At 48.0% G+C, this 144179-nt stretch overlaps 1 protein-coding gene and 1 long non-coding RNA gene across 5 annotated transcripts; both read right to left on the bottom strand.

Annotated features, from left to right (window-relative positions):
- Positions 1 to 29309: 29309 nt before the first annotated feature.
- PGBD5 (piggyBac transposable element derived 5) lies at positions 29310 to 134074 on the bottom strand. 4 transcript variants are annotated; one of them, XM_054561715.1, is made up of 7 exons: positions 133736 to 134074; positions 64942 to 65387; positions 59017 to 59151; positions 45217 to 45397; positions 41158 to 41355; positions 32989 to 33094; positions 29310 to 31300 (listed from the first exon to the last, which is right to left on the bottom strand). In XM_054561715.1, the coding sequence occupies exons 1-7, from the start codon at positions 134064 to 134066 to the stop codon at positions 31105 to 31107; spliced, it is 1593 nt and encodes a 530-aa protein (XP_054417690.1). In that variant the 5' UTR covers positions 134067 to 134074; the 3' UTR covers positions 29310 to 31104. The 4 variants fall into 4 exon arrangements, with proteins under 4 accessions (XP_054417690.1, XP_024095685.1, XP_054417711.1 ...); XM_024239917.2 differs by having other exon boundaries at positions 29311 to 31300; positions 64960 to 65387; XM_054561736.1 differs by lacking the exon at positions 133736 to 134074 and adding an exon at positions 77592 to 77622 and having other exon boundaries at positions 29311 to 31300.
- LOC129061041 (uncharacterized) lies at positions 104736 to 112812 on the bottom strand. The gene is made up of 4 exons (XR_008528005.2): positions 110434 to 112812; positions 110017 to 110292; positions 107914 to 109929; positions 104736 to 106588 (listed from the first exon to the last, which is right to left on the bottom strand). It is a non-coding gene; the product is annotated as an uncharacterized LOC129061041 (long non-coding RNA).
- Positions 134075 to 144179: the final 10105 nt, after the last annotated feature.

Here is a 144179-nt window from a genome sequence, read left to right as displayed (position 1 = left end):
CTCGGCCTCCCAAAGTGCTGGGATTACAGGCATAAGCCACCATGCCTGTCCTCATCTTCATTTTTTTTTAGAGACAGAGTCACCCACACTGGAGTGCAGTGGTGTCAATCATAGCTCACTGCAGCCTTGAACTCCCAGGCTTAAGCAATCTACCCAACTCAGCCTCCTGGGTAGCTTGGGACTACAGGCGCACAACACCATGCCTGGCTAATTTTTTGTATTTATTGTAGACACTGGGTTTCACTATGTTGCCCAGGATGGTCTCAAATGCCTAGTCTCAAGCAATCACCCACCTTGGCCTCCCAAAGTGTTGGGATTACAGGCATGAGCCACTGTGCCTGGTGGAAGTTTATAGTTCTAATGACTCCCAGGTGATGCTGATGCTGCTGGCCTGGTAACCACACTTTGAGGAGGCACAAGGCACTTAGTTCAGGCTGTGGCTAGTTTAGACAATAGGGATTGCCCACACTTCATACCAAAGGGTTATTACTGAGTTGCGTGGCAGCCTGGAGAAGCGGTAGTGGGTAGGGCTCAGGTTGTGATTCTGAGGCCGGACTGCTTGGTTCATGGCCTCAGGTCCGCTATTCCTGTGCCCTTGGATGCTTCATAGCTCAGATGTGGACCCTGTTACACGACCTCAGTCTCACCATCTCCGCTCTCTGTGCTCAGTTTCCTCCTCAGTTAAATGGGGAAATGAAATTCACAAAGTTGGCCACGCGCGGTGGCCCACGCCTGTAATCCCAGCACTTTGGGAGGCCGAGGCAGGTGGATCATGAGGTAAGGAGATCGAGACCATCCTGGCTAACACGGTGAAACCCCATCTCTATTAAAAATACAAAAAATTAGCCGGGCATGGTGGCGGGCGCCTGTAGTCCCAGCTACTCGGGAGGCTGAGGCCGGAGAATGGTGTGAACCCAGGAGGCGGAGCTTGCAGTGAGCCGAGATCGCGCCACTGCACTCCAGAGCACAGCCTGAGCAACAGAGCAAGACTCTGTCTCAAAAAAAAAAAAAAAAAAAAAGAAAAGAAGAAACAAAAGAAAGGAAATTCACATAGTTAGAGCGGTGGGGTGGTGAGATTCTGTCACTCCCCTCTACCGTGACCTGTTTCGTCAGAAAACCATTCTCCCTTCCGCTGCTTGAAGGGCTTTAATATCATGGGTCTGCACCTCGTAGTTTCAATTTGGAATTTTTTAGTTCAGAGGACTTTGAGTGACAGACATTTTAAAAATCAAAGTAGGTAACAAAATGAATAAGGGTTGCAGAGAGTATTCAAATGCAGACAGTGAGAGCTCATGGAGGTGAAGAATCAGGTCTTGATCTGCGCAGTTACCCAGAAAGTAGAATCACTGAGCTTGGGGCTGAGGCGCCGGCTCCCTCTCTGCACTTTAGAAACAGGTCTGCATGTAACCCGCCTAAACACAGCCCTCTACCCTCTCTGTTCTTCTTCTCCTGGATGAAAGATTTGGGTGATGAATAAAATGATAGGCTGGGCCACCCTTTTCCACCTCACCTGAAGGGCCAGGAAACAGAACTAAGAAGTGTGTTTAAGGAATCATTTTAGGCCTGGGGCAGTAGCTCACGTCTATAGTCCCAGCACTTCGGGAGGCTGAGGCGGGAAGATCACTTGAGCCCAGGAGTTGGAGACCAGCCTTGGCAACATAGTGAGACCCTGTTGCTACAAAAAATAAAAAAATTAGCCAGGTGTGGTGGTGTGCGCCTGTGGTCCCAGCTACTTGGGTGGCTGAGGTGGGAGGATCGCTTGAGCCCAGGAGCTGGAGGCTGCAGTGAGCTGTGACTGTACCACTGCACTCCAGCCTAAGCGAAAGAGTGAGACCCTGTGTGTAAAAAAGGGAAGAAATCATCTTAGTACAATTTCTTCCTTTTGAAGAATTTCAAACACTTAATTGCTTTGTTTGTGCTAACTCTTTAAGGAAGTGGCTGGGTATAGGGCCAGCTCCCTGGGGGGAGTGGTGAAGGGGGGAGCAGTGAGGGGGCGAGCGGTGAAGCGGGGAGTGGCAGGTCCTCCTCTAGGGTGGCTGTTCTCTGCCCCTCACCCTGGGGGGGCTGCTCTGCCACCCGGCTCCTCACACTCTCCCTTGGATTCGAATGACAGCATGACCTCAGGTCCCCTATTCCTGTGCCCTTGGATGCTCCAAGCAGGTGAGGAAAGGGAGGAAACAGGTTCCTGGGGCTCTAGCCACATCCGGTGAGTAGAATCAGGAAATGTCCACCACGTCCTCTTCCTGCTGCCAGGGATAGCAGGGCTCCTAAGAAGGATGCCGCATCCCGGCGAGGCGAGGTCGGAGAGGGGGCTGGGGCACAACTGCCAGAGTGATGGGCACTCTTGTCTGTCAAAAGCCCCTTTTCATAATGGCCGTTTTGGGAGAAGAGAAGCTCAGGCTGGCAGCTTGGGTCTCACATACCTGACTGACTGTCATTAATTGCCTCTTGCAGGCTCTTGCCCTCTCCACCTCTCTCTCTTTCCTTCTCCCTCCCTCTCTCTCAACCTGCCTCTCTCCTTCCCTTCTCTCTCTCTCTCAACCTCTCTTTCCCGCTCCCTCTCTCTTTCCCTCTCCCTCTCTTTTTCTCTCTCCCTCCCTCTCTCTCTCAACCTGCCTCTCTCTTTCCCTTCCTCTCTCTCCTTCTCTTGCTCTAAAAACTCAGATGTTTTCTCCCCAAACACGTTTTTTTGTTTGTTTGTTTGTTTTTGTTTTTGTTTTAATTTTAGCCAAGTTAGTCCCAGAGGCAGCAAATCCAAATCGTGAGGCCATCTCAGGAGTGCATTATTCCAGGGAGGGCCTCTCTGACGTGTCCATGGGAGAGACCCTTAGAGCAAGGAGCAGACGGGAAAGCTCATGGACATAGCCTGCATGTCAGCGGCCTGGGTCCAAAGCCAGATCTTTCCAAGAGCTGTTGTCTGGGCAATGAAATGGAGAGATTTTGAAAAGCCTCTCTCAGCGTGTCCACACCTGTCCTCCTGGCACCACCTGTGGTGTTATTAAAATCACTTGTCCTGCGGTGGCTCCTGCTAAAATGTGTCTCCCAGAGGGGAGAGCCACAGTTCATTAACTTGATTATTAAGCTTCATTAACTTGACTCATCCGCTACTAACTAACCTCACACTGCCCTGAGAATCAGAAGATGGCCTCACAGGCAGCAAGAGAAGGCAGAGACCCAGAGAGCCAGATGCACCCATGTCCATGTGTGGACCAGGCAGCACGTTCTAGTGGAAGGCACCTGTGCTCCCGATGCATGGCTGGACTCTTCGGGTGGGTCACGCTGCCATCCTGGAGATGAAGAGCCCCCTCCAATAAGCTTGTCAATGCTTTTCCCTGAGAGCTTTGTATGAAGGCATCGTCCTGTTAGGAAAACACACAGATGTTCACTGCCCTCAGGATTAAACCACGTGCATGCTGGCATCCAGACTGGGACACACTGGCATTCAGGCTGGGAGGCTCTGAGGACCCAGAACAGGTGGGATTTGAGGTGGAGGAGTCAGTGAACAGGGGGAACCAGCGGGTGGGCGTCAGTGAGCAGCTGGACGCAGCTGGAGGGAAACGAGAAGCTCAGCCTGAGAATGGACGCCAGCCCCATCACCCTCTCAGCCTGAGGATGCTGGATTTGCTGTGGTGCTGTCATCGTGGAAGGAGATAGATCCCAGGAACTTTCATACCAGGTGGCCCGTGTCAACCTCCCTCTGTCCTCCTTCTGCAGGGACTATGCTGGCCTCTTCAAAGTCTGGGTCTTTCCAACCATCATTTGTGGAAAGACTTTATGGCAAAGACCATGCAAGAGGCAGCAGACAGGGACGTCATTCATGTGAGAATCCGTAGTGTCTCCCCACGGGAAAGCTACGTCATTCATGTGAGAATCTGTAGTGTCTCCCCATGGGAAAACCTGCTCTTTGGAGAAGGCAGGATGACCATAGAATTGCTCAGACTCGGTGGCCTGGCAGGTGCTGTGAGCAAATAGGTAAACAGCTTCAGGACAGGAGCCTTCAATCCCTTATCCTGCTCCCAAGCATTCGGGGAGAGGGGACTAGAGAGAGACTGGAAAGGCTGCAATGTGCTCAAGGAATGAAATGGCTTGTGGAGGGCTGCCCAGAGATGGTGGGTCCAGTTCAGATCAGCTCTGCCTCTGTTCATAATCCCACCCACACCAGGCATCAGCCAGAGCTGACCTGCAGGCCAGAAAGAAAGAAGGAGCCAGAAAGTTTAGTTCCATGAGGGCCAGATGGCCTGAGCAATGCCCATCAGTTGGACTTGTCTTGGGGATCGCTAAGATACAACTGTGCTGAAAGTGTTATACTGTTAGTAAAAAAAAATACACTCTGAGGCTGGGCGGGGTGGCTCATGCCTGTCATCGCAGCAACTCGGGAGGCCGAGGCAAGAGGATCACTTGAGGCCAGGAGTTCAAGACCAGCTTGGGCAACACAAGACCTCATCTCTACAAAAATAAGCAAACAAATAGATACACTTCGATACAGTTGATACAATAATATCAACTGACACTTGGATAGTATTAGGTTGGTACAAAAGTTATTGGGGTTTTTGCCATTATGTTTAATAACTTTTGCACCAACCTATATTTATAGTAGACTGAATAATTGCCACACAAAGATGTTAGGTCCCAATCTCTCATATAGGAGCCATGAGCCCATAGGGTGGAGGCCCAAGCCACAGACGGTTATCGCCAGCCCCGAGCCCTAATGGAACCTGCCCTAATGGAACTCCTGCCCTGCTGGAGTCCTTCATTGCGTGAGACTCGTGACTCCTTTCTTCCTTTCACTGTTCCCTTTTGGAATGGGAGTGTCTATCATTGTTTTGCTGTTATACCACACCTGTCCCAACATTGCTTTTGGGATAAATTGATTTTCTAGTTTCACAGATCCAGAGATAGAAAGGAATTTTTTTCCAGGATGAATCAGATCCAGAGTCTAACCCATATCTTAATCAGATGCTGTGATTTGGAATTTCTGAGTTAATGAGATTTAGATGAGATTTTGGACCTGAGTTGATTGTAGTGGATTGAGACTTTTGGGAACGTTGAAATGGGGTAAATATATTTTGCATGTGGAACAGACATGAATCTTTGGAGACCCAAGGGAGGACTCTGGTAGGCTGAATAATGGCCTGACCAAAGATGTTAGGTCAAATCTGTTATCCAAAAGACCATCAGAATGGCTAACTAGTAGGAAGGAGAGCTATATTGGTAGCATCAGCTTGCAAACCGGGAAGAGATCATCTCCAGTGTGGATTGAAGGTGCTCTCTTCAGAGGGGAAGGGAAAGGCTGGGTTTTATGCCTAACAAGGTCTGCATTACACCAAAAAACTATACATATTCAGCAGGTTTGGGGGAGAAGCTATGCATGTTTATGAGGGGAGTTGAGCACATGTGCAATGGGTAACCATATATGTAACATACATCCCATGTTCATTTTTGGGCAAGGTTTTAGCATTAAAATGAGGTGGCATTTGGCTCAAGTCAGAAGGTGAACTGTATGACACAAAGTTTGTGCACAGCCTCTGTAAGCTGCTGAAACTGGCTTCAAGTCTGCAGGTGTCTATCAGAAAAGAGCATTTGTAAGGCTGGTTCTCAGTCCAACAGAGTTGTAGTGGTCTGGGGTATAAAGCTGAGTTAGGCAGGATCTGATCATTTGCCTGATAGCTTCTATTGTTAGGGAGTTTTGCAAGACAGTGGTTTTCCTTGCAGCCATAAGAATTTAGAAATTTTCCACGCCAGCTGAGCCCCGAACCTTCAACTCCTAGGTACCTTTTGTTTCTTTAACCTGAGGGTCTGTCGTCTTAGTTGATAAAGGGGTGTCTATTTTGGTTTCTCAGATCACAGGTCCTAATTTCTAGAGCCTTAAATGTTACCTTATAAGGAAAAATATTCTTTGCAATTATTATTAAGTATCTTGACATGGAGAGATGATCCTGGATTATTCAAATGGGCTCTCAATCCAACCATAAGTGTCCTTATAAAAGAGAGACAGGCTGGGCACTGTGGCTCACACCTGTCACTCCCAGCACTCTGGAAGGCTGAGGGAGGAAGATCACTTGAGCCCAGGAGTTCGAGACTAGCCTATCTAACACAGTGAGGTCCCTTCTCCACAAAAAAATTAAAAATTAAAAAATTAGCCAGGTATGGTGGCACATTCCTGTAGTACCTACTACTCAGGAGGCTGAGGCAGGAGGATCACTTGAGACCAGGAGGTTGAGGCTGCAATGAGCCATGTTTGAACCATTGCCCTCCAGCCTGGGCGACAGAGCAAGACCCTGCCTCAAAAAGAGAAAGACAGAGGGAGATTTTACACACAGAGAAGAGAAGGGAATGTGAAGATGGCGGCACAGATTGGAGAGATGTGTCTGCAAACTAAGGAACACCAGGAAACGCCGGCAGCCCCTGGGAGTGAGAAAAGGTGAAGAACAGATTCTCCCTGAGCCTCTGTAGGGAGTGCAGCCTCAGAAGCCTGGCCTCCAAAATTGTGAACATTTCTGTGTTAGTTGTCTCTTATGGGTTATTGTTGGTTATTGTCTCTTATGGGTTATTGTTGTCTTATATGGGTTGTTGGCACCCAGCAAGCACCCAGGCCCTTCCAGCCACTCTTGGCAGTCGGTCATTTCTTTCCATAAAAGATAAAGAACCCGGGGCTCAAGGGGAACCATGATTGCTCGAGATCATCGTCAATAACAGAGCTTGGTGGAAATTCACAAGTACTGACTCCACGGCCAGAGATCGTCTCTCCATTGGAGAGCGACTTCCTCCTTCTGGGTATGTGTCCTGTCACTTTGACAACCAGGCCCTGCCTCCACTCCTTTAAATGCAGGGTCAGCCTGAGGGAGGGAAGAGGCAAAAAAAGGGCCCAGACATGCCAGATCTTCCTACAGTGGCCCTGTGCCAGGCCGTTCACCCAGAGGGAGGGTCTGCCTTCCATATGCATCTCAACTGTCCTTTCTTTCTGTGTCTCCACACTGGCTGTGAGGCTCTTCCCAGCTGACAGATCACAATGGACCTGTCCCTGTTATGATCCTTTGTATGGTGACAGATAAACTGGGCAAAGTCTAAAGGCTGCCCCTGAGACAGTACTCATGATTACAATGATTTTTCCAGCCGCATCATCCTTTCAAACTTTCATTTGACTTCTTGTTCCTCACGAGCACAGGGAGAAATGAGAGCTTCATTCCTTGAACCAGAAACACAAAAGGGAGTTCTCCAAGATGATCTGTGCCTGCGCATTTGGAAAGGACAAAAGCAATGCTCTGATGTGACTGTTTCCTGGTTCTTCCTCTTTGCATTGAAAACTGCTCTCTCCGCTCTTCTGCAAATTCGCCCAGAGGGAGTAAGGTGCCGGGCGCCTGTCACCACTGTGTTGACTCGAAACTCCTGAACGTGCCCGCTGCCCTCAGAATCCCTCCGGGGCCTGAAATCACCTCCATATTGATTTCTTGTTGCTGCTGTAACAAATGACCTCAAACTTGGTAGCTTCAACAATACAAATGTAGTACGCTACAGTTCTGGAGGTCAGAAGTCTGACGTAGCCTCCCTGGGTGAAAGTAAAGGTGTCTGTAGGGCTGCAGTCCTTTCTGGAGGCTCTGAGGGAGGATTCCACTTCACACCGTGCCCAGCTTTTAGAGGTGTCCATGCCCCTTGGCTTACATCTCCCGTCCATCATCAAAGCCAGCAACGTTGCACTTCCTGCCTTCTTCACAGCCGTGTCTCCGCTGTAAACACGGCTGGGAAAGGTTCTCACTCACAAGGACCCTTGTGATGACATTACACCCACAGGATATTCCAGGGTCCTCTCCCTGTCTCACAGATGGCTGATTGCAACCTGAACTCCTCTGCTACCTGAATTCCTGTTTGCTGTGAAAAGTAACATAGGCTTAGGTCCCGGGGATTAGGAGGTGGGCCTCTTTGTTTGGGGGTGGGGGCTCCTCATTTTGCCCACCACACCTCCCATTAGGGCCTGCCATCATGATGGGCCATTACTGAAATGAGGGTGTTTACCTGGGCAGTGGGGGTTTAAGGCCATCCCCACCACTGCGCACCAGCCCGCTGATCATGAGCACGGTGCTGGTCATAGTTTTCTGAGACAGGGAGGTCCCAGAAGGCTCCAACAGCAGGAAAGGTAGGTTTCCCTAGCGCTCATGGGTGGATGCCTTAGAAATAAGAGAGAAACAAACAGCCTCTGGGCCTCGAGAGGTTTAGATTTCGCATTTGAAGCAGAGGTGGTGTGGAGGGGAGGGCCGGGGCCGGCACCTGTTCAGAAAATGCATTCCCCAGAGATGGAAGCAGGTGATGGTGTTCTCACTTTCGTTGTGCTGAGAGAAAAAGTCCTTTGTTCCAGCTGTGCCCAAGGCTTTATTCACAGACTCCCATCTCTCCCAGGGGTGCTGGAAAGACCTTGGGGACCTCCTCACCCTTCTTGCTGGAAGATGCCTGTACCGCAGCCCACGAGACACCAGCTTTGCCGGGGTGGCTGCACTGTCAGCTCAGTGCCTAGCAAGGACGCGTCCAGCTGGGCATAAAGACAGCCCGGCCCGCTGAGCAGAGAAAGCTTCCCCTTCACCACCAGGCTGCTGACAGATGTGAGTGAGGCAGGGCAGGGAGGAATCAAGGAGGCACACCCAGGAAGCCCGAGGAGAGGGGCCAAGCTCTGTCCGGATGTGGTGGCCGAGCACCCTGCAGAGGCTCAGTGGCCCTGGCAGCCCCTCGCCTGCTCTCTGGAGGCCTTTGCTCTCCAGTCCCCTCCCTTGAACTCTGAACTTCCACGGGTGAGGGGGGGTGATAGAATAATGGCTTTATTTTCCCGGTCTGAAAAAAATAATAAAGGAGAAATAACAGCTGGGCCTTCCTCTGCATGGAGTTTCCGCTCCCACGAGCATGTCCGTGTTTAGCATCGGCAGCCACCTGGCCATGCTGGACTCGGTGTGGCTGGGTCTGCAGTCGCATAGACATTTATGGTATTTCCAGTGGCCTGTCAACAGTGCCTGGTGTTCTCTAACAAGTGCTGTGGCCTCCAAGGGCCTGACCACCTACCTGCAGGGCTTGAGAACCACAGTTCAAGCAAGGTAAGACAGGGTCGGCAAGGCTGGCCTTGGCGTCTCCGCAGGTCAGTTGGTCCTCAGCCAGGCAGGCCACCCTGTGGGCTCTGGGGCTGCTTTCTCTCTGGAATCTAACTCAAAGCCTTTTTTTTTTTTTTTTTTTTTTTTTTTGAGATAGAGTCTCGCTCTGTCACCCAGGCTGGAGTGCAATGGTGCAATCTCTGCTCAGTGCAACCTCTGCCTCCTGGGTTCAAGCGATTGATTCTCCTGCCTCTGTCTCCTGAGTAGCTGAGATTACAGGCACCTGCCACCACACCCTTTTGTATTTTTGGTAGAGGCTAGGGTTTCGCCATGTTGGCAGGCTGGTCTTGAACTCCTGACCTCAAGTGATCCGCCTGCCTCAGCCTCCCAAAATGCTGGGATTACAGGTGTGAGTCACCACGCCCAGCCTGGAAGCCTCTAAATGAGCCAGGTGACCCTGTGTCTTTGAGAGCACTGAGGGCTGGGCTCCAATGGGCAGGGCAGCCCATCCACGACGTCGGCACGTGGATCTCTGGCTCCTTGTTAGACAGGGGCTCTGTACAGTAGAGTGGCGGGAAGGTCACAGAGCCCTCTCTCTCCACAAGGTCTCTGAGTAAAAAGTGCCTGAAGTGTCCACCTCCAGCACCACAGCATGCTGGAATTGCCGGCTGTCTCTTGAGTTTCCTTTTAGAACCTTCTCTAGAGCTCTGCGATTCACAGAATGGATTCACAGCTGCTAGAGTGGTAAAACCCATTGCAGATTGTTCAGACTATTAGAAAAAATTCTCTTGTATGGAGCCCAAATTTGCCTCTAATTCTGACCCCTAAGCTATATTGAATTAGTCCAGTCTTCTTCTCATGGCAGGTTCAAATCTTTAAAGCTGATTGGAGACCTCAGCAAGGCCCTTCCAGTTTTCCCACTTCTTTATGGAAGCTTCTTCCCAGGTGGGATGCACCCGAGACAGCCCCTGCTCTAGATTCGGCCTTCTTTACTCACTCCTCCTACAAATCAACTCGGTGGGGGGGCCATACTTAGAGCTCTGTGCTCACTCAATTCAAATTGCACTTTTAAGAAGCGACAACAACGACCTCTGAATTTCACGTTGCTTTGTGTATTTTCTAAGTGGTTCCATAGAATGAAAGCAGGTTTTTCCAGGTTGGCTAAAATCTACCTGCAGCCACATCTTAGCCATGCGGTGTAATAACTAAAAGTATGGGCCGTGGAATCAGGCTGCTTGAATTCACACTCTGGCTTGATCACTTACGAGCTGTGTGGTTTTGAGCAAGTTACTTAACCTCTCTGTGCTTCAGTTTTCCATCTGCCAATCAGTGATAATAAGAGTGCCTACTTCAAAGCGTTGTTGTTAGGATTAAAAAGAATTAATGTGTGTTAAAGCCTTTAGTAGAATGTGTGGTTCTTAATAAGTGGCATTAAAACGATGTCAGCTGTTGTTATCTTTAAGCTTCTCTGCAACCCCAGAGTACCCAGAACTGTGTTGAGGACCCACTGTCTCCCAATCAGTAATCATTAACAGGTCCAGATACTGTAGCACCATGTGAAAGCACCCGGGTGTCTTAATACAGTATCTAGTCTCAACTTTCATCCTAAGGATGGTGAGTCTGGGGTCACAGTAGACCTCACCATCCATCAAGTTGGCCATCACTTCCTTTGAGGGCAGCCCCTCTAAAACACACTGATAGCTCACCATCTGGTGAACAGATTCACAGCTGCTGGAGTGGTAAAGCTCATTGCAGATTGTTCAGACCATTAGACAAAATTTTCTTCTATGGAGCCCAAATCTGCCTCTAATTCTGACCACTAAACTGTACATTGAATTAGTCCAAGTCCTCTCCTCATGGCAGGTTCAAATCTTTGACACTGAGGAACTCTTCTAAAAGCCCTTGGTGGTGCTCTAAGTGACAACGCAAGACGAAGTGACTTAAATAAGAGTAAAGGACATTGTGCCACTCTGGAAGTGAGGGACTCAGCTTCCGACCCCAGCCTGCACAGCCTCCCCAAGGCCTGGGAATTGCCCTGTCTTACTCTTTCCTCCAAAATAGATCCTAGTTTATGAGTTTCCTCCTCTCTTCCTCAGTGAGTCCAGACCCAGTGCTGGCCTTCTCATGCCTGGTGGGTGCAGGTTGGCTTTTCTGCAGCCACACTTGCCTCTGTTCCATACTTTCTCCACCTAAGAGTTAAAGTAAGGTTTGTTTGTTTCAGGTGGGGTCTTGCTATGTAGCCCAGGCTGGCCTTGAACTCCTGGGCTCAAGTGGTCTTCCCGAGTAGCTCAGACTACGGGGATGCACCCTGCACCAGGCTTAAAGTGAGTTTTTGAAAAGGGATCTCACATGAAAAGATGCTTGACATCATTAGTCATCAGAGAAGCACAAATTGAAACCACAGTGAGACACCACTTCATACCTACTCAGAATCAAAGGGACAATAACAACTGTCGGCGAAGATGAGGAGCAATTGGAACCCTCATTCATTGCTGGTGAGATTGTGAAACGGTGCAGCCACGTTGGAAAACAGTCTGGCAGTTCCTCAAAAGATTAGCTGTGGAGTCACCACATGACCCAGAGATTCCACTCCTGGCCGTCTACCAAGAGAAATGAAAATACATTAAATCCACACAAAAACTTGTACACAAATCCCATAGCAGCACTATTTGTGATAGCCAAAATGTGAAAATCAACCAAATGTTTATCAACTGATGATGGGTGGATAAATAAAATGTGGTGTATGCCTACCTGGGGATATTATTTAGCCACAAGACTGAAGTACTGATGCACGCCACTGCATGGCAGAATCTAAGCGAAAGTGGCCAGCCACAAAAGGCCACATGTTATACAATATCACGTATATGAAATGTCCAGGATAAGCAAATCTGCAGGGGCAGAAAGTGGATGAACGTTTCCCGAGGGTTAGAGGGTGAGGGAATGAGGGGTGAGGAGTGGCTGTTGATGGGGATTATTTGGGGAATAAAAAAGATGTTCTAAGATTAGATTATGGTGATGATTACACAACCTCATAAATATACTAAAAACCACTGAAACTTACACTTCAAATGGGTAGGCTTTTTGATTCCTAAATCATATCTCAATAAAGCTATTATGTAAAAGTGAATTTTTAAGCTATTTTTTATTTTACGGTATACATGTTTGATAGTACAATTTACACAATTTATCATACATGTTTATATCTCAATAAAAAGAAGAAAGAACATATTGGGCCAGGCTATTAAGGAGTAGCATAAGGGAGTTTCTTTGGGGAGATAGGACAGTTTCGCGTCCTGACTGAGGTGGTGATTACTGGAGTCTACATGTGTGATTAAATGTCATAGATCTATACACCAAGAGGACGGGACAGAGTCACTTGAACCCAGGAGATGGAGGTTGCAGTGAGCTGAGATTGTGCCACTGAACTCCAGCCTGGAGACAGAGCGAGACTCCATCTAAAACAAACAAACAAAAAAACCCAGACATTCTAAAAGCTTATCAATGGGGGAATCATTTTGTTATCTTTGTACATATATACTATGGCATATATTACATCATTTAAAAATAGCATAGACACATATAAATAAAGATCAATGATAAGAGAAGAAGTGACAAATATGTATAATCTGACCCAATTAATGTTTTTTAAAAAGAAAAAGGCTGCGTGTATGTAAAAAGGCCTAGAAAGAGCTCTGTATAAATCTATTTTGTATTGCTATAAAGGAATATCGGACACTGGGTAATTTATCAGTAAAAGAGGTTTATTTGGCTCACAGTTCTGCAGGCTGCAGAGAAGCATGGCACCAGCATCTGCTTCTGCTGAGGGCCTCAGAGAGCTTCCAATCATGGTGGGAGGGGAAGGGGAGCTGTCATGTCACATGGCAAGAGAAAGGGAGCAAGAGAGAGAGGGGAGGACATGCCAGGCTCTCTTTATTTTATTTACTTGTTTTTAAGATGGAGTCTCACTCTTTCACCCAGGCTGGGGTGCAGTGGCATGATCTTGGTCCAGTGCAACCTCCGCCTCCCACAACCTCCGCCTCCCAGGTTTAAAAGATTCTCAGGTCTTAGCCTCCCAAGTATCTGGGATCACAGGTGTCCACCAAGAAGCCCAGCTAATTTTTGTATTTTTAGTAGAGATAGGGTTTCACCATGTTGGCCAGGCTGGTCTTCAACTCTTGACCTCGAGTGATCCACCCGGCTGGGTCTCCCAAAGTGCTGGGATTGCAGGCATGAGCTGCCAAGCCTGGCCCCAAGCTCTTGATTTTTGAGACAGTCTCGCTCAGTCACCCAGGCTGGAGTGCAGTAGTGTGATCTTGGCTCACTGCAACCTCTGCCTCCCAGGTTCAAGCGATTCTTGTGCCTCCGTCTCTTGAGTAGCTGGGATCACAGGCACCTGCCACCAAGCCCAGCTAATTTTTGTATTTTTAGTAGAGATGGGGTTTCACCATATTGGCCAGGCTGGTCTTGAACTCCTGACCTCAAGTGATCCTCCTGCCTCAGCCTCCCAAAGTGCTGGGATTACAGGCGTGAGACACCGCACCTGGCCCCAGGCTCTTTTTAAACAACCAAATCTCAAGGTAACTAACAGAATGAGAGCTCATTTATTGCAATGGGGATGGCACCAAGCTATTCATAAGGGATCCACCCCATGATCCAAGCACCTCTCATTAGACCCCACCTCCAACACTGGGGAGCACATTTCAACATGAGATTTGGAGGTGACAAATATCCAAACTGTATCAAGCTCTGAAAGTAAAACTCAATTGATGCTTACCTCTCCCAGCCTCAGAGGGCAGAAGTCAATGCCCTCTCGTGGTGGGGGTGGAGGAAGGAAGGAAGACGTGTGAAGGTCAATCTCGTCATTTTATGAAAAGCATGAATACTAACAAGAATTTCTTATGATGACATGTCCAAGTATCTTTTGGTAATTTTTTTTTTTTTTTTTTTTTTTTTTGAGACGGAGTCTCGCTCTGTCACCCAGGCTGGAGTGCAGTGGCACGATCTCGCTCACTGCAAGCTCCACCTCCCAGGTTCACGCCATTCTCCTGCCTCAGGCTCCTGAGTAGCTGGGACTACAGAAGCCCACCACCATGCCCGGCTAACTTTTTGTATTTTTAGTAGAGACGGGGTTTCACCATGTTAGCCGGGATGGTCTCGATCTCCTGACCTCATGATCCACCTGCCTCGGCCTCCCAAAGTGCTGGGATTACAGGCGTGAGCCACTGCGCCCAGCCTTGGTAATTAAAAAAAAAAAAAAAAAACAGGTTGTGCCAACAGCAAAACGGGGAAGGCAAGGCTGTTTATTGACAGTCATCTACAATGACAGGAGTTTAACTCGTTGGTCTCATGGGGACATCAAAACATCTCTGAGTAGAGTTGATGTAGCCTTCCAAGTGTGTATCCCCAAACCTCACCTCTAGCCCAACATGAAGCGTCACAAACAAGTCAATGCTTTTACAGTAAACATCCCTTAGTTTACTGAGAAAAAAAAAATCAAAGTCTGGGACAAGGATACTTAAGCTTAAACAGTTGCAGGTTGATGGAACCTTTGTAACTCTGATGAAATCTATGGACTTCTTCCCAGAAAGAAAAAGAAGGTCACATATACATACACAAAACAATATTTTTGTTACAAGTGGAGCCCTGAATTCCTGCCCTACAGAAGAAATAATGATTTTCCTGCCCATGAGGCCCTTTGGCACTGGGGCTTAATCCACTTTTTTGACTCGTATCCAACTACTCCCCCCACCACCCAACCCCATTCATTCATTGGCTCCCTCCCGACACCTTCGCTCACTCCCTGTCTATGTTGAAGGCCTTCCCTCCCTCCACTTTCCTGGCTGCCTCAGCTTCCCTCAAGTCCTAGTTTTCTCCTGGTCACCCCCCTGAAACTCACCGCAGCACACTCTAGCCAATCATTTCTGCCTCTGCCTGGGTGTTACTGGTCACAGCATGCCGGCATTCAGGAAATAGTTAAAGCTGCTTCTTCCTTGAATGACTAACCAGGTGAATGAAATTGAATGACAGCAAGCAACTAACTGTCATTTAACAGTTAATGGAAGAAAGTTCATCTATGTTACCTTTGGAGATAGTTTTAAATAAGAGAGGCTTAGAGAGTGAAAGCAGAGAGGATCTAAGGTGGGGGCAGTGGTTTTAAGTGTCTCTTTTGGGTAGAGAGGATGCTCAGGGTCCTTCAGATCCCATCAAGGGAAGCAGTGCCTGCTGCCTGGGGTTCCTTCCAGCAGGCACTTGATCACAATGTCGATCAAGTCTACTGTCTGCAGGAGCAAAGGAAGAATCCATTATTTGTAACTCACTCCTCCTGTGAGAGCCAATCCTCAGATAATGGAGAAGACCTGAGGGGTCCCTCTATCTGGGCTGCTATTTCTTGGCAAGATTCACCTGGACCATTCTGGAAAGAATGCTGTTTACCCTCATACCAAAAACACATTCAGAAAGAAAGATGCATCATCCTCCCTGCAAAGTCCTCTTGGGCTAACCACCCTTGGGCCTGTTCCTTGCTCTGTCTGCCTGGCGTTTAGACCTGTGCAAAGGCGGAAGAACCTTGTGATTTAGTTGCAAGAGCCAAGCAGTGACTGGAGGAGTCTAACATCCTGCTCAGTGTCCGGCTGCCAGGTAGCCAGCAGCCAGGTCCTGTTTCCTGATGTCCACTCCCTATTGTGGGACAGTCTTAGTCATCACACCTAGTCAAAGCCTTCTGGTCTGACTTGGAGGCAGTGCCTCCTGGATAATCACTCGGACACAGACAGCTTTGGGCCCACTGGGTGTGCTGTATCCCTCTCCGGAATATCTAGTGAATTCTCAGCCCCTACTCTTGAACCAGGAGATTTGCAGGCGTTAGTGAATCATTAAGTAGCAAGTGTCCCTTATTACCGAAAGGAAGGATGGACCCTGCACAAAGAGGGGCAGCTGGTGGCACACACAGATTTAAGAGGAGAGGGATTTCTTAGGGTTCAAGTGATCTTGAATCCTGCAGGGCTAGGGGTGGGGAGGCTGAAGGAAGGAGGGATCCAGGACTGGCTCCTGAAACCTATTCTGCACCTCCCAGCTCTCCCAGGCCCTAGAGGAGGTGCTTTCAGTGAGGACTGTAGTACCTGGGCACTCCAGTTCCTGATGTCTCACAAGGACCCTGGGAAGAAAGCTAGGCAGGTATTCTTATGCCCACTGTATAGCGGGGGAAATGAGGCCCAGAAAGGCTGTTGACTCCTTTAGGGTGCAGAGCATGTGCGGTGAGGCTGAACCTGAACTCAGGGCTACAGATGCAGTCTTGAGCCCTGCCACCTGCACGCCCAGGTCGTCCAGGTATCAAAAGGCACGTGCGAAACCCTCGGGACACCACGAAACACTGGGAGTCAGCACTGTGGCTTGACAAGGCCCCAGGCCGCCTGGGCTCCGTGCCCCACGGTTTCTTGTGCGTGGCCAGAGTCATCAGAGGCAGTGCGGGTCCTCGGAGAGCCCTGCAGCCCCCAGCCCGGCTTTGCTTCTCGCCATCTCGCAGCAGTTTGTGGCTGCCGCCAGTCTGTCTCCCGCACACGCCACCGCATCGGCTAAGGCTTGCAACTGAGACATGAATTCCCCAATGAAGCTTGCTGGCATTGTGCCCCAAAATAAAGAAATTAATTAAAGTCTTTTTGCCAACATCAACTGGGCCGGAGGTGGGCTTGGACGCCCCATCTTGGAGCTCACGCCTCCTTCTGAGAGCGCATCCTTAGCTCCCTGGCATCTCGTGCATTGGAGGCAATAAAGGTCCAAGGCAGGGAAGACCTCAGAAGCTTGGGTGGCCCCACTGTGTCCCCGCTGCCTGTTGGTGACCCACAGTGTCCTACGGGTCGGGGGAAGGCTGAGCTGTCCCGGGTCAGGAGGCACGACCTCCTTACCACCTTGACTGTGTCCCTGCAAGTTAACCAGTGACACAGAACAATCCAGATGTTTGTTGGGTGTAGTGGCAGGAAGAGCCGTTTGCTCCTAGATATTTTCCAAAGGAGAGATGAGTCACGTGGTCTGGAAGAGGGTGTCATGCTGAGGAAACACGGGAGCTTTGTGTTCAAATAGTTCTGGGTTCAAATCCTGACCGTCCTTTACTTAGGGAGGTGGGAGCGTGCCTGAGCATCGCTATTCTCATTTGTAAAATGGAGAGGAAGGCATGAGGGGTGAGAGACAGGGCTGCCCAAAAGCCTTGCTCTAGGCCAGAGGTCCTCAACCTAGGCTTCGGGTGGAACCCAGGCACCCGCAGTGATTCCAACCTAGAACGGCTGAGGACCAGACTGTGGTGGGTCCTCGGAGTCACCTGGCGGTCCCCCTTGTCAGACCTTGCTCCAATGTGGCCTCTCAGGGAGCCTGGCTACACCAGCCTGCTGCTCCCCACTCCCCGGCACTCCCCAAATCCTGCTCTATGTTTTCCTTTTCCGTAACACTCGATGTCTTTTAAAACATTCTGTTGAGGCCAGTCGTGGTGGCTCACCCCTATAATCCTAGCACTTTGGGAGGCCAAGGCGGATGGATCACCTGAGGTCAGGAATTCGAGACCAGCTTGGTGAACATGGTGAAACCCCTTCTCTACTAAAAATACAAAAATTAGCCGGGCGTGGTGGCACGTGCCTGTAATCCCAGCTACTCAGGAAGCTGAGGCAGGAGAATCACTTGAACCCGGGAGGTGGAGGTTGCAGTAAGCCGATATCGCGCCATTGCGCTCCACCTGGGGGGACAAGAGCGAAACTGTCTCGGAAAAAAAAGATTCTGTGACCCTTTTTGTGTTTATGGTGCCCTGTCCTCCTGCTGGAACGTAAGCTCCATGAAGGCAGGGGCCTCGGTGTTGGTGACTGTCCCCAGAAGTGCCCGGCCCCTAACAAGTACTGGAAAACACTGGCTGGAAGCCGAAATGTGGAATCAGCAAGCCCTTTTTCCATTCCTGTCCCCATCACTTTACGGTGCTATAGTCTCCATGACTTTGCTTATTGTTTTCTCCCCTTGCTCTGGATCAGTGGAGACCTCGACTGTCTTATTTAGGGCAGTGTGCACAGTGCCGGGAACACTGTCCACTCCAAACTCAGAAGGCATTTGTTGAACGAATGCGCTATTGTGTGCAGGGGGCGGAGGCTCATAAGGTGTCCTCTGCTGCCCTCTGCTGGGAAGTCATGGGAAAGTCTTCATCTCAAAGAAGGTGGACAGACTCTGAAAAGGGGGAGGGTGAAAATTTGGTTTGGGAGCCTGAAGAGCAGGTTGTTAATTACATATTTTTTGTTTTAACACTGTTAAAATCAGACAAAGCTGCCTACACCTTCCCACTCTCCTAGGCGCTTCTTCATTCCATCCATGCCAGGACAACAATCCTGGATTTTTATTTTTATTTTTTTAAATTAAGATGATTTTTAATTGATACCTAATAGATGCACACATAGTTTCACGGCATCCTGGATTTTGAAGTATTCCATCCTGTTACCTGCATGAATACACTTATTCTCGCAGGCACTGGCTCTCTGTTTTGGGGTTGGACTCCCCTCTCCTGGTCTCTCGACGTTTGCTTTGCTGGAGGGTGAGTGTGAACAGAGCCGCTACCAGCACTGGGCCTCACTCAGGTGGCATAAGGTCAGACTGCTGCTAAGGGTTGGGGCGACTCAGGGAAGGACAGCTCTGCATCTTTTTCTAGTTCCTGGGACTGGGGAGAGTGTGAGAGGCGGACAGAGAGGGCAAATCAGCCACAGCCTAACTGGGAAATGCTTGGCACAGAAAAATCCCATGTCCAGTTACCTTTGGCTTCTTCAGGATCGAGAGCCTCCTCCCTCCAGACTGGTTACTGTTCCTTTAGTCAGGTTTCTTTTTTAATTTTTAAGTTTTAGAGGCAGGGTCTCACCGTGTCTTATCTAGGCTGGAGTGCAGTGGCGTGACCATAGCTCACTGCAGCCTCGACTACCTGGGCTGAAGTGATCCTCTTGCTCCAGCACCCCCAGTAATTGGAACCAGAAATTTTTAATGTGTATAGACTTCACATTCTCTTGCCTGGTACTGTCAGGGTGGTTTAACTAGGGCAGAATTTTCAGGCTTATATCTATTGGCCCAAGATCCTCCCAGTGACAAATCCCTGAACTTTTTGGCCCTAAATCAGCTAGTGTCACATGGGTTTGTTCCAAAAAACGAGTGTACTCGTTTTGTAGAATAACATCCACACCTGACCTTTCTCTGGCCATGTCAGTCTCCCATAACAATTACTTTTAAAATATTCTGCCCCAGAGACAGAACACGATTCACGTATCCCCATTTGTGGTTGAGAAAATACGGGCTTCATTCCTTGATTAATTTTTACATACTATTATTACTCTGGCCACATGAGATATTGTGTTTGTGTCTCTCCCACTATTTGACAGCCCTTGATGGCAAAGACTGTCCTTGCTTATGCCCTTAGTGTTTAGCATAGTGCCTACTGATTTGGAAGAGCTCAATTAAAGTTTTTTAAATGAATGACTTAGTCCACTTGCCCTGTACTATTCTTCTGCTCAAACTAGAACATAGCTGTTTTTTTTGTGTGTATTCCTGTGCATGTCCCCAAAGGCCCACACCCCTGGGAGATGGTTCTGTTTTTTTGTTTGTTTGTTTTTGTTTTTGTTTTTAAACAAACAGGGTCTTGTTCTGTCACCCAAGCTGAAGTGCAGTGGTGCAATCATTCCTCACTGCAGCCTTGAATTTCTGGGCTTGAGCAATCCTCTGCCTCAGCCTCCCAAGTAGCTGGGACTACAGGTGCATGCCACCATGCCCAGCTAATTTTTTTTTTTTTTTGGAGATGAAGTCTTGCTCTGTCACCCAGGCTGGAGTGCAATGGCGCTATCTCGGCTCACTGCAACTTTTACATCCCGGGTGCAAGTGATTCTCCTGCCTCAGCCTCCCTAGTAGCTGGGATTACAGGTGTGCGCCACCACGCCCAGCTAATTTTTGTATTTTTGGTAGAGACAGGGTTTTGCCATGTTGGCCAGGCTGGTCTTGAACTCCTGACCTCAAGCATTCCACCCACCTCAGACTCCCAAAGTGCTGGGATTACAGGTGTGAGCCACAGCACCCAGCCCAGCTAATCTTTTAAATTCTTTTTTTAAGAGACAGAGTCTCACTGTTTCCCAGGCTGGTTTGGAACTCCTGGCCCCATGTGATCCTCTTGCCTTGGATCTCCAAAGTGCTGGGATTACAAGCATGAGCTACTGCGCCCCAGCACCACTGGGAGACGTGATCAGCATTTAGTCAATGTGGCAGGGAAGGCTGGGCCCTGGGATCAGTAAACTAAATCCCATCATCCTACTCATCTATAAACGGTCTTTTGAATCCTCCTTGTTGGAGGTTTTCCTCATTATGGATGTCTCTACCCTCAAAATGTCTTGGATACAAAAGGTTATGTCCTCACCCTACTACTGTTGAGAGGGGAAGGTCCCTGTGCACTGTGGGAACCCTGAGGCTCGAGAACCTGTATGCCAGGTGATGGGCTCGGGGACGGGCATCCAGAGGGGGACATCTGGGGACATGGATTATCTGTGCTCAGCAGAGGAATGTGGGGGAGGGGAAGAGGGGAAGGGAAGAAGAGAGGGAGGAAGAGGAGGGAGGGAGGAAGAGAAGGAATAGATATTTGCAAAGGACAGAGTCAGAGGCCATAAAATGTGGAAAAGAAAATGAGGGGAAATCATATAAAAGATAGTGGTGAAGGGAAGGCTCTGATTTTATAAAATAAATCATTACATTAGGGATAAACACAACTAAAGTAAAGGTAAATTTGGTGCTTACTAAAGGGTCTGCAAAGATTTGAAATCATTAACATTTTAAGCGTGTTTGAAAATTATTTTTGGCTTGTAGAAAAACAAGGCATAATGTTTGTTATAATGTGCTGTAAAAACACTTGAATTCCTATGTTAGATGGAGAAGCACAAGCTTCTCAAAATCTTCTCTGTTTTGTAGATATGGGGTCTTACTATGTTGCCCAGGCTGGTCTCAAGCTCCTGGCCTCAAGCGGTCCTCCTGCCTTGGCCTCCTAAACTGCTGGGAGTACAGCTGTGAGCCACTGTGCTCAGCCCTCAAAATCATTTGTGATTAAAACAAAAAACAAAAAACAACAACAAAAAAAACAAATCCTGGAAAGTGGGATCTGTCATCTCATTTTATATAGAGATTTTCTATGATAAGAAAAACAATGTCCACGTTGTGACTGTCAGGATAATGCTGCTAAAGCTAATATCATGCTCTTTTTGTTTTCATTTTGAACTGCAATCATGAAAGCATCTGACTGGGTGGCATTTGTTGGCAGAACCGGGGACATGGTGAATGTCCACAGTCACGAGCGGGCAGTTGCAGCTCTCCTGGGGTCCTTGGCATTCTGCACACACCAGTGCTCTTGAACATTGCTTCCTCCTGTTCCAGCTTCTGACAAGAGCGCTCACCCCAGATTCTGGAACCCTTTGAGGAGTGGCAGGAGAACGGTGGAGGCCCATAGGGCTGTGGTAATAACAGCAGCCAATACAGGCTGCAGGTACAGGCTGCAGAATCCAATCTGATGGTGGAGAGAAGATGGGAGGGGAGATGACGAAGACTCCTGCGGGGATCCCCTTGACTTTTCCCAGGATCGGGGGCAGGGTTGAGGAAGCTAAGGTGTTAGCACAGGCCTGAACCCCCTGAAGACACCCCCCCTGCCCTGTCATTCCCTCTTCATCTTCCAGAGAGCCCGGCGGTGGGTTTCCCAGGTCTGGCCGACCTCCCTCGCTATTCATTTCCAGCAACAGAGCCCATCATACTTTCATGAGCGTCCTGTCCTGTATCCTCCCTCCCTCATCAGCCACCCACAAAGAAGAACCACCAGAGAGAAGCAAACAGAATGTATTTGACTGTATTTCAAAGGCAGTGACTGTAAACAAACTTGGTTGAAGAAATAAGAACCACATGACAAAATGCGTGAATTTCACATTTGAGAACCCAGAATTCAGCTCCTGTTATACAAAATTTGTAAAAATTTATTGCCTTGGCATAAAGTCAAATCATGCCTTGGTGTAAAAAAATCATGCCTTGGCGTAAAGTGAAAATCTTCACAGAAGGGTATGCTTTGTGTCACCAAATGGGGGTGCAGCTGTGTGATATCTGTGCAGTTTTTGATAAAATTAAAAATTTTCTGTGAAAGATTCTTAACTGGAAATTGGAAGGGAAAACAAGAAGAAACAATGTAATGTAGCGGTGGAAACAAAATTCTTACAATGAATAGCAGTTTTTCCAGCTTCTTTGACACGGATTTCCTCATCATGAATGGCGGCTCTCCTGAACTAGGAGTGAGTGTGAATCTTCATTTGAGGAAGGGGAAGAAGAGCTTGGAGGGTGACGGCCTCTCCCTGACAGAGCCAGTTGTGTTCATGATTTTGGTTCCTTCTTCCTCCTAATTAGGCATCTGCCCAGGAGCCCAGGAGCCCAGGAGCCAGGGCTTAGCTTCCTGGCTATTTTCAACTCTTCTTAGTGAAGACCAGCATTGCCAGCCCACTGACCCCAGTAGGGTCACCCCTGCCCACTGAGAACCAGCACCCTCCCACCCCCCACCAGAGTTCCCTGGAGGAACCAGCTACCTCTAGTGGGAGACACTGAGTAAAGGCAGAGGGGCCCCTCCTTTCTCAGGTGCCCTGTGCTAGTGTTGGGCAGCTCTAGGGTTGGAAACTGCTTTCCCCACTGAGCTGAAGGCTGCCTCCCGGGATATGCACCCACTGGTCCCCATTCAGCCCTGGGAGCCACTCGGATCAAGTCTGGCTGTATCCCGAGGGCGACCAGGACAGCCCTGTGAGTGGCAGGTCCCCTCCTGGAACACTGCTTCGCCAGCCCATCACCCCAGTCCTGTGGACTGCTCCTCCCTCACCTGGTTTCTATGTGGACCCACCATCCTTGCCCTCCTGGACCCCTAAACTGGCCCACGTGTTTTGTTGTAGAATGGGGGCCAGGACTGGACATGTGGTTTGATTGCTAAGGACCCAGCTAGAGGCTCATCGTGCGGTAGACTCTGTATTTTATCGTGTGTGTGTATATATATATATATATATATATATATATATATATATATATATATACACATACACACACACATACACACGATATATATATATTAAGTGGACACTATATGAATATATATGCATATATGTACATACATATATGTGCACACATTGTATGTGTATATATACACATATGCATACATATGTGTATACATATATGTATGTATACACATGTGCATGTACGTATACATATGTGCATGTATGTATACATATGTATGTATGTATACATGTGTGTATGTATACATATGTGTATGTATGCAAATGTGTATATGTGTATGTATACATTGCGTATGCATGTGCTTATGTATACATGTGTATGTATGTATATATGTGTATGTATACATATATGTATGTGTATATATGTACACATATGTGTATGTATGCATATATGTATGTACACATGTGTATGTATGCATATATGTATACACATGTGTATGTATGCATGTGTATACATATGTGTATGTATACATGTGTATGCACGTATACATATATGTGCATGCATGTATACATGTGTGTATACATGGATGTGTATGTATACATAGATGTGTGTGTACGTGTGCATGTATACATGTGTGTATGTATACGTGTGTGTATGTATACATATACGTATGTATACATATACGTGTATGTATACATATACGTGTATGTATACATATACGTGTATGCATGTATACATATACATGTGTATGCATGTATACATATACATGTGTATGCATGTATACATATACATGTGTATGCATGTATACATATACATGTGTATGCATGTATACATATACATGTGTATGCATGTATACATATATGTGTATGTATGTATTTAGTAGACATTGTACTTCTGATGTGGATAAGGTGACGAAGCTAAAAAATCACACTAACCTATGGCATTATGTTTAGATGGAGCAAAGTAACTAAAAATTGCCTCAACAATCCTGCAACTCCAGATCTTCAATTTACACTGAACACCGTACACAATTGTTCTGGGCCCATCTTTCTAATGTATTGAAATAATAGGGACTGCATCCCCTGCTTCCATCCCCTGTTCATTCCTTCTGTGGTCCACCCACTGGGAGGGAGCTCTCAAGGGGGAAGCTAGAAGAAGTTTTAAAAAGACAGGAAAGTCTAGAGAAAGAACCAGTCAACAAGCGAAAAATTATTATTTTTTTCCTACCACGACTCTTACCCAAATTTGGCTGTTTCTTAGTGGAGAAATGTGGGACATGAGAATTGGGCTGGGAACAAGGAACCCTCACATGGATCGTCAGGCTGGAGGAGTAGGTGGGCACCATACTTCCTTGGAGAAAACAGAAGCAAGCATAAGACACTGTGGAAATGAAAGGAATAAACTTATTCGTGTTTAAGAGCTAGAGCCTTCCTTTTGGCTTGGGCCTGATCTCTCGGATAGCTGGGAACAGTGTCCCCGCTCATGTTTGGGGTGTGCTCCCCAGATACACACATGCATACCTGGCTCTCAGGGCAAGTTGCAGGTTGGCAAGTCCTGGTCAAATGCAGTGTGACTGCAGCCTCTCGAGGAGGCTCAGACTCTTGTGTTTGCAGGGATGTGCTAAGCCAGGTGCATGTGATGCCTGCCAAGCAAGGTGGAGGGTCTAGGGGTTGCTGAGTCCAGCAGCAATGGCGACTGCCACCTCCCCCATACGGGGTCTCAGCCTCTGGCTGGAGCCTTCTTTCGGTGGAGAATCGGCCTGCTCTGTGCCCCCAACGTGTTTCAGTCATGGCACCCTCAAGGGCACAGACCATGTTGGGGTAACATGTGCCCAGTTCTTAGCACAATGCCTGGCCTGTAGCAGTTCAGAAGCAGCAGTGGCTGAGAACCAGGAAGCCCTGGAGCAGAGGGAGTGAGGGTCAACCTGGCTCCACACTCTGTAGAGTCACCACGGCTCTCAGAGTGTCACTTTCCCATCACAAAAGGGGGACCGATGGTTGTCAGCTCCCAGGGCAATGCTGAGGACTCAGCAAAGGAACCATACAGGGAGACGTGACCTGCTGGAACAGAGATGCTCCATGTGCATTAACTATCACTCTTTAGTCCAGCGAGGCGTGGGTGAAGATGGCAGAAGAATGAATGAAAGACTAGCGAGACGCACCAAGAACAGAGGTGCGCTGCCGGGGGGTGACCCTTGGGGATGGGAGGGCCGAGGCTGATTTCTCTAGCGGGCTCAGCCTCACCCTTCACTCCTTCACTCCTCACTGAACTTCCTTGGCCATAAAATGCCCCTTCCACCTGAGGGAGCCAGGAGGCTTGACACGTGAGCAAAGCCACACACACTCCTCCATCGTCTTCCTAGGTCTTTCACACAGGCCGATGTCCTCCCTGCCCTTTCTGTTTTCATCTCCAAATACATGCACACAAGGTCAAGCTTACAAGCAGCTAAGGAGAAAACCTGAAGAATGGTATCTGCTCGTAGAGTAGCTAGTGACACGGAGTGCACAATCAAACCTCCCGCAGGAGTCTCCTCATTACGACCTGAACGTGGTTATACACGGAAGGGTGAAGGTGCCCCACCCCATGGAACACAGTTCACACAGAGCTGTCACCAGTGCCAGCACCACCACCCTACACTCAAGAGAGGCTGCCCGGCCACCATCAGACAAGCGTCAGAGCCAGGAGAATGTGCCTGGGCTGCTGGACAACTGGGGTGTGGACTGGGCACCCCAGGGAGGGAGGAACACAGAGATGGCTAAATGGCAGCGAGCTGCATGGCCAGAGGGCATGCTTACTCTCTGGTGCTATTTTATGGCAACAGCTCTAAGTGCCACTTTGGTACCTGATACTCTTTATTTCTTATTGGGAGAGAATGACATACCTGCAAAGAAGGCTGAGAAATACTCTGGAAGATGAGACACACAGAAGCCACGGAGAAAAAGGGATTAAGTGATGGAGTCAAAAGCGAGAAGCCTCAGTCATGTTCCTGATAAGGACGGAAGGTATTTGGGCAGACAGCCAAGCCCACATTGATTGACACAGGGCAGTAACAGGAGAGATTTCTTCACAGACAGAACTGTTTTCCAAAGCGGGCTGCAGAGGCCTCCGGTGGGGAGGGGGCACTGGGAACACTTTCCCTGGCCACTGCCTTGTAAACTTCTGGGGACTTCTTTCATTTGGAACTCCCACTACACAAGGCTAAGGTTTTCCACAGCCAAGGCTTGGCAAGCCCTTGCTTAAGGAAGAGGGACCAGAACCACAAAGCTGGCATGTGGGTGAAAACGGCGCCTCTGGCCTAGATCCCCGGGCACTCTGATGAGACCCCACAGCTGGCTCCACTCCCCCACCCCATCCCACTCTCCCCATGCTGTGAGCTGGGGCCGTCTGGGTGAGGAAAGCGCTGTGGTTCTGGCTCAGGGTCTGGCACAGCCAAGGACTCACCCTGTCCAAATGCCCCCCAGAATAGTGGCTCCCTACCAGGCGAACTTTAGCTTCAGTAGTTGTTAAGCTCCAAAACACTCACCTCCATCTAGGACAAGAAAAGGACCCAGTGGGAGGGTGATGTCCCGGAGCTCATAATGATTGTTTTCAGTATTTGGATCAGCAGAGAGGATTGGATATGGAAAGGAGAAAATCCCCTAGAAAGTTGTTAGGTAAATCAGGGATAAAATCCCCCGTCCTCGTGATGAATCAGGACAGCCAGTGCCCACAGCAGTTAGAACGCGGCCTCCTGCATCAGGCAAACCCGGGTCTGCTTACCTGGGCGAACCATTGCACCTCTCCACCTGGGCGTGGTGACAGTCCATGCCTAACCCACGGGGATCCCTGTGAGGAGCAAGGCTCTGGGGCAGAGGGGCCACCCCAAGCCGCCTGGAAGTGTGCCTGCCTGTTAGCCACCAGTCATACCTTTCACACACAGCACCCGCAAGCATGCAGGAGACAGATCTGGGAGGTACCACACCCAAGATCACCTTTCTCCCCCATCAGTGTGTCATTGACTTGTTCTCGCCCCAATCCCAGGCAAGTGGGGAAATGTGTTTTTTTTTGCCATGAATGCAGACTGGAGGAGAATGTGTGAGGCTTGCGGAGTCGCAAGGCCCCATGGCCCTCCCGGGTCTGCCCTGCTTCCTCTCAGCCTGATGCTTGGTGACTCCTCTCACTGTTGGGGGCTGAGCCTGGGTCCCTGGGGAGGATGGTGACACACGGGCCACACAGGAAGGACTCAGAACCTTCCAGGCTCCGTCCTGGGGGCCTGCAATCTTCTTGCCCCTTGCACGTGGCAGAGTTAACTCAATTTTGGTGACCAGGCCTCATCTGATTTAGTCAGTAAACTGGATGCGTTTGCTCAGAATGACCCGGCCACCAAGACTTTTCCATATGACTGGCCTGACTTTTGAAAGATGTCCCTAGTATAATGTCCCATGGACCACGGGAAGACGTTGTTCAAACTCGAGGCCTTTTTTTTGGGGGGGGGGTTGGAGTCTCGCTCTGTCACCCAGGCTGGAGTGCAGTGGTGCAATCTTGGCTCACTGCAACCTCTGCCTCCCGGGTTCAAGCTATTCTCCTGCTCAGCCTCCTGAGTAGCTGGGACTACAGGTGTCCACCATCACACCCAGCTAATTTTTGTATTTTTAGTAGAGATGGGGTTTCACCATATTGGCCAGGCTGGTCTCAATCTCCTGGCCTTGTGATCCGCCTGCGTCGGCCTCCCAAAGTGCTGGGATTACAGGCGTGAGCCACTGCGCCTGGCCAAAATCGAGGCTCTTTAGGGAGCAGAGCGTGGGGAAAGACAATGAAAGTCGAATATGGAACCTGATCAAGGAAGCACCAAACAGAAACAGACATTCACTCAATGAAGTTAAATTTGCCTAAGAAGGACCTCACCGGACTCTAAACACAACTGCAGTAATGGGAAGGTCTCATAAACCCCGTGAAGCTCAGTGCAGGTTCAATTCCCTGTGAGTTGCAGGGAAATGCAGATTCTCTTTGGAGAAGCTTGGAAGTTTTTTGTGGGTGTTTTGTTTTGCATAAGGCTGGGAAGCTCATTGCTCCATCTTTTTCTTCCAGAGCCTGTAGCAGAGACATCCCGCAGGGGATCAGCTTGGCTTAGTGGCTGGATCTGAGTGGAACGGGCTCTCACATGCCATGTGTGCAGTAGTGCTTGCCAGCCCCATATACTCGGCCAGGGCCATGCTGGCTCCCACTGTCATAAGACCACTTACCATGCTCTTTCCTGATCCCCAGGGATGGCCAGCTACTGAAAAGCCAATCAAGCATCAACCTGAGGGCTGTTGAACCCAGGGAGATACTGGAACCAGATGCACTTCAACTAGAGTCACTCCAAAAAGCCACTTTGAATCACATCTCTAAGGCAAGGTCCAGGTCCCTGGAGGTTCTGTCAGTCAGTCCTACATGCTATTCTGTCCTTCTGGATGGAGAAAAGAAACTCTTCTCAGTCAACACTATTCCTCTAGAGACCTGGAGCGGCCACTGCAGCCTCCCCTAGACCCGGCTCAACAGCTGCCTTTTCCCATCATGTATCAGACAACAGGTGGCTGCCATTCTAGAAACAGAGCGCTACAATGGTGCAGTTATTCTCTCATGACTGGGGAATGCAGCCACCCACTGCCTGTCAGAACAGCACCTCTTCCTGCTCATTTGGAATGACACACGACACAAACTAGAAGAAAAGAGGGAAAACCACCAGGCTGGAAGGCAGGCCTGCTAGTGTCTTCAATGAAACAGGCACCTCAAATACAACTGCACTCATACAACTGCAACATCAAGACATATTTCTATTAGCCAAAGCTCAAAAAACCTTCTTTTATAAACTGCTCAGTGGTTTGAGACACCAAGAACACTTAATATCATATACACCAGATTATATAATTAAAAAAATCAAGTCTTTAAAAAAGTAGACCGTATTTTTGTTCCTTGACCTTGTTTTTTTCCTTGATACAGGGTCTGGCTCTGTCACCCACGCTGGAGTGCAGTGGCTCGAGATCCTCCCACCTCAGCCTCCCAAGTAGCTGGGACTACAGGCATGCGCCACCACACCTAATTCTTGTAGTTTTTGTAGAAATGGGCTTTCGCCATGTTGCCAATGCTGGTCTCAAACTCCTGGACTCAAGCTTCAGCCTGCAAAATCCGCCCGCTTCAGCCTCCAAAAGTGCTGGGATTACAGGCATGAGCCACCACACCCTGCCTGTTCCCTGACCTTTTAAACGAATTCACGTATTAACAGAGAATCAACATCTAAATAGACTTTTATTTTTATTTTACTTGTTTGGACAGAAAGGAAAATTCATTGGCTTTCATTAGAGTCTCCTTAAGTGTTGGAAACACATTAAACTCAGAAATAGTGGACCTTGTAGAAAAGCATCACAAATTAAAAATATATTTCTCCATGTGGTAAAAGTGCTTTCAATCCAATTAAAGGGCACGGCAAGGGTGTTTGGAAACACAATCTAAAATGTGGCCTGCAATCGTGTCATCAAATTCCAACCACAGGGCGGGGGAGTCACCGTGATCTAGAGCACAGGGACCACGTGGGGCCCGGAGCATGCGGACAGCAACACTCGCAATAACTGAGTGAGCACAAGGAACACAGTCCCATAGCCTGAGTAGAATAGATTCTGCATTTGTAAAAAATGAGGTGGTTACATCAACTGGGTTGAAGGGGGACTGGGTAATCCCAGAAATTCCTTGTTTCTGGTCTGTGGGGATGGTCAGATCCGCCCACCACTCTGGCACCGAGGCTTCCCTGGAGACACATAAACCTGGGTTGGGAAAGTGCCCAGATCTGCCTGGGGGACACACAAGCCTCGCTGCCAGGGCCAGGCATGCAGCCTCCCCAGTCCTGCAGTCAGCAACCACCTCCGGCCCTCGTGTCAAATCACACCTGACCAGGGTTGTCACCACAGTCCCGTTTTGGGGTTTTTCCAAGGCCAGCCCTGTTGTTCTGAGGGGCCACTCTGAGAAGGCAAACACTGCCAGGGTCACTCACTACACACAGAGGAAAGACAATGAGCAAATGGCCATCGTAGAGAATTTGGTTGTGTGTTTCAGCAATGCTACTTATTTTTCAAGACAAGTAATTCTGCCAATGATGACATCTGCGACAAAGCTTAGGGCCCGCGGGCTCCCCATGGGCCTCGTGGAGAGCAACCACGTCTGTTCGGAAGCCAGCGGCCCTTCCAGCCCTGCCACAGGCCAGAACACAGAACTGTGATCATGCAAGGAGCCGTGACTGAGGCCGGGGTCGGCGTTGGGGGTGGAGAGGAGGGGACATCTGCCTTTTACATTAGATCTGAAGCAACAGTAAGAAAATAACCTGAAGATATATTTAAAAATAAAAAATAGCATCATCCTTCACTACAAGTTTTTGGCATTTCCCTTTCTCCCCTGCCCACCAGCTAAGCAGAGGGAATGAACAGGAATGCCTCGTTTTTCACAATGGGCACCCACGCCGCATTTCACTACTGTACACCCAGGATGTGTGTCTTCTTCTGACACCGGTTCAAAGGTGCTCGCATGAGGCAAATGCTGGAAAACCCTCCGGCCTCCCCTGACACCCGAGCCATTGTAACCATGCAGGGCGTCTTTGCTTTCTTCAAGTCATGAATTTGAACCACGTCCCAGATTGCTGTAGATCTTTAGGAAGCAGGCGTCTCTCTTAGAGCATGCTCCAGCTTATTCTGCCACGGGGGCCTTCCTTCGCAGTCACCAGTCCACGCTGCCTCGCAAGCTCCATGGATGTCATGAGAGAATCTGCCCTTGAGAACGTGGGTGTAGGTGCTCACCACGCCGGCGGCACTGTTTCTCGAGGGAGGACATGCTCTTCTTGGAATGCAAATGAGGACAGCAACCGTCCTCTGACCAGGTCCGTCCTGTCCCTCCAGAGGCCCTGTGCATCCCTCCCAGGCAGCAAGCCACACACCAGGCCATGTCCGGGTCTCTGATGGGCAAGTTGGAACGGCAGGCTCTCCTCCTCCTCTCACCCCTCCCCTGACCGAGTCCTGCACCCCCAGCATCAGTGGGTCGGAGAGGCGTCCTCCAAGCCCAGCAGCTCTCTGACGAGTCTCTCCCCAAACTGCGCCCGGCTGTACCTCTTCACGTGGTAGGCGTCTGACATTTTGTACAGGATGTAGGCATTGTTGATGGCGATGCTGATGGCGAACCAGAACACCTGCTGCCAGGTCTTGTTTGGTTTATGAGAAATGAAATACCTGAGGACAGAGGGAATAAGAACGGCTGACCCGATGGTTCATGGCACCCGGAGGAGATGCATCCCAAAGGCCCCCCTCACCACGGCCCGTGTGACGCTGCAGGTTCGTCCCTGACAGAAGCAGGAGGGCTGTGGGGGCAGGAGTCAGGCTTGGGATGTTAGGTGAGTTCTAGCTGGGGGTTTTGTCACAACAAACTTCACTTAAGACCAAGGAAGTGAAAACAACAAGGTTGCTGGAGGAGACCCCGAAAGCCAGGTGCCAGGTGTGCTGGGGTGGCGCACAGTCCCAGAGTAGACAGGCGCCTGCCAGCCCCTCCAGCTTCCCTGCTTGCTGAATGCTCCTTGCAAGGCTGTGTTCTGCACGTGTTGTGCAGCTGACACTCCTCCAAGGCCAAGCTCTTCCTCAGCTCCAGGCCCCTGCAGGGCATTCCCCTGTTCCCGAGTGTACCTTTGCCATCCCTACCATCCCTGCAGATGAAGGTACAGAGGTCGCCCCTCCGGGAAGCCCACCCAGACCCTGAGGACACTGGCCTTCTTGGGAGCACCAGTCTCAGGCCTCACTGCACTGAGTTCTCCATTTGTGAGTTTGCCTCTGCACCCTGTATAAAGTATGGGAGGATCGGTATCCTCAATATCTCACTATGACTGAAATGCCCAGCACAGAGCAGGCACCACAGACATCTACTCCACAAATGCCAGCTGCTTTAGAACAACCTCATAGAACACAGCAAGGTGCCGGTACACAGTAGGTGCTCAGTGAACTAAATGCCAATGTCTCTGTAACAACCTCATGGAATTTAGCAAGGTGCCGAGCACATAGTAGGTGTTCAAGAAAGACTTGTTCAATGAATCCCTAAGGAGTGGGGCCACCTTTCACACACAGGCTGAGTTTTCCAGAGAGAACCAGGTCCTTGTTTTTCCCTCTTTATCACGAAAAAGGCCAGGAAGTACAGGTTACCCTCAAAGAGGGTTCAGTCAATATCCGATTTTGAGTTAGTCCAACCCTGTTCTAAGTGGTACGGCTCAATCCCAGTAATTTACTAGTTTCAATGTTCAACAGCCATCATTTTTTGAGTTCCCATCATGGTGGCTATAGTGGCACGAGGTCAGGGGTGGCATCGTGGGTGTCTGGACGTCCGCACATTGTGGATCTTGTCTATGCTGTGTGTAAACTATGCATACTATGTGTATATTGAATATGAGACCACATCTGGTGATCTAAACAGGCATCCATATTTGAGAAAATTAAGGCACCCGTGCTAGAACACATGTGACTTGGGGTAGAAGTGCCCAAGCTGATGCCCAGTGTGTTAGGGATGTGGGGAAGGAGGACAGCAATTCAGGATAGAGGACTGGGGTAAGCGATGCCAACAGCTGGGGTTTGAGCTCACTGCTGAGGGACAGCTCGGTTCAGGTAAGCAAAGGAAAGGGTGCCTCTGGGCACAGGGAATGTGAACCCAGCATTGGGAGAGTGGAGGACGCAGAGTACCTGGGCAGAGGACTTCCAGGTAAAGCCAGGTGTGCACAGGCAAGGCCCAGAAGCCCAGGCTGAGGGCAGGATCTTACCTCCCAGGGTCTTCGTCCTGCAGTTCTTACACTGGGGAAACTAGTGATCATCTGCCAATACATCTATTCCGAGATGGCACAACTACGAGAGCCCTTCTGTCACGGAGGCGCCCGGCCACTTACTTGCTGTATTTGTCATCGTATCTGCAGATGTAGCTCAGGTGAGCGGCAAACGCCTCCACGGCCAAGGGGCATGGGATCTCCCCACTCTTCCTTTTGATGATGACTCCTGAAGGTGAGAGACAAGATAAGCCCCTTCCTCAGCACCTCCTCCTAATGCCAATTTATAAATGTGCCTATCTTCATCCAGCTTAGCTGCCCCCGACTTAATAAAGAGCAGAGGAGGAGGAGGAGGGGAGGGAGAGTTGAAGAACAATCAGCACCAACCACCAGATGCTTCAGAGGGATTGAGGAAAGCATCAGTCAGGTGAGCGCCATGGTATGCGCTGGCCCAGACACAGCACCCCAAGTCATGGGGTTCATAGGCCTGTAGGACCCTGGCAGGCCTGAAAGGGCTCTAAGCAGCACGGGAAAGGGTGCTGCATCCGACTGGGCCTTGAAAGAGTGAAATCGGGGACAGGACTCACTCTTCCCTCCCTCCCCCTTCTGCCAGGCTGGGTGAGGGGTGCTAGGAAGAAGAGGTGGTGGCTGAGGTCAGATAGCACCATGGAGCCCTTTCCACCTGCCTTCAGCAAAGCCAAAGGGTGTCGGCAACTCGTCACCCCACATAGGGTGACTGCAGAGTCACCCCGCACAGAGCACTAGACCTCACTCCTCCCATCTAAGCTGTGGTTTTGCATCCTTTAATAAATCCCCCGATAAGTGTATGAGATGATGGATATGCTAATTACCCTGATCTGATCACCATACATTATATGTATCAGAACATCACTATGTGCCCCGTGAAAATGTATAATTATTGTTTGTCAATTTAAAAAAGCAAAAGGAGGCTGGCGCAGTGGCTCACACCTGTAATCCCAGCACTTTGCGAGGCCAAGGCGGAGGGATTACCTGAGGTCAGTAGTTTGAGATTAGCCTGGCCAACATGGCAAAACCCCATCTCTACTAAAAATACTAAAATTAGCTGGGCACGGTGGCAGGCGCGTGTAATTCCAGCTACTCAGGAGCCTGAGGCAGGAGAATCACTTGAACCTGGGAGGCGGAGGTTGCAGTTTGCTGAGATCGCTGCCATCGTACTCCAGCCTGGGTGACAAGAGCGAAACTCCATCTCAAAATGAAATAAAAAATAAAAAAGCAAAAGGGTGAATTATTGTCATTATTTTTGTAGATATGAGGTCTTGCTCTGTCACTCAGGCTGAAGTGCAGTGTCATGATCATAGCTCACTGCAGCTTAAAATTCCTGGGCTCAAAGGATACTCCCACCTCAGCCACCCAAGGAGCTGGGACCACAGGTACATGCCACCATGCCCAGCTAATTAAAACAATTTTTTAAAATAGAGACTCACCATGTTGCCTAGGTCTCACCATGTTGCCTAGGCTGGTCTCAAACTCCCGGCCTTATGTGATCCTCTGCCTGGGCCTCCCAAAACTCTGGGATTACGTGTGCGAACCTCCACGCTCAGCCAAAAGGAATTAGAGGCTCAGAAGAAGGAGGCGGCTGTCCTTTTCAACCCTCCCATCCCCCAGCTCCATCCTTTCATGCCTCCTCGAACTTTGGGGGCCCTACACCCTCAAACACCTTTTCCTCTACTAAGTACAACTGGGAATGTATCCCGGGGCACTGCGAAGGTCATGGCAAGATAAACAAATCCTACTGGCAGGGCCTGAGAAACACACGGAGACCCATGAGCCCTCCTTGCCCCGCCGCCAAGCCACTGCTGGCCATTCTGGCTTCCCAGGCCTGCCGTATGCGCCACCCACCGCAGACAACACGGAAGATGAGAAGGACGCGTTCTTCCTAACAGCCGCGGCCATTCAAGCGTGGTTGGAGTTGACCTACCGTTTCCTTGAACTGGCCTTCCCTCACAGCAGCAAGGGACTATGGGCACAGTGCCATTTTTCTGTATTTTTTTAAGGGATTGGCTCACAGGATTGTGAAATTTCAGCAATACTTAAATGGACAAGGTCAAAGTCAAACGGGCATGTCCTTTGCAGGTCCACAGGAGCTTCATCTGGAGCCAGCCCCCTCCCACCCCCACAACTCTCACTGAGGGACCGTGGCTGAGGAGACCAGGGTCGCGCAGATCTGCTTACATACACTGAGCCGGACTCTTTCCTTCTTTCCTCAGAAACAGCAGCATTTCACACGGAAGAAACACTGGCCAGCTTGTGGGAAATTGAGCTGCCAAGGCCTGCCCCAGAGATGCAGGACCGGGGAAGGGGCCCCGGCAACACGTTTCCTAAAGCTCTCCAAAGGCCAGAAAACCACGGCGGCCCCCACACTGGAGCTTCCTCCTGGCTGGAAGACTATGGCCTCCTTCACTTGCTTATGGAGCCCCTCCTCTTGAGAGATGTTCTGCTGTCGGGAGCCCGCAGTGGGGGCATTCTCCAGGGCTCAGCGCACCAGGCGCCAGGGAGGGCGTGCGGGCCTGCAGTGCCCAAGAACTGCCGTCTCTCTCCAACACCCTTCCTGAGGGTTCCTGTCCCCGGCCCCTTATCTCAGCTGCCTCTGCCTCCAAGACCGAGTGGGAGGAACCCCTTTTCACACTCAGGGCCCCAGCATGTGGCCAGTGCAGGTCTCCCATCTCCAGCTATGTTTTGATTTGCCTGACCTCCAATGACAACCTTCTCTGGGTCATAGGAGGCTCTGGCCTCTTTAGGGTTCCACGTGGATGTGAGCAGGTGAGATCATCCCTATAAAGAAATGGAAATCTCCTTAGTTCTCTTCCTGGAACTCAGGATGCCCCGCTCTGAGTCATTAGTGTCTCCGGTGAGTCAGGGCCGCTCTCAGAAGATCTCGGAGTGTCCCATAGCCCCATCCCCGTAGCCACCGACCTTGCAGCTTTTCACCTCCTAATTTCAGCCCAATAAGAGCAGAGGCTCCTGGACTGTCACTGTCCCAATCTACCTCGCCACGGGACATGGGAGACCTTTTTTTAACTCTTCATTTCTTCCCCATTCTTTTTTATAATTTTAAATTTAACATGGGGATTTCAGCTTGAAACTGAGCTGTTTCCACACCAGAGCTGCATCCTCTCCTTGAGCATTTCCCCAGTTTATAAATCAGATCACCCTCCTCTCCCTATGATATTTTGGATTCTGAGATAGTACCAAGCTGAAAAAAGGCAAGGCAGCTGTCCTGTGACACCTTCTGATTGCTAACATTGGCAATATTAGCAAGAGGGAATCTGATAGTGACTGTCTTAACTGAGTGAATCACTGAGAACGGTGTGTATGTCATGCACAGGTTCGTGGTGGACGCTGTATTCAGAGCTACATGGGTCTGCACACATGTCTATCTTCTCCACGTCTGTCTCTGTGATGCTCAAGATCGACATGGCCCTGTCTTCCCATTCTAATAGCTGTTCTGTCTTAACACCTTCCTCGGCTGTTAGTGGCTTGACTGACATTCCTGCTACCCTTCTGCAAATTTAAGTGAATCAATCAAGACCTGACTCATATTCATATGCAGACATTCTGCATTCTCATTAGTCTTAGTGAATCTGAATCCTAAATGGGCAGACTCCAGGAGGAAGATGACAGACCCAAGGTGGATTTCGGAAGGAAAGCAAAAGGGTTTGGCTCACAATGGGAATATCCCTTGGCATGTGACAGCATTTAACAGTTTTTTTTTTTTTTTTTTTTCTTCTTGAGACAGTCTCGCTCTGTTGCTCAGACTGAAGTGCAGTGTCACGATCTTGGCTCACTGCAGCCTCTACCTCCTGGGCTCAAGTGATCCTCCTGCCTCTGTGCCCCACCAACCCCCACCCCCAGTAGCTGGGACTACTAAAGCTACGCCATGCCCAGCTAATTTTTTTGGGGGGGTGGTATTTTTTGCAGAGATGGGGTCCTGCCATGTTGCTCAGACTGGTCTCAAACGCCTGGACTCAAGTGATCCTCCCAACTTGGCATCCAAAAGTGCTGGGATTATAGGCATGAGCCATTGTGCCTGGCCTGCATTTAACTTTTTAAAAAGCCTGTACATATGCTCACACTCTGTGACAAAAAGGTTCATGTTTCCTTAGAATCTGGAGTAAAAAATAATAAACCAATTCCTAAAATGTTCATACCTAGTTACATATTTCCTAAAATTGGCAATTCTGCTCAACTTCAACCAGAGTATATACGGTCATAATAGAGCAGAATATAACATAGAGCTGAGAAGCAGTCTTTAGAATATATGATGTTTCAGTTTATCATCTGATAAGTATATATACATATATTTGAGACAGAGTCTTGCTCTGTTGGCCAGGCTGGAGTGCAGTGGCACAATCTTGGCTCACTGCAACCTCTGTCTCCCAGGTTCAAGAGATTCTCCTGCCTCAGCCTCTTGAGTAGCTCGGATTATAGGCATGAGCCACCACACCTGGCCATGAGTGAGATTTAAAATAAATAGGAAAAGGATGAATTATTCAATAAATGGTTTAGGCACAGAGGTGCAGCTGCTGGGTCAACCCAGCCTGGCCACTAAACAACAACAACAAAATAGTAGAGGCCCACTTGATGCCACACATCAAAATAAATTTGAAGTGGATTATGATAAAGAGCACAAAATTACACCATAAAACAGCCAGGTGAACTTATACTTATCTGGCCTTGGGACAGAGGAGAGACCTAAAGCATGAGAGCACAGAAGACATCAACAGATCCGCCTATGAAGAAATGAAAACATTTTTTTATCTTAAATAATACTAATCATAAATAAAAACAAAAGGAAATGAAATACAGAAAACAATGTGCTATAGGCACAAAACTTCAAGTGAATGAGAACATGACAAATATCTCAAAAGGAAAATTGTAAGGAACATAAAGAAATCACTCGAAATTAGCCAGTCAACACATGGAGAGATGTGCAACCTCTCCAGCAGTCAGAGTGATTGATATTTAAAATCTGGGGGCATCTTCACCTGTCAGAATGACAAATAAGAAATACAAAAGTAGTGCTGGTAAAGCTGCAGGCATCTGTGCCCGCTGCGACGGTAGAGAAGTACAGCCTGCGGCAACACATCACCAGAAACCTTGACATCGTCCCACCCTTTGACCCAGCACTTCTGCTTTTGGATTTATCCACAGGAAATGATCAAAGATGTGCCCAAATGTTTATGTATGAAGACATCACTATATCATTATTAATACTGTGAAAAAGGGGATCATTGATGGGGCACTGGCTGAAGAAATTATGGCACATCCAAAGGGAAGGAATACTGGGTACAGAAGATGATCTCTCTTCATGAGAAAAAGAACTCTAAGATGTGAACCCCAAAACAGATTTCCTGGGGAGGAGCAGCTATGAACCTAACCTTCCCCCAGGCAATTTCCTGCTCATTCCAGCTACATGCAGGTCTGTGCCCACCTGAAGCACCCACCTGAAGTGCTCACTGAGCGAGTGTGAACTTCCCTGGGAGTGCTTTCTAGAGGTACTGGGGGAGGGGACCAGGGCCCCTGGAGCGGGGAGTAGGGGCTACAGTGATGCTAGGATCCTGAACTTTATGATGTAAAATAGAATACTTTGGATCCAGAAATTGTAAGTACATTAAACACGAACACTAAATTTCAACAGATTTAAAAATCAATTGCCCATCAATATCCTCCTTACATGCTCCTTTGGTGTCTGCTTTAAGAGCTCCAACCCTTAAAATTAGCCTTTTAACATTTGTCATCTTAAATCCTGAGAGGATTTTGAACCTTTCCAGTCGCATTCTTTTCTCTTCATTATCTCCTTTCACTGAGCTCAGATGAATTTGATGTCCTGCCTTGAGATACCTTTTCAGAGGTCATCACTTAAAATAATTTGGTGGGGCTGGGCATGGTGGCTCATGCCTGTAAACCCAGCACTTTGGGAGGCTGAGGCTAGAGGGTCGCTTGAGGCCAGGAGTTTGAGACCAGCCTGGGCAACATAGTGAGACCCTGTCTCACAAAAAATACAAAAAAACATTAGCCAGGTGCAGTGGTATGCACCTGAGTCCAAGCTACTTGGGAGGCTGAGGTGGAGATTTGTTTGTGCTCAGGAATTCAAGGCTGCAGTGAGCTATGATAGCACCACTGCACTTCAGCCTGGGTGACAGAGCAACACCCTGTCCCAAAAATACATAAATAAACAAAATAATTTGGTAGGAAGCAGTTCCTGCACCTGACTCACAAACATGTTCCCTGGAAATTCCCTCGTCCTGCATCAAGACCCTCATCAGTGGAGTCTGGAAGTTCAACCCAAACTCTAGCCTTCAGCTTGCAAGGCCAATTCCAAGCCTTTCTTTTCCTTCTTCATCTCCTTTCTTCTTCCTCTGCTTCCTCTTCCTCTTCTTTGTTCTTCCTCCTCCTCCTTCTTTTTTTTTTTTTTTTCTCATGGTAGATGGGGGTCTTTCTATGTTGCCCAGGCTGGTCTTGAACTCCTTGGCTCAAGCGATGTCCTGCCACAGCCCCTTGAGTAGCTGGGATTCCAGGTGGGTGCCACCATGCCTGGCTCAAACCTTTCTTCAACTGATCCCAGACACAGCACTCAAGAGCACAGCTTCCTGCAGCCTTCTACATCCAAATCGAGTATTGACACCCATCTGCTGGGGTCCCTTGATCGCAATCTCCACTGAGGCGTGATGCAACTTAAGCTGGCGGGAGGTGAAGGATGGGAATAAACTAGCAACATACATTAAACATAGATGCACAAACTGCACCGCAGAAACATACACACCACACACACAACACACACCACACACACACCATACCCATAACACAGACATGCATGTGTATACACACACCACACAAACATACAGACTACACACACCACACCATGTAAACATACATATACACACCGCACCACACATACAGACCACGCACACCCCACACCATGCCCATAACATAGACAGACATGTGTATACACACCACACCAACATACAGACCACACACCACACCATACAAACTTACACAACACACAACAAACAATACACACACACCACACCCACCACACCACACATACCATATCACATACACACTCCACACCACAGTACACCACGCCAATACATACACACACACCACACCCACTATACCACAAATACATATCACATACACACTCCACACCACACAAATATATACACACACGTCACAGAAACATACATATCACATACTCCACACCGCATACAACACACCAACACAGACACACCACACCCACCATACCACACATACCATACCACACACACACTCCACACCACAGTACACACCAATATATACACACACCACACCCACCATACCACACATACCATACCACATACACACTCCACACCACAGTACACCACACCAATATATACACACAGACCACACACAGCATGCCACCAAAAATACATATCACATACACACTCCACACCACACACAACATGCCAGGCAAGCTTACACACCACACACACGTACATGTGAGAGCACAAATCTGCACACAAACACCTGGGCTCCTTGGCAGTGTTCCTTTACAAGTGAAAGGGAAAGAGGCCTTTGTTTTCTACCTCATTCGTCGTCATTTGTCTTGAGGAAAGCCTCCGTGTGAAGGCAGGGGAGGCTGCCCCCAAGCACAGCACAGCCGGGAACGCTTTTGCAAGGGCCCCTTTGTCCTTTCAGTGGTTTAGTGATGATTTCACTGTACGGTACTTTAAGTATAGGCTCCTTGCTAAGTAAGTTCCTTTGTTAGGAATGGATTTTAAATCCTGAGTAAAATCAATGAAGAAATCAGGGAACAGCGGATGAACCAGACAGCGCACATGCTTAATTTCTAAGGAAGACGCTGAAAGATAAGAATGGTGGATTTTTCCTCCCATCAGAACAGATTTTTCACAGAATCCCAGACGATAAAGTGAAATGCCATTCAAGCCATTCAAATGCAGCCTATTATCATACCCCGTGTACAACCTGGGGGCTTCCAGGGGCTGCTTGAGCCACCTGCAAATCCCGTCAGCCTGCACCGCTCAAAAGCTTACAACGAACGGGGAGCTCTTTCCTCGCTGCTTACCCGCTGCTTCCACACAGCCGCCACACTTAGGAGCGTGGCCCCAGACGCTGGGGAATAACCGAGGGTAGTCTGACCCCAGAGCAGCACAGCCCACAGTGGACGCGACATCCACCGCAGCGCTGGGCTCGGCCAAGCTCAACCAACCCCAGCGCGCCCCGCTGTGTCAACGGCGGGCCTGCACTCACCCTGCTGCACCGGGGAGTAGGCGTTGGTCAGGAAGCGGAAGTGTCCTTTGTTGTACCAGCAGATCAAGGACATATTCCCCTTCATCTTGATTTGGTACTGGCCCCGGGCCGGGGGCGTGGCTGGGTTGGTCAGCATGGACAGTGGGAGGCCGGTGCAGTCGCTCTTCCGCGCGCTAAGCAAGCCGCAGCAGTAAATCCCTGGGGGCAGAGGGAGGAAGGATCACACACTCACCATCATCGGAGATGCCAGCGGCTCCTCCGCCCTGTGCACCCCCAAGGAAAGGATGGGACTGCCCGGTTCTGAGGCTGATGCTTGGGAGTCAGACCCTCTAGAGACCCCTCTAAAAGAGACTGCTGAAGTTTTGAGGTCTCCTATCCCTCTGTTGTCTCTCCCCCGACAATCTCCCCAGGTCCCTCCCTAAGAACATACAGTATGCTAAGACTGCATGTAGGGCTACAGCACAAGCAATGGATCGGCAGCAGCAGCAGGAGCTGTCACCTGGACCCTCACTTGGGTGTCCAGCACAGCATTACGCACGTGCACTCATCATCCCATCTACTTCAAGAAACTTCTGTGCTCCACAGGTTATGGCACGCACATTAGAGAAGAAGAACTGAGACTCGAGAAGAGCGAGGCCCCCAGACTCACAGCTGGGAGGGCAAAGACAGGCATGAAGCCCAGGACTGTCCAGCATCCAAACCTAGCCACGGTTACATCATCCTAATGGTCTCACCAGGACGTGGCTGTACGCAAGCCCAGTGCTGAGCCAGTCCACACTGCACCCCAGGAAGCTGTCAGACGGAGCCCCCATCTCCTTGGGGAGCTATATTTGATGCGAAGGAAAGAATAATCCAAGAATGTGAACTAAACCAAGTGTCCTTCCACAAGTGGGTGGAGAGCCTCCTGAGGCAGAAGGAGCTTGCGCTTGGTCTCTCAGGCCTGGAAGATTGGCATGGGTGGCTGGTGGGCGGTAGAGACCAGTATGAACAAACGCCCACCGCGGACTTGCTCACTTCCACCCTGGACTCAAGGCCTTTCGGGTCCTTCCACTTCATGGGCCCGCCCCACCCTGCTGGGACAGAAGGCCACAGGGGCCACAAGCACTCAGCTGCTCCTCAGCAGCCTGGAGGGGACGCAGAGACCCTGGGAGCAGTCTCAGCCTTTACTCTCTGCTCAGCTCCCGGAGGACCAACAGTGCCATCGGTCACCTGAACACATCCCATATCCCATGCATCTGCTTTCCTCATCCCCGCATCCCATCAACTGTCCTGCACTGGAAGAAGAACAGTTGAATGTATCTTTCCCTCTTCCAAATTCCTTTCCTTGTGGCAGGTGGGAAGGAAGATGCACCCGGAGGTGCTTTTGAGTCTCGCTGCTGAAAAGAGGAGAGGTCTGCTGCTCGTAGCTCCATTCCTAGCAACCGCACGTGACCACTCAAGCTATTCTCATCTAGAGATGTAAAAAGGAGAATCTGTTCTTAAAAACAGGGAGGAGGATGACATGAACAAGGGTAAGGATGTCCAAAATCACCCATATGGGGCTCAGTCTACACCACCAGCCAAAGAGAAGCTGCATGTTCGTAAGAGGGAAAGAAGAACATTCCAGCAGCACTCAAGTTTCCATGACTCTATCCTTTTATAAACACAGAAATTATTCTAGGAATGTCCTTTCTGGCTTTTATTTGACAACGGTCTCTGTGGCCCTAGGAGGGACAACCAGACTCTCAGCTCTGATTCTTCTCCTCAAACTTGGCTGCCTGAGAATCCCCCAGGGTGGGGAGACAGTGGCCCAGACCAATGCGATTTGTGTCCTGAGGAGGTGGGGTGCAGCCACTAGTGACCCTCCCTGCTGGAGGACACTGCCCTCAGTCACAGCAGAGGAGGTACATGATGACGCCCTGGGTGAAGAGCTCAGTTTAGACGCTTCTAAAAATAGGCAAGGAGATCTTTTTTATCTCTTACCTAACCTTCTCTTGAAAAAAATCCAAATTCCATATCTAAATATTTTCTTCCAGCTAGAAGATTCTTTTCCCATCCTCCTAATTCTCTGAGCCAAGAGGCACCCCCTTCTCAGAACCACAGGAGCAGCACACTCAGCTCTTTGGGAACCATATTGATGGCCCGGGATAGTCCTCTAGCATCCCACTCCACCTTCCTTGTCTGCACGGCATCCACCCCACTCGACACAGACACACACACACACACAGGTACACACACAGACACACACACAGACACCAACATAGATGCACACACACACATAGACACACACAGATACACAGATACACACAGACACATACACATACACACACAGGTACACATACAGACACACACAGACACACAGACACACGGACTTATACACAGACACACACAGATACACAGATACAGACACAGACACACACAGACACATACACACAGGTACATAACAGACACACAGACACACACACAGATACAGACACACACACACAGATGCACACACACACACACAGACACAAACACAGATGCACCCATGGACACACACAGATACACAGGTACACACAGACACATACACACACAGACACAGACACACATACAGATACACACAGACACACAAACACAGATGCACATATGGACACACAGACACACACAGACATACACAGACACAGACACACACAGACACACAAACACAGACACAGCCACACAGACACACAGAGATGTACACACAGACACACACAGACGCACACAGACACGCAGATGCACACACAGGCACAAAGATACACATAGACACACACACATACACTGACACAGACATACACATACACACAGACATACACAGACACACACACAGATACACAGACACACAGATGCATACACAGACACAGACACAAAGACACAGACACAGACACACACAGACACACAAAGACACAGAGACACACATACACCCCTTCTACTTTCAGTCCAGGTTGATGGTGTGAGGCAGGGAACAGGCCCTGGAACACACATAAACATCACACTCGCAGTACCCGCACTCGGCCTTGTACGAGTGGGCATGAGAGATGGCAGTCCTCGTTCTCACCCTGTGCTCGAACAGAGAACCCACCATTCTTCCAAAGCAGCTGGGTACTGTGCTTCAGGGCCAATTTTCTCTTGCTTTACTTTCACAGCCCCACTTCATGTCGTCAGATCTCTCTACCTTTGATTCTTCCAACAAATAACTATTAAGCCCTGGGCTTTGCAGATGAGTAAGATGCAGCTGAGGCCAGCAAAAAGGGAAGTCCAGGGCTGCGGCCTCACTGCAGCTGCCAGGGCTCCAGGATGTCAGCTGTCTACACCTCGTTACTTAAGAGGGTCTAGTTTTAAGGCCAGATGTCTGACTGCTGCTGAGCAAACGGTCTGCAACTCTAGTCCAGTGGCTGCTGCAGGGGAGCAGGCACTTTTTGTGCTTCTTCTGAGTGGACCAGATCTAAATTCTCAAAGGCAGGACAAAGCGAAGGCCAAGGCAGCCTGCCATGGGGCTCCCTGAACTGGTCCAGATCTTCTTTTTCTATAGCCCCTATTTCTTCCGAGCCACAGAAGGCTTGCCCAGTCTTTGCCACGCATGCACCAAGCACCTGAGCACCCAGAGTACCTAAGACTTTTCTGAGGCTCATTGTACTGTTCCCTGTCTTCACACAATTCTTGTCTATCTCCTGGGAAGGGGCCACATTATAGATGATGGGTGAGTTCCAGAGACTTCCTAGAGCCTTACTAGAAGCTGTGTCCAGGGAACACAGGCTTTTGATGGCTGCAGATTTCCAACAGGGGACACACAAAGAAATGCCCCGAAGACCAGGCAGAGCTTTGCGCCGACATGTCCTCTAGACCTTGAGCCCGTGGCTCACACACCTTGCAATCTCTAGTGCCCAGTGGGGTCCAGCACGCAGGGTGGCTGAGATGCATCTGTTCCCTCAAAGAAGAGCCTCATCACCTGGTATCCTGTGGTTTGTGCTGGCCACCATGCATCTGTACCCCGACCTGGACCTCTCCCACCACTTTCCCAGGGGAGGCTGGGCCGTGTCCCCACTGGCTCCCCACTTGACTAACCTTGCTTCTCAAACTCTTCAAACAGGGTCAGGCTGGTGATGCTGGGCCCCGTGAAAATGATGTAGTTCTTGCCTGCCGCGTTCCGGCACAGGCTCCTGGCCACCATGCTGTGGAGCTGGGGCTTATTCTTCAGTGCGTCCAAGCTGTCTGGGCCCCCGCCTTCCTTCAGGTGGACGTATATCTTTAATAGAAACACACAGAGGTTAGCATGCTCACAGCAGTGTCAGGCTGGGAGCCCGAGCATTCAGCAAGCACGGGTCTCATGGGTCTCAGTCATCCAGCTAGGAGCCTGTGGAAAAGCCCCCAACATCTTTTCAGCTCACAGGGACTCTAGGTCACCCCCAAGCACACCCCATGGCTTTGGCGACTGGTGACTCAGCCCCAGATGCTTCAGTTTGGAAAGGTCAAGGCGGAGGTGGAAAAGAACAAGCAGCCGTGGGTAATGGGACCATGCAAACACATTCCCCGGCTTTCAAACCCAGGAATGATTTAAATTCTCTATAAGTAAAATTAAAGGCAACCTCACCTGTTAGGAATACACATATCTGTGTACTTTCCATTTGAATACAGCTTCTTAATTTACAAAGTATGTTCATAATGACTGTTTAATTTGTTCTTTACAGTAACCACCATCAGGCAGGCAGAAGAGGTATGATTCCCCTCATGGTGCAGAGGAGACAGGACTGAGGGCTAAACATTTGCCCAAGAGTCCAGGACCAACAAAGAGGATGTGTGGGACTCAGGGAGCAATTTTTAAACGTTGTTTCATGCTGCTTCCGTGAACATCAACAAAGGGGTAGAGGCAGGAAAGTGAATGGATTGAAGAAGAGCATGTTCAAAAAATCAACTGCCTCCAGTACAGGTGCAAGAAAGGTGACTTAGTAAGAATATCTTAAACAAACAAAACACAACACAAAATGTGGTGTTGGATGACAGTAAGTCACTGCAAACCAGAACTGCTAGGGAAGTTCATAGATCTGAGCCCGCCACAGATTATTTCTATATTAACACACGCAGCTGCATGTTGCCTGTGGTTTCTATACAGATATCTACACTCAAATTTTTAAATGCTGTGTATGTTTTTTAAATTGCTGCATCACAAATGACCACAAACTCAGTGGCTTCAACAGCGTCTGTTTATGAGCTCATAGTTCTGTAGGCTGGAGGTCTGAGCAGGGCACGGCTGGCTTTTCTGCTCAGGGCAGCACAAGGCTGCAATAAAAATGTTGACTGGTGGGTTCTCATCTGGTGCTTGGGATCTGCATTCACGTTGTTTCCTTACGGCTGCAGGACTGAGGTCCTGTGTCCCTGCTGGCCGTCAGCCAGGGACTGCGTTCAGCTCCTGGGGGCAACATGTAGTCCTTGCCACATGACCTCTTCCATTGTGAAAGCCAGCAATGATTGGCCAGGCACGGTGGCTCATGCCTGTAATCCCAGCACTTTGGGAGGCTGAGGTGGGTGATTACCTGAGGTCAGGAGTTTGAGACCAGCCCGACCAACATGGTGAAACCCTGTCTCTATTAAAAATGCCAAAAATTAGCCAGGTGTGGTGGCAGGTGCCTGTAAGCCCAGCTACTTGGGAGGCTGAGGCAGTAGAATCGCTTGAACCCAGGAGGTGGAGGCTGCAGTGAGCCAAGATCATGCCATTGCACTCCAGCCTAGGCAACAAGAGCGAAACTCCATCTCAAAAAAAAAAAAAAAAAAACAAAAAAAACCCCAAAAAACCCCGCAATGGGGCCTCTTCCTAAAGCTGCGTCCCTCTCTTGCTTTCTGTCTTAGGGCTTACTTGGGTAGATTGGGCCCATGCAGGATAATTTCTCTTTAACAGATTTAGGACCATTATACATTTGCAAAATCCAAATTCCTTCTCATCAACACCCACATTAGTGCTTGAGCGAGTAACGGGGAAGTGTGTGCACACCAGGGGCAGGAAGCCTGTATCTTCGAGTTCTCACACACATTGGGGCACACTGCTTCCACACCAGGCACTTCTATGCATCTGAAGAACTGCAACGTGATAGCTGAGAAATGGAGTGCTTCCCCACCTTATTTAAACCAGCAGAGTGGAGATGACGTCAGTTTTATTCCCTGGGAATAGACTGATTCAATGTCCCTTTCATGAAGACCAACAGTAAACAACACCTTCCCTGTCCAAACACTCAGCATCAGTGAGGATGTGGGGAAATGAGCACTGTGCTGATTTGGTATAAATACGCATAAACTTTCCGGAGGGAAATTTTGCCCATGAGTCAAAGAACTTAAAGTATGGCTGTTACGGAAAACAGTATGGAAGTTCCTCAAAAAATTAACAATAGAACAACCATAAGATCCAGTAATCTTACCTCTGGGTACACACCCAAAGGAACTCAAATCAGGATCTCTAAGAGATACCTGCACTCCCACGTTCACTGCTGCATTATTCACAATCGCCAAGATATGGAAACACAAGTGTCCATCAGTGGATAAGTGGATAAAGGAAATGTGGCATATACACAAGATAAAATACTATTCAGCTTTTAAAAAGGAGGAAATCTTGCCATCTGCAACAACATGGACCTGGAAGACATTAAGTTAAGTGAAATAAGCCGAGCATAGGAAGAGAAACACTGTATGATCCCACTTACATGTGAACCTCAAGTTGAACTAATAGGAGAGAGTGGAATGGTGGTTACCAGGGGCTGGGGGATGGAAGTGGGAGTGGGGAGGTATTGGCCAAAGAATTCAAAATCTGTTAGATAGGAGGAATAAGTTCAAGAGATCTATGGTACCACATGGTGACTACAGTTAATAACAATATATTCTTGGAAATTGCCAAGATGGTCAATTTGAAGTGTTCTCACCACAAAAAATGATAACTATGTGATGTAATGCATATGTCAGTTGGCTCGATTGGGCCATTTCAGTGTCTACATATTTCAAAATATGTTGTACAGAATAAAGATATACTATTTTCATTTGTCAATTAAAAAATAAATTTTGTAAAAACCTTAAAAATATTCATGCTATTTTACTCATGAGTTTCACTTTTAGGAACTCAATCCAAGGTAACAATCAGAAATGTGTTAAAAGGATTTATATATAAAATACCATGTCCATTTCAGGGTTTTTATAATGGTAAAAAAATTAACAATGACCTAATTATCTTACATGAAGAGACTGGTTAAAATTATATATGTAGGTATAATGGAATATGGTACACTTTAAAAAATCATCATGTAGAAAAAATGTTTAATAACATAGAAAATGTTCACAATAGCATTGCAAGTAAAGTAGCCAGACTATAAAACAGTGCAAGTGTGTGTGTGTATGTGTGTGTTTATATAGATATGTTGACTATACACTCAAACGGCTATTTCTATAAAAAGTATTTATTAGAATGACAGCTATGCTGGACTTTTAATGTTTTTGATGCTAAATATGGAATACAAGCTTAATCAGAAAAAGACCCACTAAAAATAATTGTAAAATAACTTCCTTATCAGGATTACCCAAGCATAAGAGTATCTGGAATTTGCAGGGTCTGTAGGGTCTGAGTGAACGGTTATTCATCATCTCCACGCCTGGAGATGATGATGACTCTGAGAATCAGGGCAGCCTCTTGCTGTCTTGGAATTAACACATTTTCCCAAAAGCCAGTGATGTGCAGCTGAGATTTTACAACCCCTGGGTAGAATATGGAAGGCAGTCCTGCTGCAGGACTGTCTTGAAATTACTCAGCCTCGTGTCCACACATGCACCTCTGAAAACTGCCATTTTTCCAGACTCCAGCCAGTCTCTTCTGAAGAAGTGGACGCTTAACTGGGATGTCACAGGAGAAGGGGACAGGCACTGAGCCAAAGGAGACAGGCACTGAGCCGAAGGTCAAAGATTTCTTATTAGGAAATCTGGAAGAAGGATGCAGCCAAGAAGTGGCACCAATGAGAGTCCAAAGAGAGTCCCAAATGTGTGGCACTCATTGCTATAAAATAATGAGTTTCTAAAAGTGAATATAAAATAGGACCTTCATTTAAATAAATACAAAAAAAAAAAGGTAACCTTGAAAGTCTCAGTTGAGGGCATGATTTAGGAAAAACTGTTGGCAAGGCAGTCAAAATCTGGCCAGGAAAAGGCTCAGCCCAGGAGGTACTGCTTGGTCTGATGGCCAGGCAGGTCCGGTACCCGACTGGTCCTGGTTTGCTTTGACACAATAATGTCAGTGGTCAAAGGTAGTACCTTGTTTCCCTTAGCTGGATGAGCAACCTCCAGTGACGTCTTATCCCATCCATGCTCTGTTGCTACAAATGCTTAAGCTACACAAGCTATGCTAATGATTGCATCCAGGTTTAAGAGACTATCCTAAGGAATCCCACCAGTAATGTGAGAAACAGCAGAATCAGTGGGAACCCACACATGTATTCAGACGCTGGGTTGGGTACTTTCTACAAGAGCTCCCCAGACACAACACGGAAGGAAATACCATTCACTTAGATGTGTGACTACTTCCTGGTCTGCTTTTCAAAAAGTCAGATATCTCCCTAGATATATCTAGAGAAAGCACTATCATACTAATATGGTTCCACCAACGTGTGTAGACATAGGTGACTTCCTATCACTGGGCAAAATGCAGCCAGTTATAGACACTTCTGAGCTACAAGACTGTTTGACAAGTATCTCTAGGGCAGGAAAATGTACCATTTGGTGGTTGCCAAGCTTTTCACTTTTCCTAAAAAGTTTTTTTTGCTCCTATGATTTATTAATTTTTAAATACATATGTTTAGGAAAGTAGTCATGCAAGTTTATTACTATATGGAATTATACTTTGCCCCAGGGTATTATTCCTAATGTTGCATATTTTATACTGACATTACAACAAAAACGATCTTACGAAATACGGATTATAGCAGTTAATACCCTGGGGGACACATACAGCACATGGCATTTATCTTAGCTCTCCTGAAATGCCCCCACGACCTCCAGAGGCAGGATCTAGTTCATCTTTTCCCTCAACTTCTCAAAAGAACAGTAAGGCTAGTGGTAGTAGCTGCTGACTCACCAGCTGATAGTTCCACTAAGCTGTTGCTGGGATCGGGGCGCCCTCCTGCCTCTCTAACACAAAGAACTGGAGAAAGCCCAGTTCAGCTAGACTAGTCTTGACCAATGAATGACGCTACTTCTTTTTCAGCACAGAAGAGAATCAGTTTTCTCAGTGAAGAGCATATTTAGGGGAAGGGTATCACATCGTAGGGACTGGTGATCCTTTGCTTGAGTCTTTTATCTCTACCGTGCAAGGAGCAATGAAGGTGAAAGTAATTCAGCTGTGGGGAAACAGCACAGCAGTGCACGATCTGCACTCACTGAAGACACAGAATGAGATCATGGGGTGTGTGCGGCTATCACCTGGGACATCTGCACGGGACAGCCACTTGAGAGAGTTGTGAATTGTAAATGACAGTCACTTGTCATGAGAGGAACTGGGGCAGGGAGGGTGAGTGCCGGGATACATGGGCACCGGCTCTGTCATTCACTGGCTTGTGGGTTTTGGGGCAAGTTACTTAATTGCTCTGAGCCTTGCTTTCCTTATCTGTAAGGATAACACCACCATATGCACCTTGCAAGGCCCTTGTCTTTAAATGAAAATTGTGCACATAGAAGTGATTTTTTAATATAGCAAAGCTCTGTAACTGTGCTCCCAATGTGGTTGCCTTCAGCCACATATGGCTGTTTTCATTTACATTTAAATTAACTAAAATGAAAAAGTCAGGCCCGTAGCCACACTGGTCACAATGCAAATAGTCAACAGTCACATGAGGCTAGGAACTGCTGTCATGGAGAGCACAGATATGAAACATTTCCATCATTGCAGAGAGTCCTGCTGGACAATGCTGCTTGTGCCATCTTCGTGTATTAGCTGGGGCTTCCAGCAAAGTCTCTAGGCCATCACTGTACTGATGACTTTCATCTCTCATTGCCCAGTTTCTCTCTCATGCCTCTCACCATGACCATGCTCAGGAAGAGCTCATGTGCTGAGTCTGTTCTTGGTCCTTCTCCTCTCTGGCTGCACCTTCAGCACCGCTGACCCCTGTGGGAGCCTTGCCTTCATCTCATCCCAAAGCTCAAAGCCTGAGGTGGTTCTTTCAAAATGACAGGTTGGAGGAGGGACATATATCAGCATGTGGGCTCTCTGTACACACTCATGTCTGTGCAGTTGAAGATTCTAAGTTCTTTAGGGAGAGGGTTGAAGCTGATCCACACAGTAGCTGGTGCACTTACCTGGGCACTTAGTAAATACTTTATTGTCATCTTTGAAGTCCTATACGGTAAAGAGGTATGGGTGGATTAACTTCACTCAAAAGATGGAGAAGGAAGATAGTTCTCAGCTACTTGCTCAAGGACACAAAGAGGTCCACAGTTATGTCTTCTGTCTCAGCCAGTCCCATCCTTAACTTACCATATCCAACCTGGACAGGATCTCATGCCAGCATCCTCCTCACTGCACAATTAAACAACTGGACACATGTCCTGCCCTGCCCAGCTTCTGAATCCACAAGCAAAAATCACTCTAGCCAATTAATTCCACTTTTAGAGCCACTTTTAGGCCCTCACTTTTAGAGCCAATTCAATTAGTTATAGGTCAAGAGTAAAATATTTCACTTAGTATGTAAAATGATTGAGTCAAATAAGGAAAAAAACACTTTAGTGCACCTTCTTTAAATTCTTTCAACATAAATAGTATGTCTCAAAATAAGGGAAATTAGTGACATGGATGCTAGACCACTGTCCTACCAACAGTCAAGCTGGATAAAAGATACTTGGCTTTTTGTCTAAATCGGGAAAAGTTCTCTCCTTAGAGGAGCCAACATAGCCTAGTGGTTAAGAAGGTGGGATCCAGGCTGGGCGCAGTGGCTCATACCTGTAATCCCAGCACTTTGAGAGGCCGAGACGGGCAGATCACAAGGTCAGGAGATGCAGACCATCCTGGCTAACACAGTGAAACCCCTTCTCTACTAAAAATACAAAAAATTAGCCGGGCGTGGTGGCGGGCACCTATAGTCCCAGCTATTCGGGAGGCTGAGGCAGGAGAATGGTGTGAACCCAGGAGGCGGAGCTTGCAGTGAGCTGAGATCGCGCCACTGCACTCCAGCCTGGGCAACAGAGGGAGACTCCATCTCAAAAAAAAAAAAAAAAAAAGAAGGTGAGATCTAGAGTCAGAATGGCTGGGTTTAATCCCAGGTCTACTGCTTTGTAGATCTAATTTTAGGCAAGGTAGCAAATCTCTCTGTGCCTCAGTTTCCTTATCAAGAAACAGTGGTGGTGACATTACTTGCCTCATAAGGCCCTTGTGGAGAAAAAAACGAATCCTGCATGTGAAGTGCTTAAGCACAAAGCCTGGCCCACAACACACACTCTGTAAATGTTCGTCATTCTTTCCTGAATGCCAGAAGCAGCTGCCAGAATCCACAGATGAGACTGAGGGAGGAAAGGGGCTTCCAGGTCAGCTAGCTTAGCAGCACGGAGCGCACGGACCTCATTCAGAGTGTCCCTCACAGATGTCATGGAATCTGCCTGGACAGATTCCATGATGTGTACAGGGGGTAGGAAGCAGGGGTTCTTTTGCTTTGGGGTTACCATCTTGAATTCTGGCTTCTAAAGCCCATCTACTTCCGGAGTATGTCAATGCCCAGCGTGAACCTGAAGCCCTGCCTCCACTGAGCAAGGCTGTCATCCAGAATTGCCTCCTTGACATGACAGCCACCCAGTCCTCTGAAGACGGTCTGTCCTGTCTTCTTCAGATGACACCCCCTTATGTCTCTCCAAGCCCCACTCAGGACGCCACTCAGGACACCTCCCAGGCATCTGCTCCTCAGCCCCTCCTCAGTGTTCGTCCATCTGTCAACATCCCTCGCTGGGAATGTTGGTCTCATGCTGCAGAGGCAGGTGCCTGGCCCAACGTGTTCAAACAGGAGAAATCTGCTCTTTTAGACTATACCATTCAAAAAAATTAGTGGATCTTTTTTTTCTCCTCCAAATAATCTTGGGGTTCCATTAATCACTAAAGGTCAATAGAACATTAACCTGTTGGCCAATTTTTCCCACTGGAGCCTCGATCTTTTTGATATGGTGGAGCCTAAACAGCAGTCTCTGCAGAGAACTGCTGCAGAGTTTTCTTTCCACCCACAGAGAGGGCACAGGCTTCCAGGATGAGCAGCCTCAGTGTCTTGGATTGAGGAACTCCAATCGCTCAATTAGGTGGCTTTCCCCTACACTGGAAGATTCATCATCTGTATAAATCTCTCCTTTTTCTCCTCCTTGGCGCACAGGGGAGCCTGCAGATGAGGGGAGAGGAGGGGAACCTGGCTAGCTCCCATGCTCACACGCCCTCTGCAAACAGGTTAGGGCTGGAGGGTGTTTTGGGGTCTAGGTTAGTCCTTAGCAGGCCTGTGACACAGAATAAATACAGACAGTCTCCAATTTACACTGGTTTGACTTATGAGTTTTTGACTTCATGATCATGTGAAAGCAACAGGCATTCAGTAGAAATTCCTTCAAATGTTGACCTTTTCCTTGGCTAGCGATATGCTGTGCAATGCTGGGTGGTGGCAGTGAGCTGCAGCTCCCAGTCAGCCAGGCGATCACGAAGGTAAACAACCATGAAATATACAACACTTTATTATAAAAGAGGCTTTGTGTTAATTTTGCCCAGCTGCAGGCTAATGTAAGTGTTCTGGGCATGTTTAAAGTAGACTAGGCTAAACTGTGCTCTTTGGTAGGTCAGGTGTATTAAATGCATTTTTTTTTTTTTTTTTTTAGAGGCAGGGTCTCACTATGTTGTCCAGGCTGGTCTCAAACTCCTGGACTCAAGTGGTCTCCGTCCTCAGCCTCCCACATTGCTGGTACTATGTGAACTCGCCACTGCACCCAGCTTTAAATGCATTTTTGACTTAAGATATTTTCTTTTTTTTGAGACAGGGTCTCGCTCTGACACCCAGGCTGGAGTGCAGTGGTGCAATCTTGGCTCACTGTAGCCTTGATCTCCCAGGCTCAAGGGAACCTTCCTCCTCAGCCACCCAAGTAGCTGGGTCTACAGATGTGTGCGACCACACTCAGCTATTTTATATTTTTCATGGAGACAGGGTTTTGCCACGTTGCCCAGGCCGGTCTTGAATTCCTGGGCTCAAGTGATCTGCCTACCTTGGCCTCCCAAAGTGCTGGGATTACAGGTGTGAGCCACTGTGCTTAACCTGACAAGATATTTTCAATTTACTAGGGGTTTATCACAGGGATGTAACCCCATTATAAGTCGAGGAGCTTCTGCATGCTGTCTTAAGTGCACATGGTATCTAGCAGTGGGTAACTAGCAGTGGAACCGGACCAGCCTGGGTAAATAGCAGTGGGAAAGCCAAAAAAGAAGGCATTGGCTGTGGCCTCATCTATACCCAGCATTCTGCATCTAAGGAGCAAGCATATCGCAAGATTTCCTGAGCCCTACCTTATAAATAATTCTCTGCCTGCTTACTCTTGTCTTAAGTGCCGCTATTAAAACATTGGGTGTCTTGGTGCTTGGCCTGTGGCAAGAGCTCATGGCTACTCTCTTCCTTGCCACACCACATACCCTACTGTATATGTCTCTGGGGGTGTTTCTTACCCCTACAGGTGCCTTCCTGTAGCCCTGCGATGTACAAACACACCTCCGGTATTGCGCTTGTCACGCTATGTCGATGAATATTTTTAATGTGTCCATCTCTCCTACTGGAGAGGCAGTGAGGGCTCCCTCTATCTCTAGTTCTGAGGGGCCAAGCATGAAGCTCACTCTACGGTGGTGTGGTTAACCAACAGTCCATGCCTAGATTTGCATTGGTGCAGGTCTTATCTTCCTAACTCTTTATTGTGAAACTTCTTGAAAACAGGGACCTGTCCAACTCTTACCAATAAATAAATAAATAAATAAAATAAAAATAAATAAGTATTCTTAGGCTCCAACACTGAAGAAAGCATTGCCCTGGCCCTCTAGTTCAGACTCCCAGATGGTCAACAGCAGTGAGAATCAGAGAAGCAAACAGGCCTGAATAAACCAGGTGGGCCAGAGGAAGCCCCCTGTAGTAGCCAGGATTCTCCCGAGACACAGAAGCACTAGTGTGTGTATATAAACACAATTATCTATGGAAGGTGGGAGAGTGGGAGAGTGGGAGGAAGAGGCAGAGGTATTTATTTTAAGGAACTGGCTCATGCAAATTACAGAGGCTGGCAAGTCCAAAATCAGAGAAGCCCAGCAGGCTAGGCGCCCAGGGACAAGCTGCTGCTAAAGCCCAAAGGCCTTCTGCTGGCAGAATTCCCTTTTTCTCGGGGCATAGCAATCATTTTCATTTTCTTTTCTTTTCTTTCTTTTTTTTTTTTTTTGAGATGGATTTTCACTCTTGTTGCCCAGGCTGGAGTGCAGTGGTGCAATCTTGGCTCACTGCAACCTCCGCCTCCCAGGTTCAAGCAATTCTCCTGCCTCAGCCTCCCAAGTAGCTGGGATTACAGGCATGCGCCACCACGCCCAGCTAATTATTTTTGTACAAAGCTGGGGCAACAATGTCTATGCATAATTTGGGCTCTCCTGGAACACACCTGGACCCCCACCATCCCTTCAACACCTTGTCTTGGTCCACAGTAGATAGTGGCTGGAAGAAAGTTATCTGGTCAGCAGTGCAGACCTAACGGGTCAATTACAGTGGGTCTCAAACAACTACAAAATCGATGTGCCATATAATAAACATTTACTAAGCTCCCAGGTTTTCAGGACCCAGGTGATCCAACCTGGTCATTGTCTCATGGCCAGGGCAGAGAAGCCAAAAAAGGAGAGGTATGCACTTGCTCCTTCAAATCCTTTCACATACCACAGCTGCCTGCATCCTACGGGCCAAAGCCAACCTCAGAAACAGGAGGGCATGGGGCAGATGCTACACTAATGAGCAGCACAGCACAATGGGAGAAGACCCTTAATATGGCCAGCTGCAACTGAGCTTCTCCGCTAAGTCATTCAGGAGAGCTCAATGCATCTGAGGAACTACAAAGAAGAAAATGTCCTGTGTACAGAACCCCACATATGACATTTACAAAGAAGAGAGTCATAGACTGGCAGGAGAAGGGACCTCACTGGTCACCTAATCCCATCTCTTTAGTTTCTAGATGACAACTCCATATTCCAGAGCAATGACTTAGCAGCCAGTTCACGTGGGAGCTAAATGCAAGAGCAGGGGCTGCTGATGCCTTGGGGATGGACGAGGGAAGAGGCAGGTTGAGGCCCAGGGGAGAAGCCGGCTCTGCACTGACCAGCTGTCTGGCAGGTAACCCCTGTGAGCCAAAGCCACCTCACGTGAGAAACGGGATCAATACGGCTTGCTCTCTATGTCTTACAAGGCTGTGGGGAGGATCAGGGAACTGCGGTGTGAAAGCTCTGACGGTGTAAGGTATTGTTCTGCCCCATGGTGGCTGTGCTTACCCAGGCTGCTGACCTTCAAAAGCTGTCAAACCAAGATTAGCACCTGGAGAACCAAGAAAAGGGGCAGGACACTAAAAAAACAAATGTCCCCAGGTCATGTGGCTCCTCCTCTGCATCTGCTCACTCCTCACAGGCAGAGATGTCCTTTCCCTGCTCTGTGCCTGCCACAGGCACCTTCAGTTGGACCTAGGAACAAAGAGAGGGACTGCAGGGGCTGAGAAAGTTCTCAGGCCAGTCCTGTCACAGCACAGCCTGAAACTGAAGGGTAATTAATTGCCTCCTTGGCTCTGCACTTCTGAGCACATTTTGAGGGCTGCCCCTGGCAATGGTGGAAGCTACGCTGCTTTTGACTGAGAGTTGTCAGCTTCAATTCTGGCTTCTAAAAACAAACTTTCACGCTGCTGCAAAACCTCCTAGAATCAGGGGTTTTAGAAATGAAAGGAAACTTCAAGGTACCAACCCAAACTTGTTATATTATAGATGTGGGTTTTATAGATCTTACAAAATTGGGAACGAATCTGAACTAAGAGAGAGAGATCTGTAGCCCTGCCTGGTGACAGATGTGATTTCTAGCTCCTCACTAACTGTAGAGGGAGAAGGAAGTGGTGCCAGATGCACACAGGGTCCGCATGTAAACATTTATTCCAAAGCTACACAGGGCCGGTATGGTGGCTCTTGCCTGTAATCCCAGCATTTTGGGAGGCTGAGGCAGGATGATCACTTGAGCCCAGGAGTTCAAGATCAGCCTGGGCAACACAGTGAGACTCCATCTCTACCAAAATGAAAATAAAAATAAATTAGCCAGGAATGGGGTCACATGTCCATGGTCCCAGCTACTTGAGACGCTGAGGTGACCAGATCACCTGAGCCTGGGAGGTTGAGGGTGAAGTAAACTATGATCATGCTGCTTTACTTCAGCCTGGGTGACAGAGTCAGATCCTGTCTCAAAAAAAAAAAAAAAAAAAAGCTACCTAGGCAGATCTCAAGGATGGCAGGACCATGTTTGCATATCCCAATGCCTGGCACAATGTGTGCAGGTAGCAGGTGCCCAATAAATATTTACTGAAAGAATAAATGAATGTCCCTTGGGAAGGTTGATATAAAATGAAGCCGACAAACCTGTACCTATGGGAGTATCATCACAAAGGCACTATAGAGATGGCAGAGGACTCTGGAGAATGTGAGGGGACAAGGAGCTGAGGCTGCACCTCCAGGAGTGAGGGAATTCTGCTCTGTGATAGGTCCAGTCTGGCAGGACCCCAAACAATGCCTATGCACGAGCAGAGCCCCAGAGTCTGGCTGGAGATCCTGACCCCAACTCAGAAGGAGCCGAGATGGTGCTTTGGAGGGAAGACGTTTTCCCGGAGCAAGCGCACTTTCCCCACTGTGGTTCTGGAGTGAATGTGGGGAGGAGATGTTTGGCAGAATCTTCCTACGAATCCTGCTGTAGTTCAGGGAAAGACGGAAGTGCAAAAACCCTGTGCCTTGGGTCCTGGAGCTGCAGTCAAGTGAGGGCAGCAAGTGAGCATGCGGTCAGCTGTCACCACAGGGCTGGCCTGCCTGTCTGATGAGAGAAGGTGTCGCTGCGCAGCACGCATGAAAAACTAGCCTAGGCAGGGAGACGTCACTTAGGAGCCACATTCTGGTGTTTATCTGTCCCCACCATCTCCCTTTGTGTACCCTACTGCTCCTGGCAGCTCAACCTCGGATGCTTTTCCTGGGAGTATCATCACAAAAAGCAGAGCTCAGGCACCTCTTGTGAAACATGCACCCATGTTGGCCATGCTGGCTCCAAGAGCCGATGACTCGGGCACGTGCTCCTGCTGAAGGTTATTCATAATTTCACCAGCGGCTGTTGGTGGTGGTCTGTGAAGAAGGCATCCCGGAAACAGGAAGGTTGGGCAGATACCTGGTGGGAGTGGGGAGGCCTTCTGGGACAGCCTTAAGTTTCAAAGCCACAAGTCCAAAAGTCTTGAGAGACAGCCTCCAGGGAGATGGTAGAAACCTCGTATGACCCACTGTTTGGGTGACACTTCTAGCCAACATTGCTAGGGCCTGAGCTTTGATGAGTCATTTACCCAGATGGGCTTGAGTCTGGAGGAAGAATGTGCAGGGAATGGGGCCAGGTGTGGCAGCAGCCTCTCCAGGGCTGGCTACCCGCTGCCTCGGTGAGGAGGAAGCAGCCCAGCCCTGGCCTCCGCAGGAGCATCTGGGTTGACTTGGACACACAGTGAAAAGGGTATGTGAACAAGTTCTTGGGTATCAGATGAGCCTAAGCCCCCCGATTTTCTTCCCTGACCCTCTTCACCGACCCTCCCCGGGCTCAGCCCAGGGCTCACCTGGATGATGAAGCCAGTGGAAGAACACTGTCTGACCCAGAGGCTGAATTTCCGCTTTTTCCTCTTTCGCAGCTCCCGCTCTGTGCACGTGGCAATGAATACAGGATCCTCATCGATCAGGGGTTCATGTAGCACCTGCCAGGATGGAAAAAGCGGAGGCTCTCACAGAAGGCAGCATGAGCTTGAGGGCTCACCAGATTGGAGCTCAAATTCAGCCTCTGCCTTTGAGCAGCTCTGTGACCTTAACTAAGTTACTTTACCTCTCTGATCCTGACCTTCTTATCTATAGGAGGGTAGTATCATTATCTATACTACTGTTTCCAGAAAGGATTCAGTAAGATTCGTGCAAAATAGTTAGCACCGGCCCTGATACACAGTAGATATTTCATCAATGGAACTTATTGTTATTATTGGCCTAAGGTCCCTTGTCCCAACTCTCACTTGGTTGAGGGATCTCTGGCATGGGTCCTGTGTCCTCTGGCTGGACATGCCTGGTGATGGGCACCCACTTCTTTTCATGGAAGCCCCTTCCACTCATGGAAAGTTCCAACTGCTAAAAAAGTATTTCACTGATCCACAATTTACCTATATTTAACTTAAAAACCTAGGGATGTGACTTCTGTCCAGTGAGAAACAAAGAAAAAAATGCTATTTTTTTTTTTGGATTTTCAAGACAGCCCTCATGTCAGCCCACAACCTCCTTCTTCCAGGCTGAACCTCCTCTTTTTATAAATCATTCTTCTTTTTATAAATCATTCATCAAATGACCCAGTTCCCTGTTGGCCTGTTGTAACACACAGCCTCTGGTTCTCCTCTAGGTTGTCATGACCTTTCTGACAAGATTCCCAAGGCAATTTTGAAACTAATTTCATCTACTTCAACTTTTTGATAATGTGATTATATGACTTTTCCCAATGATAAGACAATAAAGAAAAAAGAAATGGCATAATAAAAATAGGCTCCAAGGAGTGGCCACAGATCTGCTTCTTCAAAGTAAAGCTCTTTTGGGAGGCTTTAGGATAAATTTCAGGAATGTGCTACACTTCCCTCCCTGATCCCATCTTAAGCTTAATTATGAATTAGAGTGTGCATCTGTAGGGAACTGAAATGAAGAGTGCAGGCAATGATTCCCAGAACTCTACACGATGCCCTAGATCAGGGGTCAGCAAATTACTGCCTAGTCTGGCCCACGTCTGTTTTTGTAAATAAAGTTTTATTGGAACACTGCCATGCTCATTCATTTAAATATTGTCTGTGGCTGCTTTGGGGCTACAATATCAGAACTGACAACACGCAACAGCGACACACCCATACAAAGTCTAAATACCATCTGGCTATTTACAGAAAAAGTTTGAACAAATTAATCACCTGAGGATCCTGCTAAAATGTGGATTGTGATTCAGTGAGGCTGGGTCTGAGGCTGTGCATTCCCAACAAGCTCCCAGGTGACGGCAGAAAAAGGTCTTCCAGGGACAGAACGGAGGATGATACTTACCACATGTGATGTGGACAATAGCCTTCCGTTCTTCTAGGAACGGAAGGTGGGCTGAGGTTGAATGCAAGGTTATCTTGCATTCAATTTTCGAAAAGTGACAGCCTTGCACTGTTCAGTCTTAGCAGTGCATATCTGCCTCCTCAGTTTTTCTACTAATGGACACATGGGGACATCACATGCGGTCTCCCCTGTCTTGTGAAGGGGAAGGCTGGGAGGCTGGCCTGGCTGCAACGTCTTCCCTGGCCCTCACGCCTGGCTTCTTGCACTCGCTGGCTCTTTGTAGCTCATAAAACATTCAAAGCCCCATTTGGAACTATTCAAGTGCAATGGACAAGTCCCCCACACAGTGGGAGAATGGAAGGGGATGGAGAAGGGAAAAGACGGCATAAAAAAGCCCTCTGCTTGTCCTTTCCCCGCCCAATGATCCTTGCTGAAGACGTGCATCCTACTCTGTCCTCTGAGGCCACAGCAAATGAAAATTGCCCTCTCTCATTCTCTTCAGAAAGAAAGTGCACCTCTGTTCCACTTGCATTGAACATATGATCAGTTGCAAATTTATATTTAATCACATGCCTCATCAAAGCAAAAGGGCCAGCAAGAATTTCTGACCCTCAATGATCTTTTTCCTTTTCTATCATCATTAAATGAATTATGAATTTGTCATTACTAATTGCAGCACGGAACAGCATGCTCCCCAAAGCTCTAAAAACTTTGCCTGCCAGAAAAACCACTTGCTTCTCCTCCAGGCTACACATAGGTCAGCATTTGTCTGTTACACAACTGTATCTCCTGAGCCTCCTCCTGTGCTTGATGAGCTTGTTTTGAGGGGTGGAGGGTGGTATGTACGGGAGGGGAAAGACAAAACATCCATTTATTGATTTGCAAAATCCCTCCCCGAAAATATTTCTCTAATTAATCTGGCTCCAGTTTTGAGGAGATGCAGTGTCTCCCCACTTTGTATTTGTGTAGAAACACACACACACACACACACACACACACACCAGCTGCTTTGGTTATTGCTACATTCTGGGAATCCTCTGAAGACTCTAAGACCAAACTCGTACCAAAGGGTCACAGCTGCTGGAATAAAACGGCTCCCAAGACTGCAGGCTGGAGGATGTGAGTGAGTTGAGTGCGTGAGGTGAGTGTGCTGTGTTTGGAGTACAGCCCCGAAGGATAGTGTAAGGGATGGGTGCAGAGTGATTCCTGGGAATCTGCAGCTAATCCATCCATACACACACCTGATGAGGGCAATGGGAAGAGAACTGTTCCAACCGGTGTCTGCAGGCAGAGACGATGACCCTCCAAGAAAGCCCTGAGGCCTACAAGCAAATCATTGCCTCTCTGTGAGCTGAATGTTCCAGGGTCCAACAGGGATTTTCACAGAGCAGGAAAGCTGGGAATCCAAGGCTCCTCTAGAGCCTCCAGCTTCTCCAATCAAGCATCAGGAGAACCCTCTTCCTTCTTTAAGTGGCAGATGTGTCTCTGAGAAGAGCATAAATGCAGGAGCCGAGCAGGGCGGGCTGATGCTGGTAACCCAGGGAACAGCAAGCCCTGCAAGCCCCTGGGAGAGCCAGGCCCACCCCAACTGGAAAGCCCGGGGCATCCTCAGCAGACGGGGCAGGCTGCTGCTCCAGGGAATGGAGGGGCACAGATGACGTACAGGAAGCCCCAGGAAGCATGAGGTTCTGGTCATAGTAAACACCCAACTGTACTCTGTGGTTATGACTTCAACTCCTTTGACTTACCTTGCTTTACACCTACTGACACGGAGCTGGTTCAACAGGCTGCGTGGCACCAGTCGGACCCTTTGACTCTCCTGGAGCCACATGCCCCAAGCTGTATGATGGAGTGTGCTGGGTGTTCTCTGTTTGCCCCTCAGGGTCACTTTCCACCCTGCAGACCCTGCGCTGAGGCCTGGAGGTCAGCTTCTTATAAATTACCCCACCCAACTTCTTCGCCCCTAGTTTCTGGCTTGTTCAGCCAAATGGGAGTCATCAGCAAGAGGCCAGAGAGCAAGAGAGTAAGGGGAGGGACCTATGATCAGCCCCTTAAACTTATTTCAAACTTATTTCATCTATTCAATTTTTTGATAACATGATTATGTAACTTTTCCCAATGATAAGACAATAAAGAGAAAGGAAATGGCATAATAAAAATAGGCTCCAAGGAGTGGCCATAGATCTGCTTCTTCAAGATAAAGCTCTGCCCACCTGTCCTGAGGCCTCTCCACGGGCTACAGCCTTCTCTGCTCCCTTCGGGTCTCCCTTAACGCTGATCACACCCCTAGCAACAGTCCCTGCATCAATATCTCTTCGGCTGCCCTTCTAGATAGAGCTCAGCATCTGTGTCCTGCTGGGATCCTCACTGCCACGTAGGGGCACTGAGTAGAAAACGTAGCAAGAAGAAAATGTAATTTCCCAAATATACTAAAATAAAAATGAAATACAAAGTAACAGAAGGAGAGGAGAATGAGCTGGAGGACAGAGAGGAGGAAGAGGTAGAAAAGTGAAGGCAAAAGTAAAGGGGAAAAAGCCCCAAACATGACCTGAGAGCCCTTCCCCAGATTGAGCCTCATCTCAGGCCCTGCTTCTGCAAGCCTCGTCACCTGGAAGCAAATACAAGAAGTGAGCGGCAGAATAACATGATCATCCTTCTAGGCTGTCCCTGTTCCTGGTACCCCGGTACTGCCCATCTGAGCCACGTGCTAAGGAGGCAGAGTTGCTCCCTTGGACACCTGCCTACTTGCCCACCTGCAGTCCAGCCACTGCCCACCCAGCCAGGCTCAGCAATGCTGCTGGGCCTCCCCTCAGGGCACCTGTACCTGGGAGCTGCACAGAGGCGAGCCCACAAGTCTCAGAATTCCTAGTAGGCGCTGCAGTGTGCCAGAGAGGCCGGGCACTCACCCTGGACTTACACTGCAGATACCTCTTGAGAGATACTTAGGCACAGCGAGCACACAGCCTTCTGCAGCACCTCTCCAAATGTCTGACCCCAGCATGGTCTGAATGTGCTGCTTATTTTTCCCTTGCATCCAGGCAACTGTCTCTCATTTGTTTCATTTTCAACCAAGCAAGTATTTAGTGAAAGAAAAGATAATGTGCTCAGGCTCGTCCTTGGTACCACAGGGCCTGTTACAGGGCAGGGCTCATGTCCTCGAAAGTCTCCGCTTCTTGTTAGGAAGGTAAATGACACACTGGAGGATGAGGCGCAGTGGCATCTGGCTGCCCCATCAATAGTGGGGGGAATTCAGATAACAGGGAATCCACACGGGACTGTGGGCCTTACGCTGGCCCTGGAGACTGGATGCATTTGCAAAGCAGAGAGAAGAAGGCAAGGCGTTCCAAGGGCCAGAAGGCACGCTGCAAACACTCGGAAATCATAACGAGCCTGACATGTTCACCAGACAGTGAGGAGAACGATCCAGAGAGAATGTAAGGCTCCCACAGACACGAAATAGGGCACTGCCTTCCCCATAAAAACTCTGTGATTTTCAGCTGTGCGCGGGGAGGGCACGCTATAGAGACTTAGAGAGAGGACCTACAGGAGAATGTCAACAAGAATTAGGTTTATTTAGAAGAGCCTTAGAAGCAGCACAGGACAGAGAGATGTGCAATGGGTCTTTAAATATATACATAAAATTGAACTGAACTTCTGTTGCCACACAGACCAAGTCAAAGGGAATGGGGCTCACATGGGCCAAGAACTTCCTGGTTTGGGTTAGAGACATCTCTAGAAATTAGCCATCTCATCGGTTTGCTAGACCAGCAGGGCAAATTTTGAGGAAGACTCTGGAGTTCTATCTCCCCAGGGCCAGGTGCCATTGTCCCAGGTGCAAGTGGATACCAGCGGAAGGCAGGGAGGGGCTTGGGAGCTGAGAGTAGGCAGAACCTTTTCTTCTGGAATTGGTTAGGGAAGGTATTAGGGAATCAGACCAGTGATGCCTGGAGCTCTGCCAAACCCTCATCCAACGGCTCTGGCTCTGCTCTGTGTGGGCATAAGTAACCCCCGATGATATGAAGAATGGTCCTAATTCCAGGCTCACTCCCTCTGCCACCCAGGAGGCTTCTAGCCTCCTTTCATCACCAACAGGTGAGGCCACACTCAGAGAATATGACAATAAAATTAATATTCATCTGAGCAAAACGCCATTTGGAAAGTATAATTAAAGAAAAGGAAGGAAAGGGAGAAAAGAGGGGAAGATTGCCTCTCAGAGCAAAAGACTGAATTCTGACTTGTCTGAGGGCTACAGCTATTATTATTACTCTCCTCTGATCTCATTTGGATTATGTGGATTAATGGAATGGAAGAATAGCAGAGGTGACCTTGAAGTGAACTCAGAGGGCAGGCAGGGCAGGAAGGACACCACAAAGCCCTGCCAACAGACAAGGCTAGGCTGAGAGAGCGAGGACACCTGGCCGAGCTCTTACCTCCTGCGCGGGCCTCACCTGGGTTTGGGAAGGCCTGAAGGCAGAGTCGAAGCTGTTCTGCAGGGAGTCGAGGAAGGGCTGGACCTTGTAGAGCCCGTGCGTGGTCTGGCTGGAGCGGAAGGCCACGACGTGGAAGTACTTGAGGATCTTCTCGAAGCGCGCCTGGCTCATGACGAGGGCAAGGCTGCGGTTGCTGTAGAAGCCTCCGCTCCAGATGCTGAGGACGGACTCGCAGTGGGAGATGCTGGTGGAGATCATGTAGCCCAGGAACGCCTTCATCTCCGTCAGCGTCACCTCCACCCAGGCTCCGTCGCTCCCAAACCGCTCCTGGAACTTCTTGGCGTACATGTTTGTCTGCACCACCATGTTCTTGAGGACGTTGTCTGGGACAAAGAGCTGGAAGAAGTCCACGGCACTGGCGCTGGGAGGCATCTTTCGGGTGGGACCTGAAACCCAAAGACAGGTGGAGCGTTCCTTAGGACGGCCGCCACACCCTGACTCAACACGACAACGGCTGCATTTCCAATCCCTGGGTCCCTGTCCGAGTGTCCCCGCTGCCTCCAATGCTACCGCCTTCCCCTCCAACCTTCCAGAAGCTGCCGCAACCACCTGACAGTGCCGGCTCCCATAGCTTTTGTATCCCCCTTTGCTCCAAAACAGCCAGCTCTCCTGCTCTCTGTGGGGGCGCAGTTCCTCCCAGACACCACGGGAATGAACGGCCCTGACACCCGGAGTGCAAGATGCAGCCTGCATCTCCACACCAGACCAGAGGACAGCCCTCGGGGGGCGCAGTCACGTGGAATCCCTGCTCTCCAGAACCCGTGTGGCACAGGGTGTCGGTCTAGGGAGTTTCACACACTCAGGGCACAAGCCCTGAGTCTTAACTAGAGATGCACACACACACATAAATGTATATGTTTAAAGATATATATCGTATAAATGTATACATCAACATATAAGTTTTAAAATTAAAATATGCATATTTATACATATAAATTAAAAGCACTGTCTGCCAGCCTGGGGTACTTCTCCGTACAAGGAAGAAAGCATGCATATACATACATACATATACACATACATACACACACATACATACATATATACACAGGCACACACACATATATACACATACATACATTTAAAAATAAATAGATATTACAAATACATCGATGTATAAGTGTTTATATAATATGTATATACATTTAAAAACAAAAGGCACTCCAACACTCCCCGCAGACAGCAGTGCACAGCCCCTGCTGTCTCCCACCACACCATCACACAGGGCTCCTCCCTCCCCTGCAGACCCCACGCTTTCCCTGGGGAAAGTTCTTACAAATCTGGCACATTCGGTAAATACTGATCTGAAGAGAAAAAGACACATAAGGGGAGGAAGGAGATGCAAAAAGACACGTGGAGTTTCTAACACAGGGGCATGGCTACGACTTTCTGGCTTTTGTTTTCTGGTTAAGTTGAGGCGGTTTTGTACGTAAAACGTTTTCATCACTTGGGGCCTGAAAAATTCCACCTAGGAAAAAGCAATTTTCATTAAACATTCCCTATATAGTCACTTTATGGTGACTAGGGACTAAATCTGAAGGGGCTTATTCATATAATTTCACATATAGGATAAAAGCTCACAATTTTTTACTAATGCAGCCCTTTGCACACACACACACACACACACATACACACACACCCCCCAGGATGTTTCAGTCAACAATGAACTGCATATAGGATGGTGGTCCCATATAATTATAACACTGTATTTTTCCTGTACCTTTTCTATGTTTAGATATGTTTGGATGCACAAATACTTACCATTACGTTACACTTGCCTATTGTACTGTATTCAGTACAGTCACATGCTGCACAGGTTTGTAGTCTAGGAGCGATAGGCTATGCCATATAGCCTAGGTGTGTAGGAGGCTGTGCCATGCAGGTTTGTATAAGTATACTGCATGATGTCTGCACAACAAAATTACCTAATGATGCATTTCTCAGAATGTATCCCTGTCATTAAGCATGACTGTGTGTGTGTGTGTGTGTGTACATACATATATTTTTAAAGAGCTATGGCTTACAATTCTATGTAGTAACCTAAGATACACTAACTATATGTAGAGATTTGTAAGAGACAAAATTTGCTTGTATTGCATCTGTATATTGATTTTTCTTTTTTTTTTTTTTTTTTTTTTTGAGATGGAGTCTCTGTCACCCAGTCTAGTGTGCAGTGATGCAATCTCAGCTCACTGAAACCTCCACCTCCCAGGTTCAAGCAATTCTCCTGCCTCAGCCTCCTGAGTAGCTGGGATTACAGATGCCCGCCACCACGTCTGGCTAATTTTTGTATTTTTAGTAGAGACAGGGTTTTGCCTATCTCTGCCCAGGCTGGTCTTGAACTTCTGACCTCAAGAGATTGGACCGCCTTGGCCTCCCAAAGTGCTGGGATTACAGGAGTGAGCCACCGCACCCAGCCTGTATATCGATTTCTAACAAAAGTTGTTCTCATTCTTCAGATTTTAATCATCACTCTCTCCAACCTTCCTTTATTACTGATTTAGACAGTTTCTGAAAAACAAGTTTCTGCAGAAAAAAGAGAGAGAATGTGCATGAGACAGCCCAAGTTTTAGAATCAGAGTGATGGATTTGGGGCTCTGACACCCTAAATTTACTTCTAGCTAACTGCACAATCTTAGAGGAATTTCTTAATCCCTCCTAGCTCTAGTTTTCTTGTAAAAATGGACACAGAAATACCTACTTTGAAAGGCTGTCATGCAGCGTGAAATAAATGAGAGCATGTGAATAATGCACCTCACCTGGTGCCTGGCCCTAAGGGAGGTTCCTGAGGCTTGGTAACTTTTACCAAGATATCATCAACAGAAATTCATTGACAGCCAGGCTGAGGGCTTTCCAAGGAAGACTCTAACTGTCTGCATTTTACAGAAGCAACAGCGGCCTGGAGGGTAAAGTGGCACCACATACATCACTTTCATCAACTGTTTTTTCGGCACCAAACAGGTCTTGGAGGAAGAGGTCCTGGCTGGCATGACGATGAGGCCAGGAAGAATGAGGGCCGATTCTGCAGGTATAGTCTGAAGCTCCACACCTACTCCTAACGAAAATCATTTTACTTCAGCACAGCCTTGCAGCCTCCGGTAGGTGCAGCCGTCAATTATTCAAGGATAGTGCTCAAAGAGGAGGAAAACCAGCATTTTAATTGCTACATCATGCTGATGAAGCAGAATGGAATTTTCTCTGCTTAAAGTTATGTTTAAAGTAATTTTGCCCCCCAAGCCATTTCAAAATGAATTTACATGCAACCCCTAGCCTGGGCCAGCTGCTTCATGAAGGAACTGGGAAGCAGCCGGCTCCCTCTTAACCGTTTGGTTTTGATTTACAAGCATTCTCTACGGCCTCTTTGAGTTGCTGGGATTACTGGGATTTGAGAAGTCCTGGCACAGGTGAATCATTGTGACCTGCGGAAGGAGGGAGGGAGGGAGGGAGGGAAGGAAGGAAAGAAATGCTATTCAGGAGTCAGTGATATGGTCTGGCTCTGTGTCCCCACCCAAATCTCATCTTGAATTGTAATCCCCACGTGTTGGGGAGGGACCTCATGGGAGGTGACTGGATCATGGGGGCAGGTCCCCCATGCTGTTCTTGCAATAGTGAGTGAATCTCACGAGATCTGATGGTTTTAGAATCGTCTGGCATTTCCCCTGCTTGCACTTCTCCTTCCTGCTGCTCTGTGAAGAAGGTGCCTTTCTTCTCCTTCTGCCATGATTGTAAGTTTCCTGAGGTCTTCCAAACCATGCGGAATTCAGAGTTAATTAAACCTCTTTTCTTTATAGATTATCCACCCTCAGGTATTTCTTCACAGCAGCATGAGAACGGACTAATACAGTTAGTCCTTATCAACAAGTTAATCACAGGACCATTGAACAATATGGCCCTGGCATGGGCAGCACCCCCAGCCAAGATGAGACTCAGATCCGTTTATGGAGAGCTTCCCAGATATTACCCATATAATCCTCACAACATCTATGTGAGGCATCATCCCACTCGGCAACTGAGGAAATGGGACCTCAGAATTGGAAGGACGCAGCCCAAGGGCATCCACTCTAAGTGACTCACAGTTGGGGAGGCCTTCCTCCCAGGCCAGCCTGAGGGCACCTGCTGCGGTTATTAGCAGCAGCCCTTCTGTCCCTTCTACGTGGCTCTCCTACACATGGTACCTACATATGACTGAAGTCACGGGATAGTCTTCCCATCACCTCCTCCCTCTTCCAAACACAAAACTTCCCTCCACCTCCACAATGCTCATGTGTTGCGGGGGATAACACAGGATGAAAATGCATAGCTACAGTTAACTCTGAAGGGGAAGAGAGAATCTATGTGGGTTAAAAAAAAGCAAAGGCAGAATGGAATTGGGAAGGAGGAGGTGGGGGAGACCTAGAAGAGGAAGAGAAGGTGCTGCTTGGGTGTGCCTCGGTGTCTGGGCTAGGGTGAAGGGTTGTGCGTGCTGATGGTGCATTGCTAGACAAAACTCATACTGCCATGTCCTTTCCTTCCCCCGCCCCACCAGGGCATTCATGTCAAGGCCCCCATCACACCACCTATGTGGGTTCCTCACTCCCTCAGACCCAGGGCAGCATGTATAGTGGCGTGGTAATGCCCAATCCCCCAAAGGGATCCTCTCTCTCCTTGTTCCCAAGAGAGGAAACAGATTCCCTCTCCTCAGCAGTGACTAGAAAAGGAGATGTTCTATTTATAAAGGGGACTGTAACGCAAGGGCAATTAGGGAAACCACTCACTCATTCAATGGACATTTGATCCTGAAAGTCGAAAGGAGTAAGACTCGATATTCCCTCCCCAGGAGCTGACTGGGTAGTAAGAGGAGCAGGCAGCAGGAGCTGGGACCCAAGCTCGGAGGAGAGCTGTGCCCACAAGAGGGGCCCCAAACCCAGGCCTCAGGGGAGGCAGGATCCTGAAGGCTTCCTGGAGGCCCTGTCTGAGATGGGCTTAAAAGGGTGATGGGTGAAAAGCCATCAACCTCAGTGGGGAGTTGCAGGGTATTTCCAGCAGTGAGAGCATCTCATGCAAAGGTCCTGTGGCCAGACAGAATGCCTTGAATTTAGTGCAACTGCGCAGGAAGGGGAGTGGGTGGAGCTGCAGGCATCAGCGGGGCGTGAGGGTCTGGTCACTGTCACAGGGCTCAGACTTGCCCAAGGGCGTGGGAAGCCAGTGAAGGGCTGTGAGCACCACGTGACCATGCTCTTCCAACTTCAGCAGGCTTGCTTTGCTGCACGAGGGGTCGGGGGAGGATCTGATAGCTGTTCCTCAAGTCAGGTGAGACCTGGCTGGGATTCAGCTTCCTCTACCGGCTCCTTCACCTCCATGCTCTGCACTGAGTTTCCCCACAGGTGTGCAGGGCACGAGGAACGGATTACAGGGCGGCCGAGGCGGGCCCGTCGCCTCCATCCACAGCAGTCACTGCCTCTGGCCTGGATGACAGACAGTTGTGGAGGCTTGCCGGGGAAGCCTGTGTCAGATCTGGACCGTGGCAAGCTCTTTCCCACCTCAAGTCCTGATCCTCCTGGAAGGAAGCCCTCTTGGGGCTCTTATGAAGCATCACCTTCTGGGGGACCCTCCTGACCCCCAAGCCAGCTTCTTCATCTCAGCCCCGACTCGGTGCCTCTCCTTGGGTTTAGCACAGTTCACGGCTGTCCCATCGGCCACTCATGTTCGTTTTTGGTCTGCTTGTGTGGCCTGTCTCCCGACCCCAGCTAAAGTGTGAAGGCAGAAGTCAGGGTTGGTGTGTTCTGTGTCCTTGGAGCCTCGTATACAGCATGTTTACCTCTTACACCTGTTGACCGTTGGATGACAAAGGGGAGGGGAGAGGCCTTGGCCCACCCAAGGGGAGGAGCATCTTTTGTGTTCAGTGGGAAGCATTGGGTCTCTATGGCAACAGTCCCCATGCTAATACCTGGTAACAAGGTTAGGTCAGCCAGGGACACCTGTGCGTATGGGGAGGCCTGAGTGGGTGGGTGGGACGAGGAGTGAAATCACAGTGGGCACACCTCTCAGTCACATCCCTGAGGATGCCCACGCCATCTAGGAATCAAGTGGGGGTGGGCCTACTGAGTCCCAGGTAAAAAAAGGCCTGAGAATTCAGGACACACAACCTCTCTGCATCTCAGTTTCCTTATTGATCAAGTGGGAACCACCACCCCACAGCGGGTAAGAGGATCACGTGACCTCACACACACAGGCAAGACGGCAGCTCTGGGCCTTAGCGATGCAGGTCCTGGGGGCCGCTCCCACTCCCTGCCTTCATTCAGATCTGGAGGCCAGCTGAGCACCTCACAGGTGGGACTAATCCCCACCCTTGCCCCATCGGGAAGAAAAGGATGGCTTTGGCCAGGCATGGTGGCTCATGCCTGTAATCCCAGTACTTTAGGAGGCCGAGGCAGGCAGATCACCTGAGGTCAGGAGTTCAAGACCAGCCTGGCCAATATGGTGAAACCCCGTCTCTACTAAAAAAATACAAAAATTAGCTGGGTGTGGTGGTGCATGCCTGTAGTCCCAGTTACTCGGGAGGCCGAGGGACAAGAACTGCTTGAACCCGGGAGGTGGAGGTTGCAGTGAGCCAAGACTGCACCACTGCACTCCAGCCTGGGTGACACAGCGAGACTCCATCTCAAAAAAAAAAAAGTGGCTTTATGTGCCTTCTAAACTGCAGCCTTTTAGAGCCTCAAGCACTGGTTTTGCGGGGGCCAGTGAAAAGGGCATTTTGCATACGCTGATATTTTTGGTGCAAACTGTCAGCTGTTTTGTGATAGATAGAATCAATTAATATTTTAAATGAAGGGCTTAAGAGGATGGAATCATTTATCTCCAGGCTAAATCAAACAGGTACAAAAATATAACCAGAATGTCCTGCAACACCACAAAAATATTCCTATCATTTGAGACACAAAGTTACACTCCATAAAAAGGCAACGTAGGAAACAGCCAATCTCATTGTTTTCTCAATGCCAGCAGCAGCTGGTCCTTATCTTCAGCTAAAGTAATCACCATTTCCCTCGCATCCCTTTTTCCTTCCCCCATGTGGCTGAGATGAAGGACAAGCCTATTGTCTAGTTAGTAAACACCTGGGGTCCAAGTCTCAACTGTAGAATTCAGCCACTCAGTCACGAGTGCTTCAAAGACTTTTTCCCTTGTTCAACCTCTTTGTTCACGACTAAGTGACCAAACTGAACAAACTTCATTCTCAGCTCTATTGGGGTATTCCCACGGGGGTAGGTGCCTGTGGGGTTGAGTCCTGGCTCACTTGTGGACACCACTGGGTTTGGCACCCGTCGATCTAGGTAACCAGGTGAAATAACTTACACGTAATTCACTGGATGGCTGTGAGGAGTGTGAAGGCTTCCCCTTTCTGCATAGGTCTGACCTACATGCCTACCAATATTCCAAAATTATGTTTAGATTATGTTAACCTCCTAAACGGTATCTTCCAACCAAGGACATCTGAAGCTGCTAACCATTCCATACAGCCCTTAGAAAACATGCAGAAACTGCCAGAAACCCCAAGTACAGCTTCAGTTGCATAAATGTATCAAGCAGCAGGGCTTTCTTATTAGGAATAGAGAAGATACACTCTGCGTGCATGTGCACGTGTGTGTCTGTGCACTTGGAAGGTATTCCTCATGCTAACACAACACAGTGGTTGGCAAAGAAGTTAGCAATAAAAAGAAAATAGCTTTAGAATCAGCATCTGAGATAAAGTTGTTCACAGGAAATATGAACCACAAAATAGTTGCACATAGTCCCTGAAGGTTTAAATAAAAGCTGGCCAGGCGTGGTGGCTCACACCTGTAATCCCAGCACATTGGGAGGCCAAGGTGGGCGGATCACCTGAGGTTAGGAGTTTGAGGCCAGCCTGGCCAACATGGTGAAACCCTGTCTGTAATAAAAATACAAAATTAGCTGGACGCAGTGGTGCGTGCCTGTAGTCCCAGCTACTCAGGAGGCTGAGGCTGGAGAATTGCTTGAACTCGGGAGGCAGAAGTTGCAGTGAGCTGAGATCATGCCACTGTACTCCAGCCTGGGTAACAGAAAGAGACTCCATCTCAAAAAAAAAAAAAAAAAAAAAAGGGCCAGGCGCAGTGGCTCACACCTGTAATCCCAGCACTCTGGGAGGCCGAGGTGGGTGGATCATGAGGTCAGGAGATTGAGACCATCCTGGCTAACACGGTGAAACCCCATCTCTACTAAAAATACAAAAAATTAGCCGAGCGTGGTGGCAGGCACCTGTAGTCCCAGCTACTCAGGAGGCTGAGGCTGGAGAATTGCTTGAACCGGGGAGGCAGAAGTTGCAGTGAGCTGAGATCATGCCACTGTACTCCAGCCTGGGTGACAGAAAGAGACTCCATCTCAAAAAAAAAAAAAAAAAAAAAGAAAAAAGAAAAAAAAGCTAATCAATTGGCTAATATAGATATTAAATCCGTAACCTTGACTAGAGGTCACGTGACAAAGGACTGATGGACAGAAAAGGGGTGACAATGCCCCTCAAAGCCCAATGCACCAACGATTTAGAGGCAGCTGACCTTCAAAACCATTTATCATACAAGGCACCCGTACACATAAAAGAGCCACTCTCACACGACACGTGAGATTTCATTTCTGTGTGATGGCCAACTCAAGTGCCTTCCACCTGCAGACCACCTACTTAAAAACATCTCTCGGGAGTGCTCTGCTAAGCAGAGGTGGGCTTGACCATCTCTGAGGGCACGAAGTGAACCATGGAGCAGGGGAAAATAAAGGCTGGCTGAGTCTTCTCCAAGGTGAGCACTATACTGCCACATGCTCGGCCTGAGGGCCCTCCAGTCAAAATCCCCGTCACATGTACCTCCTCCCATGGGGGTACCACCTCTATGTGGAGTAGCAGCATTTGACATTCTATGTCATGTGGAGGAATGACTCTTTGGATGTTGTCAGTGGGCAGAGATCAGGTCATGTATGTTTATACAGATGGAACAAAGGATTTTTACCCCTTCAGCCAGATCTGGGGCTCAATGTAAACAGCAAGATAACAACACAGGAAGGGTTGCAAACATTGTGCCTAGCACAGGGATGACAGCAGGGCAAATCCTGTAATGTCAAATATCAGTCAAATGAATGAACTCCTGCAAACAGAAAGCCCCATTGTGATCTGATTCCCTTAGCAGCAATAAACTAAAAGGCCAGGAGGGGACAGGGCTAATCCGTGGCAATTTGTGAGTCCTGCCATGCCTATGTGTGCTATGGTTCTCTTCAGTCCAGGCTGCTCATTAGAAAGCTCATCTGCTCTCCTCCTGACCAAGCTCATCCAGTAAGATATTAATACTTTGCTACCCAAACCATACATATCACTCATCCTTAGTACAAAGCTAAAACATAGTGCTGTCTGTAGGGATGAGAGATGGATTACCTGCAGATGGGGCTGGGGGGTGGTGGGGCTGGATCCTGTTCCTGTTTTTTTTCCACTGTCTGAACTTCTGAGAAGCTGCAGTGTCTCTAGGTTTCAGTTTTTTCACTGATAACCTGCCTATCTACCTAGCCTTATTTACCTTCTGAGACTAATTATAAGACAATCATAAGTACTTTGAGGAATGTAAATTATTATGCAAAAGCCTCACATTATTATTCTGAACCAGTTGCTGTCCAGCAAAGCTGAGGTCCTGGACTAGGCTCCAGCTCCTGGATTCATAAGATGTGTGACCTTGGCCAAGTTACTGTACCTCTTTCAGCCTTGGTCTCCTTGTTGGTAAAGTGAAGACAGCCATGGTGTGGAATTCACAGAGCTGGTGTGAGGATTAAGTGGGATGAGGTGGCTTGCATGGTGCCTGATTTCTAGTAATGCCCCATAAATGGTATCTGATCACACCCACGACAGCATTGCTAATCCCTCATCACAGGCTTCTATCCCCCTTCCCGGGAGCCGACGTACAGATGGCTGTTACGAAACAGCAGCCGTAGCCACCACAGTTTATATTTCATTTAGGCACTGTGTCTACTTCTCACGGGTTTGTATTTTTAAAGCCTCTGCTTGGGTACCAAAAGGACGGCAGAAGTGTTTTTCCAAATTCCGTGGAACCTGACGAGGAGGAAGGTGGGGGCGAGGAGATGCCCCATTTCACACACAGTGACCTGCTGGGATGGGAGGGACCACCCAGGTAACTTGCTAATTTCTTCCACGACTTCTCAGCTTTCTCCCTCCCCGCTTATTGCTCCAGCTGCACCCTCTGTAGCTCTTCAATTGCAGCCGAATTGGGTCCATTTCAGTTTTCCTTCTACTCGGGCCACTGTTTCTTCAGGCTCCTTCCCCAGGCCTGCCTCCTCTTGTTCACTGGGCCCCAGCTGAGGCCACCGATGCCCCCAGCTTGCCAAACCATGTACCATGGCACATGTCCTCCTGCCCTCCAGGGACCACCCTAGTCCTTCCTCCATGAAAGGCAACAGAGAAAGGGACCATGTCACCAGGCATGTAGGGAGCAATCTGAGTGATAAAAAGGATGCTGGCCGGGCACAGTGGCTCTTGCCTGTAATCCCAGCACTTTGAGAGTCCGAGGCAGGAGGGTTGCTTAAGCCCAGGAGTTTGAGACCAGCCTGGACAAGATAGTGATACCCCATCTCTACACACACACACAAAGTCTGGTGTGGTGGCACGCGCCTGTAGTCCCAGCTATTCAAGAGGCTGAGGTGGGAGGATTGCTCAAGCCCAGGAGGTTGAGGCTACAGTGAACCATGACTGCATCACTGTACTCCAGCCTGGGCGACAGAGACCCTGTCTCTTAAAAAATAATAATAAAATTTAAAAAGGGTGCTCCGTCATCTAGGCTTCAAGAATTATACCCCAACAATGTCCTTGACAGAAAAAAAACACTCCGGCATACTCCATGGAGGCTCTTCATCATATTAACCACTACAAAGAGCATGCTCGCGTCCAATTTCATTCTCACAACAGCCAAGCACAGGGCTACCGGACTCCCGCTCTGCAGGTGAATGCAGAGGCTCGGGGAAGAGAACTTGCTCAAGGTCATGCAAGCTGGCACACCAAGGAGCTCAAGGTCCTGCAAGCTGGACACCAAGGAGCTGGGGGTTCTCTTCCCTGTACCACACCACACCCCACCCCACATAGGCAGGAATGAATACTCCCTGGAAGGCTGGGTCTTTTTAGCTCTGTGGTTGCTTCTGATTTTCCACGGATGTGCTCAAGTTCTGACCATGCAGGTGGTGGTGGTGAGGCGGCGGCTACGGAGGAGGAATAAGGTGGAGGAGAGAGAAGGCTTGGGGAGATGGAAAAAAGCTGAAAGCTGACCACTGAAATATACATGGACTTGGGATTTTTTTCCATGTCTAAAATTTCTTAGAAATGTGTGTTGCTGAGGCCAAGTGACCCCTCCCCTAAAAGCAGCCGGGAAGAGTGTGGGGCCCGGCAGGGAAGGACCAAGGAGTCCGATTGCTAGACTGCAAACATGAAATTTTTAGAGGAAGTCAGCAGGGATTGGGATTCTGTCATTTACGGTGAATCCCTAGGGAGGGGTTAAAAGAAAAAGTGTGTGTAAGGTCCACCCTGTCTGTCCTGTTCCTGGCTGTATCTTCAGGGCTTAGAACAGTGTCTGGCCCCTGGGGCACTTCTTATGGAGTGAGTGAGCAAGTGAATGAGTGGGGAAATGAAATGACGCGGGGGGATGATGACTCTTTAGGGCTTGACTGTCCAAGCATCCCTGCTGCACACAGAGAAAGTCAAAGGCATGAAGGTGCTTGCTAGAAAATGAGGGAGAGAAGAAAAAGACAGAGGGACAGGGTCCGTAATGCCTGGGCCAGGTCTAGGGTGAGGAGCCCCTTCTGGCAGCCTGAGGTACAGGCAGGTCCTGCCCTGGTGAGGCCGGGGGAACGTGTGTATGTGAGTGAGCATACATGTGCAGAGGTAGGGTGTGCGCTGGGCCCAGGCCTCTTGATCCCCAAGATCTTGGAATGTAGGCCTTTGTTCTTATACACAAGTGAGGTTCAACACACAGTCTCAGGGATACACAGAATTGATTGGACATAAAAATGTGCTACCATTTTTGTAACCCTATCTTAGCACTGAAAAAATACTGGGAGCCCAAAGAAGCAAATGAACAAAAAGGAAGTGGCACAAGCCCTGTCCTGACCTCTGCAAGGCCTTAGCCACAGGCCAGAGAGAATGAGTCTCCGGTGAAGCCAGAAGACTGCAAGGCCCCAAACGGTCTGGCTCTTTCCAATGCAAATGAAAATGTATGTGTCACATCACAAGGTGAACCCAGACCATGGATGTGGAGGACAGACCTGAAGACTTCCACCCCAGGACAGGAATCCCGCTTCAGCAGCAGCTCCTTGGAAGCAATGTCAAGGTTATATGTTAGGACAATGATGAAGACATCAACGAAATCCACGTGGAGCCACACCTATAAGACAGGCTCACGGGTCAGGGGGACTGCTTGCCCTCTGCTCACCCCTCCACGACCAGGGGCATGGGCCAGGTCACAGGCTCCCCTCCCCATCCCGGGCAGCTCGCTCTGCGTGGCAGGTGCATCACCCTGAGAAACACACTGCACAGGGCTGGAATCACTGGTGCAATCCATTACCTGCTTTAACAGGCATGCCAGTCACCTGCTGAAGTTGCGCAGCCCTGCTCTGATTGACCCCACACACCTGGCTCCATCTCTTCCCCCATCAGGCCCTCTGTGCTTACTCCGAGTGTTTGTGTGTGTGCTGAGGACAGGGAGAGAGTGTGTCACAATATATCTGGGGTCAGAGGCAGTAGGGAGGGTCCATGGGCGGGGTCCTGATCCCTTTCCACAACCCTGGGGTACTCATGGCATCCCATGGACAGTGCCGGTCCTATCTCGACACAACTGGTCCAAGAAAAAACGAAGGCAGGCTGGAGTTGCTTTCTCCCTGGCTACTAATTATATCCCTAGAATTCCCTGCACACCCGCTCACACCAGGATGGGAGAGAGAAAGAATGAGAGAAAAGAAAGAGATAAGGAAAAGGGTAGCTAGGATGGAGACACAGATACCAGGATGATGGGAAGGAGAGAAATAATGCACCCCAGCCACTGTCCGCCCAGGGGCAAATAAGTGACAAAAGCACAGGGCTCAGCTTCCTTATCTCACAAGGAGAGTTAGGTTGATGAGAGACGGGAGCCTCTGCAGATGCAGAACATAACATGGAAAAGGAGACCAGAGGGAAAGGACGGGGATGGAGCTCCAGGGGAGCAGGAAAGATGCTCTGCGTTCCCCTCGAGCCACTGCAGTCAAGACGGGGCGGGGCGCTACCTGCCTTGCCCTGACACTGCTCGTCCCAACGTGGCCTCCAGGCTGTTGGCACCATCCTCTTCACGTTCCCCATGGAAACAAAGGAAAGGTCAGTGCTGCAGTTCGTGAGCCGTGGGGACTCTGCCCTTCAGGCCCCACCGTCCCCTCCCCTTTCTCAAGGTCACGCTTCCAGAGCCCAGCTCCAGAAGTGTTGCCAAGGGAAACATCCTATTTATTTATCAATAAATAGAAGCAAATCATGTGTATTTATTTTGTAGAATCAACATGCATATGGCTCTACATGTTTATGTGCAGGCTTGTGTTCTGTCTGCTTTGCACATAACTTGATTCACTTATTCTTTGATGACAAACCTATGAGATCTGCACTATTCTTAACACTCATTTATCCAAAGAGGAAACTGAGTCAGAGAGGTTAAAGGATGTGCCTTAACTCTTAGACTCTAACGAGGTCACAGAACTAGTAAGTGATAGAACTAGAAATAGCCCAGATGGTCCAGCTCTGAAGTCTCTGCGCCTGACCACCACACTGTGGTCTTGCTGGGAGACTGTGCTGTTCCAATGCCCTCACAGCCCCAACTCACGTGGCTAAGAACTGAAGGAGAACTCTATGGAAATGACACAGAAAGCCAAGAGCCCCTTTGGTGTTCACCTCTCGAAGCTGCCCGTCTGTGATCTGGTCCCATGTATTAGATAGAACGAAAGCCCTCAGGCACAGACAGAGTAGGCACTCAAAACATGGTTGGCTGAATCACATTTCCTGGCGTGCCCTCAGGGCCTCCTTTTCTCTTCTGAGTCTGGACAGGACTGGGGCACTCATAGACCCTCTCCAGAGGCACAGTCTGGTCCCTGCTCACTTCAAAAGGAAGACTGATTGTTATTTGTCTAAACTCACCTCAGCTCCCCAAGACTTCTGTTTGCAAGAGAACAAGCTCAGACAATTGTCTGTGCATACTTAAAATGAGTTTTAGCTTTCAAACACAAAAGCTATTCTAATTTTGCCCCATTTTATGGTGATTCTATTTTTTTTCTAAGCTTGAAATTATGCAGTTTCAGGATGGGGTTCTCATAAAAAGGAATGCAGCAATGGGACAAGGTGCCCTCGGATGAGACCAGGCTGCTGGGCAGAAGGGGCAGCTTTCTTGAGGTAGTTGGGCCAGGCCATCGAGCCAGTTCCAGGAGCCAGTTTCTGGCCAGTGGAAGGCAACCAGCTGGGACTTGAGTTCTAATTCACTCAGGGCTATTAAGAAACACCTATTCTTGGAAGAATTGAAGACACAAAGGTTACTGCCACTTGGCTCCTGGACACAAGCATTTCACTGCTTAAAAGAGCAGATGAGCATAAACCCAGAGGCAGTTGTTTTGTTCCCAGTAAACTTGTTCAACTTGGACAAGAGTCAGATTATTCCTTCTGGAAGGCAGCCTCCAAGGTGTATTCTTTAATCTACAAGGTACTAATTTTGAGCTTTCCAGTATGTGAAGGGAACACTGACCTTAATTTGGAGCTCCCACACCACTGGGGATTTATGTAGGATAACATATCTCCAAAAGAAATTCTACATGTGAGGAAACAGGCACAGAGCTTGCACAAATCATTCAACATCATCCACTGAGTGACAGAGCCTGGGTTTGAATCATGACTCCTTCCCGCATGATGCTGCCCTACCGTGGAAGCTCGCCACCTCAGTGCAGTACCTTAAGTGCAAATAAAACCCATGGGCAAGCTACCCGAGCCCAGAGGATGAGGAGGCTAGTTGGGAATGGAAGAGGAGGGGATGGGAATATAAAAGGTTCCCGTGGACAGGAAGCCCTACCCAACCAACACTCAGTGGCCTGCATCATCTAAGCGTTCCAATATAGCGCAAGTGACAGCAAGCAGGTCTTCTAGGCGATGCCCAAGAGAACTGTCCATGACACACAAAGCAAATGCATTTCTAATGTCATCAGCCCAGAAGAGAACAAGCTGAAGGCGTTTATGATTGAAAAAGCACGGTGCTCTGCAGCTCACTTTCACCTTCCAGCAAATCAAATCACCCAAGTTGGATTGCACTGTGAGCCTGCTTACAGAGCAGTTTCGTTGCTGCTGAATTTTCTGTATTCTCTTCCTGTTAAAGGGGATCCCACCTTAGACAGGTCAGTTGCAAAGCATAACACAACCATTCTTGATCTTCATACAAAAAGACAAACAATCTAGAGTGAAAAATCAAAAGTGAAAGCTGTTAGATGCAGAACACTATAAACCATACCTAGCAACATGCAAGATAAACGTCCCCCCGCCATCATCCCACAAATGCTCTCTGATCTGATAAAGAGCTTGCTCCTGGAGAGCACCCCCACGTAAATGCCAAGAACACAGAATACTCCTCTCCAATGGAAACCCTCCAACTGATGTGGATACAGTGGGAAAGGCTGCCCCACTTCTACATAAACCCTAATTATCTCACAACCTCTTTAGGGATGTTCTCTGCTAACAGACTCCATGAGGGAAACAGTGACGGAGATGGAAGTTATTTACTCTACTCACCCTCGTTGCGCCATGGACTCATTTCCTGGACAGATGATGATCAGAATAAATGATGTGTGAGTCCCTTCAGAGATCCTTGCTGTGCTCAACCGAGGTGCCAGGCAATGATGTTTCAGGGCCCTGCAGGTGGCTTTCTTCCCCCCACCTCCTCCCCTGGCCCAGCCTTCCTCTGTGGTGCGTCCCCCTCTCTACATATCGCCTCCTCCCAGTCTAACTCTGCAGCTCTGCCAAGATCTGGATGGAGAATGAAACACCAGTGGATAAAGCCTTCAGGTCCCTTCCCAAAGGAGTTTTCACTTTAATAAAGGCTTCATGAATATCAAAGGCTTCGGCTTCCTAAACCACTCCAGTGGTAGGGTGAGAACAGAGTGGCCGCTAGGTATGGACAATGCCAGTGAGTAGGGTTACAATTTGTGCATTTCAGCTTTTGCTCAGGTGCTCACAGGAGTATCACTCAGGGTGTTTCCAAAACCACTCTGTGCAGGTGCAACCCGTGTCACCTGCATCTCACACACTCACCTCTTCAGGAATGAGCACAGCAGGACTTTGCACATCACTACAGAATAGGTGTCAATCCCTGATCCAGAGATGGCAAATAGGTTTCGGGTCTTGTGTCGGCCCCAGTAGTCGGTAGCTGCCTGTGCATGCTATTGATGAGGGTTCTGAATCCCTGCCTAGGGTCTGTGACTGCTGAGCGATAACTGCCATGGGTGAGGGGGACGAGGGTGCCAAGGGCCATGGGGCTGCCATGCTCAGTGGGGGAGGGCAAATCAGGAAGACACTGTTTCTCCCCAAACATTTGAGCATGCTTAAAAGACCAGCTCCCAGTGTTGTTTAGAGCTCAAGAAACATATTTTGTGTTTGTGGAAATATAAACAGGTACTAAATTTTTAAGGTGAAATATGACTTTGTAAAATGTTCATATTTTTTGAAGTTATTCTGAAGAAAATAATCAGCGATACACGTGAGGTTTTTCCTTTTTTGATTCAGTGTCTTGCTGTGTCACTCAGGCTGGAATACAGTGGCTCAATCAGAGCTTGCTACAGCCTTAAACTCTGGGGCTCTAGTAATTCTCCCACCTCAGTCTCCTCAGTTGCCGGAACTACAGATGCACACCACCACACCCGGCTAATTTTTAGCTTAATTTTTCGTAGAGATGGTGTCTCACTATGTTGCCCAGGCTGGTCTCTAACTCCCAGACGCAAGCAATCTTCCTGCCTCAGCCTCACAGGTGTGAGCCACCATGCTTGGCCACAAGTGAGTTTTATAATAGCAAAACAGTGCAGTAAATGAAATGCCCACAAATTGAGAATGAATAGAAAAAAGCCGGGAATATTCATGATATGGAACTCTCTCTACATTAAAGGAATGTTCTTGAGGAATATTTAAGAATATAAAAAAAAACTTTTGGCCAGGCAGGGTGGCTCACGCCTGTAATCCCAGCACTTTGGGAGGCCGAGGTGGGCGGATCACGAGGTCAGGAATTTGAGACCAGCCTGACCAACACGATGAAACCCTGTCTCTACTAAAAATACAAAAATCAGCCGGGCATGGTGGCAGGCGCCTGTAATCCCAGCTACTCAGGAGGCTGAGGCAGGAGAACTGCTTGAACCCGGGTGGCAGAGGTTGCAGTGAGCGGAGTTCACACCACTGCACTCCAGCCTGAGCAACATAGTAAGACTCCATCTCAAAAAGGAAAAAAAAAAAATTTCATGAGAACACCTTTACAGAGATTACAGAGCAATATGAATAGTATGATCCAAACTTAAAACTTTGTCTTGCAAATCAGAATGACTGGAAGAATCTAAAGCTAAGCATCAGCCATGATCCCCTTCCTGTGGTAGATTATAGGTGATCTCCAGTTTGTTCTTTATGCTTTTCTCAATACAATTTCTGGAAATAATTGATATCATGAAATATACGGCTTTTATGAGTAGAAAAAGAACAACAGGTGCTATTTTAAAGAAACAAGCACTAGAGGTCCCAACAGTCTTCCAACCTTTTTCCAGGTAAAGGGCCAGTTTCATTTGCAAAACCAGAGAGCAGGATTAGGAAGTTTCTCTCCCTCCCACGGCTGATATTGTGGGTATTCCACCTTATCTGCCTCAGCATCAACTTATACTCCTTAAACAACATTTAGTCCTTAAATAAGCTTTTTATTCCTTAAATAGGAGGCCACAAGAGCCCATGAGGAGAGAGCAGGCATGGGGTCCAGGCCGTGGCCCTCCTTGAGCCCGCAGCCCTCAAGTGGAAGCAGCCCACTGCCCCGCTCAGGGGGTGAAATCTCTTCATACATTTCCAAAGGATGCCAGGCCCTTTCGTCTTTGGAATTTCCCTCTTCCCTGACCTAAGTTTCCAAGGAGGAATAAGAGAGCAGACAAGCAAAAGCACCCACACTTGTGGAGACTGAAAGCAGTACAGATCTCTGATTTCTAACGATGAATTTCTAATCAGGAGATGAATGTCTAATCAGGCTGAAAAAAATAAAAGAATCCCCCAAATGTTAACACGGTAGTCAAATACTTGTCCTTTCCATTGGCTGTAAATGCTTCTCTCTGTAACATAGGGTATTGCCTGTCAAGTCTCCGGGAAGGAAAAGCAGCTGTTGGCAAAACACAAGCAAGGTCCCTGATTAGAGGGGAGTTTATACAGATGAGTTGCTAGTGGAGGGCGGTGGGGGGACAGCAGCTAAATGCCAGACACACAATGAAGTCACCCCCTCCTGCACTGCACTCTCATCTTCCAATGAGTTGTGAGCTGGTCCTAAACCCAGAATGCAGTTGAAACTTCTGTTGGATTGGATGCTTCAGATGCACAAAGGAAAATAACTCAACATCTTCAGATGTACAAAGGAAAATCCCTTATATGCAAAATAAATAGATGTTCAGGTTAGATTTTGACTTTTTAAAGACACAAGTTCATCTGAGCTTCCTATTTGACTTTTTTTTTAAATATATGGAAGAACCTCACAAGGAAAGAGCAAAATATCCAGGAGGTCATTGGCAGAAAGGAGAGAGCTTTTTTCTTCCCTCCCCTAGACACGTACCAGTGTCAGCAACTATGGGGAGCACTTCTACCGTTTTTTTTTTTTTTAATCCTTCCACCCTCCCACACCAGCTAGAGCGGCTGAGAGTGGATTCTGGCACCAACAGCCGGGGTGTCAATCTGCCCTTTGTTGGTTGTGTGCCCTGTGTGAGATGCCTCAGTCCGCCTACCTTGCAGAGCTGTTAAGGATTGAGTGAGCGCATATCAGCACGTGCTTGGGAAACAGCAGCTATTCCTACTGTTGCCGCTGTTGTCATTTTCATGGTCATCCCACAGCCTCTTTGTTTGACAGGGAGCAACAGAGAGTGCCGAGCGTGGGCAGAGTGTCACAGGGTGTCCAAGCTGGGATGCATGGAGTCCTTCCTTTCTATGCAGGCACAGTTCCAAGAATACTTGAGAGAGCTGATGTGCTGTGTAATTTATTAGCACACTTCACTAAGAAGAGGACTCCAAGCTGGCAGGAGGCTGCTGTCTGCCTCCCATCAAACCTGGAGCTTGTCTCACCTGTCTCAGAGGAGTCCTGTCTTCCTGGACTGAGCCCGCCTGACCTGCTCTATCCAAGCTCCAGAGTTCCACACTTGGAAGCCCAGAATTCTGCAGAAAGTAGAATTATCATCCAACACCACCTCAGAATGATCCTTCCACACCAGCCAGAGTGGCTGAGTGGATTCTGGCACCAACAGCCTGGGTGTCAATCTGCCCTTTGCTGGCTGTGTATCCTGCATGAGATGCCTGAGGTCCTGGCCTCCGGCTTCTTGTTGGATGGTTCCTGCCCTCTGCAGAGCTACCCCCAGGGCAGTCACCATCACTGAATGGTCTGCTCCTATCACCACTGTTCAGGATGTTCATTCTACCCCAAGGATCACTGCAAACACACAACTCCAGGGTCAGAACCTGAATGCTGTGCCCGAGGCCTGGGGCTGAGCTGGGCAGCGGCGTTGTATGCTCAGACAGCAGGTGAGCAGAGTAGAATGAAGGCAAGCACCAGATGGAGACAGGAAGGCTCAGGTCCAGCTTCACCTCCCATGAGCAGTGAGACACCGGGCAGATGACTCAGTTTTCTCCTCTACAGAATAAAGGGGTTGGACTAAGGATGTCTAAAGTTCTTTCTGGCTCTTTAAAAAAAACTAATTGCTTTCTCCAGGCAATAAGCACGTCCTAACTTCATTGCTACTATTCCTACTGTAAGAAAGGGATATTCCTACTGTAAGAAAGGGATAATCCTCCTTTGCTCACAAGACTGTCAGAAGGAGGCCCGGGATGGCATTTGTAAAGTGCTTAACACAGGGCCAGGCACTGACTAAGTGCTTAATAAACAGCAGCTACAATTATGGTCAGCTAGCAAGTAAGGGCCCACTCATAGAGAAAGAGCACTTCTCTGGGCATAGAGCTTCCTGCCTTTGGTGCAGAGCAGAGGTCTGGCTGGGTGCAGAAAAAGGCCCTTCCTAACTCCAAGTGCACACAGCCCCTAGATTAATGAGCTCCTAAATGCACAAGTGTAAGGTGCTGAGTTTGACTCCCTTGAAGCAAATGCATTGAGATAAGAGGGAATGGTGGTTCACCTCCAACAGCAGAGACGGACAGATGTCCTGCAGATGACTTAATCCTGATTCCAACATTGTGTGCCACTGTGGTTTGCAGAATCAGAGAGGTGAGCAGTGACTGTCATAGGCACAAAGAAGCAATGGCCCAGGTGAAATGCTGACATCAACACACGATAAATCCTTCATAAAGGCAGAAGCTGTGATGATGATGATGAAGATGCCAATAACACATGGATGAAAAGATCTCTTGCCCAGAGCTGGAAGGGCCTTACTAAGACAGCTGTACCTGTGAATGAATCACTTGGCTGCAGATCCCGGCCGAGCACTATGCTGAGCAACTGCAGCTCAGGTCCTGCAGAGTCCCCAAGAGCACTTTGCACGAAGAGAGCTCGAGTTCTGTAGTCAGGCATATCTGACCTACCGAACAGGTGCCCTGGTCAAGGTACATAATCCCACACAGCCTTCATTTCCCCATCTGTAAAATGGCAAAGATTAGAGTATCCACCTCAAAGAGTCATTGTGAGAATAAAATGAAATACAGTGCATAAAGCACAGTGCAGCATCCAGCTCATACACTTGGGATAAGCACTGGCCATCATTATGAATGCCATCTGATGCAATGCTACCATTTTGGGCATGTGCCTCCCAGTGCAGACATGGTAATCAGGCTCCTTCTTAAAGACCAGTGAAGCCAAATAAGAACGCACCTCTGGCTTGAATTTGAGTCTGAGGAGGAGCAATGTGATATTATACAGACTAAAAATACAAAACATGCACTCCTCATTGAGATCTCTTTCTGGCTACTCCTTTGAGTCCAAGTATAGAAAGCTCAGCAGGTGAGCATGTCACAGGTTAGCAGACAAATACCAAACACACTTTTACTTCTGGAATCAAGAGCAGCTGAAGTTATTTTGGGGATGTTCACGTTCCTCCTGGTTCTGATGAGGATTTTAAACTACCACATGGGACCTAGTATTGGACTGCTTCTATGCCCACCTTCCCTGGCCTCTCCAGTAGACACAGGATCTAACACAGCACAAAGAAATCACATCACTGCCATTGCAGGGATTATAATGAAATGGTCATCAGGTGGTTCCTTCATAAACAGGATTTGCTGTCAAGTTAATGCTGAGTACAAAGATAAAATAGCCTCCTCCCATCTTCCATCCCCTAAGGTCATAACTCAATCCCTTTTCTCTCTGTATTCAGAAATCTCCCAGTTACCTGGAGCCACATGGCTAGTTCATATATGCTCACCTACAAGCACCTGAGCATGCCTTTATGGTCTGGGAAGAAATGACATCAGTAGTATAGCTTGGAGATGGGAGCTGGGATTTCTCCTGATTGTGTGTAGTTCTCTGAAGGAAGGTGCCACCTCTCTCTCCACCTCTGTTTGAACCACCGCCTACTTCTTGCCTGTTCTCTGTAAACCCTGCAAGGACAAATGCCCACATAAAAGCTCTTCTCTGAGCTGCAGTACAGCCCTGAGCATGGAGGCTTCCCTTGCAGCCTGCAGATCTCAGCATGGCCAACATTTCCTGAAATGGGCAAAGACCGAATGTCTGGATGAGATAAGATACCCTTTCACAGGCCTTCAGTCCTTCAGTCTTCTCAATAACCCTATGAATAGGGTTGATATTACTGTCGTTCATAAAGACACTGATGAGTCAACCCAAAGAAAGCAGCCATTGCCTGAGGTCCCAAGGTGATGTATGTACAAGGTGAAAGGAGCTGATGGCCAAGTCATGAGCCTGCAGGGCAGCCACCTTGAGGGGACCTTTTTCTGCTCAACAAAGCCACCCCAAGGACTAGGGGGGACCTAAGGGAACCCATCTGATGCCTCACAGCCAACCTCGGCCTCACTCACATGACTTCCGATTCTTACTCCCAGTCCAGCCATTGTCCTGAGCCAATCCCTAGATGTCCAACTCTGGGGAAGGAAAGACTGCACCCAGCATGCCAAACCTCACCCACCTGCTGCCTGCCCAACCTGCTCTCCTGCTTTGTGACCAGCACCCCATTCACTTAGTAATTCATGCCACAACCCTGGAGACCTCTTTTCAACCCCTGCTCCTCACCTCCACTTCCACATCCCATCCATAAGCTCCACGTTCAAATTACTCTCTCCAAGTCCCATCTGCCCATTCCAGGATGCCGGCTCTCCACCAGGTCCCCTCAGCATCTCCTCAGGCTGACTGCAGTAGCCTGCTAATCAGACTCTGTTTCCATCATCATTATTAGAATTAACTTTCAAAAACACAATTCTCATCATACCACACCCCTCACTGAAATGCCCCATTGGCTCTTCAATGCCTACCTCCACTTTCTGTACCTTTTTAGTTTCAGCTGTACTAAAATACTCATGTTCACCAGCATGCAATGCCCTTCAGGCCTCCTTGCTCTTGCATTGTTAACTGGTCATCTTCCACACACTCATTCCTACTTCAATACCCAGCCCAACTAGCCTGTCAGCACCCCGGAGGCAGTTCCTCCTTCCTTGGCACCCTCGTAGGGATCGATTCACCTCTCTGATTTGATAAACAGAGCCAACAGTTACCACACATGTCCTCTACAGTGTCAGGTGCTTTTCTAGGCACTGACACATGTTGGCTCATTTAATCTGCATCCTCCCCTCTGAAATCTTATCATCATCCCCATTTTACAGATGAAGAAAACAGAAGCCAGAGATTCAGAGACTTGCCCAAGTGGCGAGATTTGAACCCAAGAAGTCTGGCTCCTGCACCTCATTTCTTCATTACTATCCTCAGCATACTGGATTGTAATTACTGATTTCATGTTTATCTATTGTGCAGAGCTGAACAGGGCTAGGCAATTCCACAGAGCAGGGGCCGTGTGCTGTTTACATTTGCAGACCCAGAGCGCAGCAAATGTCACACACCTGGTAGGAGTTTGTGAAGCATCTGTCCAAAGGCAGATAGGAGGCCAGCTCCAGATGAATGGGTCTGCTAGATACTTTCTAAGTTAATTAAGTCAAATGGACTTCCCTTGTAATCACAGGATAGACAACAAAGCCCTGTGTGGAAGAGACAGGCAGTACTTTCGTGCCATTTTCCTTTACTTAATTACATAGAGAAATTAATCCTACTGTGAGTTACTAATTCAGATGCCAGACCAGTGTCACTGGCAGCCACAGGGCACTCTGCCTCCCTGTGCTGGGCCCTCTGGGCAGGGCATACCTAGGTGGGGCCCTGCAGGGTTCCTTCCAGGTGCTCACCCTAAAGGCTGGTCACTTGTGGAGGAAACTGACACCCACCACTACCGTCTTGGGGAGAACCAGCACCTCCTTCCCCTCCCGGCTCTCCAAGTTGACATAAGCAACAGCCCCTCACTCTTGATGCCAAGAATCTGTGCATCTGCAGGAAGGAGAAAGGAGATGCAAGGTATTATCCATGCCAAGCCCAGGTTATGGCTTTAGGGTTTCCAAAGAAAACCCTGTAAGCAAATGCACATCTGGTGAAGAGGGACGCTGTGCAGGTCAGCACCCACACCTGTACTCAAGAACGAGGTGCATCAATCTCTGCTTTCAAGAACCCTGTGTCTCGGACTCAATCACAGCTTGTGCAGGGCTCTGTCCACCAAAGGGCTCAACAGTCAAGAGAAAGCTTAAGTGGAACAAAGATAGGAGCAGCTGAAGTGGCCCAAGAGATGGCAATGGGTGGAATCAACCCAGAAACGGGAAAGGGAAGAGTCAGAGTGCTAGGCCCTGTGGACACAGATGGCTCTGGGAGCCCAGCTCAGGAGTGGGTGGCCATCTGCGGCCGTGTTCTCCCTAGAGAGGAGTGACAATGAGGTGAACACCATCCATGTGCGCAGTGCTTACAGTTTATAAATCTGCTGTCACACACACTCCTGCCCTTCTCCCAGTGAACCTCTATTGTTTTGCCCATGTTATAGATAAGGAAACTGAAAGCCAAACTGGGACTGTAAAGTTAGAGCCAGCACTGAACCCGAGTTCTGTCTCCAAGCCCAGAGCACTTCCTTTCTCAGCATGTCCCGCTGCCAGGTTGTGAGCACACTCAGGTATAGTATAATCCTGGCACCAACAGACTGGCATCCCAGGCGACCAGCCTACTCTCTGGGTGTCCTGGGGAACATGCACACGCTGCTGCTGCCTGCACTCTGGAGCAGCCTCCTTCCCGGACAGCCTGCTGTGATGGAGCTGCACTTCTCAGTCTCAGCATCTTGGCCAGGAGCCAGCACTGGATGTCTCATGCTGCAGTGGACCAGTTGTGCACCCCAACCCTGATGAGAGGCTGGACCCTCTGCCAGCATAGGCTTACCCTATCCCTGCCTGAGCAGACTCCCTGGCTGGCTCAGGCACTTAGCAGTGGGATGAGAAAACCACCCACTACTTTCTTCTGTCCTATCAGTGTCCTTACTGCTAACTTGGCTGAATTCCTTGTTCCGTGAGCAGGGGAGCCCTTTTGTGCCTAGTCCAAGTCCCAGACACCCTCCACGCCCAGGGTTCCCGGAGCCGCCGTCTGTGTTCTCTTTCCTTGCGACTCCATAGCTGGGCATCCGGGACAGAGTGTGAGTCGCCCCTCCCCTCATTTCCTTTCTTCCCTTCACCCCAGCATGCTGGGATCATGGCATGCTGTGCCCTCGGGCTACAGTACCCACTCCTGTCCCTCTCCCATCCCACATCCACTCTCACAGAGATTGCTAAATCTAGCTCAGCTGCAATGCTTTTCATGAAACTTTTGTCATCCACAGCTTTAAAAAAAAATTGCTTCCTTCCTCTGGATTCTCAAAGACTTTACATCTTTCTCATGCAAAGTTTAACTTTCTACTGTGGACTACTGTTAGACGTTAGCACTGTAAGCTTTAGTCCTGCTCGATTCTTCCCTGTGAGCCTGCGTGGTTACTTCCTACCGCAGTTCCTAGGCCAGCAGGAGCCCAGCACGTAACCACGGAGCCCGGACATGTTCAGAGACAGCCCCGAGTGTCTCGCTGCAGAATGACGTGTGGTTGATGAAAGTACTCACTAATGATTTGTTCCTCTACCTGGGCATTTTGAAGTACTTTAATTTTTAACAGGACACAAGGGTCTTGTAAAGGAATGACATCCTAATGATGGAATTTCAGGAATGTCCACTCATGGGGACTTTTCCATAGTCATGTAAGGAGAAGAGCTGTTGAGTGCCAGGCCAGTAGCTGGCCAACTGTGAGCACCTGAACGGCACTGAACAGGCCACACTGATGATAGGCAAGGGAAGCTCTGGCTTTTGCATGCTGGCCACCCCTGATCTCAGGGAACTGGCTCACTGATCTACTGGATATAGGGTGACCAGCTATTTAGGTTTACACAGAACAAAGGGGTTTCCTTAGGCCCCAGATTTTCAGCTCTGAAACCAGGGCAATCCTAGGTAAACTAGGGTGGTTGGTCACCTGAGAGGAGGTGAGTCTGTTATGAAAACATGTGCAAGGTGTTCAGGCATCTTTAGATTTTATAGGAGAAAAAGCATACACATTTATTTAATGTATATACGTGGGAGTCTTCAGAATGAAGACCCAACATTTCAATGAGTAACAGAAGCTTACATACTGTCTTGAGATTACAGAAAGAATGGGGGCATGGGTCCTAGGAAAAGAGGTTACGGGACGGGGGAGAAGAGGAATGCTCAGGAAGGGATCTTTAAATGTCAGATGTTACTACTTCATTGTAAGGATGCAGGCTCTCTATTTAAAACTTTCCCTAACTAGAATTTGGTGGGGCAGCTGTCCGGGCAATGGTTCTCTGCCATCTTGCTATTTATTTTCCCTGCCATCTCGCTGTCTCTATTTTATGTATGTATGTATGTACATATGTATGTATGTAAATATTTGAGACAAGGTCTTGCTCTGTCACCCAGGCCAGCGTGCAGTGGAGCAACCATGGCTCACTGCAACCTTGACCTCACAGGCTCGAGCAATCCTCCCACCTCAGCCTCCAGAGTAGCTGGGACCACAAGCATGCACCACCATGCCCAGCTAATTAAAAAAATTTTTTTGTAGAGACGGGGTCTCACTATGGTGCCAAGGCTGGTCTCTAACTACTGAGCTCAAGCAATCCACCCACCTCAGCTTCCCAAAGTGCTGGGATTATAGGCCACCCTGCCCAGCAATTTTTTTTTTTTTTTAATTTTTGAGACAGAGTCTCACTCTGTCACCCAGGCTGGAGTGCAGTGGTGCAAACACGTATCACTGCAACCTCGAACTCCTGGGCTCAGGTGATCCGCTTACCTTAGCCTCCTAAATAGCTGGGATTATAGGTGCGCCACCGAGCCTGGCTTATTTTAAAATTTTTTGTATTTTTCGTAGAGACAGGGTCTCACTATGTTGCCCAGGCTGGTCTTGAACTCCTGGCTCAAGCGATCCTCCCATCCCACCGCATCCCCTCGGCTTTCCAATGTGCTGGGGATTACAGGTGTAAGCCACCGTGCCGACCCCACAGTCTCTCGAGAGACTCCCAATGCCTCAAAGTTGGACAGCAGCAGAGACAGCACCAGGAGCCAGTGGCTTCTGAAGGGGCCTGAGCCCCATGAGCTTCACCTGGCTTTTGCCTCCATTTCTGGCTTCCCAAACAAAACCTATTCCGGCGAAAGTCACAATGTGTTGATGCCTTTGGACAAAGCTGTGTGGGTGGGCAGGGTGAGCAGAGGAGGAGATGAAGCCAGTGATGAGAGACGCCCAGGTGAAGACAGCAGATCCGGCTCGGTCCTCCCCTGTGACTTCGGGGATAAGCAACAGTGGTAATGGAACCCGGAGAAACAGCGTTGCTTGTCCCATCCGTCCAAGCACAGCTGAAAAGCTTTCCAACTTAAAACAAGTTGGTTTTCTGCACAGACAGAAAGATTCCTGATTTCTTTGGGGGAATACATTTTGCAAAGAGGGTCGGAGCAACTGAGGAAGTATTGGATGCTACATATTTCAACCATTTAGGTTACATTTAAAAGTACTACTGAACGTCATGTTAACAAAAACAACAAACAAGAGTAGTAAAAAGAGGGAACATTTGCCAATACTTTCAATGTTGTGACTCTGGATCACTGGGTGAAATCCAGTGCATGGGGTGGGAGATAGGGGTGGGAGATAGGGGAGGGAGAGGAGATCTGAGGGATGTATGTGTGGAAACTTGGCCAGCAGGTACAGACAAGTGTGGTGAGACTGTGTAGAGGGACTCTGGGGAGAGACCAACCCAGGTTCAAATTCTGCCCCTGGCATGTGAAGCTGAACGAGGTGTCCTTGGGCAAGATACGATCCCTCCTAACACTTTCCTACCTGCTGAGCACCCACTGAGCACTGGGCACGCGCTGGACAGCAGCCATAGGTGCCCTCAGTTCCCTGCGGGAGCAGCGGAGGTAGTTTTATTATCCACATTTTACAAATAAACAAAACTTAAAGGATAGAAGGAACTCATTCAAGGCCACACAGGCAGTAAGGAGCACAACAAGAGCACTAGGTGTGTTTGACTCTCACGACACCATGCTGCCTCTTACCTCAGTCTTCTCATCTATAAAATGGGCATTGTGTGTTAAATTCTCTGCACTCAGGTGCTTAATTAAATATTAGTTCCCTTCTCTACCTCCCTTCCTCCTTTTAGTAGTGCTTAACCCATTGCTCTAAAAAGCTGTTTCCGGAAATACTGGTGTTGGTCAAGGGCCTGCTGACTTCTTAGTTGCTGTGTTCACTTTTTCCCGGAGCTGTAGCAAGGCGGCTGGTTATAGAAGTATTTCAGTAAATATGTTTTTAATCATCGAACTCAACTTTGCTTTCAGCGAAGGTGACAGTTAAAATTGCTGCCTTTCATTTTGCCAGTCAGCCCAGCAAGCCACATGAAGAGGCGTGTTTTCCCCCCCCCATATGATATATTCACACCCAGCGTTGGGGCTGAAATTTCAGTCTCGCGCACGTGTTATTTTAGGATTTCAATGTAGATCCCCCCATAACTCACTTTGTCCTCTTGTTTGCTGAATCACAGTGTCTTCTGGCTGTGGGGCCTTGACTTTGAATTGAGAGACAGATGCTTGTTAATTATAAGGTTTCCTTCCTACAGCGGGGGATTGGCAAGTAATTGCCTTGTTTTTTAAGGGAGAATTTTAAGCAGTATTTTAAAGAGCCAGACCCACAGCTTTTATGTGGCAGGAAAAATGAAATAAGTCCTTAAAGTATTTCCACCTCCCTTCCTAACGCAGAAAGGTTTTTGGAAAAGGACCCACGACTGAGATTCCACTGAAATGAAGGCAAGATAAGAACGGCCTGTGTGGATGGGCACCAGGCATTGCAGCAGTGCTGAGTCAAGGCTGATTTCTGCCTCAACTCCTTTTAGAGCGCACAAAGGTGACTCACTTATTATAGGCAAAATTAGAAAATACAAATAAGCAAAAGGAAAATACCATAAATCACCACCACGCTGAGCTATATACTGTTTGCATTCTGGTAAACATCTGTCCAGATAAAACGAGGGAGAGTGTGCGTATATTTTACATTTAAAATATAAAAAAGAGTTGGCCCTCTTTTTTATAACCTGATTTTGCCCCCATTTCACATCACATAGTACACAAGTGTTTTGTCAGTAAATGCACATCCCCTCTCCATCGTGGCTACTCTAAGAGTGTTCCCTTAAGCAGCAGCATCACCCGGGAGCTTGCTGGACATGCAGATTCCCAGGCCCCACCCTAGCCCTGCTGAATCTGAATCAGCATTTTAACAAGCTCCCCAGCAACTTGTATGCACTTTAGAGTTTAAGGAGTATTGTACTACCTCATTTTAAGTGGCTCCCTCATATTCCATGTTACAAATGTGCTATGGCTATGCACGATGGTTCATACCTACAGTCCCAGCACTTTGGGAGGCCAAGGCTGGAGGATCGCTTGAGCTCAGGAGTTCGAGACTAGCCTGGGCAACACAGCGAGATCCCATCTCTACAAAAAATTTGGCAGGTGTGGTGGTGCATGCCTGTAGTCACAGCTACTCGGAACGCTGAGGTGGGAAGACTGCTTGAGCCTAGGAGGTTGAGGCAGTAATGAGCTATGATTGTGCCACTGCACTCCAGCCAGGGTGACAGAGCAAAACCCTATCTTAAAAAAAAAAAAGCAGTATAATTTAGACAACCAACCTCTTATTATGTGAATATATGATTTTCACTTTTCTAATTAGTACTGTGATGTGTATTCTTATACCAAATGTCTCTGTCTCCCTGTCTGGTAATCTGCCTAGAGCACAGTAGAAGAAGATGCTCTTCTTAAGAGCGTTGATGGAAGTTGCCAAATTTCACTCTTGTCAGTACTGGGAGTGCCCATTTTCCATGCAAATCCTAGCAGTTGTCTTTGTCAATCTTTGACAGTTTGATAGAAATAAATGGTACTTCATCGCCATTGGCTAACTCATCTGAATATTAGTGTGGTTAAACGTAAATTCATTTACTTATTGGCCTTTTGTTTGGATTAAACAAATTGTTTAGGTCCTTTGTTGGTTTTGCCTTGGAGGTGATTGTCATTTCTCTTCTTGATTTGGTAAGACATCTCTATATATTTAGACATTATCTCTTTGAAATGTGTTATAAATATAGCCCCGATTTCAAACATGGTGTTCTGCCCAGCACTGGGCTACGTTTCAATGGCAGGAAAGGATTTTGGAAAAGGAAGCCTGAATTAGGGGAATATGTATGGCATCACTATCTTCCTCCTTCTACCCACATAAATAGCATCGCTTGTGGAAGTGAGTTCAAGTTCCTAACCTAACGTCTCCAAACTGAGATGATGTGCCCTTGTTACTTTAGGGGTCCGGAAGAGCCTCACTGAGCTCTGAAAAGGAGCATTCCCATTTCCTTCTATTTTTAGATGCTGGATTGTTTTAGAGCATGAAGCTGGAAGCACTTCTTTTTAATAAACCTTATAGTCTAGCAGATAGGAAGTGGTATGTGGAGTGTCACTTACACAAAATTTTAACTTTCTAAATGGCAAGCAGGCAGAGACATAACGAGAGATGTACTTTAAAGCTTTTCATGTTTCTAAATGGCCTTCCTCATAACCTCATTTCCAGGATTCATTATTTCTGAGCCAACAATAAATTAGGCTTACTGATAGTACCTTTCTCTCCTGACCCTGATTCAATTACTTATTAAGGAGTCAGCATGGTTTAGATTTAGAAGCAGAATAAAGAATAAAGGGGGCAGAATACAAGGTGGCCCCAAACAGGCTGCAGGCTTGGAGAAGCGCCTGTGGCCTCACTGAGCTGCCTGTGCATACCCAGCATCCAGGAGGCCAGGCTAGGGGGAGGCTCTGTAGGCCATTAGGTCAGGTGACTGATTCCAGGCCTGGTGGGAAAAAAGAGACTCACCTTGTTTCTTGGCAGGTACCTGGCTGGGTTCTGCTCTATGCAATACTTTCCAGCTATTCAGAGACACAGAGAGGCCACGGCTTGCAGAAGGGTGATGATTCAGGTTAGGGAGGTCCACAGCCCCCAGGGAAGAAGTGGAATAGCCATGGTCTCAGCAGCACCTTCATCATTACTTTCAAGCCTGAAGTGTCCAACAACCTCATTCTGAATGTTCCCACACGCTCCTAGGCTCGGGCCTGCAATTGCATTCCAAAAGGTAAGGAGGTATCGGCCAAGCAGATCACATGGTGAAAAACATTTTCAAGAATACGCCATAGGGTTACATAATTGGAGGGGAAGTTACATGGAGGGATGTGGCAGCAAAGGAGGGGCTGTGTATTTTGACGAAGGCCGGTGAGAGCAAATGCGTGCCATCAAGGGGCTGTTCCCTGCGTCCCCCAGTGATGGACATAACTCAGTGTGAAGCTCTCTCTACTGCTCCCAGCAGCCCCCGCCAACCAATTCATGTTGGCCCCAAAGCTGAAATGTGCATCCCTGCTCTACTGCAATGGAGAGCCACTGAAGGGCTGTGCATGAGGATGGCCAAGACTAACTGTAGTTTTAGAAGATCACAGACTTAGGGAGACTCGACACAGGGTGGCTTGGAAAGGACAAGAGCGGACACGCCTTGCCAGCTGAGGCACATGGATTTCCCACAAGGCTGAGAGCAGGACCCTGGCCTCCTGGAAGCCAAGCAGCGATGGGGTTGAGTGAGACAGGCACTGCCCCCTCACTCAGACGCGCACCGAATCGTCCTCTGGCTGCACATGACAACTGCAGCCACTTCCCCTTGTTGGCCACATTTTTTTTTTTTTTTTTGAGATGGAGTCTCGCTCTGTTGCCCAGGCTGGAGTGCAGTGGCACGATCTCGGCCCACTGCAAGCTCTGCCTCCTGGGTTCACGCCATTCTCTTGCCTCAGCTTCCTGAGTAGCTGGGACTACAGGTGCCCACCACCACGCCTGGCTAATTTTTTGTATTTTTAGTGGAGGCGGGGTTTCACCATGTTAGCCAGGATGGTCTCGATCTCCTGACCTCATGATCCGCCCGACTCGCCCTCCCAAAGTGCTGGGATTACAGGCGTGAGCCACTGCGCCCGGCCTGTTGGCCACATTTTTAAATGCCCAAGAATAAACTGCAGAGAGGGTGAGGCTGGGAGGCTGCTTTCTTTGCAGGCCACGTGTTTTACCTCTCAGGGTGGCCATGACCCCCCTGGAAAGAAAAGCAGCAGAGGAGCCGCTAGCACCTTGGGCTCTGGTTGACTCAGGCCACAGAAATGGGGAAAGGAGGGGCCTCCCGGGCTGGAGACAGGAAAGGGCAGGAGCCAGGGGGGCCCTCAGACACAAGGTCTTGTCGAGTGGGCTCTCTCCTATGCCCACCACTAGCCCCAATGTCCTGGGAAGACTGGGAGGAAGCTGCCTTGGGCTCAGACGGTGTAGCCCTTCAACTGACCATCTTCCCCCAAGCTCCACTTTTGACAAGGTTTCGAGGCAAATCTCTGCTATGATGCAAAACCCTTGGAGGTTCTACGCAAGTGATGACATTTTTCTTTTTTTTTTTTTTTTTTGAGACGGAGTTTCATTCTTGTCACCCAGGCTGGAGTGCAGTGGCACGATCTTGGCTCACTGCAGCCTCCGCCTCCGGGTTCAAGCGATTCTCCTGCCTCAGCCTCCTGAGTAGCTGGGATTACAGGCACGTGCCACCATGCCCAGCTAATTTTTGTATTTTTGGTAGAGACGGGGTTTCACCATGTTGGCCAGTCTGGTCTTGGACTCCTGACCTCAGGTGATCCACCCACCTCAGCCTCCCAAAATGCTGGGATTACAGGCGTGAGCCACCACACCCGGCCGACATTTTTCTTATAAACATCAATGAGCATGTATATGTAAAACTTTCCATAAAATATGAAGGGCTCCTAGGATACTCAAACCTTGTCCCTGGACTTGTAGGATCTCAGCCTTCAGGAAGTCTACGGGAGAGAAGCAGGGCTTTTCCATTCCTTAGACACTGTGGGCACAGTACCCAGAGAATACAGTCGAGAGAGCTGTGGAAATGTTCAAGCCCAGAATAAGGTTGTATTAACCCCATAACATAAAAAGTAGGTTGAAAAATCCACTTAGTAAATGTTTCATTAAAATAGATAAGGTTTAGCCTTATGCCAACTAGTCAAGAGCAACTCAACTCATACACTATTTAGAATGTATAGGTGGTATAGGATGTGGAAGAATGGAATGTTTGCAATGATTTGGGATGGGACCTGAGGAAATTACCCTGTCCCAAAGTGACACTGCTTAGGGCAGAAAAGGTATCATCCTCACTCCCCTCCCTTTTATAAAGGAGGAAACAGAGGCCAAGAAGATAAGTGACTTGCCTGAATCACACAGCCAGAAGGTGGGAGGGTGAGAAAACAGAACACAGCTCTGGAGTCAGAGGCTACCAGTCAGATTGGGATAGGCCCCAAAATGTACCAATCAACAGGCAAGGCTGCTCTGTGACATGGTGGGACACAGCAGAGACGGGGGAACCCTGCAACCAGAACCACTCAATACCCCTCGCTCTGCCCACCATAAGTGGGTGACCACCGCTTCTTTATTGCTGCCAATCCAGTTCCACGGTGAGTCTCTATATTCCAGGTGAAAGGGATCAGATGCTCTCTCACCCACCCATGCCTTTGGGTCCACACAGCCTTCCGTCAGAGCTGGCTTCAGCTTCCTCACACCCTCCTTAGAATCACCAGCAGAAGCCCAAACCCCATTCTTGGCTCCTTCCAACCCCTCTCACCTCACCGGAACATCTCACCCCTCTTCTGGGGTGCATCCTCTCTGGCTGCAGCAAACTAAATCAGCCTACGTTTGTTTGACAATAGTTGTATTACTGGTGGGCTTTCCCAGTGGGCTTTCAAACGGTGAGGGCGAACTCAAGTCTAAGGTCGGGCATCTCACCCAGAGGGTGGAGGTGGTATCAGAATCACCTGCAGCATCTCCAAGCCCTGCCCATCCCTACCTGCCCACTCCAGGGAGCCTGGGTTGCTCCTGCAGCTCAGAATCATGGGGCCAGGGAAGGCCTGCTGGGACATCTCGAGAAGCCCACTTATTGGGTGTGTGTTTTAGCAGAGACTCATTGCCAGTTTTTTGTTTTGTTTTGTTTTTGAGATGGAGTCTCAAAAAAAGGCTGGAGTGCAGTAGTGTGATCTTGGCTCACTGCAACCTCCGCCTCCCGGGTTCAAGCGATTCTCCTGTTTCAGCCTCCCGAGTAGCTGGATTACAGGCGTGCACCATCACGGCCAGCTAATTTTTGTATTTTTAGTAGAGGCAGGGTTTTGTCATGTTGGTCAGGCTGGTCTCAAACTCCTGACCTCAAGTGATCTGCCTGCCTTGGCCTCCCAAAGTACTGGGATTACAGTTGTGAGCTACCACACCCAGCCTCATTGCCAGTTTTTATCCACCTCCATTTCATACTGACTGGTCATAGTGACTGATCTCAGTCCATCAGGAAAGCACCAGGGCATGTTGCCAAGGCAGGACAGTTTGCCTGAATGTGGGGGATGGGGCGGGAGGGAGCTGCTACCAGCCTGTCACCGTCGCTGACATCTGGAACAAAGCAGATGGGGACTTCATGGTAACATCTCCGAGAGCCTGAGACATGGTCCCAGCTCACCCTCCTTTTAGTCATCAAAACATTTAGGAAAGATTCAGACATTGCACATGGGATTATAGTTTAGCAATTTTCCGATTTTACCCCCTCATTTTCTCCCCTAGGAAAAAATATGAGTTTGCTGTCTCCTTCCCTGCAGGGATGTAATAGAGGTTTTACGGATAGAGAATTTCTCAAATTGCATCATTACAAAATGGTATATGCTAAGGTGTACCTTATGTGTGAAATTTCCTGGAATCAGGGAAAAGTATAACACACAAAGCAAACGTCAAATCAGACCCTTTCTCCTCACCCCTCTCCCTCCTCCTCATACCTTAAGACCTCAGTGACAAGCTTTTGCTTCCTGTAGTAAAACAATTTCCAAGACCAAACTGGGAGGTACCAAGAAGACAGAGACCTGTATTTGGCCATCCATAAAACACAGCTCCTAATGTATTTTAGTGCACATAGGAGGATGTGCTATTTCCAGAAAAATAAACCTCTTCCTCACCATTTCTAGTAGCCAATAAATAGCAGAGGCTTTATAATTATTAAGCAGCCCCAAACGCCTGGCACTGATCTTCATTAAATTCAATAAAAAACGAGCCCCACGCTACATGTCTTTCTTCCATGCTCAGCAGTGGCCCGAGCCTGCCCCAGAGAAGGGGGCCAAGCTGCCCTTCTCCCCTAAAGGGAGCCCGACACAGGAGTCCTGCTGCGCGTTTGCCATTTTAATGACGCGGTTAGAAAGGAACAGAAGATGAAATGAACTTTTTATAGGAAAAGGCTGGACCGAGGCTTACTAGGACTGTGAAGCTTCACTACCAGATCTCCAAACGAAAATCCTACTTGCTTTGATTTTTTTCTCTTAAGAGTGCCTTGGTCATGTGTCATGGGGCTGATCCCCAGCTGCCACCAGCTTCAGATAACCTCAGTGCTTCCTGGCCACATCCCCCCACACTGGGGCTGCCCTGAGAGGCGTGGGGAAAGTCACGGGTCCTTTGGGGATAAGCACTGACCCGCAGCCCTGGAGGGGCATCCCTCCAGGATAAGAAGATACCTTTGCCCCATGTACCCCTGCGTCTCCCCTCCTTCTATCCCATTGGGTGACAATCAAGCTGGGGAAGGCCAGAGCCCGAGGCCCGGCTGATGAGCCCCAGGCTTTGATGACAGGCCTGCTTGACAGGAAGCCTTCAGATGTCAGTTCATTCCAGGCAGATCTTCTCCCCCTCCAAAGCTGAGTTACAAAGCACTCGAGCTTTGTTGTTTTATCTCCGGCTCGCAGGAGCCCTAGGAGGGCAGCTGCTTTGGAACTTTGAGGCTGCTCAGGCCCCTGCCTCCTCCCGCCTCTCTTCCTTCCGGGGCTCCTTGCAAGCGTGTCCTTCACCAGAGGACTGTCTGGACTTCCCACCATCAAAACCTGTGCTCCACACCCGCTCCTCAGCAGCGGCCTGCTCTCACCCAAGGAGATCCCCCGTGAGGCCCTGAGGGTCCACCTCACAATGGAGATGCAAGCCCCACAAGGGCTTGGCTCTCCGGCCTGGGAAGCTGGAGGGGCTGAGCTAGAGAAGTTCAGCCCAGCGGCATGAAGGCAGGCCTGGCTGACAGCACACCAGACCCCGTGGGGCTCAGCCCCAGAGCCTGGAGCAGCAGGAGGAGACCGCTCTCCAACCCCAGCTGCAAGAGAAGAGGAACTGGAGGGAGAGGCAGAAGAAGGGGAGGAGGAGAAAAAGGGAGAGCAGTGGTGGGTGGGGGAGGGAATCAGGGAAAAGGAAAGAGGGAGAGGGAGAAAGGAAGGAAAAGGAGAGGGATAGGAAGGGGAAGGCGGAGGAGGAAGAGGAAGGAGGAAAGGGGAAAAAGAAGGGGAAGGGGAAGAAAAGAAGACAGGGTAGAGGAGGAAGAGGAGGAAGGAAAAAGGGAAGAGAAGGGGAAGGGGGGAGGAGGGAGGAGCAGGGAAGCCAAGGGAAAGGAGGAGAGGAGAAGGAAGGAAGAGAGAAGAGCAGGGAAAAGGGGGAGGAGGAAGAGGAGGGAGGAAAAAGCGAAGAGAAGAGAAAGGGGAGGGGGAGGGGCGTGCTGTGCTCAGGGGCCAGTGCAGCCACTGAACACAGGAGACCACTGGCGGGGATGCGAGGATGAGGAGAGGAGGCAGACTCTAAGAGGCTCATCCTAGGACACTTCACCATCCCACCTTTAAGGAGATGACTCACAGATTCTCACAGGACACGGGAGGGTCTCTGCTGCCAGAGGCTTCCACCCAGTCTTAGCGCCTGCTTTAAGAGCCTCAGAAGGAGCTCAGAAAAGAAAATAATAGGCCCGGGGCCCAGCAGTCCACAGCCTGATTAGAAACATGTGGCTTCGCAAGGCTCTCCCTCACTGGCTCCCTGCCCTAGAATCCGCCACACCTGCCCCGGGCTGGCATCCTCTGCAGGCTTCCAGCTCTCCCGCTCTTCTGGCTCATTCCGCCCCTGACTGGGCTACAAATCTTATAGGAACATGGACTTCTTTTATCCAAATTCTACCTATAGCTCCTCAGAGAATGCCGCCCCATATCCCATACTCATATTCAACAAACCATGCCTATTTTATTTCCCTGGAGATCAGCCACTCCTGGATGGGGATCATCCCACAGGGCCAGGGAGGGTGCTCCCTCCTGTCTCAGGCCTGAGGACCAGGACCCTCAAGAACCTCCGTTTCATTTCCCCTAAAAACCTCCACAGGGACCAACTCTGACTCTGCCCTTCTATTGTGCTACAGGAGTGGCGGTTTTCGAGTGTGAGGAGGGGGAGCCTACTCCTAGGATTTGCTCATTGTCAAGCACTGCTACTGGTGCTCCTCCCCTGCTGCCCACACCCCACCTCTGCTCCCCAAGCCCCTCCCTGTGCTGCTCCTCCCCCCAGTTGGCCAGGGTCCTCCAAGTTCCTCCCCCTGTGCTTCTTCCCATCCCCAAGCTCCTTTCACTCCCTGCCCTCCTCTCCTATCCCCAAGATCCTTTCATTGCCCACCCCCCTCCCCTCCTCTCCTCACGCTCCTCTCCATCCCCAGCTCCTCTCTCACTCCCTCCCCTCCTCTCCTCACGCTCCTCTCCATCCCCAAACTCCTCTCTCACTCCCTCCTCTCCTCACGCTCCTCTCCATCCCCAGCTCCTCTCTCACTCCCTCCCTCCTCTCCTCACGCTCCTCTCCATCCCCAAACTCCTCTCTCATTCCTCCCCTCCTCCCCTCCACTCATGCTCCTCCCCATCCCCGAGCTCCTCTCTCATTCCTCCCCTCCTCCCCTCCACTCATGCTCCTCCCGATCCCCAAGCTCCTCTCATTCCTCCCCTCCTCCCCTCCACTCATGCTCCTCCCCATCCCCGAGCTCCTCTCTCATTCCTCCCCTCCTCCCCTCCACTCATGCTCCTCCCCATCCCCGAGCTCCTCTCTCATTCCTCCCCTCCTCCCCTCCACTTATGCTCCTCCCGATCCCCAAACTCCTCTCTCATTCCTCCCCTCCTCTCCTCACGCTCCTCCCCATCCCCAAACGCCTCTCATTCCTCCCCTCCTCCCCTCCACTCATGCTCCTCCCGATCCCCAAACTCCTCTCTCACTCCCTCCCTCCTCTCCTCATGCTCCTCTCCATCCCCAAACTCCTCTCTCATTCCTCCCCTCCTCCCCTCCACTCATGCTCCTCCCGATCCCCAAGCTCCTCTCATTCCCATCTTCCTCCCTTCCTCTCCTCACGCTCCTCCCCATCCCCGAGCTCCTCTCTCACTCCCTCCCTCCTCTCCTCATGCTCCTCCCCATCCTCGAGCTCCTCTCTCACTCTCACCCTCCTCCCCTCCACTCACACTCCCCATCCCCAAGCTCCTCTCATTCCCACCCTCCTCCCTTCCTCTCCTCCCACTTCTCCCCATCCCTGAGCTCCTCTCTCAACTCCCTCCCTCCTCCCCATCCCCAAGCTCCTCACTCCCTCCTCCCCTCCTCTCCTCACACTCCTCCCCTCCTCTCCTCACTCCTCCCCATCCCCGAGCTCCTCACTCCCACCCTCCTCCCCTCCACTCACGCTCCTCCCCATCCCTGAGCTCCTCTCCCTCCCTCCTCCCCTCCTCTCCTCACACTCCTCCCCATCCCCCAGCTCCTCTCTCACTCCCTCCCTCCTCTCCTCATGCTCCTCCCCATCCTCGAGCTCCTCTCTCTCTCACCCTCCTCCCCTCCACTCACGCTCCTCCTGATCCCCAAGCTCCTCTCACTCCCACCCTCCTCCCCTCCTCTCCTCACACTCCTCCCCATCCCTGAGCTCCTCTCTCACTCCCTCCCTCCTCCCCTCCTCTTCTCCCACTCCTCCCCATCCCCCAGCTTCTCTCATTCCCACCCTCCTCCCCTCCTCTCCTCACACTCCTCCCCATCCCAGCTCCTCTCTCACTCCCAACCCCCCTCCCCTCCATTCCTCACGCTCCTCCCCATCCCTGAACTCCTCTCATTCCCACCCTCCTCCCCATCCCTGAGCTCCTCTCTCATTCCTACCCTCCTCCCCTCCTCTCCTCACACTCCTCCCCATCCCTGAGCTCCTCACTCCCACCCTCCTCCCCCCTCCTCACACTCCTCCCCATCCTCGAGTTCCTCTGTCATTCCCACCCTCCTCCCCTCCTCTCCTCACACTCCTCCCCATCCCTGAGCTCCTCACTCCCACCCTCCTCACACTCCTCCCTATCCCCGAGTTCCTCTGTCATTCCTACACTCCTCCCCATCCCTGAGCTTCTCTCTCACTCCCACCTTCCTCCCCGCTCCTCAGCTCCTCCCCATCCCTGAGCTCCTCACTCCCACCCTCCTCCCCCTCTTCACGCTCCTCCCCATCTGAGTTCCTCTCACTCCCACCCTCCTCCCCTCCTCTCCTCACGCTCCTCCCCATCCCTGAGCTCTTCCCTTTTACTTCCCACCCTCCTCCCCAACCTCAAGCTCCTCTTTCACTCTCCATCCTCCCTTTGCTTCCCTCTTTCTGCTCCTCCTACTGCTCCACCCTCCACTCTCCTCCCCTTTACCCCCATACTCCTCCCTTTTACTCCCACCCTCCTCCCTTTTACCCACCATGTTCCTTTTTACCCCCACACTCTTCCCTTTTACCCACCACATTCCTTTTTACCCCCACACTCTTCCCTTTTACCCCCACACTCCTTCTCCTCTACTCCCTATTATTAAGTTACTCTCTTCACCCTCCTCCCCCATCCCCACCATCCTCCCTTCACTCTCTATCCTCCTCCCCCTCAACTTCCCCCTACTTCCGCAGCCAGGGTCCTCCTCCACTCACCCATACTCCTATCAGGTTCTCCTTCCAGCCCCCTTGACAGCTAAGGTACATTTTGGTGGCCCCCCCCACTTCATCTGGAATGGACCACAAGCTACTGAACATGAGACCACACTTAACCCAGAGACACACCTATCCTGAGGCACCTGAGGACAGCACACATGGGGGCATCATAGGAAGGGCCTGGCTTTGGAGTTACAAAACCATGGTGTCCGCCTGAAACACTGTGTACTGACATGAGATCCCGGCAGGCCACTCTGCTCTCAGAGCCTCCATTTCCTTGCATTTAAAACCAGAAGCATACACTGGCGGAGAGGCACCCTCCCCACGGGATTGTGTGCGGATCAGACCAATGAGTGTGACAAGCCTGTTAGCAAGGTGCTATGTACAATGGCCACTCACATTTAAAATCACGCTGGAAGTCACAGCACTCCTGGAAATGTCCCACACCTATGGCCCTTTCTAGGGGTTTGGAGTCACACCTTGGGGGTCCTAAGGACAGCTGGGAGGTGCACTGTTGCCACTGGAGAGGGAGTTCACCTTGGTTTATGCCAAATCCTCGGCTCTCGGTGACCCGATTCCAAGAGCTGGGAATCAAGACTCCACTGAGGCCTCCCATCGCCCACCCGCACACGCGCCTGCACGCTCACACCACACCTTCACCCCCGCCACTGTGGAGGAATTCCTTCCCACTGCTCCCGCTCAGAAATCTGGATGCCCACCTTGCAAGCTGTACTGATTTATCACATGGAACTACTACCTTGGCTTTGCTAACCTCGCTGGCTACATTTTCTAATTGTCTCCCTAACTATGGAATTCAAAGTAAAAATACCACCATAGCATTCCAGCAGCAAAAGTAAGACTTTCATAATTTTGAAGTTCTAAAGCATAACAAAACCAATACAGAATCAAGCTTTGCTCGTTTCCTTAAATCTACCCAGTCTTCTGATTCCTAGTTTTTGACATATAAAGTGACATTTTTATAAAGATGAATCTTTAAATGGCAAATTAATCCAAGCAAGAGGAGATTTAAGAATATTTATCAAGTTCATGCCTAAGAACAACGATATAAAAATAATTTTAATTACCCAAAGATGTCACTGCCATAAAAATAGCTCTGGGATATTTTTCCCCAAATCTCCTCAAGGAATGCCCGGACATACACAGATGCAAAAATCGTGGGCCTGTGACTTAAGATGGTGATCTCTTCCACAGCTCAAACACACAGCGAAGTCAGACCTCCTCAAGGAAGATCAGCAGGCTCAGAGCTTCTGAATCAGATGACATTTTCCTTATGTGTCTTGCCTTCTCTAAAGCTTAACCACAGGATGCTGCCGGGAAGAACCCAGCTCTATGTGAGAGCACAGAGCTGGCTTTGGGGGTAGCGTCCCCTACATGGGCACATAGACTCCTCTTGCTCAGAAGTCATCACCACCCAACTGGTGGCTGTGCCCTGGAGAAGGAGTCGTTTCCCTCTCACAGATCTGCAAGGCCAGCTTTAATGGGTTACCTTCCAGTCTGAAATGGCACATCTGGCACCCAGGAACTCCTACAGGACCCTGAAACAGTCCCAGTTGGCAAAAGGCTGAGCGGCACAGAGCTGAGACCGCTCCATCTGAACCCCCAGAATCCAGCCTCCCTGCCTTGCTTTCCTGTCTAGCCTTGCACGTCTCGTCTTGCAGGATGGTACATTCATTTGCTAAGCAGCCATAACAAAGTACCACAGAACGGTGGCTTAAACAACAGAACTTTATTATCTCGCAGTGCTGGAGGCGGGAAGTGTGAGATCAAGGTATTGGCAGGCTTGTTTCCTGCTAAGGCCTGTCTCCTGGCTCGCACAGGGCGGTCTCCGTGTCTTTGCATGGGCTCCCCCATGTGTGTCTGTGTCCTCCTCTCTTCTTACTGGGACACCAATCAGATTGGATTAGGGCCCACCCGTACGATTTCATTTCACCTTAATTACCTTTTTAAAGACCTTATCTCCAAAGAAGGTCACATTTTGAAGTACTAGGGGTTAGGACTTCAACATATGAATTTGGGGTGGACACAATTCAGCTCATGACAGATGGGAGGTGCTGTTCAGCAGAACTAGACAGAACTAGAGACAGGGGTCTTGGGCAAGGCCCTCTCCCCAGCAGACCAGACCATAAGCCCTCAGTAGGCAGAGCCCACCCAAGACCTCTGGGCTCCTGGCAGTGACCCCACCCCACAGCTCCCAGAACTGGGTTTTTAGGGGGTGAAGATCTCCAGTGTCAGCACATTGCTCTCGGTCCTCAGCACCACCTCCCTCAGGGCCTGCACTGTCACATCGGTAAGATTCAAAACCCAGCCATGGGCCGGCATGGAGTCCCCCAGAGCATCTGGTCTGAAACAGAAGCGGAAGGGCTGGATGCAGAGTGCTCCGATGAGCTCGATGCCAGGCTCCGACAACAGGGAAAGACAGACCCAGGAGCCCGGCAGAACCTTTTCCCCACAAAATTCAATGGCTCTTTCAAAGTCTTGTTTCTTGGCAACCCTCACAGGTTACTAAGGGGGCCGGCTAAGTCTCAGGTGCAGCTCATCAGCGAGCAAGAACACACCGAGACAAGAGCCTGAGTTGGCAAATTAAAATACAGGATACCTAGCGCTATTTGGATTTCAAATAAACAAGTAATTTTTTTCATATGTAAATACGGCCCATGTAATATGACGGGCAAGCTTAAGCTGAACAATTTTTGTATATCTGAAATCTAAATTTTACTGGTGTCCTGTATTCTGTCTGGCAACCCTACTTCATGAGAACAGCCCCCCACTTTGCTGATATACACTTGGTGTCTTCCTAGGGAGCCCATTATCCCACGGAGCCAACTGCTCAGAGCACGAGGCCCAGCCCAGGGATGCCCTGGGGAGCTGATCCCCACAGAAGGGGGCTACCTGCAGACCTAACCCCTCACTGTGGCCCCACCCTCTTCCAAAGCCCTCCCATGGGTCTGGTTACCCATATGTTTACTTTACAGGAGAAGGCAGGTACATGCCATCTCCTCGACACCCCTGAATTTAGTCATCATGGACCATGTAGAGCCAGCCTTCTGGTCTGGTCCTCTCTCAGACATCTGCTACCAGTGCTGCTCCCACCGTCACCAGTCGTGACCATAGGAATGTGCAGTGGGGGTAGGGTCAAGTGACTGAAGGATCCCTGCAGACTGGAGGATGCTGCTGAGGGCACATGATACTCAATCCAAACTCACAAAATGACGCCTGTTTCTCCTGCCCACGTTGCCGCAGATCCTTCCAACACTCAGTTCCCACGGTGGAAACACGCGATCCATCAGGGTAGCCAGCTGGTCCTAGCTTCACAACACGTCGGGAATCTGAAGGCGTCTCATCGTCTCCACCATCTCTTGCCAGGTTATGGCGGGAGCCAGATCCCACGCTTGTCCTCTTAGGGTCTGTTCTCCACCTGGCACTCACAGCATCTCTTTAAAACTTACACAGGGCTATGTTATCTCTTTGCTAAAAATCCACCAAAGACTCCCCATCTCATTCAAAGTGCAAGCCAAGTTCTTCCCACAGCCCGCAAGGCCCTCTGTGCCCCGCCTCCACCCTGCAGCTCTCTGACCACCTTCCTCCTTCCTCCGTGCCTTGCCCACCAGGCACACTCCCGCCTCGGGACCCACACTGCCAGTCGCCTCACCTGGATGGGAGGGATCTCCACTTTCCAGAAATGCACTGGGCCAACTCCTTCATCGCCTGGGAGCTTTGCTCAGTGCTGCCCACCCTATTTAATTCTGCAACAGATGCCTTACACCCCTCCCCCAGACTCTCAAGCCCCCTAAATCTGCCTACTGTTTCCTTCTCCTACAACATTTCCTTTCTAACATGCCATCTGCTTATTGGTTCACTGCTTATTGTCTGTTACCCACTCTAGAATGTGTGCTTCATGGAGGCCAGAATCTATTTGGTTCACTGATGTGTTCTAAAAGCCCAAAACAGTGCTTGAGACATAACGGGTGCTCAGTAAAGACTTAAAACCTGGGTGCTTCACTGTCCACTGCGTGGTCACCAAAGAACAGTAGCAGGAGAAGTGCCAATACTTATTGAGTACTCATGTGCCGGACACTAAGAAACAGGTTTTATAAATGTTGCACAATTTAAGCTGGACACGGTGGCACACGTCAGCAGTCCCAGCTACTTAGGAGGCTGAGGTGGGTGGATCACTCACCGGAGTTCTAGGCTGTAGTGTGCTAACTGCACTTGTGAATAGCCACTGCACCCTAGCCTGAGCAACATAGCACGATCCCATCTCTAACAAAAAGGCTGCACAATTCAATGTTCACAAATGCCTTGTAGTAAGTCAGGTTGAAGTTTCTCTACTTTATAAATGAGAAAACGGACTCAGAGAACACATAACTACAAACTAACAGGTCAGAATTCTGACCTAGATACTAAAGCCCATGAGAGTCTATCACCACCCTGAGAAGCACGCATATTATCTACGGTTACCTGGAGACTGTCCTTGTCTGCTTCTTCATTCACTGTCCCTCCCACCTGATACCTAACATTTACCAGAAGGAACAGCCCTATGCAGACGGTCAGGACAGGCATGGGGCCGCATTCACTGTTAGGGGAGCTGCGTGGTGGGAGTTAAGGATGCTGGCCTTGGCACCTGGGTCACCGGCTCCCTTGGGTCACAGAAGCACATCCTGGCTCCACCCCTCACATGCTGTGGGGCATAGACAATGCACACTGGACACAGGTGGCGCTCATGGCTGGTCAGCATATGCGCATGTGTATAACACGGCCTCCAGCAGGCAGTACGTGCTCCGGGACTGCTCATTCCCGTTGAGGTGGCTCTTCTCATGGGGAACTCCTAGCTTGTCACATGAGGGCCTGATCTGGCCTGTTGCTTGGGGCCAGAGAGAAGCGTGAATAGCAAACAGCACTAAGGAAAGATCCGAGAAAGGACCCTCGAGCACACCCTTGTCCTATGCCAAGATCAAAAGGCAGCAAGACCCAGAAGGAAAAAATAATTCTTTTATGAAATGTTCACTCACCTCTGACTTCCAGTGGATTAAAGAAACACTGAAAACACACTGGCCTCAGCAAGTAATCAGGTTTTACCCTTCATAATCTTCTAGGGTTTCTGCTGCCTGGCCTTTCCCTGCATCAGAGCCCTCAGGCCTCCAGCCACACTCGCTGACCTCTAGTCACTGGGCTTCCTTTCCTGGGGTCGGTTTTCTCCTGCACCCGGGCTTGGAGGCGCCCTGGCAACACAGGTAGGTGCGCTGCTCACTTCCCCATACGACACACCACACAGGCAGGTGTGCTACTCACTTCCCCATATGACACACCTCCTGGCACACCGAGAGCAAACGGGGGCTGACATCCACAACTGCTCCCAGGCAAGGAGAGGCAGGGCTGCTGGCCTTTGAGAGCTGATGGACTCTGATGAGCTGTGGGGAGGGAGAGGTCAAGGGCTCCTGAAGTGTCTCACACTGTAAGACAGCAGCAGCCCCAGATACCAAAGCTGCTGCCAGGAAGTGGTGGGTGACAGGGAGGGGGAGAGAAGGGAGTTTTGCCTTTGAGTCCAGATGAAGCCTTTCAGGCTCAGATTTTTCCAGTCTTTCCTTAAAAAAAAAAAAAAAAAAGAAATGATCATGCCAAGCATTACTAAGCATATTCTGTAACCACATTTCTTGTGAGCTACAGATTCCATGTGAGTTGATTCTAAATGAAACTGACATCCGTGTCCACACATAAGTCATTACCCTAGAGGGGGTGGGCCTGGGAGTTCACGGCCTAGGCAGGCCCACAGAAGTCCACGTGGCCTAACGCCTCTCCTCGCTGCCCTCCAGGAAGGTCCAGGAACACTTCTCCAGATAGAAAGTGAGAAGCTATCTCTAAAGACCCAAACAAAAAGCTTTTAATGATAGCAATGGCAACATTTTAACTTTTTTTTTTTTATAGACAGGGTCTTGCTCTGTCACCAAAGTTGGAGTGCAGTGGTGTGAAGAGAGCTCACTGTCGGGGGAGGGGGCTTTGCCTCTGACTTTAGCCTCAAACTCCTGGGCTCAAGCAATCCTGCTGCCTTAGCCTCCCAAGTAGGTAGGACTACAGGTACATGCCACCACTCCTGGCTAATTTTTAAAATTTTTTGTAGAGATTTTGTTGCCCAGGTTGGTCTCAAACTCCTTGGCTTGCCCTTGCTATGTTGCCCAGGCTGGTCTCAAACTCCTTGGCTCAAGCAGTCCTTCCACCTTGGTCTTCCAAAGCACTGGGTTGATAGGCACGAGCCCCAGTGCCCAGCCAGCAACATTTTAATATGTCTCAATGATTATATATTTAGTCTGGTAGAACAAATGTGACTCTCTGCCAATGATATGGTAGCTTTGAGCAACTGCTTATATGGCCATTGAACTTGATGTTCCAGAATGAGGTTTGTTAGGGAGACCTGCTTTTAATGGATCCTTGTCTTCATCCAAGCAACTACAAGATCAAGTCTTTGTAAACCGCACATCACTCCATCATTTTCTTCCCAGCTGCCCATCGGTGTGTAATTGTGAGGTCGTTAGAGTCCTACCAAACAAGAACAGCTAACACCAAGTGCTTAGTCTATGGCAAGCATGCCTCCAGGACTCTTCTCTAACAGAAACATGGGTGGATGCAAAAGCACCTAAGAGTTTGACCAAAGCACACCCCGTTCAATTCCTGACTCTACCACTAATACTTACAGTCGAAGTGTCTTAATCTCCCAACATCTGTTTCATATGTGTAATGGGGATAACAATACTTATACCTAAGTGTGAAATAAAATAATTTAAGTAGAGTGCTGCTCTGTCAATATTTACTCTTTTTTGAGATCAAGCCTTTCAGGTATCTAAGTGAAGATGGTTGAGCCCAACATCACCCCTCACCCTCCACTTGTCCCCCTTCTGTCTCTACAGCACTGAGAAGTGGCTGGGTGCACTCAGTGTAGCTCCCAGTGGAGAGGTCCAGTGTAGGGCTTCTTCCCTCTCAAGCTGGAGGGACCAGCCCCAGAGCCTCAGGATGAGGATCTCAGAGCCAAAGGCCTCAGGGGAGGCTGGCCTGGAGAGACCTGAAGGCCCTGGAGGAAAACCAGCCCCATCCTGAGTGCTCCGCCTGGACTCCCAGGCTCCAGGGGCAAAGCAGCAGGTGGTGCTGCAAGTCCCAGAGCCCACGAGTAAAGGGAAGGGCATGCGGGGTCCGCTCTGCACACAGGAAGAGCCGCCTTCTCTGCCACCATGGCAGGCCCACTAACCCCATCAGTGCTCCACCAGACCCAGGCCCCCTGAGCCTACAAAGAGTGATAACCCCTTCCAAGAGTCTCAGCAACACACAAGGAGGACCGCCCAGAAGAAAGAGACACACCCCCAGAAAGAGGGAGCTACTGGAGGATACATACAACTTGAATTTTAATTAAAATAATTATAGTGCTCAAGAGGATTCTACTGCAACATACAGAGGAGGGAAAAAAAAGATTTCCTGTAACTAGAAAACATGATTTCCCAACTAAACAACTCTTCAAAGAGAAGAAAGGTGGGCACATAGGATTCTTGAGTTACTCACTCAGAAGATCAAGACCAGGAAAGAACAGAGTGGAAGATGCAGGGTGGAAGGCGTCAAGCTATGAGACTGTGAGGATGCATCTTGAGACCTGGGAGGAAAAGCGACGGATGAACATGGGCAGTGAAGGCACCAAGCTCTAGATACACGCCATGAGAAAACATGCACACCAGCTACTCAGGGGCTGAGACAGTGGAACTGCTGGAGCCTAGGAGCTCGAGACTAGCCTGGGCAACACAGGGAGACCCCGTGTCTACAAATAATTTTAAAAATTAGCCAGAAGTGGTGGCAGATTCCTGTGGTCTGAGCTACTTGGGGGGCTAAGGTGGAAAGACTGCTTGAGCCTAGGAATTTGGGACCAACCTGGGCCACCATCTCTACAAATAATTTTAAAAAATTAGCCAAGTGTGGTGGCGCACACCTGTGGTCCCAGCTACTTGGGAGGCTGAGGTGGGAGGGGAGGATCACTTGAGCACAGGACACTGAGGCTGCAGTGGGCTGCAACTATGCTGCTGTACTCTAGCCTGGGTGGGACAGAGCAAGGTCTTGTCTCAAAAAAATATATAAATATAAATATATATATATATATATTTGGCCTGGCACGGTGGCTCACGCCTGTAATCCCAGCACTTTAGGAGGCTGAGGTTTGGCAGATCACCTGAGGTCGGGAGTTCGACACTGGCCCGACCAAAATGCAGAAATCCCGTCGCCACCAAAAAATACAAAATTAGCTGGGCATGGTGGAGTAATCCCAGCTACTCTGGAGGCTAAGGCAGGAAAATCGCTTGAACCAGGGAGGCGGAGGTTGCGGTGAGCCAAGATTGTGCCATTGCACTCCAGCCTGGGCAACAAGAGCGAAACTCCATCTCAAAAAAAAAAAAAAAAAAAAAAAAATGGCTTCCCAAGGCAAGGTATCACTCAGCTATCAAGATTAAAAAAAAAAAAAAGATATATGAAGAGGTGAAACCCCGTCTCTATTAAAAATACAAAAAAATTAGCTGGGCGTGGTGGCAGGCGCCTGTAGTCCCAGCTACTTGGGAGGCTGAGGCAGGAGAATGGCATGAACCTGGGAGGTGGAGCTTGCAGTGAGCTGAGATTGCGCCACTGCACTCCAGCCTGGGTGACAGCGCGAGACTCTGCCTCAAAAAAAAAAAAAAAAAAAAAAAAAAGATATATGAAGAAAAAAATTCAGAGTGCAGGTGACCCTTGAACAACAGGGGTTTGACCTGTGTGGATCCACTTATACCCAGATTTCCTTCCTCCTGTGCCACCCCTGAGACAGCAAGATCAATCCCTCCTCATCCTTCTCTCCTCAGCCTTCTCAACCTGAAGAAGGTGTGGATGATCCACTTCCACTAAATGAACAGTAAATATATTTTCTCTTTCTTATGATTTTTCTTCATAACATTTTTTCTCTAGCTTATTTTAAGAATACAGTATATAATACACATAACATACAAAATATTTGTTAATTGATCATTTATATTATTGGTAAAGCTTCCAGTCAACAGTAGTCTGTTATTAGTTAAGTTTTTGGGGAGAAAAAAGTTATACACAGATTTTTGACTGTGTGGGAGGTCAGTTCCTCTAAGCCTTGCGTTGTTCAAGCATCAGCTGTATATACCAACAGCCCCCCTGGCTGAGGACAACAGTAAAAAAAGGTCTCTAAAAATACATGGACCAGAACCAAGACCCTACGGTGAGAAAAGAGGAGAAAGAACTGATGACCAATGAGCTGAATGGTCTGGGGCCTTCTCAGGGGTGAATAGTTGATGCCTATTTCAATGTTGTTTCTGACACCCTTGATTTGATGGGTGATTGGTGTCATTTAATCGTGTAGATTCCCATCATGCCTAAGCAGAATGCATCTCAGTGATATGCACAAGACATGCAATTCAGTTTTTAAATTAATGCCACAGTATTTACTTTTACAGATAATTCTAAGGTGCAACTCGGACTAAAAATATGCTAAGGTGCTTTACAGTTTGAAATTCTGTTAGTTGGCCAGGAGTGGTGGCTCACGCCTGTAATCCCAGCACTTTGGGAGGCCGAGGCAGGTGCATCACAAGGTCAGGAGATCAAGACCATCCTGGCTAACATGGTGAAACCCCATCTCTACTGAAAATACAAAAAAATTAGCCGGGCATGGTGACGGGCGCCTGTAGTCCCAGCTACTCGGGAGGCTGAGGCAGGAGAATGGTGTGAACCCGGGAGGTGGAGCTTGCAGTGAGCCGAGATCGCACCACTGCACTCCATCCAGCCTGGGCGACAGAGTGAGACTCCGTCTCAAAGAAAAAAAAAAAAAAAAAGAAATTGTGTTAAAATAGAAATGTTTAGTTATTATTGCAAGAGTAAAATGTTGCAATAATTAAAGACTGTAATAGCTGCTAATTTTATAGGCAAAAATTATTAAGAAATTAAGAGCCTTCAAGTATATAAATTGAGAAACAGAATGACAGTTAACAGAAATATTATGAGTATCTTGTCCAGATAACTTTAGAAAGAATATTCATCCTTTTAGAAATGACAGTTATAAAATTTAAGTAATAATATAAGACAGAACAATAAAGTTTAGATTATATCATAATTATAATCTTTGGAGAATTATTTCATATATTAGCTTTCATAATACTTAATAGCCCTTAAGAACTTAGTGTAATTTTATAGTCATTTAATTTTATTCAGGCTATAACTATTTCAAGAAACATTCCTATTTGGGAATTCTTCATCTGGTGACGGTGAGTTAAAAGCAAAAACTCAACTATACCACTTTAAAAATTTAGGGATAAAAATTTCACAATCAAGTTTGACAACATCACTTTTTTTGAGACAGAGTTTCACTCTTGTTGCCCAGGCTGGAGTGCAATCTTGGCTCACTGCAACCTCCACCTCCCACGTTCAAATGCAATTCTCCTGCCTCAGCCTCCCGAGTAGCTGGAATTACAGGTGTGCACCACCACACCCAGCTAATTTTTGTATTTTTAGTAGAGACGGGGTTTCGCCATGCTGGCCAGGCTGGTCTTGAATCCCTGACCTCAGGTGATCCGCCTGCCTTGGCCTCTCAAAATGCTGGGATTACAGGCGTGAACCACCATGTCCAGCCCAGAATACGTCACTTTCAATCTAGGACTAAAAACGAATATTCAGAGCTTGAAGAAAAGAGTTACAGAAAAATGTTTGTTTTCAATAATAGACCTCTTAAGAATGTCTTCAGACAATTCCTTGTAGTTTTAAGTCTATGGAGACTAAAGCGACACTCAAAATGACTGTTAAAATGATTATCATGAACAAATTATCATTTTCAGTAGTTAGAAGATGAAGAATTGCTGAGATTTGCCCAAGCTATGAATCCTGATTATTAAGTTCCTCCTAGAAACCATATTATGGAAAAAAAAAACTCTTCCCTGAATTAATGTGCTCCTTCTGTATCTTGTACAGCAGACATTTGGCTGTGCAAACACATCCAGGCCTTTGAGTCTGACAGCCTGCTTGCTGGATTAATGAGAAAATCAGCCATGTTTCTCCCTCCCTTTCTGGCTGGCTGTCCCAGGGAATTCTGGGTAATCAAACTGATGTGTCATGAGAGCATAAGTGTTTCTTACATGATATCTATTGTCTCCTCAGGGAAGACATCAAAACTAGTGTTCATAGAAAAAAAATCTGAGATGCAGACAGAAGTTCAAAATGATTTTATCTTGAAAGATAGACATATTGCTCCATTGACACATTCCTAGTTTTTCCCCAAGCGATTATGAGAGGAAACAATTGCATGCAGAAATATCACAAGTAAAAATTATAACTGGGGAAACATCTGAAATTTACTCCTAAAAATATTCAAAGAATACCTTTAAGCAGTGAACCATGGATTTGTTCATGGGTTTGTGTCCATGAAACTGCATCATCCTGTGGATTGGTCAAATCCTCAAGTCTAGGAGATGAAAAGAAGGTAAATCTTTACCTTAGAGAGCTACTGCTGGAGAGGATGGTGGAGACGTCACTGGCAGAAGTACCCTGTGTTCACAGTTGTAGCCCAAATTGCCTTGCCCAGTCCCGAGTCCCAACTGAATCTCTCTTAATTTTCACAAATGTGTGGTAGAGTGACTACAGGTACAATCAAGCCACTGACAGCATGAGAGGTTATTATATCTATACTACATTGTCAACCTTTATAATTTTGAATCTAATACAGTATAAATTTTTTAAACAAAACTTCAGGCAGTACTCTTGTATCCTAGAAATTCCTTCCATAATTGGCTTCGTCTTGACTTAAGCAAACATTTACCCACTTGGACAAAAATGTATATTTGATGTAGCTTGTATGTATGTATGCATGTAATGTAAAAGAACAGCAGTCAATCTCTGGGACTGATTATGATAAAAGTTAAATAAGAATTCCTGATATAGAAGGTCTTATTGAGGGGAAAGTAGTCTTACCTGGGGAAACAGCATACTGTTTTCAAATGACTGTAGAGCAATACATATTTTATTGCGAAGTAGTCAAGAAGAAAGGGACAGTTATTAAAATAGAAAATAAATTACAATTGATTGACTTTTGACATAGGTGTCAAAATAATTCAATGGGGGAAAAGCAGTTTTTTCCAATTAATGGTGCTGAAGCAACTGAATATCCACATGCAAAAGAAAAAATGGAAACCTTACACCATATACCAAAAAAACTCAAAATAGACCAAAGATGTAAATGTAAGCATAAAATGATAAAGCTCTTAGAAGAAAACATAGGGTTAAATCTTAGTGATCTCACACTTGTCAGTGGTTTCTTAGCTAGGACACCAAAAACACAAGCAACCAAAGAAAAATAGATACATGGGATGTCACAAAATGTACAACTTTTGTGCTTCCAAGGACATCATGAAGAGTGAAAAGACAACCCACTAAATGGGAGAAAAAATTTGGAAGTTATATATCTGATGAGACTATATAAGGAATATTCAGAATATATAAAGAACTCTTACAACTCAATAAAAAGACAAATGACTCAATTTAAAAATGGGCAAAAGACTTTGATAGACAGTTCTCCAAACGGGATATGCAAATGGACAGTTAGCATATGAGAAGATGCTCAACATTATGAGTCATTCAGGAAACACAAGTCAAAACCTCAATGAGCTTCCATTTCACACCTACCAGGAAGGCCAGAATCAAAACGACAGGCATTAACAAGTGCTGGCAAGAATATGAAGAAACTGGAACCTTCATACACTGCCACTGGGATTGTAAAATGGTACAGTCACTTTGGAAAACAGCCTGGTAGTTTCTCAAAACGTTGAACACAGTTATCAGATGACCCAGCAATTCCACTCCTGGGTATATACCCAAGAAAAATGAAAAATATGTCCACACGAAAACTTGTACATAAAGGTTTTGCCATTATTCATAATAGCCAATAGGTGAAAACAACCCAAATGTTCAATTGATGAATAAATAAAATGTGGTATATACACTCAATGGAATATTATTCAACAAGAAAAAGGAATGAAATACTGAGACGTGACAACACGGATGAAGCTTGAAAACATTACACTAACTGAAAGAAGCCAGTCACAAAAGTCCACATATTATGATTCCATTTATATGAAATTTCTAGAATAGGCAAAGCTAAAGAGACAGAAAGGAGATTAATGGTAATTTAGATGGCTAAAGTTTCTTTATGGGGTGATGAAAATAGTTTCACCAACTGTGAATATACTAAAAGCCACTGAATTGTACACACTAAATGGCTGAATTATTTTATAATAAAGCTGTTACTAAAAAAATGGAAAGTGAAGAAATTCCATATTATCAAGTAAAAAAAAGGATAAACAACTTGATCAAAACATCAAAAATGGGGAAATGAGAAAAAAAGCTGAATCAATAAAATAAGGTGGAAGGAATAAAATCAAGCCTGTTTGTTATTACTTTAAACGTGTACAGATTGATTTATCCAACTAAAGGGCCTATAAGGTTGTGTTAAAAATATATATAAATTTATGTTGTTCAAGAGACATACCTAAAAGGACAAATAGGGTTCAAAATAATACACAAAACAAGGAGATACCAGGCAAATGCAAAGAAGAAGGCAGGGATGGCAAAATTAACAGCAGACAAGCTGGACTTGAGTTTAAAGGCACTGATGGATAGAGTGGTATTACTAAATGCATGGTTTTGGAAGAAATATAAAAGGTAGACGTATGTGTGCACCAAATAATACAGCAACTAAAAATTCTTAAAATTCAAGAACATGACAAAAAGTTATTTTTCAAATGAGAATATTTCCCAGAGAGAAAATAATAAAGACACGAAGAAGAGAAATAGATCAACAGATACCTTTACTTCCCTCAAATAAGAATATACATTTTTTCTTACACCTATGCCACATTTTTAAAGATTAATTGCATATTTGGCAACAAAGAAAACCTTTGCAAACCTTTAAAATTAAAAATTTAAAGGATATTGCGTTGATCACAATCCAATAAAATTAGGATTAAATAATCAGGTAACCAAAAAATCTTAACTACTTAGAAATTAAGAAACATATGCTTAGATCAAAGAAGAAATCAAAAGGGGAACTGGAGGATATCTTGAAAGCAATGGAAAAGAGAACACTTCATATCAAAATTTATAGAACGCTCCAGAAGATTTACTCTGAGGAGACTTTAGTGTCAAATGCCTTCAATATTAATGAAGGTATTTTACAAATAAAAAGGAACTTTGCACTAATCTTAAGCAATTAGAAAAGGACAGCTTCTACTTCAAAAGGAAGATTTTACAAAAAAGATAAAAGTTCAAACTAATAAAAAATAAAAAAGGACATGTAAGCCCAAAGCTGGCTCTCTGAAGACACCAATAAAATAGAAAAACCCCTCAAATGCCCAATTAAGGATAAGATAAAGAAAAGGTGAGTGTGGTGGGGGTGGTGAGGGAAAAGACAGGGGAAGAGTAAAGGAAAAGGGAGAGAGGCCAGGTACAGTGGCTCACACTACCTGTAATCCCAGCACTTTGGGAGGCTGAAGTGGGAAGACTGTTTGTGCCCAGGAGCGCAAGACCAGCCTAGGCAATATAGCAAGACTCTGTCTACAAAAAATTAAGGAAAAAAAAAATTAGTCAGGTATGGTGGCACATGCCTGTAGTCCCAGCTACTGAGGAGGCTGGGGTGGGAGCATTGCTTGGGCCTGGGAAGTAGAGGCTGCAGTAAGCCGTGATCGTGCCATCGCACTCCAGCCTGGGCAACAGAGCACAGACCCCCATCTCAAAAAAGGGCGGAGAGGGGAAGAGAGGGAGGATGTGCAAAAACAGACAAGATTATGATTGAGAGCCGGTACAAAAAAGCAAACGCAGTAGAAATTTTTTAACTCATTAAAAATATATACTGCATGGAACTTCATGTCAACAAATTTGAAAGCCTTAGAAGAAACAAATGATTTCCTAAACATAAATCATCAAACTGATTCAATAAGTGGAAAAAATCAGAAAAAGGCACCACGACCAGACAGGTTCACAGCTGAGTTTTATCTAACCCGTAATTCTATTATTAAATGGCAAAAGGCAATTAAGAAATAATAAACCAATTCATTTATGAAGCCAAGCATAATTTTAATTCCCAAACTTGAGAGAGGAGAAATTATTAACAAATCTGGCTTATGATTGATTTGTTACAGAAACTCTGAACTAATATTAGCAAATAACATAATTCAGCTGTATATCAAAGAGAACTACATACTGAGACCAACCTGGGTTTATCCCAGGAACATAAGGGTACCTCAGTACCAGGAAATCAATATAATTCACTTCATCAACAAATTAAATATGGAAAAGACTATAGAATCATAGCAATAATAGCAACAAATGCTAAAAAGGCATTTAATAAAAGTTTTTAAAAATGAAGTAAAACAGAAGATATTCATGAGAAGAGCTTGACAAAAGGTATATAAAACAAACTCGTATTTGTTAAACAATGAACTCCTCCCCCAAAAGAAAAACCCTACACACGTACATGTATGCAAAAATGTGTTCATGTATGAGCACCAAGTTTTCTACATGGGTTATGTGGACAGAGATAGAGAAGGAGAAGGGAGGGAAATTCCAACAAAAAAAGGGAAAAGGGTCAGAAAAAGGACTCCAGTCAAGAACCATGTATAATATTATATTAATGCTTATCAACAAAATTACAGTTGGCCCTTGAACAATGCAGGGGTTGAGGGGTTGACCCCAACACAGTTGAAAATCTATAATTTTTAACTTCCCCAGCAGAAAAAAGATATTTTCTATTCATTAAGGGGAAATGGATCATCCTAAAGTCTTTTTTTTTTTTTTTTTTGAGACGGAGTCTCGCTCTGTTGCCCAGGCTAGAGTGCAATGGCGTGATCTCGGCTCACTGCAAGCTCCACCTCCTGGGTTCACACCATTCTCCTGCCTCAGACTCCCCAGTAGCTGGGACTACAGGCACCCACCACCATACCCGGCTAATTTTTTGTATTTTTAATAGAGACGGGGTTTCACCATGTTAGCCAGGATGGTCTCAATCTCCTGACCTCGTGATCTGCCCTCCTCGGCCTCCCAAAGTGCTGGGATTACAGGCATGAGCCACCACGCCCGGCCCATCCTAAAGTCTTTATCCTCATCATCTTCACTGAGTGGGCTGAGGAGGAGGAGGAGGAAGAGGAGTGGTTGGTCTTGCTGTCTCAGGGGTGGAGGTGGAAGAAAATCTGTGTATAAGTGGACCCACACAGTGCAAACCTGTGTTGTTCAAGAGTCAACTGTATATATTTTCGCATGCATAATTTTTTTAAAGATTGCATGCAGTATTACAACTACTAATAAAAAGTCCTCCTTTTGTTTTTAACTCCACAACCACCACCTGCCTTCCCAGTCCAAGTTTCAGGGTAACATACAGTAAGTCATTAACAGGTTATTGGAAATTGTGACTTTAAGCAAAATAATGTAAGAAAACCAGTATTTTTTCTCATCAACATTATAACAAAAAGACATTATTCAAGGGCCTGCCGTACATTGTTTTGCTTAAAGTCGCAGAAGAACCTACTGATGATGTTAAGTGAGGACTTACTGTGCTTTGTGGTAAATATTACCTTTAGTTGCACTCCCTAATGGAAATATGAATCCAACTACTGGTGGCAGGTCAGAACTCAGGCACAGCCATCCACACTCCCATTCGGAGCCAACCTCCCTATTCTGTCTCAGAGGGAGATATTCTGGAGCTGTTAGGGAGCAGAATTTCGAGCAAAAAATTAGGTACGGTGGCACACGCCTGTAGTCCCAGCTACTTAGGAGGCTGGGGTGGGAGGATTGCTTGGGCCTGGGAAGTAGGGGCTGCAGTGAGCCGTGATCGTGCCATCGCACTCCAGCCTGGGCAACAGAGCACAGACACCCATCTCATAAAAGGGTGGGGAGGGGAAGAGAGGGAGGATGTGCAAAAACAGACAAGATTATGATTGAAAGCAGGTATAAAAAAGCAAATGCAATAGAGATTTTTAAAATCATTAAAAATATATACTGCATGAAACTTCATGTCATTCTTTGGTTTCTCTTGGTACCATCTGCATCTGTCATGTTTTCTGTGGCTAAAGACGCCTTCACGCTGTGTCCTCTTGGGTGTTCCCTTAGGACCTAGGACAACCTGCTCATGTCAGTACCTCTTACACTGCATCACAATTATTTGTGGATCGGCCATTTGTCTTCACCACCAGGAGTTATGCTGTTTGAGGGCTAGAACCTCTTCTTCTTATCAATCCCCAGTTTTTAACATAGTGCCTGGTGCAGAGTAGGCACTCTATAAATATCTGCCAAATGTATGAAATGTATTTGAAAGAAGATATGAAGCCTACACTCAAAAACTTCTCAGGGCTGTTCTACTTTAGTTTCATGTTAAAATTTCTACCTCTGCGGCTGATAAACTGATGGGGTGAAGGAATGTTGGCACACCCCAAGGTGCATGTGACTTAGGTAAGTCGTTTGGGATCACGAACATTGGATCACTCTTAGGAGCCCAACAGAGACAGTGCAAAGGGTACTTGGCTGAATGTCTCCTGTGTAGGACCCTATATAATCCCATCTGGTGCCTGGAGTCACCCCTCTGGGAGATGACAATCTAGAGGCAGAGCTGGGACCAGTGTCTGTGGGTCTCCAAAGCTCTGTGCACATCACAATGCCTTTCTGAGAGGCAGAACAAAAGACAGCTGCAGATCTTCCCTCCTTCCCATCAAAGCATCCCACACACTACCTTCAGAAATGGAGGCTGCACTCTTTCAACTATTCCAATTTCCCCAATGTCATTTGCCTTCTTCCTAAATTTACCTCATCTTTTTCAAAATGTTTGTATTTCTTCTCTGCTACACTTCTGGAAGAGACAGAGTCTATACATTTATAATACAAGGTGTGAGTTTACCCTTGCTATTATTTACCTGTAATTTACCTCTTTCAATCTTAAAGAAAAACAACTGTTGTCTCAATTTCCAATGAGGTTCTGTTCCAGGTCTCCACTGGCATTCTGAATGCACATCCCCCTAAGATGCCACAGGCTGTGCTCCAACACCCCAGCTCGCCTAAGAAAATGCAGCCAAGGAAAACACACAGGCAATTCAGCTGAAATACCAGCACTAAAGAGCAAACCAAATAGGACATTTGTATTTACCTTCAATGCTGGGACCTGAAGAAAGCAAATGTCACTACATCAGATAAGGAAGGAGATGGAGACTGCTTCACATGTGCACTCTGAAGTGAATGTCTACTCACGGAACCTCACGTCTTCATGTGATCCCCACCCACAAACCCAGCAGTGGAATTCCTGGGAACACTTATTTAAGATGGCACTGGTGGAAGATGTCACCTTCCCCAAATGCATAAAGTGCTCAAACAAGCCAGGTGCAGTGGCTCACGCATGCAATCCTAGCACTTTGGGAGGCAGAGGTGGAAGGATGGCTTGAGCCAGAAGTTTTAGACCAGCTTAGGCAACATAGTGAGACCTTGTCTTTACAAAAAATAAAAAAAAATTAGGTGGGCATGGTGGCGCCTATCTGTAGTCTCCGCTGAGACTGCAGTCTTAGACTGAGGTGGGAGGACTGCTTGAGCCCAGGAGTTCAAGGCTGCAGTGAGCTGTGATCACACAAGTACACTCCAGCCTGGGTGACAGAACGAGACCCTGCCTAAAAAAAAAAGTGCTCAAATAAGAAAGATGCCCACTAACCACTCTCTGGGTGATTCCACTTGTTGACAGTCTTTCCTCCCAGAAAAATCTCCCTGTATCCTGATCCTTTACATTCTCTTTGTAACCCTGTTTCTCAAACTTGAGAAAATAGGTCTGTCCTTCTTCCCCCTCTGGTTACTCCTAAGGTGACAGATTCCATTTGCAGTTGCTTTTGCCAGGGAAGCTTGCTGAAGGCTTTGAAACATCAAAATTGAATTTATCTACTGGCTTCCTGTCTGCTGCCTGGCAGAGATGAGTGCAGTGGCCACTTCCCACTGAGACCTGTCACCTGCCCATGTGGGTCTCTCTTCCCCCGTGGGCAGGCAGATGACAGACCTCAGTGAGAATGTCTGCTTACGTTGCACTGTTCAGAAACCAGGCAGCAGTCCCATCTCACTCCAAGAGGTGCAGCCATTGCCCAGAATATGAGGCAATGGGGGAAGACAGGTTTGCCATGCAATGATCATCTTTGGTTCGGAGCCCTTTGCAAGGGACTTGTTATAAATTAGTTGATCTGACCCACATATAGCATGTTCTACACTCATTGCTCTAATATGATTCTTCCTAGTCCCCTAATCAAAGGGACCAGTCTACTCTTGAGCACTCTGTAGCTCCACTTCCTCATTTTAAAAATAGAGATAATGACAGTATTTACTTGACAGGATGGTTGTGAGGATTACATAAGTTAGAAAGTGCTTATAAAAGCATCTGCATATAGTAAGTGATATACAAGCATTTGTTAAATGAATAAAGGGGTGCAAGCAGCTGGCTTTCCCTGTAAATTCCTAATAGATTCCTGCCTATCTTGGGTGTCTCTGGGCCACTAGGAAGTGAGCAGGTTGTAGAAGCCCAAGATTGTATTAAATTCCCCAGTAGCCATCAAGTTTGGTCTTCCATCCAGCACAAAAATCCTCGTATTTGGTGGCATTGGTGCCTCCGGGGTAAGAACCTCACTCCTTCGTGGAGCTGCCCCATTAACTCTTCCACTATTTTGGGTGTTGGAAATGCTCAGCTTGTGAACATTCTTTACTGGCACTGAATCCCGTACCCATTTAAAAATCTACTTCTGTGTCCATCTATTCCTTTGTTCATTCATTCAAAAAAAACTGAGCACCTGCCACATTTCTACCATATACTGTGACCAGAATGTCCAAGGTCTCCACACATGATAAACAAATTAGCTTATGCAGGTGGCAATGAGTGCAGGAGAGACCAGAGGGGAGGTAGTTATTTTAGATGGGTAAAGATAGTGGCACTGGAACCAAGACCAGGCCAGCAGGCAAGGGCTGCCGTTCGAAAGTCAGGAAGAACATTCTGGGTAAGGGCCTGGCAGACAGAAGATCACGTGGCCAGAGACAATGGTAGGAGGCGTGCCACAAGGTGACAATAGAGAGGAAGACCAGGGTGGACCTACAGACCCGGAGGCCATGCTAAGGAATCTGGATTTCCCTTCGGTTTGGATGGGAAGTTTCTGGAGGAGTTTAAGCAGAGAAGCGAGTACATGAACTTGTGTTTGTAAAACCTCACTTTTCCAGCACAGCCTGGGGAAAGTGAAACCGGGGCAGGGGCAGTCAACAAAGGTGGAGGCTGAGAATCCAAGTGGATGAAAGCCCCACCAGCCTGGCCAAGGGGTGATACTGTCTTGGCTAAAGCTGGCAGCAATGGCAATGATATACGAAGTGGAAGGATTTGTAGTTCTAAACTTTTTCATGAAAGTAACTTCTTAAATATATGCCTAAATGTGGCCAGCTTTTCTTTCTTTTGTAATAATGCTTCCTGCAACTCACAAATGAGGGGAAGGAAAGTTCTTTATACCCTGTGGGAGGATAGGCAAGCATTCCTTCTCCATAGTCAGATATTTCAGGGATTCCAGTATTCTCCCACCCTCAAGATCATGTTGTATTTCTTCTCACCAATAAAGGTCTTATCCCATTCCCTTCTGCTGTCATTTTCCCTCCTCCTTCCTTAAAGGAAGGACCTCAGTGCTTCTCCATGGATTCTGCCCTAAGTACTCAGTTCTCAACATGTTTGGCAAATCCCCCTCCCTGTGGGATCCAGGGTTTGCTAAGTAAATCTACATCCATGCCTGAACCTGGAGTTTGGATTCTAGCTACAGTTACTTGAAATAGTAATAATTATAGGTGTTAAATTTTAAGATATTTTCACTAAGAAAGTCTCAAGTAAGGAAGCTCAGTTTAGGGGCCAGCGCGACTGCCCATGGGCAAAACAGCACGCCTTCTCTCCCCTTTGCTCAAATGGCTCTCCTGTTTGAGACACTTTTCCTTCCTCTTCACCTGACTGGTTATTTGTTCTTCAAGGAGCAGCTCAGGGGCCACCTCCTCCAGAAACGCCGCCTCTTCTCCAGCCCAGCTGGAGGAAGTGAGGCACCTCTGGAATCCCAAAGAAATCCATGTTTTCCCTGATCACAGCATTCACCAGAGACACTTATCTCTTTTCCTTCACTCTGTCTCTCCTATTGGACCCCAGGGGACATGTCTAACTTCTCGTTTTATCCCAGCAGGGCTCAATGTGCTGGCTGAATTACTATGAGGCACATCTCATCCATTGCTGGTGGGAGTGTAAATTGGAAAACTGCTTGACAGCACTTCCTAAAGCAGTGGTTCTCAATACCTGGTGCTTTTGCCCCCTAAGAGACATTTGGCAATGTGTGAAGACATGTCTGTTTGCTACAACTGGGGAGGAGGGGTGCTAGTAACATTCAGTGGGTAGAGGTCTGGGATGCTGCTAATCATCCTGAAGTGCTCAGGACAGCCCCCTACCAACAAAGAATTATCTGGCCCAAGTTGAAAGACCTTGTACTGAGGGTAAATATACACTGAATCTATGGCCTAGCACTCCCACTCCTAGATATATATGGCCCAAGGAAGTGATGTATACAAACATCAAGAAAACATGTACAAGAACGTTTGTAGCAACTTTCGTGTTTGGAAACAAACCAAAAGTCTACTGATAGCACACCAGGTAAATAAACTGTAGTATATTTGTACAGTGGCATACTACACAGCAATACAAAGATAGTACTGCTCTATGCGATATGGAGAATCTTACAGATAAAACAATTAAGTATTGGTGATGAACTCAGAATAATGGCTACCTCTGGGGACAGGGAGGTACTGATGGGGAAGGGGCAGGTAGGAATCTTCAGGATGCTAAGAATGTTTTTCTTTTCTTTTCTTTTTGAGATGGGGTCTCACTCTGTCAGCTTGTACCACAGTCTGGAGTGCAGTGGTACAAAAACAGCTCACTGCAGCCTCCCCACCTCCGCCTTTAGAGTAGCTGGGACTACAGGCATGCACCACCACGCTTGGCTAATTTTTTAGAATATTTTTTAGGGAAGGCGGGCTCTCTCTGTGTTTCCCAAGCTGGTCTCGAACTCTTCGTCTCAAACAATTCTCCCACATCAGCTCCCAAGTGGCTGAGATTACAGGCTAGGCATGAGCCACTGCATCTGGAACTGGGAACATTCTTCACCTTGATCTGGGTGGTAGTGACACAGGTATACCCATGTAAGAATGCACTGCGCTGTGCACGAATGTCTCATGCAATCTATGTGTGCTATGACACACATAAACTTCATTATATAAAGTAATCCTCTAGAACACTTAATCATTCCACTGTTGGTAGGAATGTAAATTAGTGCAGCCACTGTGGAGAGAACTTTGGAGATTTCTCAAAGAACTGAGAGTTGAACAATTTGACCCAGCCATACCATTACTGGGTATATACCCAAAGGAACATAAATTGTTCTACCAAAAAGACACATGCACCCGTATGTTCATTACAGTGCTATTGACAATAGCAAAGACACAGAATCAACCCAGGTGCCCATCAATGGTGGACTGGATAAAGAAAATGTGGTGCACATACACCATGGCATACCATGCAGTTATAAAAAAGAAGGAAATCATGTCCTCTGCAGTGACATGGATGCAGCTGGAGGCCATTATCCTAAGTGAACTAATGCAGGAATAGAAAACCAAACACTGCATGATGTCACTTAGAAATGGGAGTTAAACATTGGGTACACATGGACATAAAGATGGCAAAAATAGACACTGGGGACTCCTAAAGGAGGGAAGGAGGGGAGCAAGGTGCAAAAAACTACCCATTAGGTACTCTGCTCACCACAGGGTGATGGGCTCAATCAGACTCCAAACCTCAGCATCACACAATATACCCTTATAACAAACCTGGACATGTATCCCCTGAGTCTAAACTAAAAGGTGAAAAGTAAATACAAATTAAAATAGAACAAAATATTCCTCTAAGAGCCATCTTACTGGTGGGCATCGCATACTGGTTTGCTGCCTTGTAAGCAGCATGTTCTAATGGACTCTCTGGGGTACTGCTGGCAGAGGCATAAAAAGGTACATTTCTGGAAGACTCTTTCACAACAGATATCAAAACCTTTTAAAATATGCAAAATCCTTACCTCAATATTGCTTTATCATTTGATGCTAAGGAGTAAATTGAGGATGTATATATAAGCTTAAGCTTCAGGCCAGGCGTGGTTGCTCACACCTGTAATCTCAGCACTTTGGGAGGCCAAGGTGTGTGGATCACCTGAGGTACGGAGTTCGAGACCAGCCTGGACAACATGGTGAAACCCCATCCCTACTAAAAATACAAAAATTAGCCAGGCGTGGTGGTGCATACCTGTAATCCCAGCTACTCGGGAGGCTGAGGCAGGATAATCACTTGAACCCAGGAGGCAAAGGTTGCAGTGCATCAAGATCATGCCATTGCACTCCAGCCTGGGCAAAACGAGCAAAACTCCATCTCAAAAACAAACAAACAAAAAACCAAACTTAAGCCTCAACAATGTTCACCACAGCACTAATTTAACAGCAAACAAAGGGGAGAGAGAAGTGGGGCAATAAACTCAATCCTAACAAAAGGGAACCCTGGAGTATTACAGATTCAATGAAAACATCTTTTTAAAATTTAAATGGAAAATGTTCACAATATATTAATAACAATTAAAAATCAGGTCCCTCAACAAAATGTAATGTAAGATATATGAAGCACATATTCTGTATGTCAACTGTGGTTACCTCTGGGAAAAGGAAGATAATTTGATTTTTACAATTTTTGATGTGGTTTGGCTCTATGTCCCCACCCAAATCTCACCATGAATTGTAATAATCCCCGTGTGTGAAGGGCAGGGCCAGGTGGAGATAACTGAATCATGGGGGCAGTTCCCCCGATGCTGTTCCCGTGACAGTAAGTGAACCAAGATCTGATGGCTTTATAAGCATCTGGCATTTCCCCTGCTGGTAAATTCTCTCTTTGCCTGCCACCATCCATGTAAGATGTGACTTGCTCCTTCTTGCCTTCCACCATGATTGTGAGGCCTCCCCAGCCACGTGGAACTATAAGTCCAATAAACCTCTTTCTTTTATAAATTTCCCAGTCTTGGGTATGTCTTTATCAGCAGCATGAAAATGGAGTAATACAATTTTTATCCTTTTTCTTATTTATTTTCTAAAATGAATATATGTAACTTGTTAATAAGAAAAAAACGTACAATCACAGTCCTTAAAAACAAAGGCGTGAGCAAGGTATGGTGGAATGCACCTTCAGTCCCAGCTACTCAGGAAGCTGAAGTGGGAGGATCACTTGGGCCCAGGAGTTTGAGTCCAGCCTGGGCACACAGTGAGACCGTGCCTCTAAAAAGAAGTCTACAAAGTGAGTTTTTAGACTCTAAAGCTGGGTTAGACCTCACCACCTGTTCCAGTGTATTCAAAGCCCCACCTCCTGAAAAATAGCTCTGAGTGCTCATTAGGACAACTCGGGACAGCAAGGATTAAACAGGGAGCTAGAGAAAAATCCAGATTCTCCTCTTCTGGAAGGCAGCTACCCCAACCACTATACCACCAACACCCTGGCAAGATTCTACTCTTCTGTATCCTGGTTATGGTATCGATTACACAAATCGTGAGTTAAAACTCATAGAACTGTATCCACTTCCCCCCAAAACTAAAAGCAATTCATGTATAACTATAAAAATGAATATTTTTTACTGAAAAAGGTTCTAGTAAAAGAAAAAAAAGGCACTACATTTCCTGAATTATTGAGTCTGACTAGTTAGATGGTGATCACTTAACCTGGTAATCTCATCACCCCCGGGAAAGTGGAGGCAGCAACTTCCTTCCCCAGTCACACGGCAGTGGCAACTCCTCGGCCACAGAGTCCTTGTGAAGACTGAGTTTGATAATAATGCATGAAAACGCAAGTGACAAATGAGAACTGAGGGTTAGCAGTAGCAGCCCCAGTTTCACCCCCTACATGAACAGACTCCTGGGAAAAGAGCAAAACAGCTCTCCCAGGAAGCTCCCTTCTCTGAACTCTGTGCAGCCACTGCAAGATGACACACAGTCTTGCACTTGATTACTATGTAGCTTTGCCTAAGATTATCTTGCAGCTCACCAAGATTGAAAGTTCCTCCTGGAGCCACAGAATCCTGTACAGAGCTAAAGGTAGGAAGCAGCGTCTTACACTTAACACCATAGAAAGGGTTCCAGGTCTCTGAGTTCACAAACCCCTTTAGAGCCAAGTGTCTCAGTTTAATTCTGGTTTTGAGAGAAAGATTTTTCTTTTCTTTTTGTTAAAAAGGCTTTAAACCAACAACATACTGTAAAGATAAAACATTCAACAGTGTTAATTTCCAATGCTATATGTTTCTCTCCAGCTGCTCAAGGTCATATCTCCCCACTAAATGATTAGAGGGTTACTGATATGGTAAATGGGGGGAAAACACACACATACACACACACACACACATATATATATATATTTTTTTCTCTCTCTCTCTCTCTTCTATGAAGTCTAACCTCTAATAGAAAGAGTGAACAGCTCAGATCCCCGCCAGCCATGACAAAGGACTGACAAACCAAACAGACGGGAGCCCTTGAGCATCTGTGAAATCTGTCTGTTCCTCTGCCTCCTCCGAGAAACGAATCACAAGACTGCTCAGAATAAGCAACCAAAAGGGCAGAGGCTCAAAAAGCAGCCGGGCCTGAATTTCATTCTGTTTCCAAAGAGTGAGCTCGCATGCTGTGTTGGTTATTTGCACAGTGGGCAGGCAGGCTGACAGCTTGAGGGGGCTATTTTGGGGGGATATATGCTGCAAGTCTGGTTAAGAAAGGGTCCTAGGCTCTGCACTCCCAGTAGGCATTTTAGCTCCCAGGCAGATCATGCATCTCCACAGGGGTTAAGAGCCCAACAGCTAGCCCTGCAAGCATAGCGTGTGCATTTAAGTCATCCCGAGGGAATCCACACCTCAATGCACAGCCAGAACCTAGGGGAGGTGAGAGAGAAGACAGAGGAGTGGGCAAGGGCCCTCTCCACCCATAATTACTGGCCGCACTTCTGGAGGGGCTGATCTAGGAAGCTAAATACACTGAAAAACAGAAGGAAAGGGCTGGGAAGACAAGAACAGCCTGAAGAATGGCTAGGATTTCCAACCTTAACTACAGAAATGTTGCTTTTAGGGCTGGCACAGGAACTAGCACTGTTCCCTCCCCTCCCCCTCCGAGCTGGGCACCAAGCATCTCCCTACTGTGTGCACTCCCTTATGGTGGGGGTAGGGGGATGTGGCAGCTCTGACTACAGCTCATAATGGTCCCCAGTGTCTACCTCCCTCATGCACAGCGACTCTGCAAAGGTTTCTAGGTCATCAGAGTTATCTCCTTCTGATTAAAATAAAAACCAAAAACCTAGCACAAGCAATATACATTTGCATACAATACCCAGTTACATACACATATTTACACAGCCGCACACTTCCATAAAATACACATTTATGTACATACACATATACCTGTTTTTACAGTAGGAGCAAGGCAGGAAGCCTCTATCAAATCTCGAATTCTGTGCTTTCCTCATCTGATTCCAGCAGCAAGAGCAATTTGAATTATAAATTTTCCATTATAAAGCCTGATTAGAGATCAAAATGCCACCTGCTTACTTTCCTCCCCACCCCACTCTCGCATGCAGTGAGATTTGTTAATAAACAGGGGAACAAAGATGGAAGAGAGATCCAGGCTGCATTCTTTGCAAGTGGGGAGCGCACGCTTGTCGGAGCGTTTTAGATACTGTGCTCTGGTAAACCCTAGCAGGCTGATCCTCTTTGCTCTCCGAGTGGCCGGGGTGCAGCTCTCAGCCTCTTAATAAACACATCCATCTCCCTCCACACTGGTAGGCGCAAGGATTTTCTCTGACCAAACCCACGCTTCTGCATCTATTTTCAGCCCCCATAAATCATATTCCATTGTTTTGGGGAAACTGAATTCAAGTTTAACAAGTCATCAACCTCATCCCTCCATTCCCCACCACTCCAAATTTCCCTCAGGGAGAAATTTGCAAAGAGGAAATTCTAAATCAGATGTGGAGTTAAAAGAAGCTCCCACACAGGGCAGGAAAACAAAACTGGGTAAAAATACCGGCAATAACCACTAATGTCTTTGGTTAAAGGACCTGATTCTTCGGTCCAGGTGTGAACTCAGTGGGCATCTGCAGGAAGCAGAATTTGAACCTAACGCTAAATGACACACGATCCTGCTCTTCATGACCGTAAGTGCTGCGGTGGCTGGATTAAATGGCTCTGCTGCAGAATTTCTCCCATTTCAAGGTTACTAAGAAATAGAAGATGGATTTAAAATTTATTTCAGTGTGCTCACTCTTCTCACATCAGCACATTCAGGATTCTTATTCATAACTAGGCTTGACCTAGCACAAGTTCTCTATTTCGCCCTGAGACACGCAGAGACTTGCTGTGCAGTCCCAGGTGGACCTGGATCTCAAATGTTCCAGGATCGAAATTAGATCACAGATGCTCACGGCATAAAGTCTGGCAAACCAGGTCTGTGGACTGGTACAATTCTTAAAGAGCCAATAGGAAAACAGCTGTCTAGGGCCAGGAGACCTTAATGACATCCTGGAAAATATAGGACAGTATAAAAGGACTATACAGAGTCAATGATTTTGAAAATTCCCAAGCTCTTAACTACAGCCCAAATGCACATGCTTTAAAATGTACCCACCCCCAAAGCAGTGCACAGCTAACTGTGACTTTGCAAGCCCAGCTTTAGCTCCGCGCATCCACACCGCAGCCTGCCAGAGGTCTGCAGACCACTCCCTACTGAGTCCGGCTAACCCTACCGGCCTCCCAGCAGGCTGCAGCATAATGCCCAGATCCAAGTCCAGGCACCAGCTGGAGGTCCCTTGGGCCTGCCTTCCCATGTGCCGTGTTCCTGACCGGTTGAACAATAACCAGAGAAGGCCACAGGAAAAGCCGCATCATGCCCACCGCGGCCACTCCCTGGCCCTCATCAACACCGGTTGCGCGCACTTCTACGGAAGAACACAGCATGCAGGATCACGGGCCTGCTACAGAAGGCCGTGGAACAAGAAATACCAGCATGAGAGGGCGGCTGGTATGCAGCTTTCAAAGAAGGCAGAGGCTGCGGAGCTTCTGCAGAGGAAGTGGTGATGTTTCAACAGCCAACTCCCACAAAAACAGGCAGTGAAGAGGAGTGGGGCAGCCGCAGCTGCCAGCACCCTAGCCACCTTCTCCAGGTATTCGGGGCTTGTCTGTGACCACAGTGGTAAGCAGGACACACCTGAAAGTACCTTCTGGCGGAAAAGCAAGCACCTTAACGCTGCCCAATCGGTCCCTTTACTCCTCCCCATTCTTAACAAGAGATCTGGAATGGCGCGGACAGGGAAAGTTTCTCAGATTAAGGAGAAAACTAAGCCGAGTCAAGACGCCGCGGGTGGCCTCTCCCTCAACTCTCACTGGGCCAGCTCCTACCTGCCTCGCCCCCCTCACCTGCTGTAAGGCTCGCTCTTGGGCTGTCAGTGAAAAAACGACTCCCCCTGCCTCCACCAGCCACGCCGGCCTTTCAGAGAAGCCTCCTCAACTAGGAAAACCTAACTTGAATCCACCCCTAAAGTCCGACCCACAGGTGTGACAGGCTTCCCCTGCAGGGGCTGGGGTGCTCCCAGGAAGTGAAGGAAAAGGTCCCCGACGACATTGTCACTGGAAAAGTGCTGGCCACGGCCTCCGCCTCACTCTCTCCACCCACGGGTTCGGAGCCCCCAGGAGCAGTCAGACCGATCCCCGCTCCTGCAGCCTCATTTGTTTCCGGAGAGACACCCACAAGCAAGCCCACGGAGAGTCTGGACTCGCCCGCCCCAGCACCCACGCCTCCCCCGCGCCCGGTTCCAGCGCCGCCCCCGACATCCACCCGCGGGCCGCCCCTTACCGCCGGTGTCCTCGAAGCGCGGGGGCGGGCGGTCCCGCAGCGCTGCGCTCCAGCCCGCGCCGGCCTCGTCCTCCTCCGGCTCCTGTGCGTCTGGGGCGCCGGGCGGCGGCGGGGCGGCCCCTGGGGGTCCCGGGGGCTCGCGCTCGTCGTCCGAGGAGGCGGCCGAGGAGGAGCGCGAGGCGGCCGAGGTGCTGTAGAAGGGGTTCCCGCCGCTGTCCGGGCCGGACTCGCCGAACACGTCGTCCGAGATGTGCAGACTCTCGTAGCGCGCGCGGGCAGCCTCGAGCAGCGCCGGCGACCTCCTCCGCGCGCCCCCGCCGCCCTCGGCCATTGCCCCTGCCGCCGCCCGCGCGCCCGCCCCCCACAGTGCCTCCCAGCCGCACGCGCCGGGCCCCGGGCCCGCGCCGCGGCCCGCCGCCCCCCACCAGCGCAGCCCGCAGCACAGCGCCCGCCGCCCCGTGCCCGGCCGGCCCGCCGTCTTGGCCGCCTCGGGCCCAGCGCCCGGGGAAGCGCCCTCGGAGCTCGGGGGCCGCAGGCTGCGGGCCGCGGCGGGAGGCGAGCCGCGCGCGGGGCTGGCAGGGGCGACCCAGGGCGGGCGGGACGCAGAGGCTGTGGCCGAGACCAGGCGCCGCCGCCGCCACCGCCGCCGCTGCGTCTCCTTGGCGCCCGCCGCGTCCCTGCGCGCCCTCTTCACGGCCTCCGGCGCTCGGCTGCCGACCTTCCCGGGCGCGAGCCGCTAGAGGCGGGCCCTGCCCCCTCGCACCTCCCGCCCGCCGGCCAATGGAGAGCCCGGCCCGGACGGCCGCGGGGGAGCTGGGCGGGCCCGGCGCGGGGAACGCCCCCACCCTCCTCCGCGGGGTGGGGCGGGGCGGGGCGCGCGGCCGGGGCTGGCGGGAAGGGGGAGGGCCGCCGGCGGCAGTGCCGGTCTCCTCCTACAGGGACGCGCAGCCCGGGACCGCCACGCGCAGCGCGGGGTGGGGAGGGCGGGACCGGGGGACAGGAGGAGAGGGCGACCCGGGTGCTTCCAGCCGTCCGGGTCCGCGGACGGAACGCGGACCGATCCCGCTCACTGTCCCCTTCCGCAGTCCGCGTGCTGCTCCAGGGAGCTGTCCGCCCCGGTGGTTCTGAACCAGGCGCCGCCGAAACGCTCCAGGTAGGCGGCGGGCCCGAGGTCACCACTCCCGCGGCGGCGGCGGCTGCCGAGGTTTCCTGGGGGTCACTGCCAGCTGCGCCGCATGCTACTATAAATACAGGGGCTGTCCAGCTTCTGGGAATCTCGCTCTAATTAGGAGCCCGCCTCGCCGGTCCACTGCTGGTCGCCGGTCAGATACTAACTCGGTCTCGCTTCAGTATCCCTGTAATTTAAGGGTGCCAGCACTGGAGTTAAGTAGCTAGTCATTCCTCATCATCGTTGGCGTGTGGCATCTTTTGAACTCAAAATATCCATTACTTCCAAATATTAATTACTCTCACACCTCTATTTTAACATCTCCTTCACACACACACTTGAAACACTCATGTAGTGAAATATTGCATGATCACCCAGGCTTCAGTGCTCTCATAAACAATAGCACAGAAAGATTGCATCCGCCCCTCTTCCCTGGGCAGGAATGTGTGGTGGTCATCCTGTTGATGGCGGTACGCGTAACGGAGACTGCCTTGTCTTCTTGCTCCCCTCCTCCTCCTTCGAATAATGCAATAAGTCACACTAATGGTAAATGGGCCATAATGTCACTTTCACTCTGAAATAAAATAAATCCTCAGAGATGTGAAGGGCTTACAAATCCTACTGGGCATTAACTAAATTGTAGTTACATGAAACAGAAAAGCATGTTGCGATTTCTACGAATGCGTAAAGGATGAAGGACCATTTTGCCACCAAGTGGGGTCACTTCTAGTGTCGAGCAGGAACCTTCACTCATGCATTCCCCTCCCCAGCCCCTGCGGTTCCTCCTTCCACATAGGGGGCTCTGCACAGGCATGGGTTCATGATTATCACTAACAGACAATATGTAAAAAGGAAAAGATTCATGGAACATTCCTTGCTATGTGGATTGGCTGAAAAATGAGGAAGTGCTTGCAAAGCATTTTTACTTCCTTGGAAGAATTATGCCACAGAAAATATCTGGTTTCCAACATACCTATATACTGTGCTAACCAGCTGAAAGTTGTTGAAGAGAGTACAGGTAATCTGACTTATCAAAAAGGGTGATAGTAAAGCATAGGTTGAAGATGCAAGAAGAGTAAGACTCCATAGCTCAAGTTCAAACACTGCAATTAGGAATTGTGTGAGGCTGCTGCAAGATTTCATGTTATCTATTTTAAATAGTTGAATGGAAAAAATAATTGAATGGGATTCAGAGAGTTAAAATCTGTAGGAAAGAGTTCCTTCTTTTGTTCTGCAGCTAGCTAATGAAAAAGTCAACAGCTAAGGTACGTGTTTTAAAAACGATGAATTGCTTTGCTACCCATAAGGAACCAAGGAACAAAACAACAGCAGTGACAAGGATGGACAGAGTCTTCCAGTGTCCCTAATTTGCATTTGTATGGTGCTAATCCCCAGGAAACCTTGGGGCCTTGTGCTTCCTAGGCTCACAAATGCTTGTAGCTCACACCGCATGCAACACTGAGGAGAGGATTATATGGACACAAAAGAAACACTGAGAAATCAAATTGTTACTTTAAAGCTTGTCCAATAAAAATTAGATGAATATTTCAACTTAGAGTGAAGTATTTTGTAGCACTTACATTTGTTTAAGCCAATGTTTCCAAACAAGAAAAGTAAAAACATTCCAACCTTTGAAAACAGATGACTGCTTCTCACTGTGGGAAGAGGAGTGAGGGGACAAAACAATTGGAAAACAAAAAACTTTCTCCTCTGGCTGGCATCCTCCTACTTGATAATGACCGTTATGATTCTACATCATTAACTTTTATTAGTAACATCATTTCTGAGGGTAATTATAGAATCGATATCACACTGAGATCTTTTAACTTTGAGTCATTTGAAAACATCTTCCAAATAATTTAATTATAAAATATAATTAAATAATTTTAGATTAATATTGAGCTTTTGGTTTTATGGTTTTCCCAAACAGCTCAAGGTAGTAAAAAGCAATTCATTTGTGTAGTAGATTCCTTAGGTTTTGTTAAACCAATAGTTCATGCTTTTATGTAACTAGGGCTAATCACCATATTTCATTAAGTCTAAACCTCCTTTCATGGTACAGTGAACCATTGTTTTATATATCACTAAAAAAGAAAAAAAGTGCTGCCATAGGAAACTATGATACAATGGTTTCTTTTCTGTTCTAATTATAATTTAAACTTATTGAAAAAGCTATTTGATCATAATTTTTGGACAGATTTTTATTATGTATCACTGTATTGCATGCATACAGGTAAAATATAAATTAATTGGTTAAAGTTTTCCGAATTTCACATTCAGAATCTCACTATCCTTGTTTACTTTCTAACTCAGAGCTGTCAATGCCCAGGTTTTCTCCACAATATGCTCCTCCAAGTCATTCAGAGCATTTGGTATGCTGCACTTCTTATGCAAGTGATCCTAACTCATCCAAGCTACTGGCCTCCCATTCTATGTGTCCCCCAAGCAGGAGCACGCTAGCCGTGGTCAGTCAGCACTGAGGAGGCAGATGACAGAGCTGAGAGAGAAGTGGTAGCAGATGAAATCAAAGAGGAAGCTGGGTGGGTGTTAAATCTTGCAAGACTTCGGATTTTATTTGGAGTGATATGGGGAGCCACTGGAGAGCATAGAGCAGAGAAATAAGATCTTGATGCTGATGTTTTGTTTGTTTTGTTTTGTTTTACCTAATCCAAGGTTTTCATACGATAACTAGATTCAATTTCCTTCTTCCAGTGGTTCTCAGAAGGCCTGTGGCCTGGCACACCAAGGGGTATATGAGGTCAGGCATGCCCTAGGAATAGCAATGAAGTTGGCATAGACTCAGACTCTGTTAACTGCACAGTGATTTTCACTTGCCCAGCACCAATTATAAGACATTCCCGATGTTACAGATGTGAAATGTGAAAAAAAGGAAGTGGGCATCTTAGAAGCCATCGAATACAGTATATATTTTTCCTCGGTAGTTTTATAAGTCTTAATTTTGCAAATAGTCAAGCTGTGGCAGGACACAGAAATGAACATGAATGCTAATGTGGCAGAGAGTGCCCTGGCCAGCTCCAGACTGCACAGGCCAGATGAGGCTTGGGAAGTCTGCGTGTTGCCGGTCACTGTGGATGGAGAAGGCAGGGATGGTGTCAGTGAAGCTGCTGCTTCTCCCCACGTTGCCTTCATCACCCAAAAGGAGGGAGCTACAGCCAACGAGAAGCTCCTGGGCCTGAGAGAGGGTAGGGGGAGAAAGAGTACAGCTGCTGGACAGTGGTCCACATGTTGGGGAGGAGGTCGGAGGAGAATATGCATGGCACAGGGTAACATTTGGGGTCATATCTAACGCAGGGACCTAAGGGTCCAACCTCTCTCACAGTGCTTTTATGTGGTAAATTTATCTAGAAGCCAACATAGAGAGGCAGAAAGAAGGAAATAGGACAATCCTCTGGGAAACTCTCGAGAAAATTCCCTTGTGTTCAGATTGAGATGATCTCACTTTTTCATTGATTGGTTGATTGATTCATTCATTCACTCACTAATTCAACAAATATGCATTGAGTCCTGTTATGTGCCAGGCTCTCTTCTAGGCACTGGAAATAAATCAGAGAAAAAGAACAAAGACCCTGTTTTTATAGCACTTACATTGAAATGGTTGGGGGTGGGGGAGAGAAGAGACAAAAAATAAACAACCCAGTAAATATGTATATACCTGTTGTTGATAAGAGATTAAAAGCGAGGGACAGAGACTGATGGTGGTTGTGATTGTGGTGGAGTGTGTGGGTGTATGTGCACAAGCTTGTATAAATTGGGTGGGAGAAGTTGCTCTGATAAGGTGACATTTGGGCAGAACCTTGAATGGATTAGAGAAGCAAGCCATGTGCATTCAAGGATGAGAAACAAGTGCAAAGCATCCAAAGCAGGAGCACACTAGCTGTGGTCAGTCAGCAATGAGGAGGCAGATGTGGTTGGGACAGAGATGAGAGGAAGTGGTAGCAGATGAAATCGAAGAGTTGGGTGTTAAATCTTGCAATACTTTGTACTTTATTTTGGGTAAAATTGGGGGCCACTGGAGAGCATAGAGCAGAGAAATAAGATCTGGCTTGCATTTTAAGGGCCTCACTTTAGCTGCTTAGAGGGAAATAGATTGGAGCAGAGGAAAAGTGGAAGACCAGTTCAGATACTATTGCGATAGTCCAGGCCATAAAAGAGGGTATTTGGGACCAGATTGGGAGTGATGGAAGTGATGAGAATTGATCAGATCAGAATATGTCTTGAAGGTAGAACCCACAACTTTTATGAAAGAATTAAATGTGGACAGTGAGAGAAAGAGATGAGTTGAGAAGGACTCCATGGTTTTGGCTTTGCTGTTGTTGTTTGCATGGGCTACTGCAAGAGCAGCAGGATTAAAGGGGAGGAACAATAGCTTGGTTTTCAACATGTAGAGTTTAACATATCTGAGTGGGTCTGGAAAGCAGGTAGTTGAAAACAGGAATCTGGAGTTCATCCAGGTCTAGGCTGGAGATAAGATTGTGAGTGCCATCAGCAGATAGATGGTAGATACATCTTGTTTGTTTTGTTGTTGTTGTTGTTGTTTTGAGACAGTCTCATTCTGTCACCCAGGCTGGAGTGCAGTGGCTTGATCTGGGCTCACTGCAACCTCTGCCTCCCAGGTTCAAGCAATTCTCCTGCCTCAGCCTCCCAAGTAGCTGGGATTACAGGCACCTGCCACCACGCCGGGCTAATTTTTGTATTTTTAGTAAGACGGGGTTTCACCATGTTGGCCAGGCTGATCTCAAACTCCTGACCTCAAATGATCCGTCCACCTCGGCCTCCCAAAGTGTACCCGGCAGTAGATACATCTTGGATGAAACCACCAGGGATGGAGCATAAATATGGAGGAAATGGGTCTGAGGGGGATTCCCAGAGCACATGATTTCTAAACATGAGGCAGATGAATCACTCAAGGAGACTGAGAAGGCTGGAGAATTAAGACAAAGTAAAGTCCTGGTGGCTAAGAAAGTATTTCAAGGAGGAATACTTTCAAATAATTGTCAAATGCTGCTAAGAGATATAGGAAGAGGACTGAGAATTAACTTCTGGGTTTGTCAGTGAGCAGACAAAACTATGATTGGAGTGGATCTGAGAATGGGAGAAGAAATGGGGGTATTGAGTCAATATAAAGTTTGAGGAGGTTTGCTGAAAAGGGAGGAAGAAAGGGGAGGTGCCAAACAGGACTAAGGAGTTGAGGGAGGGATTTAAAAAAAAATAAGATGTTTGAATGATTGTGGGAATGTTTCAATAGAAAGGATATGGGAGAGATGCTGGAGAGAAAGGGAACAGTTGCCAAAGCAAAATCCTTGATTGCTTGAGTGGTGGTGAGTTGGAATGCACAAGTAGAAGGTTTGTCTTCTTGTAGAAGGCAGTGGAGTAAAGACTTCGTGCAGGTACATTCCTAGATTTAGTGGAAGTCTGCTGTGGTGTTCTTTCCTTACTGATTTGATTTTCTCAGTGAAGTGGGAAGTCAGGTCATGAACTCTGCCTGATGAAGGGAGGGCAAGGAGTTTAGCTTCCATTCTTGGCTGTACATTAGGATCACCTGGGGAGTTTCAAAAACACACTTATATCCAGGGCCCTGATCCACACCAAGTAAATTATTATTATTACTATTATTTTTGAGACAGCATTTCAGTCTGTCACCCAGGCTGGAGTGCAAAGGCACGATCTCAGTTCACTGCAAACTCCACCTCCCGAGTTCAAGCGATTCTCCTGCCTCAGCCTCCCAAGTAGCTGGGATTGCAGAAGCCCACCACCACACCTGGCTAATTTTTGTATTTTTAGTAGAGACAGTGTTTTACCATGTTGGCCAGGCTGGTCTCAAACTCCTGACCTCAGGTGATCTACCTGCCTCAGACTCCCAGAGTGCTGGGATTATAGGCATGAGCCACTGCACCTGAGCACACCAAGTAAATTAGATTCTCTGGAGGTGGGACCTGGGCACTGGTGTGTTATAAGGTTTCTGGGTGACTCAACAGTGCAGCCAGAACTGAGGATCCCTGGGCTAGGAGTTTGAGGAAAGAAGGTGTGGAATAGTCAAAATAGCTATCTAAGAGAGTTCAAGGATCAATGGACTAGAGAGAAACATATCTGGATTTGTGGTTGAGAATTTAACCTGAAATGGGCCACCATCGTTATGTTTCCCTCCAACTGCATTCAGTTTTCAGGCTCAGAAACAGGGTTGACAATGGATTGGGTTTTGCCAAAGTGGGGTTTTGACACATATGTATGGCGGAGTGGGAGAGTTTGAGAGATTGATCCTAATGATGAGCATGGAATCTGTGCCAGCAAAGGAAGCAAGTGAGGACTTGGGGAAAGAATTAAAGTACATTAAATGGAGGTGGGTACAGTGGCTCATGCCTATAGTCCTAGCACTTTGGGAGGCCGAGATGGGCAGATTGCTTGAGCCCAGGAGTTCGAGACCAGCCTGGGCAACATGGTGAAACCTCATCTCTACCAAAAAACAAACAAACAAACAAAAATTAGCCAGGCTTGGTGATGTATGCCTGTAGTCCCATCTACTCAGGGGGTCTGAGGTGGGAGGATGGCTCGAACCCAAGAAACAGAGATTGCAGTGAGCCATGATTTCACGACTGCACTCCAGCCTTCTAGCATGGGTGACAGACCTAGTCCCTGTCTCAAAAGAAAAAAAAAAAAAAAGTGGTTGGGAGATAGATAAATGGCTTCTTATCATGGGATTTTTTTTTCTATTTTAAGTTGTTTAGATAATTAACATTTTCACAAAGTAATTTAAGGCAGCTAGACACCTGCAAAGCAGCACAAATAGCTCTGATTAATGTTTCAACCTACCTTTTTTTCCCAGGGTTTGAAATTAATTTTTTTTCAACAAGCAAACATCATGAGACATTTAGAGTGAAGAAAAAAAAACATTTTGGAATTTATTATAGATCTTCCTATTCTTAGATAATGGGATAATTTAGTGAGCCACTGCTGATTCCAAAGCCCCTTTCCCAGTTTTGTAAGTTGGTCTTGTGTCTCTTCCCTGTCCCCTTGGCTACATCTTCCCACTTTAAACACACCCAACCCCCACTCTACTTGTTCTCCAACGAAATAAAGGGATCTGATACAAGTACCATCCCTGAAGTGCATTTGCCTGTAAAGGAGAAATTGCAGGTTGGTGCTTAACACAAATGAACAAAGTGCTTAGCAGTAGGATCCCAGGTATTCTAAGAAGCAGAGAGGGATACTCCTAGCTGGGAGCCTTTCATAGCACTCCTGAATTCACAACCTCATGGATGGAACAAGTGCAGCTTAAGGTCAACACTGGGTTGTTTTTGTTTGTTTGTTTGTTTGGTTGGTTGGTTGTTTTTTGTTTTGTTTTTGAGACAGAGTCTAGCTCTGTTGCCCAGGCTGGAGTGCAGTGGCGTGATCTCAGCTCACTGCAAACTCTGCCTCCCAGATTCAAGCGATTCTCCTGCCTCAGCCTCCCGAGTAGCTGGGATTACAGGCATGAGCCACCACGCCCAGCTAATGTGTGTGTGTGTGTGTGTGTGTGTGTGTGTGCGCGTGTGTGTGTGTTTAATAGAGATAGGGTTTCACCAAGTTGGCCAGGCTGCTCTCGAATTCCTGACCTCAAGTGATCCGCCCACCTCGGCTTCCCAAAGTGCTGTGATTACAGGTGTGAGCCACCGCGCCTGACCAGCACTGGGGTCTGAACTGACATATTTTTGTAGACTTAATATAAAGTCACATCTATCCCTCAGGTTTCTTACTGTGAGAATACTGAAGAATGGCTCCTACAAAATCATCATCAAAAGGCTAGACATCTACAAAACGAATGTAGCAAACCGGAGCCCTCACCTAGGTGGAACACGACTGCACTTATGGTGGGAGAAAGAGAATAGAACCACAAAAACAAACACTCATATTAGGGATTTCATCAATTTAGTGAAACCTCCAACCGTTTCTCTATTACCGATAAACAATTCGGTAATTGTTTTTTATAGGCATTAATGTTGGGATTAATAATGCCCCTGATTACAATGAGCAGCTCAATTATCAGAAAAACATTGCTCTCTAACGTTTGTTCTAATTGCTAAAGCAGCACTACTAATTAATAGAGGTTAGGACATTTTAATCAAGGTTTAAACAAAAAGGATGTCTTACTTTATTCTAAAAAGGTCAACACAGATACCTCTTTCTCATAACATTCTAAGTAGTGTTTTTTTGTTTTTGTTTTTTGTTTTTTGTTTTGACAGAGTCTTACTCTGTTGCCCAGGCTGGAGTGCAGTGGCTTGATCTGGGCTCACTGCAACCTCCACCTCTTGGATTCAACCAATTCTCCTGCCTCAGCCTCCCAAGTAGCTGGGATTTCAGGCACCCACCATCATGCTTGGCTAACTTTTGTGTTTTTGTAGAGATGGGGTTTCCACCATGTTGGCCAGGCTAGTCTTGAACTCCTGACCTCAGGTGATCTGCCTGCCTCTGCCCCGCAAAGTGCTGGGATTACAGGCATGAGCCACTGCGCCCAGCCAGTAGTGGGTATTTTTTAGAAACAACATTTGGTTCTTTACTGAAGGCTAAAAAATGGAGGTCCATAAACATAATAATCATCTTTAGTCAGAGGCAGTGGCTTGTGCCTGTAATCCCAGGGCTTTGGGAGGCCAACGCAGGAAGATCCCTTGAGGCCAGGGGTTCAAAACCAACCCAGACAACATAGTGGAACCTAGTGTCTAAAAAAAAAAAAAAGTAAAGTTTTATGTATGCTTTATGTATACCAGAAACTGTGCTCGATGATTTACATAGAGTATCTGGTTTAACCCTCACAACAAACCCTACAAGATCAGTATGCTCGTGACCCTCATTTTGTAGATGACAACACTTACACTTAAGAGAGGTGAAGTCAATTTTCCAATGTTGTTCAACTAGTAGACAATGGAGTCAGAATTAGATCTTAGATCAGGCAAAGTGGCTCAAGCCTGTAATCCCAGTGCTTTGGAAGACCAAGGTAGGAGGATCAATTGAGTCCAGGAGGTCGAGGCTGCAGTGAGCTCTGATTGTGCCATTGCTCTCCAGAATGGGCAACTGAAGAGACCCTGTCACAGAAAAGGAAGAGAAAAGAACATAGGCAGTCCAGTTCCAAACTGAGCTCTTAATGGAGGCTACCTATAGTTTTTTGACTGTCACCTGCTCCCTATCCCACCCCTACTTAGGGACTATCAGCAATCTCTAAATCACAGTGGCTGTGCATGAGGAGTAACTGCTGGCTTTAATCATTTATACCCAGGATGGAAGGGC

This window comes from Pongo abelii, chromosome 1, assembly GCF_028885655.2.
Source record: "Pongo abelii isolate AG06213 chromosome 1, NHGRI_mPonAbe1-v2.0_pri, whole genome shotgun sequence".
Lineage (NCBI taxonomy): Eukaryota > Metazoa > Chordata > Mammalia > Primates > Hominidae > Pongo > Pongo abelii.
The sequence above is the reverse complement of the archived record's forward strand: the minus strand, read 5'-3'. Positions and strand labels throughout refer to the sequence as shown.

What these genes read in the sequence shown, in the direction of transcription:
- PGBD5 (XM_054561715.1), bottom strand. Translation starts at nt 134,066, where the DNA reads ATGGCCGAGGGCGGCGGGGGCGCGCGGAGGAGGTCGCCGGCGCTGCTC. An exon ending in TGAAGAGTTTGAGAAGCAAG is followed by an intron (nt 41,356 to 45,216) that starts GTTAGTCAAGTG and finishes CTCTGCCCCCAG; the next exon opens with GGATTTACTGCTGCGGCTTG. An exon ending in CTACTCCCCGGTGCAGCAGG is followed by an intron (nt 33,095 to 41,157) that starts GTGAGTGCAGGC and finishes TCTCACCTTCAG; the next exon opens with GAGTCATCATCAAAAGGAAG.